The 144,179-nt window shown below is 44.3% G+C and overlaps 2 protein-coding genes across 2 annotated transcripts; one reads left to right on the top strand and one right to left on the bottom strand.

Moving 5' to 3' along the window:
* Window positions 1–46,310: 46,310 nt before the first annotated feature.
* On the top strand, window positions 46,311–114,382 carry RBPMS2 (RNA binding protein, mRNA processing factor 2). Its single transcript, XM_069765752.1, has 8 exons — window positions 46,311–46,658; window positions 95,034–95,111; window positions 100,193–100,231; window positions 100,305–100,367; window positions 101,908–102,058; window positions 102,728–102,876; window positions 113,214–113,290; window positions 113,468–114,382. The coding sequence occupies exons 1-7, from the start codon at window positions 46,608–46,610 to the stop codon at window positions 113,274–113,276; spliced, it is 594 nt and encodes a 197-aa protein (XP_069621853.1). The 5' UTR covers window positions 46,311–46,607; the 3' UTR covers window positions 113,277–113,290; window positions 113,468–114,382.
* Window positions 114,383–130,238: 15,856 nt separating this feature from the next.
* On the bottom strand, window positions 130,239–133,411 carry LOC138674546 (exosome complex component RRP41-like). Its single transcript, XM_069762369.1, has 3 exons — window positions 133,388–133,411; window positions 132,697–133,177; window positions 130,239–130,252 (listed from the first exon to the last, which is right to left on the bottom strand). The coding sequence occupies exons 1-3, from the start codon at window positions 133,409–133,411 to the stop codon at window positions 130,239–130,241; spliced, it is 519 nt and encodes a 172-aa protein (XP_069618470.1).
* Between the last annotated feature and the right edge of the window lie 10,768 nt (window positions 133,412–144,179).

Below are 144,179 nucleotides of genomic sequence, written 5' to 3'. Positions count from 1 at the left end.
GTCATGGCCTCACATCTCTCACACAATCTTACCCACTGCTCCAGGCCATGATGTGGTTTCTGTTTCATGCCAGCTCCATGTTCTGTGTCTCTGCTCTGTGCATGCCTCATGGCTATGTGTATAGGGGGCCGGCGCCTGAACTCTCTGGTTCTTATAGGAATCAGGTGCATCTGTCTAATCAGTTCCTGACCAATTACCAAGAGGCCTCCTGTATATAGTGCAGCTCCACTCTGTGGTATGGGTCTGTGCAATGTGTTAGCTCAGTTAGTGTTTAGCTGCTGAGTTTGCCTGGCCTTGCTCTGAGTTACTCCCTCTCTGGAGGCTTTTCTCTGTGCTATTGCCTTGATCTTGTAGTCCGCCCTCCAGGAGGCAGAATATCCTGGTCCCTGTGTCTTTGTCCCTGTGTCTTGTTCCATTGCCTTGTCTGTACTTTGTCTTTTCTCGGTCTCCTTGTCTGTGGCTTCCTTCCCTGCTTTGTCTTTCCTTGTGTTCTCAGTCTGCTTACACTCCGCACTCTTGCGGCTCTGCACTCAGACCTTGCTTCGCACTCTCTGCGGTTCTAGCTGGCTCCGCTCTTTGCGGTTCTATTTGGATCCGCCTCCTGTGTTTCTGCACTTGGCTCTGTCTCTGCTCTTGGCTCCGCCTCCAGCGTCTCCGCTCTTGGCGTTACCTCCAGCGTCTCCGCTCTTGGCTCCGCCTCCAGCGTCTCCGCTCTTGGCTCCGCCTCCAGCGTCTCCGCTCTTGGCTCCGCCTCCAGCATCTCCGCTCTTGGCTCCGCCTCCAGCGTCTCCGCTCTTGGCTCCGCTGTTGTGAATTCTGTGGCCAAGCTCCCTCCTGTGGTCGTGAGTGGTACTGCGGCTGGTTCTGTCTATAAGCTTCCTTTGGTGGATGAGAGTGGTACTGCGGCTTCTGAGTTTCCTTCCTCAGATGATGAGGTTAAGTCGTTAGGTGCTGCTCTATTTAACTCCACCTGGTGCTTTGATCCTGGCCTCCAGTCAATGTTCTAGTATTCGTCTTGCTTCCTCCTGGATCGTTCCTGTGGCCTCTCTATCCTGCATAAGCTAAGTTCTGCTTGTGTTATTTTTGTTTGCTATATTTTCTGTCCAGCTTGCTATATTGGTTTTTCTTGCTTGCTGGAAGCTCTGAGACGCAGAGGGAGCACCTCCGTACCGTTAGTCGGTGCGGAGGGTCTTTTTACCCCTCTGCGTGGTTGTTTGTAGGTTTTTGTGTTGACCGCAAAGCTATCTTTCCTATCCTCGGTCTATTCAGTAAGTCGGGCCTCACTTTGCTAAATCTATTTCATCTCTGTGTTTGTATTTCATCTTTACTCACAGTCATTATATGTGGGGGGCTGCCTTTTCCTTTGGGGAATTTCTCTGAGGCAAGGTAGGCTTATTTTTCTATCTTCAGGGCTAGTTAGTTTCTCAGGCTGTGCCGAGTTGCATAGGGAGCGTTAGGCGCAATCCACGGCTACCTCTAGTGTGGTGTGTTAGGATTAGGGATTGCGGTCAGCAGAGTTTCCACGTCTCAGAGCTCGTCCTATGTTTTTGGTAAATGTCAGGTCACCTTATGTGCTCTGAACTTCAAGGTCCATTGTGGTTCTGAATTACCTGTTCATAACAGTACTGGAGGCCCAAAGTACTAATGCTTCTCAATAGAGGGAAAAGAGAAGTTCTGAGACCATTTTTTTTTCTTTGCACTGTGTTCTGTCTTTCTTTTCCCCTTTACATCAGGGTGGTTCAGAACACAGGTGTGGACATGGACATTCAGGGTCTGTCCTCTTTGATGGATAATCTCACTATAAGAGTACAGAACATTCAAGATTTAGTGGTTCAGAATCCTATGTTAGAACCTAAAATTCCTATTCCTGAGTTATTTTCTGGAGATAGAGCTAATTTGAAAAATAATTGTAAACTGTTTCTGGCTTTGAAACCCCGCTCCTCTGGTGACCCAGTTCAACAAGTTAAAATCATTATTTCTTTATTACGTGGCGACTCTCAAGACTGGGCATTTTCCCTTGCGCCAGGAGATCCTGCATTATGTAATATTGATGCGTTTTTTCTGGCGCTCGGATTGCTGTACAACGAACCTAATTCAGTGGATCAGGCAGAGAAAAATTTGCCGGCTCTGTGTCAGGGTCAGGATGAGATAGAGATTTATTGTCAGAAGTTTAGAAAGTCCGTGCTCACTCAATGGAATGAATGTGCGCTGGCAGCTATTTTCAGAAAGGGTCTCTCTGAAGCCCTTAAGGATGTCATGGTGGGATTTCATATGCCTGCTGGTCTGAATGAGTCTATGTCTTTGGCCATTCAGATCGGTCGACGCTTGCGCAAGCGTAAATCTGTGCACCATTTGGCGGTATTATCTGAGCATAAACCTGAGCCTATGCAGTGCGATAGGACTTTGACCAGAGCTGAAAGGCAAGAACACAGACGCCAGAATGGGCTGTGTTTCTACTGTGGTGATTCCACTCATGCTATCTCCGATTGTCCTAAGCGCACTAAGCGGTTCGCTAGGTCTGCCACCATTTGTACGGTACAGTCGAAATTTCTTTTGTCCGTTACTTTGATCTGCTCTTTGTCTTCCTATTCTGTCATGGCATTTGTGGATTCAGGCACTGCCCTGAATTTGATGGACTTGGAGTTTGCTAGGCGCTGTGGGTTTGTCTTGGAGCCCTTGCAGTGTCCTATTCCATTGAGAGGAATTGATGCTACGCCTTTGGCCAAGAATAAGCCTCAGTATTGGACCCAGCTGACCATGTGCATGGCTCCTGTGCACCAGGAGGATATTCGCTTTCTGGTGTTGCATAATCTGCATGATGTGGTCGTGTTGGGGTTGCCATGGCAACAAGTCCATAACCCAGTATTAGATTGGAAATCAATGTCTGTGTCCAGCTGGGGTTGTCAGGGGGTACATGGTGATGTTCCATTTCTGTCTATCTCATCATCCACCCCTTCTGAGGTCCCAGAGTTCTTGTCAGATTACCGGGATGTATTCGATGAGCCCAAGTCCAATGCCCTACCTCCGCATAGGGATTGTGATTGTGCTATCGATTTGATTCCTGGTAGTAAGTTTCCTAAGGGTCGACTGTTTAATTTATCTGTACCTGAGCACGCCGCTATGCGGAGTTACGTGAAGGAGTCTTTGGAGAAGGGTCATATTCGCCCGTCATCGTCGCCATTGGGAGCGGGTTTCTTTTTTGTGGCCAAGAAGGATGGTTCGCTGAGACCTTGTATTGATTACCGCCTTCTAAATAAAATTACGGTCAAATTTCAGTACCCCTTGCCGCTGCTGTCTGATTTGTTTGCTCGGATTAAGGGGGCTAGTTGGTTCACCAAGATAGATCTTCGTGGTGCGTATAATCTTGTGCGTATCAAACGGGACGATGAATGGAAAACAGCATTTAATACGCCCAAAGGCCATTTTGAGTACCTGGTTATGCCATTCGGACTTTCTAATGCTCCATCAGTGTTTCAGTCCTTTATGCATGACATCTTCCGAGAGTACCTGGATAAATTCCTGATTGTATACTTGGATGATATTTTGGTCTTCTCGGATGATTGGGAGTCTCATGTGAAGCAGGTCAGAATGGTGTTCCAGGTCCTGCGTGCTAATTCTTTGTTTGTGAAGGGGTCAAAGTGTCTCTTTGGTGTTCAGAAGATTTCATTTTTGGGGTTCATTTTTTCTCCTTCTACTATCGAGATGGACCCTGTTAAAATTCAGGCCATTTATGATTGGACTCAGCCTACATCTCTGAAGAGTCTGCAGAAGTTCCTGGGCTTTGCTAATTTTTATCGTCGCTTCATCGCTAATTTTTCTAGCATTGCTAAACCGTTGACTGATTTAACCAAGAAGGGTGCTGATGTGGTCAATTGGTCTTCTGCTGCTGTGGAAGCTTTTCAGGAGTTGAAGCGTCGTTTTTCTTCTGCCCCTGTGTTGTGCCAACCAGATGTTTCGCTTCCGTTCCAGGTCGAGGTTGATGCTTCCGAAATTGGAGCAGGGGCTGTTTTGTCGCAGAGAAGTTCTGATTGCTCGGTGATGAAACCATGCGCCTTCTTTTCCAGGAAATTTTTTCCTGCTGAGCGAAATTATGATGTTGGCCATCGAGAGTTGCTAGCCATGAAGTGGGCATTCGAGGAGTGGCGTCATTGGCTTGAAGGAGCTAAGCATCGCGTGGTGGTCTTGACTGATCACAAAAACTTGACTTATCTCGAGTCTGCCAAACGGTTGAATCCTAGACAGGCTCGTTGGTCGCTGTTTTTCTCCCGTTTTGACTTTGTGGTTTCGTACCTTCCGGGCTCTAAAAATGTGAAGGCGGATGCCCTGTCTAGGAGTTTTGTGCCCGATTCTCCGGGTTTGTCTGAGCCGGCGAGTATTCTCAAAGAGGGGGTAATTTTGTCTGCCATCTCCCCTGATTTGCGGCGGGTGCTGCAAAAATTTCAGGCTAATAGACCTGACCGTTGCCCAGCGGAGAAACTGTTTGTCCCTGATAGGTGGACGAATAAAGTTATCTCTGAGGTTCATTGTTCGGTGTTGGCTGGTCATCCTGGAATCTTTGGTACCAGAGATTTGGTGGCTAGATCCTTTTGGTGGCCGTCTCTGTCGCGGGATGTGCGTTCTTTTGTGCAGTCCTGTGGGATTTGTGCTCGGGCTAAGCCCTGCTGTTCTCGTGCCAGTGGGTTGCTTTTGCCCTTGCCGGTCCCAAAGAGGCCTTGGACGCATATCTCTATGGATTTTATTTCGGATCTCTCCGTCTCTCAAAGAATGTCGGTCATTTGGGTGGTTTGTGATCGCTTCTCTAAGATGGTCCATTTTGTGCCCTTGTCTAAATTACCTTCCTCCTCTGATTTGGTGCCATTGTTTTTTCAGCATGTGGTTCGTTTACATGGCATTCCAGAGAACATCATTTCTGACAGAAGTTCCCAGTTTGTTTCGAGGTTTTGGCGAGCCTTTTGTGCTAGGATGGGCATTGATCTGTCTTTTTCCTCGGCTTTCCATCCTCAGACAAATGGCCAGACTGAACGAACCAATCAGACCTTGGAAACATATCTGAGATGTTTTGTTTCTGCTGATCAGGATGATTGGGTGTCCTTTTTGCCTTTGGCTGAGTTCGCCCTTAATAATCGGGCCAGCTCGGCTACTTTGGTTTCACCGTTTCTCTGCAATTCTGGGTTCCACCCTCGTTTCTCTTCAGGGCAGGTTAAGTCTTCGGATTGTCCTGGTGTGGATACTGTGGTGGATAGGTTGCAGCAGATTTGGACTCATGTAGTGGACAATCTGACTTTGTCCCAGGAGAAAGCTCAACGTTTCGCTAACCGCAGGCGCTGTGTGGGTCCCCGACTTCGTGTTGGGGATTTGGTTTGGTTGTCATCTCGTTATATTCCTATGAAGGTTTCCTCTCCTAAATTTAAGCCTCGTTTCATTGGTTCATATAGGATTTCTGAGGTTCTTAATCCTGTGTCTTTTCGTTTGACTCTTCCGGCTTCTTTTTCCATCCATAACGTGTTCCATAGGTCATTGTTGCGGAGATACGTGGCACCTGTGGTTCCATCTATTGATCCTCCTGCTCCGGTTTTGGTTGAAGGGGAATTGGAGTGTATTGTGGAGAAGATTTTGGATTCTCGTGTTTCGAGACTGAAACTCCAGTATCTGGTTAAGTGGAAAGGTTATGGTCAGGAAGATAATTCCTAGGTCTTTGCCTCTGATGTCCATGCTGCCGATCTGGTTCGTGCCTTTCATGTGGCTCATCCTGGTCAGCCTGGGGGCTCTGGTGAGGGTTCGGTGACCCCTCCTCAAGGGGGGGGTACTGTTGTGAATTCTGTGGCCAAGCTCCCTCCTGTGGTCGTGAGTGGTACTGCGGCTGGTTCTGTCTATAAGCTTCCTTTGGTGGATGAGAGTGGTAATGCGGCTTCTGAGTTTCCTTCCTCAGGTGATGAGGTTAAGTCATTAGGTGCTGCTCTATTTAACTCCACCTGGTGCTTTGATCCTGGCCTCCAGTCAATGTTCTAGTATTGGTCTTGCTTCCTCCTGGATCGTTCCTGTGGCCTCTCTATCCTGCATAAGCTAAGTTCTGCTTGTGTTATTTTTGTTTGCTATATTTTCTGTCCAGCTTGCTATATTGTTTTTTCTTGCTTGCTGGAAGCTCTGAGACGCAGAGGGAGCACCTCCGTACCGTTAGTCGGTGCGGAGGGTCTTTTTACCCCTCTGCGTGGTTGTTTGTAGGTTTTTGTGTTGACCGCAAAGCTATCTTTCCTATCCTCGGTCTATTCAGTAAGTCGGGCCTCACTTTGCTAAATCTATTTCATCTCTGTGTTTGTATTTCATCTTTACTCACAGTCATTATATGTGGGGGGCTGCCTTTTCCTTTGGGGAATTTCTCTGAGGCAAGGTAGGCTTATTTTTCTATCTTCAGGGCTAGTTTCTCAGGCTGTGCCAAGTTGCATAGGGAGCGTTAGGCGCAATCCACGGCTACCTCTAGTGTGGTGTGTTAGGATTAGGGATTGCGGTCAGCAGAGTTTCCATGTCTCAGAGCTCGTCCTATGTTTTTGGTAAATGTCAGGTCACCTTGTGTGCTCTGAACTTCAAGGTCCATTGTCGTTCTGAATTACCTGTTCATAACACTCCGCCTCCAGCGTCTCTGCTCTTGGCTCCACCTCCAGTGTCTCCGCTCTTGGCTCCGCCTCCAGCATCTCCGCTCTTGACTCCTCCTCCAGCGTCTCCGCCCTTGGCTCCGCTTCTTGCGGCTCGGCCCTTGGCTCTGCCTTCTCCTTCTCTTCTCTTAGTTCTACCTTCTACTCGTACTCAGCCTCCTGCGTTTCTGTTCTTGGTTCTAGCTCTTGTGCTTTCGCTCTGCATCCGCTCTTGCGGTCTTTCTCTACTTGTTACTTAGTTCTCCTGTCTGAACAGGTTCCATCCTGTTTCACATACCTGCCTGCAGACCGGTCCCTACCGGTTCTTCCTATGTTCCAGCCGTAACCGCCTGCCTACCAGAGAGCCAGCCGTGTCCGCTTGCCCGCCAGTGTCTCTGTTGTACCCATCTGCCTGCCTGTGTCCCAGCTGTGCCCGCCTGTCAGCCAGAGTGCCAGCCGTGCCCACTCCGTTCCTTAGTGGGATCAGCAGCCACAGCCAGACATCACCCTGGAGTGGCACCTGGTAGCTTCCTATTGTACAAGTCTGACCTCACCATCAGAGGCTCCAGCGAACACCTAGGAAGCTACTTAGTTACGCCCCTTCCAGGGAAGTTTGGTCTGTGGTCCAGTGGGGCCACACCCCCGTATGCCCGCGCCAACCAGTCTGGGCGCGTGCGTGACAGTTTGCACAGGCCATGGTCCCCGCTGAGTCCCATGTGCCTTCGCTCTTGGAGCAAGATGAACTCTCTTCTTGCCAGTATTGGCCTCCGAGGAAAATGTTTACCCAGTCTGAAAGCCAGTCCTTCACTGCTCCATCCCCTATTGTCATCTCTAATGAGCTGTTTGATTGACTTCAAGCCTGCGCTCCTAATGACGAATCCAAGCCAGCAGATCCTCCATGCTACTATGGGGACCCAAAGCAATGTCGTGTGTTCCTGGAGCGGTGCTTGCGTTATTTCAAGTGGCATGCTACTCAATTCCCCACTGACTGGTTGAAAGTAGGTTTCTTAATGGCCTACCTTAGAGGAGATGCTTTGATGTGGTGCGACCCCCTTTGGGAAGCAGGGGACCCCATCATCTCGAATCTGCCGGCCTTCCTGGTGGCCTTCTGTAAAGCCTTCGATGAGCCAAGTACTGCATCTCCTGAAAAGTCTTCCCCTTCAAGCTCACAGAGACGGTCCAGACGAAAGAAACCTGTAGGTAAACCGTCACTTCCGTCCATGACCGTCCAAGACTCATCTGTTCCACAACCCGCCAAAACGGCCACCCGTGCAAGATCCAAGAGGTCTAATAAAAGGGGTCTGGCAAATCTGCAGCCTGAATCTGGTGCTGAGATTGAAATACGGTATCCCTGTGGTTGTAAAGAACATTCAGATGGTCTTTGCCCTGTGAAGCCTGTACTCCAAAACCCTGGGCCAGTAGGAGAGGCTGCCCCTGGCGAGAGTACTTCCTCTCCGTCAAAGTTAATGACTGTTTCTCTGCCTTCTGGGAGCTTTGGTGTGTTTAAGCCGCCTATCATTCGGAGTCAGTGTGTGGTCTCCGTTCTACAGCTCCAGAACCCGGTGTGGGCGTTGCCTGATAATGGCCGAGCCCTGCTAAAGAGCAGTCTAGTCCTGCAAGGACAACTACAGCTCCAAGTTGGAGCCTTATACACGAAGAAGTTTGTTTTCCGTATGCTGTCTGTTATGCCCATGGGTCATTCTGAGCCAAGGACTCTACCACCCGCTCTGGTCAAGAGTTCCAGTAAAGTGCTTTGTTTGAACTTACCCAGTCTTGAGAAGTGTCTGGTTCCCATGCGTCAAAGACACTCAGCAGTGTCATCTTCTTCAGCTGGTCTGCTAGTCGTCGAGTCAAGGTGTGCTGACGTCACCGAAGATGGGGAAACGGTGACGATGTCTCCACACATCTCCAATGACTATACCAGTAAACAGTTAGTCGTCGAGTCAAGGTGTGCTGACGTCACTGAAGATGGGGAAACGGTGATGATGTCTCCACACATCTCCAGTGACTATTCCTGTAATCTGTTCCTAGGAACATCCCCGCTGTTTGGACGATTTCTTCTGGATAACGGGCAGAAGATGGTTCTTATGTGGATACCTTCAGCGTTCAAATATTTGAAGGGTTTCTGAGGGATGTTATTCTGGATTATCTCAATGAGAATAACTGTTTAACTCCATATCAGCATGGGTTTATGAGAAATCGCTCCTGTCAAACCAATCTAATCAGTTTTTATGAAGAGGTAAGCTATAGACTGGACCACGGTGAGTCATTGGACGTGGTATATCTCGATTTTTCCAAAGCGTTTGATACCGTGCCGCACAAGAGGTTGGTACACAAAATGAGAATGCTTGGTCTGGGGGAAAATGTGTGTAAATGTGTTAGTAACTGGCTTAGTGATAGAAAGCAGAGGGTGGTTATAAATGGTATAGTCTCTAACTGGGTCGCTGTGACCAGTGGGGTACCGCAGGGGTCAGTATTGGGACCTGTTCTCTTCAACATATTCATTAATGATCTGGTAGAAGGTTTACACAGTAAAATATCGATATTTGCAGATGATACAAAACTATGTAAAGCAGTTAATACAAGAGAAGATAGTATTCTGCTACAGATGGATCTGGATAAGTTGGAAACTTGGGCTGAAAGGTGGCAGATGAGGTTTAACAATGATAAATGTAAGGTTATACACATGGGAAGAGGGAATCAATATCACCATTACACACTGAACGGGAAACCACTGGGTAAATCTGACAGGGAGAAGGACTTGGGGATCCTAGTTAATGATAAACTTACCTGGAGCAGCCAGTGCCAGGCAGCAGCTGCCAAGGCAAACAGGATCATGGGGTGCATTAAAAGAGGTCTGGATACACATGATGAGAGCATTATACTGCCTCTGTACAAATCCCTAGTTAGACCGCACATGGAGTACTGTGTCCAGTTTTGGGCACCGGTGCTCAGGAAGGATATAATGGAACTAGAGAGAGTACAAAGGAGGGCAACAAAATTAATAAAGGGGATGGGAGAACTACAATACCCAGATAGATTAGCGAAATTAGGATTATTTAGTCTAGAAAAAAGACGACTGAGGGGCGATCTAATAACCATGTATAAGTATATAAGGGGACAATACAAATATCTCGCTGAGGATCTGTTTATACCAAGGAAGGTGACGGGCACAAGGGGGCATTCTTTGCGTCTGGAGGAGAGAAGGTTTTTCCACCAACATAGAAGAGGATTCTTTACTGTTAGGGCAGTGAGAATCTGGAATTGCTTGCCTGAGGAGGTGGTGATGGCGAACTCAGTCGAGGGGTTCAAGAGAGGCCTGGATGTCTTCCTGGAGCAGAACAATATTGTATCATACAATTATTAGGTTCTGTAGAAGGACGTAGATCTGGGGATTTATTATGATGGAATATAGGCTGAACTGGATGGACAAATGTCTTTTTTCGGCCTTACTAACTATGTTACTATGTTACTATGTATGTCCTTGTGGCCGGCTGGTGAAGATTTCAAAACAGAAGTTTGTTCACCTCAATTTTTCTCTGACCCGGTGGAGCTATTGTTCTCCTCTCTCATCTCTAATGACTTTTCTTGTGTTCCGTATCTAAGAACATCTCTGCTACCTGTCGGGCAAAAGTTGAATCCTATGAGAAGGCTTCCAGTTTCCATGTGTCCGGCTGGTGAAGATGTTAAGACAGCAGCATTCAATTCCCTGTCACCTGTCTACCTGAAGGAGGTGGTCCAGCTCATTGTGGAAGCTAACCCTGTTGAGCACCAAGAGACTTTGTTTTATGAGATTCCTGGTGACCCGCCTGCCTTATTCTACCCTGAAGATGTCATGTTGGCCTGGACTATGTGTGCTCCTATCCTTCTTCTACAAGTTATTCTGGCGGGCTTGAAGAAGAGGGGCCGTAAAGGGGGGGGTACTGTAACAACTCTGCTGGCATCACGTCATGGCCTCACATCTCTCACACAATCTTACCCACTGCTCCAGGCCATGATGTGGTTTCTGTTTCATGCCAGCTCCATGTTCTGTGTCTCTGCTCTGTGCATGCCTCATGGCTATGTGTATAGGGGGCCGGCGCCTGAACTCTCTGGTTCTTATAGGAATCAGGTGCATCTGTCTAATCAGTTCCTGACCAATTACCAAGAGGCCTCCTGTATATAGTGCAGCTCCACCCTGTGGTCTGGGCCTGTGCAATGTGTTAGCTCAGTTAGTGTTTAGCTGCTGAGTTTGCCTGGCCTTGCTCTGAGTTACTCCCTCTCTGGAGGCTTTTCTCTGTGCTATTGCCTTGATCTTGTAGTCCGCCCTCCAGGAGGCAGAATATCCTGGTCCCTGGGTCTTTGTCCCTGTGTCTTGTTCCATTGCCTTGTCTGTACTTTGTCTTTTCTCGGTCTCCTTGTCTGTGGCTTCCTTCCCTGCTTTGTCTTTCCTTGTGTTCTCAGTCTGCTTACACTCCGCACTCTTGCGGCTCTGCACTCAGACCTTGCTTCGCCCTCTCTGGCTTTGCTCTGTGGCTCCGCTCTTTGCGGTTCTAGCTGGCTCCGCTCTTTGTGGTTCTATCTGGCTCCGCCTCCTGTGTTTCTGCACTTGGCTCTGTCTCTGCTCTTGGCTCCGCCTCCAGCGTCTCCGCTCTTGGCGTCACCTCCAGCGTCTCCGCTCTTGGCTCCGCCTCCAGCGTCTCCGCTCTTGGCTCCGCCTCCAGCGTCTCCGCCTCCAGCGTCTCCGCTCTTGGCTCCGCCTCCAGCATCTCCGCTCTTGGCTCCGCCTCCAGCGTCTCCGCTCTTGGCTCCGCCTCCAGCGTCTCCGCTCTTGGCTCCGCCTCCAGCGTCTACGCTCTTGGCTCCGCCTCCAGCATCTCCGCTCTTGGCTCCACCTCCAGCATCTCCACTCTTGGCTCCGCCTCCAGCGTCTCCGCTCTTGGCTCCGCCTCCAGCATCTCCGCCCTTGGCTCCGCCTCTTGCGGCTCCGCCCTTGGCTCTGCCTTCTCCTTCTCTTAGTTCCACCTTCTACTCGTACTCAGCCTCCTGCGCTTCTGTTCTTGGTTCTAGCTCTTGTGCTTTCGCTCTGCATCCGCTCTTGCGGTCTTTCTCTACTTGTTACTTAGTCCTCCTGTCTGAACAGGTTCCAACCTGTTTCACATACCTGCCTGCAGACCGGTCCCTACCGGTTCTTCCTATGTTCCAGCCGTACCCGCCTGCCTACCAGAGAGCCAGCCGTGTCCGCCTGCCCGCCAGTGTCTCTGTTGTACCCATCTGCCTGCCTGTGTCCCAGCTGTGCCCGCCTGTCAGCCAGAGTGCCAGCCGTGCCCGCTCCGTTCCTTAGTGGGATCAGCAGCCACAGCCAGACATCTCCCTGGAGTGGCACCTGGTAGCTTCCTATTGTACAAGTCTGACCTCACCATCAGAGGCTCCAGCGAACACCTAGGAAGCTACTTAGTTACGCCCCTTCCAGGGAAGTTTGGTCTGTGGTCCAGTGGGGCCACACCCCCGTATGCCCGCGCCAACCAGTCTGGGCGCGTGCGTGACACTATCTCTTCTCCTCCTCACCGACACTAGTCTCCCCATCACTCCTCAGGTGGGAGGTCTGCAGCACTGCCTTGGTGAAGTGGCAGCATGCTCTGCTGAAGCTCCTCTGTTTAGGTGATAAAGCTCACAATGCAGCTAAGCTGTTGAAGAGGAGAAAAGAATAGACTGATAAGTGGCTCTCCCTGCTGAAGCTTCAACTTAAAAAACATACCCTGACTTGCCGGACCTTTTTGCCAATGAACGGCGTGTCAGGGCACATTTCCGATAGTCATCTCAGCCTTTTGCCAGACTAGCTTTTCTGCAGTACCGCTTTAATTTGCCTCGCCACAGACTGATTTGTGACCTGACCAGACGCTGTAATTTGACCTTTCATAATAATAGCCATAATAATAATAAATAATAATAATTTTATTTCTATAGCGCCAACATATTCCGCAGCAATTTACATTTTAGAGGGGACTTGTACAGACAATAAAAGGCATTACAGAATAACAATCACATAAACAACAGGTACCACAAACTGGGTCCTGCTCACAAACTTACAATCTATGAAGAAATAGGTTAAACACGAGAGGTGGATGGTAACAATTGCTTTCATTGTTCTGACAAGCTATAATGTAATTAATCGGGTGTTCATGTAATGCTGCATGAACCGGGTTCCAACCACTACGAGTAAAAGTACAGAAACAGAGGGCTGTTAAATGCATAAAGCATGTTAAAACATGATATAAAGATGCTGGTTATGAAGAAAATTTTGAATGGGCACAGGGACAGTTAGATAAATGTGTTGAGGTGGTAGGCTGTTCATATGTTGGCAAAGCTTAGTGAGCAGCAGAGTGCAGTGTCTGAATTCCAGCTTCTCATTGCCCACCAGAATTGCCTGAAGAACAGGAGGAGGCTATGCGTTGCGAGGGTCCTGGTAAGGACGCTGAACGTTTGACTCTTTACAGTATGCCACACATGGCAGAGTTCATATCCAGGTGCCTTTCCCAAGACCCTCGCATGAAAGACATTTTGTTCAACATGAAATAGTGGCGTGCACCTTTCTTAACCCCTGGTACAAGGAGAAATTTCTTTCTCTCATGTCGGAGGCAGACATGTTATTTTCAGTGCATACCTGCCAGAGGGCTGTTGTGGAATACTTCCTAAAAAGATTACCCTCAAACAATGCTGCTCACAGAGATACAGGCTCTTTTCACCCACAAGGATTACAGGGGAGGGCCACGCACACCAGGTGCAACTCGGTAAGGGGATGTCCACCAACTGGGCCATTTTCATGAGACCGTCACATCACTATCACGTCACTATCTGTGGGTGTAACTATGATGAGAAGAGAGAAGTTGACCAAGATGGTGCAGGACTACTTAAGTGACCATACCAGCATCCTTCGTTATTCTTCAGTGCCCTTTAGCTATTGGTTGTCCAAGCTCCACATTTGGCCCAACCTCTCCTTGTACGCCTTGCAGGTGTTGCCATGCCCTGCCGCAAGTGTGTTGTCTGAGTGGGCTTTTAGTTCAGTTAGTGCAATCATAACGGATAGGCGCACACGCCTGTCAATGGAAAATGCAGACAGGCTGACTCTTCTAAAAATGAACAAGGGCTGGATTTCCTCCGACTTTGTAAGCCCTACGGATGACAGCAACATAATGTAAAAGCAGCCCAAATTTTTTCTTGGGAAGTTGTCTTAACATCCATCCCTTACTATCCAAACCCATTTTGTTCAAGGAATCACCTCCTACTCCTGCTGCTTCTGCAACAAGTACTTAGTGGTCATGTATGTATACCCCACGTTGCTAATGTTTTGTACTTTGTGAAAACTTGGCACACTGTGTGATTTTGAAACTGGTACTCCCTATCGACTACCTTGCTGACACACTCCAACAGCGGAGTAATGAAAATTATTGCCACCGCTAAATTGTTACGTAAGATTATCTCTACCCGGATTGCGCCAGTCGCACAACTGTTAGATCAAAATACGCTATTTTTTAAACCAAGACCCAAAGTAAAAGAAAAGTATTTTATTAACAAGTAGATAAAAACAGAGATCACAGGTATAAAATAAGGGGATTCAAACAGGGCAGAGTGAGCTCCAAGCAACCCACACCATAATTGGTAATATTAACAACCACATACAAACTGATAAACAACAATGTGCAAGTATAAGGTCTGAAGGAAGAAGTCCCTGGGGACTGAAGAGAGCAATGCTAAGGTGCAAGTGCACAACTTAAAAATAAATTAAATACATCATAACTCAAGGAATACCAAAGTCCAAGGTTAAAAGGCAGTTGCACCGTGCTGTCAGCACCTGTGATGTGGAGGTTGCTAGAAGAAAGGAAAACTCAGGCGCGCATTTTGCTAATCGCTTCTTCCTGGAGGGTCGTGGACCACATTGCTTTAGTTCTCGTTAAGCACCTGAAGGTTAATAAACTTCTTGAATGTGATTTTGCCCACTTTGAGGGGTGCAGTTTTTAGAATCGTGTCACTTTTGAGTATTTTCTGTTATATTGACCCCCCAAACTCACTTCAAATGTGAGGTGGTCCCTAAAAAATGGTTTTGTAAATTTTGTTGAAAAAATTAGAAATCGCTGGTTAAAGGGACACTGTCACCTGAATTTGGAGGGAACAATCTTCAGCCATGGAGGCGGGGTTTGGGGGTTTTTGATTCACCCTTTCCTTACCTGCTGGCTGCATGCTGGCTGCAATATTGGATTGAAGTTCATTCTCTGTCCTCCTTTTTTGGAAGTGCATTTGAACAGCAAGGTTGATTGCTGTTGAGGGGAACTAGGAAAAAAAAAAAAAAAAAAAATCTCTATAAATCTTCAGCAGAGCGAGTGTGAGCGAGCTGAGTGTGACCTGAGTGTAAGTGTGGACGGCGGTAAGTGTGACTTGTGATTCAGTGACTTTGGAGTCAGGGAGTTTTCAGGGGAGGAATTACTGAATTGCTGTCTGATTTTTATTAATACTTTGTATTTATTTATTTTTTTTATTGAACTGTTCTGTCTGGTGCAATCCCCATTAGGAAATGTGCTCCACGATTGTTAATGCCATCCAGTGCACATCTTGCCACATGTATGCAGTCCTTGAGCAGCCGATCGAGGGTGCATACTGCTGTGCGAGATGTGAGCACGTTGTGCATTTGGAAACCCAGATTCTGACTCTAAATGTGCAGCTGGCAACACTGAGATCCATAGACAACATGGAGAGGAGTCTTCTGCTCACGGAGCAGACGCTCAATGGGACAGATGAGGGGGGGGATGGTGGGATGGAGCTGCAGGACAATGAAGTAGCAAGCTGGGTGACAGTTAAGAAGCGGGGTAGAGGGAAGAGTGCCAGGGAGGCTAGTCCTGATCTGGAACACCCCAATAAGTTTGCTAAGTTGGCAGATGAGGGGGGTGCCAGTACAGGGGTAGCACTGCTGCAGCCAGGCATGTCCTCTGAAAGCCGGAGGAGTGACTGCTCCAGTAAGGAGGGAAATAGGAGAGCAGGGCAGGCCAGACAGGTGCTGGTAGTGGGCGACTCAATTATTAGGGGAACAGATAGGGCAATCTGTCACAAAGACAGGGATCGTCGAACGGTGTGCTGCCTACCTGGCGCTCGAGTCCGACACATCGCTGATCGGGTGGACAGATTATTGGGAGGGGCTGGTGAGGACCCAGCGGTCATGGTGCACATTGGCACTAATGACAAAGTTAGAGGTAGGTGGAAGGTCCTTAAAGATGATTTCAGGGAATTAGGCTGCAAGCTGAAAGCAAGGACCTCCAACGTGGTATTTTCCGAAATACTGCCGGTACCACGTGCCACGCCAGAGAGGCAACGGGAGATTAGGGAGGTTAATAAGTGGCTCAAGAATTGGTGTAGGAAAGAGGGGTTTGGGTTCCTGCAGAACTGGGCCGACTTCTCAGTTGGCTACAGGCTCTACGCTAGGGATGGGCTGCACCTCAATGGGGAGGGTGCAGCTGTGCTGGGGGAGAGAATGGCTAGAAGGTTGGAGGAGTGTTTAAACTAGGAATTGGGGGGAGGGTATTCATTTTATAGGAGGGGAAGATAGTGCAGACAGAGTCCTGGGCACAAATAAGGAAGTTGGGGGTGGCGGTGGCATGGGGGGTGGGGTCAGAACAGTTAATAATTTAAGAAATAGAAGTACAGAGAGGAACATATTGTGCATGTATACTAATGCCAGAAGCCTCGCCAACAAAATGGACGAATTAGAACTAATGTTGTTGGAGCATAATTATGACATGGTGGGGATATCTGAAACGTGGCTGGATGAGAGCCATGACTGGGCTGTTAACTTGCAGGGCTATAGCCTGTTCAGAAATGACCGTACAGATAAGCGAGGGGGAGGGGTGTGTCTATATGTAAAATCATCCTTAAAACCCATCCTGCGCGATAATATAGGTGAATTTAATGAAAATGTAGAATCCCTGTGGGTGGAGATAAGGGGAGGGGGAAAAAATAATAAATTACTGATAGGGGTTTGTTATAAATCTCCAAAAATAATGGAAGCAATGGAGAATATCCTCGTAAAGCAAATAGATGAAGCTGCGACTCAAGGAGAAGTCATTATTATGGGGGACTTCAACTACCCTGAAATAGATTGGGGAACAGAAACCTGCAGTTCCAGCAAAGGTAATCGGTTTTTGACAATTATGAGAGACAATTACCTTTCACAACTGGTTCAGGACCCAACAAGAAGGGGGGCACTGCTAGACCTAATATTAACCAACAGGCCAGACCGCATATCAAATATAAGGGTTGGGGGTTACTTGGGAAATAGCGATCACAAAATAATAAGTTTTCATGTATCCTTTAAAAAGATGTGTAGTAGAGGGGTTACAAGGACACTAAACTTCAGGAGGGCAAATTTCCAACGGATGAGAGAGGATCTTGGTGCAATTAACTGGGACGATATCCTGAGACACAAAAATACACAGAGAAAATGGGAGACGTTTATTAGCATCCTGGATAGGACCTGTGCACAGTATATACCGTATGGGAATAAACATATTAGAAATAGGAGGAAACCAATATGGCTAAATAGAGCTGTAAGGGGCGCAATAAGGGACAAAAAGAAAGCATTTAGAGAATTAAAGGAAGTAGGTAGTGAGGAGGCATTAAATAAATACAGAAAATTAAATAAATTCTGTAAAAAGCAAATCAAGGCAGCAAAGATTGAGACAGAGAGACTCATTGCCAGAGAGAGTAAAAATAATCCTAAAATATTCTTTAACTACATAAATAGTAAGAAACTAAAAAATGATAGTGTTGGCCCCCTTAAAAATAGTCTGGGTGAGATGGTGGATGAGGATGAGGAAAAAGCCAATATGCTAAATGACTTTTTTTCATCAGTATTTACACAAGAAAATCCCATGGCAGACAAAATGTCTAGTGATAAAAATTCCCAATTAAATGTCACCTGCTTAACCCAGCAGGAAGTGCGGCGGCGTCTAAAAATCACTAAAATTGACAAATCTCCGGGCCCGGATGGGATACACCCTCGAGTACTGCAGGAATTAAGTACAGTCATTGATAGACCATTATTTTTAAGATTTAAAGACTCCATAATAACAGGGTCTGTGCCACAGGACTGGCGTATAGCAAATGTGGTGCCAATATTCAAAAAGGGAACAAAAACTGAACTCGGAAACTATAGGCCAGTAAGCTTAACCTCTACTGTGGGTAAAATCCTGGAGGGCATTCTAAGGGACGCTATACTGGAGTATCTGAAGAGGAATAACCTCATGACCCAGTATCAGCACGGGTTTACTAGGGACCGTTCATGTCAGACTAATTTGATCAGTTTCTATGAAGAGGTAAGTTCCGGATTGGACCAAGGGAACCCAGTGGATGTAGTGTATATGGACTTTTCAAAAGCTTTTGATACGGTGCCACACAAAAGGTTGATACATAAAATGAGAATAATGGGGATAGGGGAAAATATGTGCAAGTGGGTTGAGAGCTGGCTCAGGGATAGGAAACAAAGGGTGGTTATTAATGGAGCACACTCGGACTGGGTAGCGGTTAGCAGTGGGGTACCACAGGGGTCAGTATTGCGCCCTCTTCTTTTTAACATATTTATTAATGACCTTGTAGGGGGCATTCAGAGTAGAATTTCAATATTTGCAGATGACACTAAACTCTGCAGGGTAATCAATACAGAGGAGGACAATTTTATATTACAGGATGATTTATGTAAACTAGAAGCTTGGGCTGATAAATGGCAAATGAGCTTTAATGGGGATAAATGTAAGGTCATGCACTTGGGTAGAAGTAATAAGATGTATAATTATGTGCTTAATTCTAAAACTCTGGGCAAAACCGTCAATGAAAAAGACCTGGGTGTATGGGTGGATGACAAACTTAAATTCAGTGGCCAGTGTCAGGCAGCTGCTACAAAGGCAAATAAAATAATGGGATGCATTAAAAGAGGCATAGATGCTCATGAGGAGAATATAATTTTACCTCTATACAAGTCACTAGTTCGACCACACTTAGAATACTGTGCACAGTTCTGGTCTCCGGTGTATAAGAAAGACATAGCTGAACTGGAGCGGGTGCAGAGAAGAGCGACCAAGGTTATTAGAGGACTGGGGGGTCTGCAATACCAAGATAGGTTATTACACTTGGGGCTATTTAGTTTGGAAAAATGAAGACTAAGGGGTGATCTCATTTTAATGTATAAATATATGAGGGGACAGTACAAAGACCTTTCTGATGATCTTTTTAATCATAGACCTGAAACAGGGACAAGGGGGCATCCTCTGCGGTTGGAGGAAAAAAGGTTTAAGCATAATAACAGACACGGATTCTTTACTGTAAGAGCAGTGAGACTATGGAACTCTCTGCCATGTGATGTTGTAATGAGTGATTCATTACTTAAATTTAAGAGGGGACTGGATACCTTTCTGGAAAAGTATAATGTTACAGGGTATATACACTAGATTCCTTGATAGGGCGTTGATCCAGGGAACTAGTCTGATTGCCGTATGTGGAGTCGGGAAGGAATTTTTTTCCCCAATGTGGAGCTTACTCTTTGCACATGGGTTTTTTTTGCCTTCCTCTGGATCAACATGTTAGGGCATGTTAGGTTAGGCTATGGGTTGAACTAGATGGACATATAGTCTTCCTTCAACCTTAATAACTATGTAACTATGTAACTATAGTACACGCCTGCGCAAGGCAAGATTGCCTTGTTCAGGCATGTACTACGGAGGACAGAGAATCAACTTCAATCCAATATTGCAGCCAGCATGCAGCCAGCGGGTAAGGAAAGGGTGAATCAAAAACCCCAAAACCCCGCCTCCATGGCTGAAGATTGTTCCCTCCAAATTCAGGTGACAGTGTCCCTTTAACTTTTAACCATTTTAACGTCCTAACAAAAAAAAAAACTATGTTTCCAAAATTGTGCTGATGTAAAGTAGACATGTGGGAAATGTTATTTATTACCGTATATACTCGAGTATAAGCCGAGATTTTCAGGCCAAATTTTTGGGCTGAAAGTGCCCCTCTCGGCTTATACTCAAGTCAAGGTGGGTGGCAGGGTCGGCGGGTGAGGGGGTGAGGGCGCTGAGGCATACTTACCTGCTTCCAGCGATCCTGGCGCTCCCCCTGCCTGTCACACTGTCTTCGGGTGCTGCAGCTCTTCCTGTCAGCGGTCACGTGGAACCGCTCATTAGAGAAATGAATAGGCGGCTCCACCTCCCATAGGGGTGGAGCCGCCTATTCATTTCTCTAACCAGCGGTAACGGTGACCGCTGATAGAGGAAGAAGCTGCGGCACCGAAGACCAGCTGTCCGGGGGAAGGAGCGGGACGCCGGGACCAGGTAAGTATCGCATATTTACCTGTCCACGTTCCAGCCGCCGGGCGTCGCTCCATCTTCCCCGCGTCTCTCCACTCTGACTGTTCAGGTCAGAGGGCGCGATGATGCATATAGTGTGCGCGGCGCCCTCTGCCTGATCAGTCAGAGCGGAGAAACGCCGGGACCGGACGCCGGGAGCTGCAAGCAAGAAAGGGGAGTATGGCTTTTTTTTTTATTTACTGCAGCAGCAGCAGCGGCAATGGCAGAGCTTTCTATGGGGAAATATGAACGATGCAGAGCACTATATGAGGCACAGCTATAGGGCAATAATGAATGGTGCAGAGCACTATATGGGGCACAGATATGGGGAAATATGAACGGTGCAGAGCACTATATGGCAGAGCTATGGGGAACTATGAACGGTGCAGAGCACTATATGAGGCACAGCTATAGGGAAATATGAACGGTGCAGAGCACTATATGGGGCACAGCTATAGGGCAATATGAACGGTGCAGAGCACTATATGGCAGAGCTATGGGGAACTATGAACGGTGCAGAGCACTAGATGGCAGAGCTATGGGGCAATATGAACGGTGCAGAGCACTATATGGGGCACAGCTATGGGGAAATATGAATGGTGCAGAGCACTATATGGCAGAGCTATGGGGCAATATGAACGGTGCAGAGCACTATATGGCAGCTATGGGGAAATATGAACGGTGCAGAGCACTAGATGGCAGCTATGGGGAAATATGAACGGTGCAGAGCACTATATGGCACAGCTATGGGGAAATATGAACAGTGCAGAGCACTATATGGCACAGCTATGGGGCAATAATGAACAGTGCAGAGCACTATATGGCACAGCTATGGGGAAATAATGAACGGTGCAGAGCACTATATGGCACAGCTATGGGGAAATATGAACAGTGCAGAGCACTATATGGCACAGCTATGGGGCAATAATGAACGGTGCAGAGCACTATATGGCACAGCTATGGGGAAATAATGAACGGTGCAGAGCACTATATGGCACAGCTATGGGGCAATAATGAACGGTGCAGAGCACTATATGGCACAGCTATGGGGAAATAATTATCTATTTTTATTTTTGAAATTCACCGGTAAATGCTGCATTTCCACCCTAGGCTTATACTCGAGTCAATAAGTTTTCCCAGTTTTTTGTGGCAAAATTAGGGGGGTCAGCTTATACTCGGGTCGGCTTATACTCGAGTATATACGGTAACTATTTTGTGTGACACCTCTCTCTGATTTAAGGGTACAAAAATTAAAAGTTTGAAAATTGCTAAATTTTCAAAATTTTTGCCAAATTTCCATTTTTTTCATAAATAAACACAAGTTATATCGAAGAAATTTTACCACTATAATGAAGTACAATATGTCACGGAAAAACAGTCTCAAAATCAGTGGGATATATTAAAGCGTTCCATAGCTATAACCTCACAGTGACAGTGGTCAGAATTGTAAAAATTGGCTTGGTCATTAAGTACCAAATAGGCTCTGTCACTAAGGGGTTAATAATATAATGGGGATAATGTATTTATTGTATAAAAGTAATAAAAATTTGGTTTTGTTATAATCAGGGTGACCCATAGAGTAAACCTAACAATTTGTTTGTGTGGCATGTGAATAGTATAAATTTGAAACCCTCAATAAACAACATCAGAATTGCTGTTTTTTTGTTGTAGTTTTTTTCACAAGAAGAGATAGTGAAAATTTGGTAATAAGTTTTATGTGTCCCAAAATAGTGCCACTGACAAATACAACATATCCCACAAAAAAAAAAAACAAGCATACAGCTACATCATCAAACAAATGAAAATATTATGGCTCCTAGAATGCGATGATGAAAAAAACAAAAATAAGCAAGTCCTTAAAGGTTAATCTTATTTTACTGTAGTTAAAATAACCAATCACTGTCTCAGGACATTATGTCAATTTTGACAAAACATTGATGGGGGATGGTAAAATAACCTTTTTATAAAATAATTTGTTTTTCTAATCTTGAACTACTATTTTAATTACCCTGTTCACTTTGCAAAAATACTAGTAACAGACAAATTAAAGCAGATGTTATATGGTTTATTCCATAAGTGATTTTCATATCAAAATTCCAGAAATTTAAAGTGGATGGCACATTTGTATTCACCTAGTAGTGCTATAGTATGTAAATAAATGGAATGGATATCAGATATTTAACAGAAAAACAACACCTTTAACGTAAATCAGGGTCACATCAGCATATAAGCTCTCATCTGAGAGAATCCATCCAATTGCTAATCACACTCTGATCAAACTCTGAACAGAGTGTGATCATACTATGATCCGATTTTCTCAGATGAGGTGAAGATGGAAAAAAAAGCTCAATCCTCTCCATTCTGTCATTACATGAAAATTGGATCTGCACTCGAAGTAATCAGAGTCCAGTCTCATGGTTTCCACAGACTAGATGACTTGCACGGCCAAGTGCCATCCGCATACCGTTTCCAAATCGGGCATGCTGCGATTCAGAGATATGCAATTCCCCATAGCATGATGTTGGTTCGAGTGCCATCCAGTGTCTTGTCAGATCGCGCTTGGACCGCACAAGCCCTTCTGCAAACTCATAATGGGCTCCATACTACAGGCTAATAAAGTGGTCATCAGGATACTGATCTTTAATTCTAATCTTGTAATTTATTCTTAAAGAAAAAGTAGCATTGAAACTTTTATTTTTATAAGGACATCTACAAGAAGCCAAAACATTGCTGAACCTGTGTGTAACTGTACATACAAAACAGCCCTAATTGAGTGTCGGCAAGTTTGTGTGTAAAAACAATTCCCACTCCCCACTAATCAGCCAAAACAAACATATTGTATGTATAGTACTCACTAGTTTTACTTATTCCATGGAGGATTAGGGGACAGTTAGTGGCTACTATTGAAAATACTAGCTAAATGTCCTCATGTTTCTATGACATATTCTCTTTGTGTCATCTCAAAAAAATGAAATACTGTAGTTTAAATGCATGAACCAAAGCTACTGAGGTTACAGATTTATCCATCCATACCCCGTAAAGGAGAGAGGGAAGTCTCTTACTTTGTATACTGAAAAGATTAAATAACAATAAAAATTAGGTGACAGTGAGTGGGATAGGTCACAACAATTCTGTATGGTTTCCTGTATTATCTTCACATTCCCCTCCCTGTGCCTCTTTCCAAATTCTGCCCTTCCTTTCCCAGACCCCATGGCTTGTCTCCCACACACATCTTTCCTTCTCTCACGCTCCCAATATTCCTTTCTCTAACTAACTCTATCCATACCTCCTCTGGAGTATTCACTTCATCACAAGAATTCCTATACCTCGTGCTTGGGACACTACTGAGACCAGAAGCATACTCTTTTATTGGTAGTCTGCATCGTTTTCAACATTTGACTATGTTAAAGCCTCATGATTTTCTTTTCTGTAGGTTAAAAGTTAACTCAATGTCAGCTCTCTGGATTCAGTATTTCTGTTACAGCAACTACAACAGTCACAATACAGGTATACACTCACTATTCTGAGATATTTGGGTAAAAAATGAAAACCAAAAAGTAATTTTTTTTTTCATCATGTTAAGTCCATGAGCCTACAATCAACATCAGCAGTTTGCAAACAACTTGTATGATTAAGCCCCTGTGAAAATACGACTTCCATTAGAAGACATTCATTTGTATATACCGTTATCTGGAACTAGTGAGACAATTGCCCTGTAGGGGGTGAAACCTGTGGAATTGTAACATAGGAAGGTTTATATGTCAGTGATTTTATTAATTTATAAACAGCCAAATGATTATACAATGTAAAAGTTAGAATGTTTTAGTATACCGTATGTAAAATGGTTCATTAAATAGATGAGTATGACAGTTCAGGGCTGTAATTGTGTAACCTGAACAATTTTTGTGCAAAATAAAATAATAAATAAATAACTAAATAAAAGAGAAAGTTGTTCTTGCGCTATTAGGCAATTTTTTACAATTTGCAATTGCAACCCATATGATGAAGCATGCACTATAATAAAGCATTTTCACTGTAACCCTATTGCCTGTCATGGACAAAATTGTTGGTACCCCTCGTTTAATGACAGAAAAACCCACAATGGTCACAGAAATAACTTGAATCTGACAAAAGTAATAATAAATTAAAAATCTATGAAAATAAACAAATGAAAGTCAGACATTGCTTTTCAACCATGCTTCCACGGAATTTAAAAAATATAAAACTCATGAAATAGGCCTGGACAGAAATGATGGTACCCTTAATATTTTGTTGCACAATGTTTTGAGGAAACTAATGCAATCAAAGGATTCCTGTAACTGTCAATGAGACTTCCGCACCTCTTGACAGGTATTTTGGCCCACTCCTCAAGAGCAAACTGCTCCAGTTGTCTCGTGTTTGAAGGTTGCCTTTTCCAGATGGCATGTTTCAGCTCTTTCCAAAGATGTTCAATAGGATTTAGGTCAGGGCTCATAGAAAACCACTTCAGAATAGTCCAATGTTTTCCTCTTAGCCATTCTTGGGTGTTTTTAGCTGTGTGTTTTGGGTCATTATCCTGTTGCAAGACCCATGACCTGTGACTGAGAACAAGCTTTCTGACACTGGGCAGCACATTTCTCTATAGAATTCCTTGATAGTCTTGAGATTTCATTGTACACTGCACAGATTCTAGACACCCTTTGCAGATGCAGCAACCCTGCCCCAGAGCATAACAGCGCCTCCTCCATGTCTCACAGTAGGGACAGTGTTCTTTTCTTAATATGCTTCATTTTTCTTTCTGTGAACATAGAGCTGATGTGCCTTGCCAAAAAATTCCATTTTTGTCTCATCTGTCAGGACATTCTCTCAGAACCTTTGTGGCTTGTTAACACGTAGTTTGACAAATTCCAGTCTGGCTTTTTTATTATTTTTTTCAACAATGGTGTCCTCCTTGGTCGCCTCCCATGAAGTCCACTTTGGCTCATACAACGACGGATGGTGCGATCTGACACTGATGTTCCTTGAGCTTGAAGTTCACCTTTAATCTGTTTAGCAGTTTTTCTGGGTTCTTTTGTTACCATTCCTATTATCCTTCTCTTTGATTTGTCATAAATTTTCCTCCTGCAGCCACGTCCAGGGAGGTTGGCTACAGTCCCATCGATCTTAAATTTCTGAATAATATGTGCAACTGTAGTCACAGGAATATCAAGCTGCTTGGAGATGGTCTTATAACTTTTACCTTTAACATGTTTGTCTATAATTTTTTTTCTAATCTCCTAAGACAACTCTTTCCTTTGCTTTCTCTGGTCCATGTTGAGTTTGATACACACCATTTCAACAAACAGCACAGTGAGCATCTGTAGCCCTATATACAGTCCCACTCACTGATTCCAAGATTGTAGACACCTGTGATGCTGGATAGTGGACACACCTTGACTTAACATGTCCATTTTGTCAAATTATTTTCAGGGGTACCATCATTTCTGTCCAGGCCTATTTCATGAGTTTTATATATTTTTTTAATTCTGTGGAAGCATGGTTGAAAAGCAATGTCTGACTTTCATTTGATCATTTTCATAGATCTTTTATTTATTATTACTTTTGTCAGATTCAAGTTAATTCTATGACAACGGTGGGTTTTTCTGTCATTAAACCACGGGTACCAACAATTTTGACCACGTGTGTAGACTTGTCGCAAGCATGAAAATAAGACATTTTGCTACCTATACCATACACAGTTACAAAGAGGAATGACAAAGGGCATGTTCACATGAGTCACATGAGTTGACAGCTTGTCAGGAGTCACATCCATTCCCCCCAGTAGTGACACACAACACCCCCATTATCAGTATAATGACAGGCAAAGTTTTCCCACAGAAAGCACACCAAAATCTTGTAGTATGGTAGTATGCTTACATCCAGGGATTCCAACTCTGCCCCATTCAGTATTCTCGCATCAAGCATACTCACCACACTATTACACTTACAGTTGTGGGCAAAAGTATTGACACCCCTGCAATTCTGTCAGATAATACTCAGTTTCTTCCTGAAAATGATTGAAAACACAAATTCTTTGTTATTATTATCTTCATTTAATTTTTCTTAAATGAAAAAACACAAAAAGAATTGTCCCAAAGCCAAATTGGATATAATTCCACACCAAACATAAAAAACGGTGGACAAAAGTATTGGCACTGTTCGAAAAATCAGGTGATGCTTCTCTAATTTGTGTAATTAACAGCACCTGTAACTTACCTGTGGCACCTAACAGGTGTTGGCAATAACTAGATCACACTTGCAGCAAGTTGACATGGATAAAAGTTGACTCAACATCTGTCCTGTGTCCTTGTGTGTACCACATTGAGCATGGAGAAAAAAAAGAAGACCAAAGACCTGTCTGAGGACTTGAGAAACCAAATTGTGAGGAAGCATGAGCAATCTCAAGGCTACAAGTCCATCTACAAAGACCTGAATGTTCCTGTGTCTACCGTGCGCAGTGTGATCAAGAGGTTTAAAGCCCATGGCACTGTGGCTAACCTCCCTAGATGTGGACGGAAAAGAAAAATTGACAAGAGATTTCAACGCAAGATTGTGCGGATGTTGGATAAAGAACCTCGACTAACATCCAAACAAGTTCAAGCTGCCCTGCAGCCCGAGGGTACAACAGTGTCAACCCATACTATCCGTCGGCGTCTGATTGAAAAGGGACTGTATGGTAGGAGACCCAGAAAGACCCCATTTCTTACCCCGAGACATAAAAAAGCCAGGCTAGAGTTTGCCAAAACTTACCTGAAAAAGCCTAAAACGCTTTGGAAGAATGTTCTCTGGTCAGATGAGACAAAAGTAGAGCTTTTTGAGCAAAGGCATCAACATAGAGTTTACAGGGGAAAAAAAGAGGCATTCAAAGAAAAGAACACGGTCCCTACAGTCAAACATGGCGGAGGTTCCCTGATGTTTTGGGGTTACTTTGCTGCCTCTGGCACTGGACTGCTTGACCATGTGCATGGCATTATGAAGTCTGAAGACTACCAACAAATTTTGCAGCATAATGTAGGGCCCAGTGTGAGAAAGCTGGGTCTCCCTCAGAGGTCATGGGTCTTCCAGCAGGACAATGACCCAAAACACACATCAAAAAACACTAGAAAATGGTTTGAGAGAAAGCACTGGAGACTTCTAAGGTGGCCAGCAATGAGTCCAGACCTGAATCCCATAGAACACCTGTGGAAAGATCTAAAAAGGGCAGTTTGGAGAAGGCACCTTTCAAATATCAAGGACCTGGAGCAGTTTGCCAAAGACGAATGGTCTAAAATTCCAGCAGGGCATGGTAATAAAGTCATTGATGGTTACCGGAAGCGGTTGGTCGCAGTTATTTTGGCTAAAGGTTGTGCAACCAAGTGTTAGGCTGAGGGTGCCAATACTTTTGTCTGGCCCATTTTTGGAGTTTTGTGTGAAATGATCAATGTTTTGCTTTTTGCTTCCTTCTCTTGTGTTTTTTCATTTAAGACAAATTAAATGAAGATAATAATACCAAAGAATTTGTGATTGCAATCATTTTCAGGAAGAAACTGAGGATTATCTGACAGAATTGCAGGGGTGTCAATACTTTTTGCCACAACTGTAGCTTGAAGCAGCCAACTAACTGGCAGTATTAACCTATAACACTCTTTCACCTGTTAGAATATCGACATCCGGATTTGCTCTTCTGTGTGGGGCTATTAACAAAAGTCACCATCTGGAGACCTTTTCTTCAAAGCTGATCACCATCTGGAGCCCTTCTCTTAACATCATCGGCCCGTGAGCCACATTTGGCTCCCGAGCCACAGGTTGGGGACCCTTGGAGTGGAGTAGCATTTATGAAGGAGGCTCAAGACAGTTGTAAGATGTGCTCAATTAATTAATTAAGAGACAGAAGCATCTTAATGAATTAGGAACATTTTACTCCATTGTTGTTAGGGGTCGAGTTCCCGCCTCTGCACAGGGGGAATCTCGGGCCATCTCCTCTGCGGTCTCCCATTCTTCTCCTGCCGCACTGGAGCTTGCTCAGCGGAGACATCAGCCCCAGCGTTTCGCTCAGTCTGACTCTGTACAAAGAGTTACTGCTGCTTTTCCTGCTTCCGCCATTGAAGTCAGTGCTGGGCAGTGGCGAGCAGACGCTTCTGGGACTAAGTCCTGCTTTTCTCGTTCTGAGCATGCCCAGAGTAAGATCTCTCAGTGGAGATCGAGGGTCACATGTTCAGATACTGCAGGTAAAGCCATTGGTCCTTCAGGAAGGTCCTGTAGGTGCTCAGGCTCTGTGGCAGCCTCTCAGTGGTCCTTCTAAGAAGGTCCTGTACATGCTGCAACTATTTAAGGCTCGCATGGCCGCACGGCCATGCGCTAGTATCTTTCTATGTTATGTACTTTGTGCCAGTGGGGTCATGTAAGTTTGTGTTCAGGGACCCGGCTGAAATAAGCCCCTAGAATGCTAGCACCTCCGGCGAGGAGATTGTGTGTGTATGTATTCAGGGACCTGGCTGAAATAAGCCCCTAGAATGCTGGCACCTCCGGCGAGGAGTTTTGTGTGCATGCATGACCACTGACTGCTCTCAGTTGGGTAGTTAGCCTGTGCCTCTGTGAAGTCTAACAAGGCGCAGCGCTTTGCTTTCACGGATACTCTGTGAAATAACAGAGTTAGTTCATACCGCCATATAGTTCCGCCGTTTGCTAGCAGCAGGTTCTCCTGCACGGTGGACCCCGGGCTGTGAACGCATCAATTTCAATAAAACATCTATATTTACTCAGTGCGTTCCGCTAGCCCTAACAATTGTTGCCTTTATTAAGACTCGGGGCCAATGTTTTTAGAAAAACCGCTGCTTTTTCTGATGTTTTTTCAGTACATCTTTTGGAATGGGAAAAAAATGCTTCTCCTGGCTGTCAGTTGGCAGCCAATAGAAAATTATGGAATGCAGGTAGTGATGAGCGAGTGTGCTTGTTAATCGAGCTTTCCGAACATGTTCGGGTGTTCGCTCGCTCTCTCTCTCTCTTTTTACTATTGATGCTGCCTATGCAGCATCAATAGTAACAAAATATAATGTTACAAAAAAAAATCGCAATATTCTCACCTTCCGGCATCCTGTGCAGCGTTATCGATGCTCGCGATGCTCCCGGCAGCTGGCGTTCCCCGTAATGCATTGCGAAATGACCCGATGATGTCACGGTCTTGCGAGACCGCGACGTCATCAGAGGTCATTGCACGTAAGGCATTACTGGGAACGCCAGCTGCCGGGATCATTACGAGCAAAGGTAATGCTGCGCGGGATGCCGGAAGGTAAGAATATTGCTATTTTTTTAATTATTATTATTATTATTATTTATTGTTATAGCGCCATTTATTCCATGGCGCTTTACATGTGAGGAGGGGTATACATAATAAAAACAAGTACAATAACTGGTACAGGAGGAGTGAGGACCCTGCCCGTGAGGGCTCACAATCTACAAGGGATGGGTGAGGATACAGTAGGTGAGGATAGAGTTGGTCATGCAGCGGTTTGGTCGATCGGTGGTTACTGCAGGTTGTAGGCTTGTCGGAAAAGGTGGGTCTTCAGGTTCTTTTTGAAAGTTTCGATGGTAGGCGAGAGTCTGATGTGTTGTGGTAGAGGGTTCCAGAGTAGGGGTGATACAAGAGAAATCTTTTATACGATTGTGGGAAGAGGAGATAAGAGGGGAGTAGAGAAGGAGATCTTGTGAGGATCGGAGGTTGCGTGTAGGTAAGTACCAGGAAACGAGGTCACAGATGTATGGAGGAGACAGGTTGTGGATGGCTTTGTATGTCATGGTTAGGGTTTTGTAGTGGAGTCTCTGGGCAATGGAGAGCCAGTGAAGGGATTGACAGAGGGGAGAGGCCGGGGAATAGCGGGGATACAGGTGGATTAGTCGGGCAGCAGAGTTTAGAATAGATTGGAGGGGTGTTAGAGGGGAGGCCACAGAGCAGGAGGTTGCAGTAGTCAAGGCGAGAGATGAGGGCATGGACTAGGGTTTTTGCAGATTCTTGGTTGAGGAATGAACGGATTCGTGAAATATTTTTGAGTTGAAGTCGGCAGGAAGTGGAAAGGGCTTGGATATGTGGTTTGAAGGAGAGATCAGCGTCAAGGATTACCCCGAGGCAGCGAGCTTGTGAGACTGGGGAGAGTGGGCAGCCATTTACTGTAATGGATAGGTTCGTTGGGGGGATTGCGTGAGATGGGGGAAAGATGATGAATTCTGTTTTGTCCATGTTATGTTTGAAAAATCTAGCGGAGAAAAAGGATGAAATATTGGACAGACATTGAGGGATTCTGGTTAGTAGGGAGGAGATATCTGGTCCAGAGATGTAGATCTGTGTGTCATCAGCATAGAGGTGATACTGAAAGCCATGAGATTCTATGAGCTGTCCCAGGCATTATTATTTTTAACCTGGGTTGTGTTATGTATGCATTTTTGCAGCAGAAAACCACTGCAAAGACGCATACACAACAGGTGCACATAGCCTCAACGGGTCCGTCAGAAAAACGGGCCCAGTGCACCCGTTTTTTACAATCTGCACAGGATGCGTCTTTTCAACATTTTGACGGATCCTGTGCAGATTGTAAAAATGAAAGTGTGAAAGAGGCCTAAGTGATCCGTTACATGGCAGATGCGGAAAAACTGCCGGATCTGCTGCAAAAGGCTACTGTCACATCAGCGATTTTTGCCAAAGTCACTGCCGATAGAGTCATACTCACCAATGGGGGAGGCAGCACTAAAAGTGCCTAGGGCAGCAGAAATTCTAAATACGGCCCTGCCTGTGTCTACCTTTAGGAGCAGCTAAGTGAGTCGACCTTCCACAGTAGCAATTACTATGCCCTAGGGGAATTACTTTACATTAAAGGAAATCTGTCAGCAGGATTTTACCTAACTCTAGGTGAAATTAGCTCTTAATTGATATGCAAGTGAAGATGTAGATCTGAAGATTTTGTCACTACAGCTCTATTCCCCACCCAGCACCGTCTTCTGCTTAAGGCAGGAGTCACACTAGAGCGTAATAAGGACGAGTGCTATGCGATAAAAAAATCAAAGAACAGGTTCTTCTTTATTTAGATGAAATTCATATAGAGGATATCTGATAAGATGATAGCGATTGAATTGGTGCTAAAATAGCATCTACGCCTTTCAGGTATCATAGCATGTTTGTTATTAAAAAACACTTTTATTTGATTGGATGGGTGAAATATGCTAATTTATTGAGACAGGTTTTTTGGGTTATCAGGAGTTGTATGCCAAAATCATCAGTATTAAAACAATAAAAGACCTGACAAATTTCAGTTGGTGGATAATGAATCTATAATATATGAAAGTTTAATTGTAATCATTACATTATGGTAAATAATGAAATTTAACACTATATGCTAATTTTTTGAGAAGGACCTGTAGACTGACTCCTGGAGGTTTAAACAGTAGGAGCTGAGCCCTGCACATGGCTCCTATCAGAGAGCAAGGATTTCCAGCTCTCAGCTGCAAAACACTGCAAACTGAAGGAAGCACAACAAATCCCAGCTATCTGAAACTTAACCTGATGCATGCTGCTGTCTCCTAGTGGCATCCACACAATCAGTGCAATACTGCCTGCCGACAAAGACAGAGTTAGTATTAGTGGTTCAGACGTGGATGTTACATATTTCTTATAAGTACATGTTCTATCCATGAAAACATACATGAAAAAAGAACATATAAATGAGGCCTAAGCTGCAGTGTATTAAACACAAAAATGTTTAAAACTACAGTAAATGCAACAATTTGTGCGAAAATGTGACACATTTGCTGCAAAATTTGAGGCAACCACTGTGTGAACTTACCATAAAGATGCTCAGTAGAGCCAACCTAAATCTATGGTTATACGGCAACTTTAACCCCAAGGCAAGATTGCCTTGTGCAGGCATGTACTACGGAGGACAGAGAATGAACTTCAATCCAATATTGCAGCCAGCATGCAGCCAGCGGGTAAAGAAAGGGTGAATCAAACACCCGAAAACTCCGCCTCTATGGCTGAAGATTGTTCCCTCCAAATTCAGGTGACAGAGTCCCTTTAAAAAAATGTGAGCGGGTTGTCTGCTGCTTGATGTTCCTTGGCTATTTCAGAGGTGTGATCGGCTTTAAAAAGACAAATAGATCACAGTCAGGGTCTTTGCTGTCAAAGTTTGCGACTTGTAAATAAAACTCACAGGTTCTGTATTTTGGTGAGTCATGCAACAGTTGCTTTAACCCCTTCCCGACCTTTGACGCCACGTAGGCGTCATGAAAGTCGGTGCCAATCCGACCCATGACGCCTATGTGGCGTCATGGAAAGATCGCGTCCCTGCAGATCCGGTGAAAGGGTTAACTCCCATTTCACCCGATCTGCAGGGACAGGGGGAGTGGTAGTTTAGCCCAGGGGGGGTGGCTTCACCCCCTCGTGGCTACGATCGCTCTGATTGGCTGTTGAAAGTGAAACTGCCAATCAGAGCGATTTGTAATATTTCACCTATTATAACGGGTGAAATATTACAATCCAGCCATGGACGATGCTGCAATATCATCGGCCATGGCTGGAAATACTAATGTGCCCCCACCCCACCCCACCGATCGCCCCCCCAGCCCCCCGATCTGGCCGGTACACTGCTCCGGCTCCCCTCCATCCAGTGCTCCGCTCCCCCCCGTGCTCTTGTCCGCTCCCCCCGTGCTCCAATCACCCCCCCGTGCTCCAATCACCCCCCCTGCATTCCGATCCACCCCCCGTGCTCCGTTCCACCCCCCCCGTGCTCCGTTCCAGCCCCCCCGTGCTCCGTTCCACGCCCCCCGTGCTCCGTTCCACGCCTGCCGCGCTCCGATTCCGATAGATTATATCTCAGTGATCAAAATAAAAAAAATAATAAATGACCCCCCCCCCCCTTTGTCACCCCCATAGGTAGGGACAATAAAAAAATAAAGAATTTTTTTTTTCCACTAATGTTAGAATAGGGTTAGGGTTAGGGGTAGGGTTAGGGCTAGGGTTAGGGGTAGGGTTAGGGGTAAGGGTAGGGTTAGGGTTAGGGCTAGGGCTAGGGTTAGGGGTAGGGGTAGGGTTAGGGTTAGGGGTAGGGCTAGGGTTAGGGTTAGGGGTAGGGTTAGGGTTAGGGGTAGGGTTAGGGGTAGGGTTTCGGTATGTGCACACGTATTCTGGTCCTCTGCGGATTTGATAAATCCGCAGTGCTAAACCGCTGCGGATTTATGGCGGATTTACCGCGTTTTTTTCTGCGCATTTCACTGCGGTCTTACAATTGCGATTTTCTATTTGCGCAGTTGTAAAACCGCTGTGGAATCCGCACAAAGAAGTGACATGCTGCGGAATGTAAACCGCTGCGTTTCCGTGCAGTTTTTCCGCAGCATGTGTACAGCGATTTTTGTTTCCCATAGGTCTACATTGAACTGTAAACTCATGGGAAACTGCTGCGGATCTGCAGCGTTTTCCGCAGTGTGCACATACCTTTAGAATTAGGCTATGTGCACACGGTGCGGATTTGGCTGCGGATTGGCCGCTGCGGATTCGCAGCAGTATTCCATCAGGTTTACAGTACCATGTAAACATATGAAAAACCAAATCCGCTGTGCCCATGGTGCAGAAAATACCGCGCGGAAACGCTGCGTTGTATTTTCCACAGCATGTCAATTCTTTGTGCGGATTCCGCGGCGTTTTACACCTGTTCCTCAATAGGAATCCGCAGGTGAAATCCGCACAAAAAACACTGGAAATCCGCGGAAAATCCGCAGGTAAAACCCAGTGCCTTTTACCCGCGGATTTTTCAAAAATGGTGCGGAAATATCTCACACGAATCCGCAACGTGGGCACATAGCCTTAGGGTTAGGGTTGTGGTTAGGGTTGTGATTAGGGTTATGGCTACAGTTGGGATTAGGGTTAGGGGTGTTTTGGGGTTAGTGTTGGAGGTAGAATTGAGGGGTTACCACTGTTTAGGCACATCAGGGGTCTCCAAACGCAACATGGCGCCACCATTGATTCCAGCCAATCTCGTATTCAAAAAGTCAAATGGTGCTCCCTCACTTCCGAGCCCTGACGTGTGCCCAAACAGTGGTTTAATTTCTCCTGTTACCCTTGTGAATCTAAAAAAATGCTTGCTAAAACATCATTTTTGAGGAAAGAAAAATGATTTTTTATTTTCACGGCTCTGCGTTGTAAACGTCTGTGAAGCACTTGGGGGATCAAAGTGCTCACCACATATCTAGATAAGTTCCTTGGGGGGTCTAGTTTCTAAAATGGGGTCACTTGTGGGGGGTTTCTACTGTTTAGGCACACCAGGGGCTCTGCAAACGCAACGTGATGCCCGCAGACCATTCCATCAAAGTCTGCATTTCAAAACGTCACTACTTCAATTCCGAGCCTCGGCATCTGCCCAAACAGTGGTTTACCCCCACATATGGGGTATCAGCGTACTCAGGAGAAACAGGACAACAACATATGGGGTCCAATTTCTCCTGTAACCCTTGGGAAAATAAAAAATTCTGGGCTAAATAATTATTTTTGAGGAAAGAAAACGTATTTATTATTTTCACGGCTCTGCATTATAAACTTCTATGAAGCACTTGGGGGTTCAAAGTGCTCACCACACATCTAGATAAGTTCCTTTGGGGGTCTAGTTTCCAAAATGGGGTCACTTGTGGGGGGTTTCTAATATTAAGCCACGTCAGGGGCTCTGCAAACGCAACGTGACGCCCACAGAGCATTCCATCAAAGTCTGCATTTCAAAACGTCACTACTTTACTTCCGAGCCCCGGCATGTGCCCAAACAGTGATTTACCCCCACATATGGGGTATCAGCGTACTCAGGAGAAACTGGACAACAACTTTTGGGGTCAAATTTCTCCTGTTACCCTTGGGAAAATAAAAAATTGCAGGCTAAAAGATCATTTTTGAGAAAATAATTTTTTTTTTTTATTTTCATGGCTCTGCGTTATAAACTTCTGTGAAGCACTTGGGGGTTCAAAGTCCTCACCACACATCTAGATTAGTTCCTTTCGGGGTCTAGTTTCCAAAATGGGGTCATTTCTGGGGGATCTCCAATGTTTAGGCACACAGGGGCTCTCCAAACGTGACATGGTGTCCGCTAATGATTGGAGCTAATTTTCCATTTAAAAAGCCAAATGGCGTGCCATCCCTTCCGAGCCCTGCCGTGCACCCAAACAGTGGTTTACCCCCACATATGGGGTATCAGCGTACTCAGGACAAACTGGACAACAATATTTGGGGTCCAATTTCTCCTATTATCCTTGGCAAAATAGGAAATTCCAGGCTAAAAAATCATTTTTGAGGAAAGAAAAATTATTTTTTATTTTCATGGCTCTGCGTTATAAACTTCTGTGAAGCACCTGGGGGTTTAAAGTGCTCAATATGCATCTAGATAAGTTCCTTGGGGGGTCTAGTTTCCAAAATGGGGTCACTTGTGGGGGAGCTCCAATGTTTAGGCACACAGGGGCTCTCCAAACGCGACATGGTGTCCGCTAACAATTGGAGCTAATTTTCCATTCAAAAAGTCAAATGGCGCGCCTTCCCTTCCGAGCCCTGCCGAGTGCCCAAACAGTGGTTTACCCCCACATATGAGGTATCGGCGTACTCGGGAGAAATTGCCCAACAAATTTTATGATCCATTTTATCCTACTGCCCATGTGAAAATGAAAAAATTGAGGCGAAAAGAATTTGTTTGTGAAAAAAAAGTACTTTTTCATTTTTACAGATCAATTTGTGAAGCACCTGAGGGTTTAAAGTGCTCACTAGGCATCTAAATAAGTTCCTTGGGGGGTCTAGTTTCCAAAATGGGGTCACTTGTGGGGGAGCGCCAATGTTTAGGCACACAGGAGCTATCCAAACGCGACATGGTGTCCGCTAACGATGGAAATAATTTTTCATTCAAATAGTCAAATGGCGCTCCTTCCCTTCCGAGCCTTACCATGTGCCCAAACAGTGGTTTACCCCCACATGTGAGGTATTGGTGTACTCAGGAGAAATTGCCCAACACATTTTAGGATCCATTTTATCCTGTTGCCCATGTGAAAATGAAAAAATTGAGGCTAAAAGAATTTTTTTGTGAAAAAAAAGTACTTTTTCATTTTTACGGATCAATTTGTGAAGCACCTGGGGGTTCAAAGTGCTTACTATGCATCTAGATAAGTTCCTTGGGGCGTCTAGTTTCCAAAATGGGGTCACTTGTGGGGGAGCTCCAATTTTTAGGCACACGGGTGCTCTCCAAACGTGACATGGTGTCCGCTAAAGAGTGGAGCCAATTTTTGATTCAAAAAGTCAAATGGCGCTCCTTCCCTTCCAAGCCCTGCCGTGCGCCCAAACAGTGGTTTACCCCCACATATGAGGTATCAGCGTACTCAGGACAAATTGGACAACAACTTTCGTGGTTCAGTTTCTCCTTTTACCATTGGGAAAATAAAAAAATTGTTGCTAAAAGATAATTTTTGTGACTAAAAAGTTATATGTTCATTTTTTCCTTCCATGTTGCTTCTGCTGCTGTGAAGCACCTGAAGGGTTAATAAACTTCTTGAATGTGATTTTGAGTACCTTGAGGGGTGCAGTTTTTAGAATGGTGTAACTTTTGGGTATTTTCAGCCATATAGACCCCTCAAACTGACTTCAAATGTGAGGTGGTCCCTAAAAAAAATGGTTTTGTAAATTTCGTTGTAAAAATGACAAATCGCTGGTCAAATTTTAACCCTTATAACTTCCTAACAAAAAAAAATTTTGTTTCCAAAATTGTGCTGATGTAAAGTAAACATGTGGGAAATGTTATTTATTAACTATTTTGTGTCACATACCTCTCTGGTTTAACAGAATAAAACTTCAAAATGTGAAAATTGCGAAATTTTCAAAATTTTCGCCAAATTTCCATTTTTATCACAAATAAACGCAGAATTTATTGACCTAAATTTACCACTAACATGAAGCCCAATATGTCACGAAAAAACAATCTCAGAACCGCTAGGATCCGTTGAAGCGTTCCTGAGTTATTACCTCATAAAGGGACACTGGTCAGAATTGCAAAAAACGGCAAGGTCTTTAAGGTCAAAATAGGCTGGGTCATGAAGGGGTTAAGTTACATGCAATATTGTGCACACGTACTGCTTTAAAATTATTTTCTTTTAGGCAGTGCAGAAATAACAATTGGAGTCATAATCATCTTCTATAACTTCTGGGATCCCAACACTGGCCACTCTGCTGAATGGTGCCGGCTTCAGAAGCAGTAACTCTGCCATCCAGATGTCCCAGCACCGCTGAAGCCTGTGATTAGCTTCAGAGGTCAGATGACTGAAACATACAATAACTGGTTAAAAAACAACAACACAAGCACCAGAGAGTATAAGTATTGGATAATGGTAAACTATATAACATTAACTATTACCTGTATATGCATATACATGCAATTATGTATATATCTCATATACGGTATATCTCTCTCTACAGTAATACTTAAGCCAATATGGTGCTCAGTGAAAAGAAAAGTGGAGACCACTTAATTAATGAGTATAGCAACCAACCCAGAACTGCTGGAACAAACATTGAAGTCCAAACAGAGAAACATGTGAAAACATATATTTTTATTAATAAATTGGTGACAAGCAAAGATTATATAAAATACATAAATTACATATTAAAAAATCAATGTGCACGGATACAGGACCAGATTGAGTTAGTAACCCCTAAACTATAATACAGTACATAGAGTAGCCCAGTAAAAAATCAATGAATAAGTGCTTGTGACAATAAAATAGTGTCAAAACCGTATTAAAAATGCAAAATTTATAAACAAAATATTTATATTTTAGGGGTTAATAGGTCCTGGATCGCCGTGCACCCGGACGTGCGTTTCGGAAGAGTTTCCTTCGTCAGGGGTGCACGTTGATCCAGGACCTGTTAACCCCTAAAGGTACATTGCTTCTATTTGTGCACTTTATATTTTGCAATCACCTCACTCATTTTTTTATGTACACTGGCAGTTGATTCTTGCCATTGGCTCTCCATGTTCCATGGTACTCACTTGGCAATGCTTGCACCATGGATTCACTAGGAGTTATTATGCACCTTGTGAGGTCCTCTAAAAATATTTTGTTTCTAAATTTTGCATTATTAATACGGTTTTGACACTATTTTATTGTCACTAGCACTTGTTCATTCATTTTTTACTGGGCTACTCTATGTACTGTATTATAGTTTAGGGGTTACTAAATCAATCTGGTCCTGTATACGTGCACATTAATTTTTTTATATGTAATTTATATATTTTATGTAATCTTTGCTTGTCACCAATTTATTAATAAAAAATATATTTTTTCACCTGTTTCTCTGTTTGGACTTCACTGTTTGGTCCACTAGTTCTGGGTTTGTTTCTATACTCAATAACTGGTTAAGTAAGCTGACCGCTGCAGCCAATCACAAGTGTTAGCTGTCCTGTCACAACCAGATGTGCCAGTCATTACTTTTGGGGCCTGCACTTGATACAAGGGGTTGACAGGAGGCATATATGCCTATGTTTTATTTCAGAACCATGCCTAAAAAAAATGGAAATGCTGGCCAAAGTTAGGCTCAACAGCAACTAAAGAGACTGGCTTCATACAACTTTAGGCCAGAGTTAGACGGCTGTATAAATCAGAGTGAGATCGGAACTCACTTCCTGGGCTGGCCAGCGGCTCTCCTCCTGATCATGTGCGACGGCTGCATGTATTTCTATGAATCTGTCACGTTCGGGTCAGCAGAGATGCTATCCAGTCTGTGCACTGAGTTTCGATCTCACTCTGATTTATACAGCCATCTGTTAATTTCTCCCTGTGGGTACATCCAATTTAATGTAACTACAATTATGAATTGCCAAAAACACACTGCATTTCCCCCCTAGGGATTCTATTAAAATCACATGTGATATTGTGCAATCGTGACTTTATGCAATGTGAATATAAATTCTTTTAGCTTCCAATAGAAGGGTCCCTGAGCCTCTACTAAATTATAAAATAATGCATGCTAATCCAAAGGGGTTAAGTGGTTTGTCTGGGCGGATAATAATAATGATCTATCCATAACTCATGAATATCAGATTGGTGGAGGTCTTAGACCCAGCCCCACTTATCAGCTGTTATTCACTCTTACTAGATGGAAACTTTATGCTGGGGCTATATAGCAACTTTAGCCACAACAAAGGTTGGATAGCCAATAAGATCTCCCTGTATCGCTGCTACAACGCAGTGTAGTACATGTGAGTGAGGCTGCATGGAGACCCTACGGTTATGTTCCCACATTGAGCTTTTGGTGACTTTTTAGCGATGCGTATTTTTAATGTGTCAAAAGCACAGGGTCTTACAGTTCCAGCAAAGTGGATGGGATTTATAAAAATCCCATGCACACTGTGGTTCTTTTTTATTCAGCACTAGCTGAAGAGCCCGGCATTGCCCACACATAGTAACTAACTGTGGTTAGTTATAACAAATTATAATGAATACAGTCATGGCCAAAAGTATTCACACCCCTGCAATTCTGTCAGATAATACTCAGTTTCTTCCTGAAAATGATTGCAAACACAAATTATTTGGTATTATTATCTTCATTTAATTTGTTTTAAGTGAAAAAACACAAAAAGAATTGTCCTAAAGCCAAATTGGATATAATTCCACATCAAATATAAAAAAGGGGGTGGACAAAAGTATTCACACTGTTCGAAAAATCATGTGATGCTTCTCTAATTTGTGTAATTATCAGCACCTGTAACTTACCTGTGGCACCTAACAGGTATTGGCAATAACTAAATCACACTTGCAGCCAGTTGACATGGATTAAAGTTGACTCAACCTCTGTCCTGTGTCCTTGTGTGTACCACATTGAGCATGGAGAAAAGAAAGAAGACCAAAGAACTGTCTGAGGACTTGAGAAACCAAATTGTGAGGAAGCATGAGCAATCTCAAGGCTACAAGTCCATCTCCAAAGACCTGAATGTTCCTGTGTCTACCGTGCGCAGTGTCATCAAGAAGTTTAAAGCCCATGGCACTGTGGCTAACCTCCCTAGATGTGGACGGAAAAGAAAAATTGACAAGAGATTTCAACGCAAGATTGTGCAGATGTTGAATAAAGAATCTCGACTAACATCCAAACAAGTTCAAGCTGCCCTGCAGTCCGAGGGTACAACAGTGTCAACCCGTACTATCCGTCGGCATCTGAATGAAAAGGGACTGTATGGTAGGAGACTCAGGAAGACCCCACTTCTTACCCCGAGACATAAAAAAGCCAGGCTGGAGTTTGCCAAAACTTACCTGAAAAGGCCTAAAACATTTTGGAAGAATGTTCTCTGGTCAGATGAGACAAAAGTAGAGCTTTTTGGGCAAAGGCATCAACATAGAGTTTACAGGAGAAAAAAGAGGCATTCAAAGAAAAGAACATGGTCCCTACAGTCAAACATGGCGGAGGTTCCCTGATGTTTTGGTGTTGCTTTGCTTCGTCTGGCACTGGACTGCTTGACCGTGTGCATGGCATATGAAGTCTGAAGACTACCAACAAATTTTGCAGCATAATGTAGGGCCCAGTGTGAGAAAGCTGGGTCTCCCTCAGAGGTCATGGGTCTTCAAGCAGGACAATGACCCAAAACACACTTCAAAAAACACTAGAAAATGGTTTGAGAGAAAGCACTGGAGACTTCTAAGGTGGCTAGCAATGAGTCCAGACCTGAATCCCATAGAACACCTATGGAGAGATCTAAAAATGGCAGTTTGGAGAAGGCACCCTTCAAATATCAGGGACCTGGAGCAGTTTGCCAAAGAAGAATGGTCTAAAATTCCAGCAGAGCATTGTAAGAAACTCAATGATGGTTACCGGAAGCGGTTGGTCGCAGTTATTTTGGCTAAAGGTTGTGCAACCAAGTATTAGGCTGAGGGTGCCAATACTTTTGTCTGGCCCATTTTTAGAGTTTTGTGTGAAATGATCAATTTTTTGCTTTTTGCTTCATTCTCTTTTGTGTTTTTTCATTTAAAACAAATTAAATGAAGATAATAATACCAAATATTTTGTGTTTGCAATCATTTTCAGGAAGAAACTGAGTATTATCTGACAGAATTGCAGGGGTTTGAATACTTTTGGCCATGACTGTATATTGCCATAAAAACATTTCACATCAATTGGAAACACTTGATCCCAAGAGAAATTGCACTAGTTGCAATAAAGCGTATTGTATACACAGCCTACTTCTTCTGCAGCACCACACTTTTTTCCTTTAGACCTTTAGATTTAGTAAATCAGTCAGAGGAAAAGTATATTAGAAACACGTCACCACTTCAGTATTTTTCTCCCACTCCTGGTTTTGGCTTATAAATACTGAGGTAAAGTACTGACCAAATACTGAACGTGTGAATGTTGCCTTATACACAACCTCCACCTGCAGCGCTTCACTCTTCCCTATATGCAGCGCCCCAGAGACCTGGTCGTTAAGTATGACACTCTGCCGCTAAGGGGAGTGATGGTACGTCTGATGGCACTGAAGGAATTCTACTGACCAGGTATCACCAGCACACATTACACTTCACACTCCGGCCACTAGGGGGAGAAAAAGGCTTTATTTATTGGGCCACTCCTCACACTGGTAAAACTAGGGGTTGGATAGGAAGTTAGTCAAAAGCTGACTGGGTTGGATTCAGGCAACATCCCGTGGCAGGGGGTGTTGCAGGGAGAAGATTCAGGGGGGTGCCTGACAGGCGTGGGAACCTAGCAGGTACCTAGCGAACAGAACAGAACGTTATGGAACCGCGCCTGCACTACCTTGCGGCGGTATCCTAAGAAAGAGACACAAAGCGAAGGATATCGTGGAACAGTGAGAAACAAGATCAAGCACAAAGGAGAGCCAGTAGGAGTCGTGCCCCGAGAACGGCAACATCCTACTGAGGCGCGTAGCCGGTGGCCGGAACACCGAGGAAGTAACTGACTCCATGCCTTACTTCAAACTCCGCAGGACAGTTAATTATAGGTTGGCTGTCTACCTTAAATTTCCTACGAAGACATAGGGGGCAACGCGTGGAGAGGGGCGTCTCTAGGGTCCCGGAAGAGCTCCGAGCCTTCCCGTCATATGGGTGCGTCCTAGACATAACATACCTGGGGGAAGAGAAACTAGTAACATCTGGAACAAAATAGAAAGAAATAGAAAGAACTAGAAAGAACGAACGAACGAACTAGAACAGAAGTTGTGAGGACTATACCGAATGCTCAGCAGGGTAGCACTACAACACACAGGCGCTATTGGCAGGCAACGATTTCCACCTGCAAAGGGAACTCTGGATGTGCCATCGGACCAGCCGGTCTCAGACAGCCCTGTTAACTGTGCTCTGGATTGAGGATCCTGAAGTCTTCAGTAAAGAGGTAAAGAGACTGCAACCCTGTGTCCTCCTTATTGTCGGTACCTCACACCATTTCCATCCACCCTACTGGGAAGCCCTGGGGACATACTTCACCTGTGGGAAGGTATACCATCTAGCTGCCATTCCATCACCCCAGCGGACCCCACAGCAGCGTCGGTCACCCTGACCGAACACCACAGGTGGCGTCACGAAACCTTGACAGACTCCTATCACCATTTATTGGATGCCCCTTAGCAGGGTCACGGACCGGGTCCAGCCACCGTGACAACCCCAGAACTGAGACAGAAAGGACCGGTACCGAGTAACCTGTGGCCCTGTGTCTGGGGGAGCTCCATATACACAGCATCATACTGCAGCAGCACCTCACTTCTCGCATTTTCCTATCATGCCTATCATTTTCCCCCTCACACCTTTCATTTTCAACTCACACCTTTCATTTTCCCCTCAATCCACTATTTTCCCCCATTCCACTATTTTCCCCATTCCACTATTTTCCCCCCATTCCACTATTTTTCCCTCACTCTTCTCATGTTCCCCTCACTGCTCTCATTTTCCCGTCACCCCTCTCATTTTCACCTCTCTCCTCTCTTCCCCTCACACGTGCACAGCAACTTCCTGTTATGAGCACAGCGGTATAATCCGGCTATGTGGAGTGGGTGTGGCTTGATACGTACATACACACACACATACATACACTCAGCTTTATGTATATAGATAAACTGACCTGCAGTGTGTGGTTCACATCCACCGCAAGTCAATTTCTCTTCTGGGTACGCTGAGTTTTCTGTGCGGAATTTCCCCATAGACTTACATTAGGTGCAAAAATTCCACAAGTATAAAACGCACATGCGGTTTTAGTAAATTTCAGTGGTGGAAATGCATTGAAAACGTGTGTAATTTTCTAAGTATATCAATAGCATTTTGTCAAAGCCAAATATCAGAGACACAAAACGCACAGTTAAAAATGCAATAAAAATGCATGTTAAAAAAATGCACTCAAGAACGCAATGAAAAACTGCAAGTACCTAATTTAAATAATAGGTGCAGAAATTCTACAGTGCCATAAACTCACCAAAAGCTCATCATTGGAACGTAGCCTAAGGGTACCAAATCTTTGAGAAGCAAGTTGCAAATATACTGAATGAGTGCAACTTTTTGTGACTTACTTGTTGTCGTACCATAGGAGTTGTGATGCGACACCATTCGCTTGCATTATGCTGGGATATAACAGTGGTATATATCGATCTTTGACCCTGTGACCTATGTCACAGTCAAAGTCGTCATGTACCCCTAATTGTGGGCTTGTTCTGACAATCAGGGCTCGTTTAGCTCTATGTGCTGTCTATATGCAAAACAGATCGCATATGGACAGCGCATTGGCCAATGCAAGTCAGTGTGGAAGTTAAAGGGAATCTCTCACCCCGGTATGTTTCTAACCTATTACTATGGGCATACAGGTGATAGAATTGTTAAAATTGTCCTACCTGTATGCCTCATAGCTGCAGTCTTGTTGAGAAATCATCTTTTAATCCTTTATGATCATGAGTTTTTGCAGGCTCTGGGGCGTGCGTGTGTGCCTGGAAGAAAACTCCTTCCTCCGGTGTTCATTTGCATACCACCCACTTCCATCAGTGCCCTGTGACGTGTACTGGTGGCCCTGGAATCTAGGCACTTGTGCCCTGCAACAGCGCGATTATACAGTACCTATTCCGCCGTTCTATGGGCATTGGCATCATTGCTCTTTTGCACAGGCGCTGGTGAGTCACTGCTACTGCTGAAGTCCATTGACAGTGTAGCGTCCACTGCTGAGAATTGCAGATTAGCTCCTATTTAGGTTTGGGGCTACACAGCGACTTTGCCCAGAAAAACCGGTGCATGGCCAAAGTTCGCTATGTGTTGCTCTTACACTGCACTGCAATGTAAGTGACTTTTTGTGACTTACATGTTGTTGTCGCACTACCCTCAGGTTCGTAATGCAACATCATTCCCTCATATTTCCCTGCGATGTAGCAACGACAGCAAACTTTGGCCATGTGAGTGTGACCAGTGTTGGGGCAAAACTGGACTGCAAGTGAACAGCGCACTGACCTGTGTTAGCCATCCTGCTAGTGCCCTTAAGGCTGCCATCACACTAGCAGTATTTAGTCAGTATTTTACATCAGTATATGTAAGCCAAAACCAGGAGTGGAACAAATAGAGGAAAAGTATAATAGAAACAAATGCACCACTTCTGTAATTATCACCCACTCCTGGTTTTGGCTTACAAATACTGACATAAAATACTGACCAAATACTGCTAGTGTGACGGCAGCCTAAGTGTTTTATTTTAGGTGTGTGCATGGTCTGAGAATGCCAATATTTATGTGAACCCCTGTGTTGTGGATTGTACACACATATATAAGCCCCTTGGGGTTTGCTGCTTGTTTATTTCTTGTCTTGAAAGGCTGCAATAACTCAACTGTATTTTTAGCCAGAGTTCTATCTGTGGAAAGAAACGGACAGCACTCGGACCAACATTATTCAATACGGCTGTTCAGATGATTGTTTTTCTTCATGGACCGAGTGTCCATGTGAAAACAAACGGAGTACAGAATCATAGAATGTTATTTTGGAAGAGACCCATCCAGGTCTGTGGGTGCGCAGACAAAAATGGATCCCACATAAGCCAATTATATACCATCCGATTTCTATGGATACAATTGATAGAGCCTGGTGAGCGTCAGGTCAGTCTTAATAAGGGGGGTGAAAAAGAGTGAGGCTTCTGATTTATTAGAATATTTAATAAATAAAGATCGTCCGATGAGTGGCATGCGTCTTGCCATAAATCTTACTCCTGTCCCAGCTGGAGAAAGATTTGTGGCGTAGCAGACGCCGTTACTCATTAGCCCATTATTTTGCTTTAATTATTGTATTGTTAACGTTGTTACTTATGACTTTTGTGTTTGAAACTGTTAAACTGTAAAGCGCTGCGGAATATGTTGGCGCTATATAAATAAAGATTATTATTATTATTAGGCCACGTTCACACTAGCAGTATTAGGTCAGTATTTTACATCAGTATTTGTAGCCAAAACCAAGAGTGGGTGATAAATGCAGAAGTGGTGCATATGTTTCTATTATACTTTTCCTCTATTTGTTCCACTCCTGGTTTTGGCTTACAAATATGACAAGCGGTGGTCACCACACCCTATCGTACACCATATTTGCCACTTTGGGCAAAAATGGTGGGAGAATGCCAATAGTCTGAAAAAATATAGAGAGCAGCCTCAAATTGCGCCAAAATGTTGCAACTTTTCACAGCTTTGATAAAGCGGGCCCATTGTTCTCAACATATGAAGCTGTTTTTGGTCTGATTAATTTTAATAACTCATGATGTATAAATATGGATGTCATACTTATGGAAAAAACACACATTTGTGTGACCTTAGCCTCAGGGAACAGGGCTGCTCGGAAATGTGGACACAGGACTGCAGGATTCATAGCTGTCGTCTGAAGTAAATCTAATGCTCCACAGCCACTAGTGGGCTGAATTCCTGTCACGGGAGGACATTAGTGAGAAGCAGTCCCACAGGGAGAAAACACGAGCCGGTCACTCGTGTTTTCTCCCTCCCTCACCACACACATATTCCCATGACTGACTCTTCATACAGGCCGGTAACCCATTGTGCGCCGGCATGCAGTGCTCCCCTTCTTCCCAAACACTAGTGCAAGTTTATCAAAAGTTCCATTAAAGTTTTCACTTTCTCTTTTTTTTACCTCACGGCAGCCCAGAGGGTGATGATCGGGGCAGGATTGGCTGCTCCCTCATGGAGGAGGACAAGCAGCTGATCCCGCTCTGTGCATCACTGGGCACAGCCCTCCACCCCTCCCAGACTGTGGAACTTTAATTGATGACCCTCCATGCTCGTCCTGGAGCTCACTCCCCCTCCTTAATGAAGCGTTCACTTCAGGAAGGGCTGGTATAAAGGGCGCCCACTCCGCCTCACTTCTCCTGCACTCTCCACCTCAGCACTCACAGACACCTCTGCACCGCAGACATACCTGGCACCCGCACTGGGCACCTCCGCACCACGTCAAAGTTGGGCACAAGCCTTCTCAACTCCAGCTGCAGGCACCACAAGTTGGGCAGCACAAGGGCAAGAAGGGGGCACGTTCTCTAGTCTAGCAGGGGACCCCACCACCAGCAACCGTGGACTCTGCAGAGGACTCAGCTGTTGGTCTGTACGCCATGAGTACCCTAAAGTCTGACACTGAGCACAGCAGTAACCTCGAGGAAGAGGTGAGTGCTGCCTCTCCCACTGTAAAACCTTTCATATTCCTTCTGCCTTTCATGTTCTCTTTGATGACTCTCTCAGTTCTGACTTGTTGTTTCTCTTTGCAACTTTTTTTTAGTTTTCTTGTAAATTAGTTGCTCAACTACACTTCCTACAGTGGGTATAATCTACCATGATTCCTGAGTATTGCCTCTGCTTACTTGCAGTCCCATGTAAAACTAGTGCTGTTGTATGAAAGTTTCTGTGAGCTTCTTCTGTATTCCCTTTTTAAGATGCTGTACAGACACAGTTTACACAGAACTAATCTCTAGTATCTTCTCTCTGGATTTGTCTAATGTCACTGGTAAATATTTAGAGTTGTCCTTGCACTAGGCCAGTTCCTATCTGTCACTGGTGAAGTAAGCCATGCCTCATAGGGAGCGATTTACTGGTACGGCTCATTCAGATGTTAAGGCTTTTTTTGTGCATTAACTTGGACTCCTAACTTTTTTTTTTTCTCTTAGAAAGGGGGTGACAGGCTTTCAAAAGCGGTGCAGGTATATAGGGGGAAATATATTGGCCACGTCCTGCTTTTGTCTGGAATCAGCCTGTTATTGCAAATCTATAAGAATTAATATATCTTCCGACCCATAGACTTGTTATGGCAAATTATATAGGTCTACAGCTTGGTGATAAGTTTGCTTTCATTCCAGTCAAAATCTGATTTCTTTTGATGCATATCGCTCAATCTGCGAAAAGTAGACCTGTATATGGACCATGATGGTTATGCGTCTTATCCATTGGAAACACGGCTCAAATTCATACTTGGGAAGAGCTGTCATCTGAATGAGCTCTAACTGGAGTTTGGTTATCATTAAAATAGTGGCTATCAATGGTGCCAATTACACATGTTCACATGTTTACACTTTCTTGTCTATTAAGTGTTAAATATTATGAAAAAGACCATGTAACATTTATATTTTCTCATGTTCCTGCAATCAGTTACATAAACTATGATGGAGTTTGCTGATACGAAAGTATGTGTAACATAAATATAAGGGTATAGGTTTTTCTACTCTAGTGAGAGGCTTCCATTCATTAACTAGTATTAGGGCTTCAATTTAAACGCTTGTTTTTTTTTTTTTTCAAATTTGGGGAAACAAAGCTATCAAATCTGATCAGTTTTGCATATATTGGGGGCATAAACTTAAGTCACAATTGCGGACACCCTCCCTGTAAGGGCATGCAATTGTGGCATTGCTAACTCTTGCCCCTTTGTTTGTCAGTTGTATGAATTATTGCTGTCTGCAGCAGATATTCTGCACCGTAAACAGGTATTTTGCAGCAGACATTTCTGCACTAAAAACGGATCTCTTGACAAGAGAAATGTTGCATAAAATACATGCATTTTTTTCACATGTTAATTTGAAGTGAAAAATGCTGAAAGAATTGACATGCTGCAGACTTGACTTCAAATTTGCAAGGAAAAGGGTAAGAGGCATGAGAATTCAGAAACTCCTTTTGCTAGCTCTGTAAATTGCAGTGTTTTTGGTTCAGAAAACTGTTGCAAATACTCAAACGTGTGCGTGTACCCTATCATGGGCTCTAACATGGAGTTTCTGAAGCAGATGCACTTGACAGACTCTTCCTGTTCACATCAACATTAATTCACTTTGCTGGTCAGTGTTTTTTTTTTTTTTGTTCGTTCAACACTCGCATGAAATCTAAACTAGTGGGTTTTTTGTCTTGTATAGCAAGCAACTCTGCCAGCATAGATCTCGATTGGGTTAGAATGGTAATTGTAATTTTCTGGGAGTTGGATGGTGCGCATTCAGATGACTAGTATTGGAAAGGTATTCCTTTTAAGATATAAATCTCCTTCCCCTTTGTAATATCAACATTTGAGGTGTAAAGCCTTTTTGGCATAAACAGTCCCAGCAACCAGGCCTACTAATGTTTGAGCTGTTGCTATAAAAACAACTGTCTCTGTAAACCCTCAGTCACTGATCACTTGGAAAGGGAAAAGTAATATTTCCCATAATATATATGCTTTGTCATTCTGTAATTATGCTGCTGGTTTTGTAGTGTCCATAGTGGAGGGTTGTTTGGTTTTCTCATATTGTAACTGTCCACAATGTGGCATATATGGCCTCTCCAATACAAGATTATAGAGCCATAACTGTTGTAATTTGGATTAAATGTGTATATATTTATCTACTAGCTGTACTACCCGGCTCTGCCCGGGTTAATAACTGCTGTTAGCAAAATAGAATGTGTTTAACAAATTTATTCTGCGCACAAAAACCACAAAACGAATAGATAATTATTAAAAGGCAAAAACTAAGCTAATAGAAGCATTTCACAACAATATATTTCAACACCAGAGATATTCCACACAGATTTAACTAATTTGGCCAAGTAATATGAAGTAATCTTCTACTTATTTGAGAGCCTTTTGATAAATTACATGCTTAGTTTTTCCTTCAGGTGCAAAGACTAACTGATTTTTGGCCGTTCCAACTCTTGAACAGGCCACATAGACCATGGGAAAAGCATGGAGATTGTAAATGGATTCCAACTACTTTCAAAGACTGTCCCTGAGCCTTGTTGGACATAGTAAATGCCAGTCGAACAGGAAACTGGAGGCGTTTAAAATCAAAAGGCGAAACAGATGGAATGAGAGGAGTTGTTGGCATGAAAACATCTCCTGTGGCACATCCTGTCAAAATGGTTGCCTCAACTACATGTGGAAACAGGTTCTTAATCAAGAGTCTTGTTCCATTACACAGCTTTGGTGGATCCAAATTTCTCAATAGTAGAATAGGTGCTCCAGGTTTTAGAAAGGGGTTGTGAGGAGGAAGTCCTTGTGGCGCCAAGGAATTGAGGAACTCAGTTGGATATGGCTCTTGAGGAAGCAACTGTTCTCATGTCAGCCTTGTTTCTTGGGCTTCACATTTTTCATTGGCCCGTAATGCAGCTTTTCTCTTTGCATCAGCTGACATTCGTGCCATGGAATTCCTCTTATGAGGCATTATTGTGGTAAAAAGTCTGTAACTGGCAGTTTCTATATCCACACATAGAGGTAATGTGACTGACATCAGCCTTTCCACCAACACACCCTAACTGACATGCTATTACCTCACAAGCTTTGTTATACTGAGAATGTCCTTTGTTGCCTATATTAACCAATCAGAGCTCAGATTAATTAACTGTAGCTAAATAGAAGCTGAGCTGTGACTGGTTGTTATTGGCAGCCTGATAAATCCCCAGCCAACAGGAAGCCCTCCCCCTGGCAGTATGTTAGCTCACACATAAACATAATAGGTCATGTGACTGACAGCTGCTGTATTTCCTATATGGTACATTTGTTGCTCTTGTAGTTTGTCTGCTTATTAACCCATTACCTACAATGTCTTTTTTGGAGGGGGGGGGGGAGACTCCTAATCTTTAGCTTTTAGCAACTTAAGATTTTATAATTTGGTCCTTTTTTTTTTTTTTTTTGTAAAATTAATGTTTTAACCCCTTTACCCCCAAGGGTCGTTTGCACGTTAATGACCGGGCCAATTTTTGCAATTCTGACCACTGTCCCTTTATGAGGTTATAACTCTGGAACGCTTCAACGGATCCCAGTGAATCTGACATTGTTTTCTCGTGACATATTGTACTTCATGACAATGGTAAAAATTCTTTGCTAGTACCTGCGTTTATTTGTGAAAACGGAAATTTGGCGAAAATTATGAACATTTCGCAATTTTCCAACTTTGAATTTTTATGCAATTAAATCAGATATGTCACACAAAATACTTAAGTAACATTTCCCACATGTCTACTTTACATCAGCGCAATTTTGGAACCAAAATTTTTTTGTTTTGTTAGGGAGTTATAATGGTGAAAAGTTGACCAGCAATTTCTCATTTTTACAACACTTTTTTTTATTTATTTTTTTTTTTTTTGAGACCACATCTCATTTGAAGTCATTTTGAGGGGTCTATATGATAGAAAATACCCAAGTGTGACACCATTTTAAAAACGACACCCCTCAAGGTGCTCAAAACAACATTCAAGAAGTTTATTAACCCTTCTGGTGCTTCACAGGAATTTTTGGAATGTTTAAAAAAAAAAAAATGAACATTTAACTTTTTTTCACAAAAAATTTACTTCAGCTCCAATTTGTTTTATTTTACCCAGGGTAACAGGAGAAAATGGACCCCAAACATTGTTGTACAATTTGTCCTGAGTACGCCAATACCCCACATGTGGGGGTAAACCACTGTTTGGGCGCATGGCACAGCTCGGAAGCGAAGGAGCGCCATTTGACTTTTCAATGCAAAATTGACTGGACTTGAGATGGGACGCCATGTTGCATTTGCAGAGCCCCTAATGTACCTAAACAGTAGAAACCCCCCACAAGTGACCCCATATTGGAAACTAGACCCCCAGGGAACTTATCTAGATGTGTTGTGAGAACTTTGAACCCCCAAGTGTTTCACTAGTTTATAACGCAGAGCCGTAAAAATAAAAAAATAAAAATTTTTCCCACAAAAATTATTTTTTAGCCCTTAGTTTTGTATTTTTCCCAAGGGTAACAGGAGAAATTGGACCCCCAACAGTTGTTGTCCTATTTGTCCTGAGTACGCTGATACCCCATATGTTGGGGTAAACCCCTGTTTGGGCACACGGGAGAGCTCGGAAGGGAAGAAGCACTGTTTTGCTATTTCAACACAGAATTGGCTGGACTTGAGATCGGACGCCATGTCGCGTTTGGAGAGCCCCTGATGTGCCTAAACAGTGGAAACCCCCCAATGATAACTGAAACCCTAATTCAAACGGTAACCCTAACCACACCCCTAACCCTAATCCCAACCCTATTCCAAACTGTAAATGTAATCTAAACCCTAACTGTAACTTTAGCCCTAATGGGAAAATAAAAATAAATACATTTTAATTTTTCCCTAACTAAGGGGGTGATGAAGGGGGGGTTTCATTTACTTTTATAGTGGGTTTTTTAGCGGATTTTTATGATTGGCAGCCGGCACACACTGAAAGACGCTTATTGCAAAAAATATTTTTTGTATTACCACATTTTGAGAGCTATAATTTTTCCATATCTTGGTCCACAGAGTCATGTGAGGTCTTGTTTTTTGCGGGACGAGTTGACGTTTTTATTGGTAACATTTTCGGGCACGTGACTTTTTTTTTTTTGATCGCTTTTTATTCCGATTTTTGTGAGGCAGAACGACCAAAAACCAGCTCTTCATGAATTTCTTTTGGGGGAGGCGTTTATACCGTTCCGCGTTTGGTAAAATGGATAAAGCAGTTTTATTCTTCGGGTCAGTACGATTACAGCGACACCTCATTTATATCATTTTTTATGTTTTGGCGCTTTTATACAATAAAAACTATTTTATAGAGAAAATTATTTTTGCATCGCTTTATTCTCAGGACTAACTTTTTTTTTTTTTTTTTTTTTTGCTGATGCTGTATGGCGGCTCGTTTTTTGCGGGACAAGATGACGTTTTCAGCGGTACCATGGTTATTTATATCTGTCATTTTGATCGCGTGTTATTCCACTTTTTGTTCGGCGGTATGATAATAAAGCGTTTTTTTTTTCTTACGGTGTTTACTGAAGGGGTTAACTAGTGGGCCAGTTTTATAGGTCGGGCCGTTACGGACGCGGCGATACAAAATTTATGTACTTTTATTGTTTTTTTTAATTTATTTAGATAAAGAAATGTATTTATGGGAATAATATATATTTTTTTTTTTACTTTGTCCCTGGGGTAGACATCACAGATCGGTGATCTGACAGTGTGCACAGCACTCTGTCAGATCACCGATCTGATAGCAGTGCAGGCTGCTTCACAGTGCCTGCTCTGAGCAGGCTCTGTGAAGCCACCTCCCTCGCTGCAGGACCCAGGACCCGGATCCGCGGCCATCTTGGATCCGGGTCTGGAGCAGGCAGGGAGGGAGGTAAGACCCTCGCAGCAACGCGATCACATCGCGTTGCTGCGGGGGGCTCAGGGAAGCCCGCAGGGAGCCCCCTCCCTGCGCGAAGCTTCCCAGCACCGCCGGCACATCGCGATCATCTTTGATCGCAGTGTGCCAGGGGCGGTCCGTGACCGCTCCTGGCACATAGTGCCGGATGTCAGCTGTGATAGGCAGCTGACACCCGGCCGTGCTCCCCCGTGAGCGCCGCTGATCGCGCTGGACGTACTATCCCGTCCGTGGTCATAGGGGCCCACCCCACCTCGACGGGATAGTACGTCCGATGTCAGAAAGGGGTTAAATATGAAATCATGTCACTTTAAATTGAATATTGGGACGCCCTTTTCTGTAAAATTCATACTTGAAAATTTTTTGCAAATTATGTTTCTGATTCATTAGGACCCAAATCATTAAAAATCTGTTATTAAAAAAAAATGAAACTTGCTAATTTGGCAAGTAATGGGTTAATCAGATTTTAATTTTTGAAGGATAATGCCAGACGTGTGTTTTTAGGGCAAGTTTCATGTGTGAAGTTGTGTGTGTGGTGACATGCATGTAGCGACTTATGTGAGATGAGTTTTGTGTGGCAATTGTCGAGTTGCATGTGACAGGTTAGTGTGGCGAGTTTTGCGTGTGCAAGTTTTCAATGGCAACTTCTGTGTTTTGACATTGGTGTATGTGTGCTGAGGGTGGTATGTGTTCAAGCACATGGTAGTGTGTGGCACATTGTGTGTTCATATCCCCGTGTGGGGAGTATCCCATGTCAGGGCCCCACCTTAGCAACTGTACAGTGTGCATATACTTTTTGGCGCCATCGCTCTCATTCTTTAAGTCCCCCTTGTTCACATCTGGCAGCTGTTAATTTGCCTCCAACACTTTCCTTTCACTTTTTCCCCATTATGTAGATGGGAGCAAAAGTGTTTTGTGAATTAAAACACGCAGGGTTAAAATTTCACCTCACAACATAGCCTATGATCTCGGGGTCCAGACATGTGACTGTGCAAAACTTTGGCTATAGCTGCGACTGTGCAGATGCCACTCACTCACTCGATTAACTGATCTTGATCACTTATACATATTTTTGTAACTTGGTTCGACTATGATTTATTTAACACAATATAGACTACCTCCCCACATGTTACTCTTAATGGTAAGCTTTTAAGGTGTTTTATTTATGCTTATATTGATGGTGGTCAACTTTTGGCATTTGTGGTAAAAGACATTTTGCCTTTCCCTTCTCCTTGTGAGACAAACTAGTGGCAATAAACAATACCTATACGCATATTCTCATTGGAGTCAATAGAAAAGCTTATTTAGACTCTAAAGGTGAATTTTAAAGCAGACCCTTCTCCAAAATTCAGACAAATTCCATTCAGAATTGCAGGATTTCACTTCCAGAGAGGTGAGTCTTCAGGTTTTTTTTTTTTTTTGAAGGTTTCCATGATGGGCGACAGTCTGTGTTGGGGTAGAGTTCCAGAGTATGGGGGAAGCACGGGAGAAGTTTTGGATACAGTTGTGTTAAGAGGGGAGTGGAGAAGATCTTGTGAGGATTGAAGGTTGCGTGTAAGTACCAGGAGACCATGTTACAGATGTATGGAAGAAACAGGGTGTAGATGGCTTTGTATGTCATAGTAAGGGTTTTGAACTGGAGTCTCTGGATGATAGGAAGCCAGTGAAGGGCTTGGCATAGGGGAGAGGCTGGGGAATAATAATCTTTAATAATAATAATCTTTATTTTTATATAGCGCTAACATATTCCGCAGCGCTTTACATTTTGCACACATTATCGTTGGGGCTCACAATCTAAATTCCCTATCCGTATGAATAGCGGGGAGACGGGTAGATTAGTCAGGCAGCATAGTGTAGGGTGGATTGGAGTGGTGCTAGAGGGGAGGCCCGAGTTTGAGGCTGCAGTAGTCAAGGCGGGAGATAAGGGCGTGAACTAGTGTTTTTGTTGTTTCATAGTCAAGGAATGCGCAGATACAGCAAATATTTTTGAGATGGCAGGAGGCAAGTGCTTGGATATATGGTTTGAAGGAAGGCAGTCGAGGATCACCCCAAGGCACTGGGCATGTGGGACTGGGGATAGTGAGCAGCCACTGACATTGATGGATAGGTTGTTCAGTTTTAGAAAGCGAGCAGAAAAGACTGAGATGACAGGCATTGTGGGATTATGGTGAGTAAGGAGGTGGTCAGGTCCAGATAGGTAGATCTGTGTGTCATCGGCATAGAGATGATACTGCAAACCGTGGGTCTTTGAGCTGTAACAAGCTGAAGCTGAAGGTGTAGATGGAGAATAGTTGGGGTCCTAGAACTGAGGCAACAGTAGTTTTGAGGCATAAGGGAGAAGAGATATCGGGCGATTGCTAGACACAAAGGATGGGTCGAGGGAGGGCTCTTTGAGCATGACTGTGATCAAGGCATGCTTGGAGGAGGGGAAGACACCAGTTGAGTGAGAGGCTGAAGAGGTGTGTTGGGCTTGGGGATGAAGACTGGCAAGGTTAGGGATAATGTGGGACTAGAGTGACTCAAGCGGTGAGATGTGATCTTGACAGGAGGGTGAGGAGCTGATGTACTGTCATGACGGCAAAAAGCTAATACTGGTTCTCATTTGTTGGTACCTTTCTATAATGTTGCATATTTAGCTTTTGTTTTTTAAACAACCAAAGAAACACCCAGCATATAGGCAAACTTTTGCGCAACATCAAGTTGAGCAGTTAAGTTGCTACTTTTTGACATAACCCGCTTTGCTGGAATGGGCATTGTGAAACCCAACTGGCAAATACTTGAAATATTACTCTACTTTAGTGGCATAAATTGTCTGAAATTTACTTCAGTCCATGACTAGACTACATTTCTGGCGGTGCACAGCATTTGTAAGGAGCACCATATTACTGTAATTATTGGCCTCATCATTCACCGCAGCGGTGATGCCCTACAAATATGTAAATATAACTTTGTGCTAAACGCAAAGCTGCATTCAGCACACCCTCAAAGTTCACTTTTAGTTGAGCTTCAACTAATGCTATAAGGTGACTTCAACTGTCTAGTGCAGTCTGAGGACACATGTTCCCACAATCCTTTTTTTTTTTTTTTTTTTTTGTGCAATTGCTCCCCAACTTCCTCTTTAAAGTAACATATGACAGCGGGAAGAAGAGAAATTGGTTGACCAGCTGCAGGGATTTGGCACTGTATAACCAGATATGGATTCGCCATACATCAAAACATTTGTTTAGCACTTCAGCAGGCATATGTGAATTATGGGGCTGGAGGGTTACAGGCATGCAGGATCTCCTCTAAAGTACTCGTTCATGGAGAAGACCCCCACCCCCTCCTGCCCTATTTTCCAGATGTGGGAGTCTTACTTGTGGACCTCACATCTTGGGATTTGACGTACTTGTTGCCCTCAGACCAGAAAGTTGTGCAACCCTGGTCTATACCATATTTTCTAAGAACGTCTGGTGCACAATATTATGTGCTTACAGACCTGTAGTGACTGTAAATTAAGAAATACAGCATACAATCTTTAATATGCCCTGTTTAAGTGCCTATAGGCAACTGCTAATCTTAAACATGTTTTGAGAACTACAAACCAGGGCAAAAGAGATGCAAATCTGCTTGTGTAAATGGGCCCCAAAACAATTGAGATGTTCTTGGCTATTAATCACTGAGAAATAAAGCTGATAGAAAGTTTTACATCTAAATAGAATAATCAAGATGATGTATTCCATATGCGTCATCACCATCAGTGGAAGTAGAAGTGGCTTAATAATGGAAGAGCTTTACAATGCATGTAGTACATGATGCTTAGAGCCTTATAAGTACAGTGTTTTGGTTTAACAGCATCATAACATTCCATCTGACTTCAGTCAGCCTGTACTAGATCTTGGTGACATGTAATGTGGCTCACTAAACAGAAGACTTTTAGTTGTTTTTTTTTTTTTTTTTTTTTTTTTGGGGGGGGGGGGGGGGGAGTTCCTTCTAGGGGTACAATGAAGCAAAGCACCTGGATCTGATCATCTGAGAACACTAAACAAAAAATCCGCACTATCATTTTCAATGTAGCATAAATACTGCATTTTTGTTTCTCTAATTTTTGCTTCTATATAAGAATCTACATTAACTGGCCAGGCAAAGATGCAGTTTCAAGCTTATGGCTCCTGAATAGTGGCTGCAGCTGGCTACTGCATATCCACCCCTATTATGCAGTTATTCCTGCAACGGGAGCAACAGATCTGAGGGTGACGGGCATCATGCCCACACCAATGAAACATTGACCTAGCCTGAGGATAGGCCATCAATGATGTCCCAAGACAGCTCCTTGGATGCTCTCACATTGCGTTCTGTGTCCCTATTGGGGCATACATCCGATATATATCCCACAAAACTGGATCCGGATGCATGCGCTGACAGGCCATAGACACTAATAACTGCAGAGCGAACGTGCACTGTTCTGCAGTCCGGGTGTTTCCTCCTGCACATGTACACTTCCAAAAACGATGCACTGAAGAGCGCACGTTTGCTCTGCAGTCACAATTGGTCTATTGACCCCGTTAATGCATGCGTCTGGCCCCTGTTTTGTGCAGGATTTCGGTTGAATACCCTTATGGGAATGAATGCCATGTGACATTACCCTTGGTTTTCCATTGAACCATGAGAATGAGCTCGTGGACAGGGTGTGGTTTTTTTTTTTTGGGGGGGGGGGGAATATGTGCATACGTCAGGATTTCTTGCAGAAATTTCCTGAAGAAAACCGGACATTTTCTGAAAGAAATCCACATGTTTCTTTTGCATGTTTTTTCCAGAGCTTTCCCAATGCATTATATAGCAGGAAAAAATACAAAATTAATGAATTTGCTGCATTTATCACAGAAAAAAACACAACATATGCCCAAAAATTGCAGAATGCATTATAAATGATGGGATGCATATGTATGCGTTTTTTGCTTATTTTTATAGCGAAAAATCCTGAACGTGTGCACAGCCTAAAATTATATTCTGCAGCCTGGGCACAAAGAAATGGTGCAAAGTTTTACAAGCCATTTACAGAATTGATTGGTCAAACAATACTTAAACTCTTGCGTAGTACCTTACATGTGTGTGTGTGTGGGGGGTTCTTCCCACCATATTTAAGACGGGTGTGGGAGGTGGAAGCTATTTAAAATTGTTAGTTGAGAAATGCAAGGTAAATGAGCTAAAGAGAACTCTAAATTGAATCCATTTTTGGTATGACTTTTTTTTTTTTTTTTTTTTTTTTTTGTCTTCAAAACCGCATTACTTCTAGGTCCCCATTTTATAACCATTTTAGGAAAAAAAACTCTACTAAAAATTATTGCAAACAATTTGGATAACTAACTACAGATCTTTTGTGGATGTAGGCTTGTACAAATCAGTCTTTGTAATCCCAGACACTGACATCTGGCCATACCAACACTTCCAGGACTCTGTTCTTTACACTGAAGATGCACAGCATTGTTTTGTCACACGGGGTTCCCAAGCTACAATTTCACTTCTAGGACAACACCTGCAAGGAGTTTGCGTGGATTTCCTCCCACACTCCAAATACTTATGCAGAATTTGGATTGAGCTCCAATGGACACAGTGACCTGTTTAAAGCGCTGCACAATATCATGGTGCAAAATAAAGTAATTATATTAGCTGTATGTATAGAGTTGTTTGCTCCACACCATCTGCAGGAAGATTGATGCCTCCCTGGTATTGCATTATGGAGAAGTATCTGCCTGTTTATCAGCATTGATGTCAATAATCTTATCCAAATCCCTAACTCCATTTGCTGGCGTGATGCCCCAAGCATGCAAAGATCGTCCTCCATTCTTCACTGTTGCCTGCTGGCATACATAAAACTACTGTTACAGCCAAATATTTCACGTCTTGATGACTGTCGACAACTTTCTGCACCTCTGTTCAGGTTTTCATACATGGTTGTCACTTACTTTTGACATGGAGTTAAAGCTGTTTAAACCCCAGTCTTCATTTAAGTCTTTGCTTGGGATAGATTGCTGATGCAGTAGAACTACCTTGTTTTGCGATGGTGCATGACATCTGACTTGAAACTCTTCCTCAGCCTCACCTTTTTTGTAGCAGTTTAGCACCTATCATAGTATTAAAAGGGTTGTCTGGTCCATATCAATAAGTCTGCAGACTTGTGACTGTGTGAATACCCCACTACAGGCACTGTGGACTGGAGGGTGTTACACAAAGTCCTGGCCATACACTTGTATGATGCAATGCTCTCTACAGTTACACTTCTACTGGTCAGTTGTCACTGGTTGGGGTTTGACCTCGGCTCTAAGTCACACCACCCACTATATATATATATATATATATATATATATATATATATATAATCTCTATCCCCATTTTTCACCTATAAGCCCCTGATGGTGGAGGCCATAGCTTATCTACAGCATTCTGTAATGCTGTAAATAAGCCCCTGATGTATCCTGAAAGATAAGAAAAACAAGTTAGGTTATACTCACCCAGGTCAGGTCCGATGGGTGCCCGGGTCCAGCACCTCCCATCTTCATACAATGACCTCCTCTTCTTGTCTTCCTACCGCAGCTCCAGTGCAGGTGTACTTTGTCTGCCCTGTTCAGGGCAGAGCAAAGTACTGCAGTGCACAGGGCCTGACTGACCTTTCCTGGCGCCTACGCACTGCAGTGCTTTGCTCTGCCCTCAACAGGACAAAGTACATCTGTGCAGGAGCCATGACAGGAAGCAAAGAGGACGTCATCATATGAAGATGGGTGTTGCTGTCCGGGTCCAGCACCTCCCCATCGGACCAGACCGCCCCTGGGTGAGTATAATCTAACTTGTTCTCATCTTTCAGGTTACATCGGAGGCTTCTTTACAGCATTACAGAATGCTGTAGATAAGCCCCTGAAGGTGGTGGCCTTAGCTTATAGGAGAAAAATGGGGTGACTGATTCCCTTTTTAAAAGTACACATCCATTTGTAGCTAAAAAAATATATACAGGGCTAGTAGTTTTACAGCAAGATCAATACTTGACAGGTAACTGATCAGTGAAAATATGCTTGGAAAAATAGAAGTAACAGCTGACCGCACCACTGTAATGTGTGAGCTGTGTCCATCCACTAGCAGTAAGGCGTAAAGCCGGCAGATGTCGGGTGCTATTGCCGAGAAACAAGCCGATGAATCCAAAAATGCAGAGAAAAAAGAAGGCAGCACTCACCGATCTTCAGAAGCGGGTGTATTTATTTACTCACATAAAATCTTGTCAGGGGTGTAGGGGTACAGTGTGTGGCAGGGCTGACGACGGCCATTTCGTGCCTACCTGGTGCTTCTACGGGTCAGTCTCTGCATTTTTGAAAATATGCTTGGGCACAATAGTTTTTTGTCTTCCTAGTGTTACAGCATTTGAGTTTTGAATGCCACACAATTGTACAGAGTCCTATGAATATTGTCTCCAAAGTGACTCTTAAATTGGTCTTGCAATAAATGGCGGTTAGTCCTAATGGCTAAATGATTAATATCACTACTGTAAAGCTATGTGCACACGTTGCAGATTATTTGCGGTTTTCTAGCATTTTTGCGCTATAAAAACGCTATAAAACCACAAATCTGCATACATTAAGCATCCTATCATTTTTAATGAAATCCGCAATTTCTGTGCACATGATGTGCGTTTTTCCGCATGAAAAACGCATTGCGGAAAAATAATGAACCTGCTCATTAATTTTGCGGTTTTCCCACTGTCTAATGCATTGGGAAATGTCTGGGGAAAAAAACGCATCAAAACCACACAAAAAAACGCGCAAAACGCATGCGAAAATCTGCCAGAAATGTCCAGACTTTCACAGGAATTTTCTGCATGAATTCCTGAACGTGTGCACATAGCCTAAAACTGCAGCTAAAAACCTTTAAATCAAATGTCAGCAGGTTTGAAGGTGGCATGAGGTAGGGGTTAAAAAAAAAAAAACCACACCATTTTAAGGGTATGTGCACATGTTGCAGATTTTGCTGCGGATTCACAGCAGTTTTCCATGAGTTTACAGTACCATGTAAACCTATGGGAAACAAAATCCGCAGTGCACATGCTGCAGAAAAAACACAAATGTAGCATTCTGCAGAATGTCAATTCTTTGTGCAGACTCTGCAGCAGTTTACACCTGCTCCATAATAGGAATCTGCAAAAAAATTGCAGAAAATCTGCAGTGTGGTCTACCTGCGGATTTACAAAAATCAGTCCAGAAAAGTCTGTACCACTTTCTGTAATGTGTGCACGTGGCCTAAGAGTCAGGCTGTCTAGTTACAATGAAGGGTCACATGGTGATCACTGCCAGGGCTACAGCAGTGTCTGCATGATAGTCCAACTCCTGTGATAACCAGCCCATGATCAATTATGTACATGGGCAACCTTGCTCCACAAGGTTCCCTTTCTCAGAACTGCTGCACCCAGTGATTCATCTTTGGATATGGACAAGGATTTGGGGTCTTTCTTTCCTTGTGCTGTTCTCAAATTAGGTGAGATTACCTTAAAGCAGGCGGCCTTTTATTTATGTATTTCAACAAGCCAAAAAACATGGAGGGCCAGGGCTGCAGTCACCCTGGCCTCCTGCCACATGGAAAGGGTCGCTACAATCAGGACGAGTTCATCTTGGCTGGTAGTTTCAGGCACCAGCCCTGTTTCTGGGTTCCCTTGGAGAGATTGGGAGTCATCCTCATCTTCCAAATATACATTGATCACTGGCGCAGCCGGTGGGGGTGCTGGAGCCAATTGGACTGATTCAGGATCTCAAGACAAACAGGGACGCAACATATTCCTGTGTACTGTGTGGGTGGGAGTCCCCTCTTCCGTTTCAGGCTGGACCTCATAAACTGGACCCCTATTGCCGAGCCGCCGCTTCACTCGGTACGGCCTTTTCTCCCACCGGTACTCTAGTTTGTTGTGTGGGCGCTTTTCCCTCACTAAGGCTACGTTCACATTAGCGTTTCGCTAATGTGCATCGCTGTTGCGTCGGCGACGCGCCCCTATGTTTAACATGGGGGACACGTGCGTTTTTTTGGTAGCGTTTTCCGACATGTGCGTCGTTTTCGACGCTAGCGTCGGACGCAAGAAAATGCAACAAGTTGCATTTTTCGTGCGTCCGATTTTCGTCAAAAAACGACGCACGCGTCGCAAAACGCAGCGTTTTTGGTGCATCGTGCGTTGCATCGCCGCACCGGCGCGCAACGCTAATGTGAACGTAGCCTAAGACTAGGTCGCCAGGCTGCAGGGCTGTCCCCTAATTGAGGAGCTACCTGGGGATGCTCCAATTCTTGCAGCTGGTTCTGCACTAGACCTTAAATTGTCCACAGCTGACAACTATGTTCTTGAACCCAATAGTACACCCCCATCCGTGGGTAGTCATCCTCAGGCTCCAGCTCTGCCAGCCCCTTCCCGGGTCAGCCAAAGAACAAAGGAGTGGGTGAATCCAGTGGTGCTGTGATTCCGATTGTTATACACCCACACCAATTCAGGGATGATCTCAGTCCACTTCACCTTTTGGTCCTCTTCCAGGGTCCTCAGCATTTGAATCAGAGTGCAGTTAAATCTTTCACAAGTCTCATTCCCCTGTGGATAAGGGGTGGTCCTGGACTTAACGATTTTGTACAGCTGGTGCAGCTCCTTCATCACTCTTCCAAGGAAGCAGGCCCCTTGATAAGAATGGATGCGCTTGGGACACCCATACACCTGTATGAAGTGTTTGCAAACTGCATGAGCAGCAGACTCGGCAGTCTGGTCCCACATGGGCATCACTATGGCAAATTTAGTAGTGGTCTATCATCACTAAACAATGCTTATAGCCTTGGTGTGCTGGTCCAATTGTCAAGTAATCCATTGCCAGTAGGTCCATGGGGCCAGAAGACCTCACGGTCTATGGGGGCTCATTGTTCTGGTTGTTTGACCAGCTCACAACTTCTGCTTTGCTGACATACTTTCTCAACAATGTTCCTTAAGTTGAGATGATATAATAGGCGCTGTAACCACTGTAAGTTTTTTTTTTTTTTTTTTTTTTTTTTTTTTTTTTTCTGTCCCAAAGTGTGCTCTTCTCATGTGCTTCCTTAGCCACCTGATCCCTCAAGGACGAGGGAATCACCGTCTGCCATACAAGACTGAGTTCTGTCTGCAGAAATACTTTCCGGTACAGGATACCATCCCACAACTGGAGCCTCTCCCACTGGTGTAGCATCTTCAGTACTTCAAGTGACATGGACCTCCTATCGTGCCAATTGGGCATTTGTTCAGACACGACCCACCTTCTCAACAGAGCTAACTCCGGATCCTCCTGCTGCACTCGGACCCACTGATCACGGGGCTGCTCCAGCAAACTCACACAGGCCTCTTCCTGTTCAATTTCCCGCGTCGCTGCCACCATCCTGGCATTCTTTCCAAAACCTGGGACCTCCACATCTTCCAGTTCTTCATCCTGGCTGGGTGCTGGTTTGCGATTGTTCATGCGGATGCCCTCTCCCGAGCAAACTCTCAGCTCCTTTTATAAGAAATTCTGTATTGGAACTTGGCCATTCAGGCTACCCAATGTTGTTCTAGGGCCCCTAACTTGGCATTCTCGAGATGGGCCAACCGATTGTTATCGGTGCGTACATGAACTTCTGAGCCAGCCAGATATTCCGCGAACTTCTCAGTAATTGCCCACACCAGCGCCAACAACTCCAGCTTAAACGATCTGTACTTTTCTGGATTCTTTTCCAAGTCATGCAAAGACCGACTGGCGTATGCGATGACGTGCTCTTTCCTGTCCTGCATCTGCGATAGTATGGCCCCGAGGCCCTGCAGGCTCCCATCAGTGTGCAAGATGAACTGTTGTGTGAAGTCATCGTAGGCCAGCACGGGGGGCCTCCGTCAAAGCCAAGAATGCCTCCTCCTGACACTTCCCCCACTGTATGCTCCTGTTTTTGGTGCAAGAGGGCACTCCCCTCAACTCCTGGAGTGGATTAGCAAGGTGGGAAGTCTTTTACGAAGCATCTGAAGTATCCTAAGAGTCCCAGGAACGCACACACATCTGTTTTTGGAGTTGGCCACTCTTGTACCGCAGCGATCTTCTCCTGGGTAGGCCTCAACCCTTCAGCGGAGACAACATCTCCCAAGTATTCAATCTCGGTACAGAAGAGGTGACACTTCTGGAGTTTCACTTTCGAGCCATACTTCTGTAGCTGACTCAGAACTTGCTCTAGTCTCTGCAGATGCTCCTCAAAGGTGGGGGCAAAGACTATATCATCCAAGTAAATCAAAGGGGCTTCAAAGTTCAGGTGTCCCAGACATCTCTCCATGAGTCGCTGAAATGTTCCTGGGGCGTTTGCTAGGCCAAAGGGCATCCAGTCAAACTTGTACAGTCCCATCGGAAGGATGAAAGCCATCTTGGCTAGGTCTTGCTCAGACATGGGCACGTGCCAGTAGCCACTGGGCAAGTTTTACGTGGAGTAATATCTGGCATTCCCTAGGGCAGTCAGGGACTCCTCTATCCTGGGCAGTGGGTATGAATCCCACTGTGCAAGCGTTGAGATGGCAATAGTCCACACAGAACTGCAAAGACCTGTCTTTCTTTCTCATCAAGACTATAGGGGCAGCCCACGGGCTCTGACTCTCGCATATAACTCCCTTCAGCATGTGACAGCATTCCCTTCACCTCCTGGTACATCTGTGGGGGTATTTGGTGGTACCGTTCCCAGATTGGTGCCGCATCCCCGGTGGGTATATCGTGGGTGATGGCTGTGGTACGTCCAAAGTCATCTTCATCTTTGGCGAACGCCTCCTGAAATTTCCCCAATATGGCTTCCACCTGAGGTACCTGCTGTGGAGTAAGTTCTGAGCTCCACCCTCATGCATTCCAGTATCTGGCGCCCTTCTCAAAGTAATCTGGGGTCCATAGCTGCCTTCGCTTTGACGGTCACCAGCTATGGATCTTCTGGCCTTGCTGTCAGCTGTACTGCCTCAGTTGGGACCAACTCATCGGGGAGGCCCAGGACTTGGGCGACTTCGCTTCTAGGGGGCAAAGTTGTATCTGTCTCCCCCAAATTTATGCAGCGCACAAGGGCAGTTCCATCCTGCACAGTAGCCAGGGACCACGCAACCAATATTCCTGACAGCAGCTGGGCTCAATATGGATTTTGACCCCTTCCAGCAGTATGCCAGCTCATATAGGCAGGGGAAGCACCATCTGCCCAGGGGGCAACATTCGATTGACTGACTGAGGCAGGGGCGACTACTTTGTCGAGTTCCTTTCCATTGTTGTATGCTTCCCGCACCTGGGGGTTTGGTCACTCCATTGTTGCAGGAACTGTTCCGATGACTCACTGAAAACCAGGCTTCCAAGGTCTTTTAACACATTCATGCCCAGGTTCACAATATGGTCTTTAGCTACCTCTCCATCCACAGTACCACTCCTCTTCTCCCGAGGTCTTTTCCGCAGACCTCTATGTTCATCCATACCACCCCTGTGACCAGGATGGGCAAGTGATTGGCCACCATAAGCTTGATCACAGGGCCCCATTCGGGCCGTAGCACCTCTGAAGTGACGGCAGAAAGATCTCTCAGGCATGGTGGTTACTTGTGAGCCGGTGTCTTATCAAGCACCGCACTGCTCTTCCACTGATTTCTGCCCAGACCAGAGGGCACATGGAAACAAGGCTGTGGGGACTTACTCCTCCTCTGTTCTTCACTCTGAGCGGTGCCCCTCAAGCTCAGAGCCACCTAGTTTAAAGGAGGGCGCAGGGATGGTCAGCTCCACCGGGGACACCATCGAGCAATGTGGCCGGATTCTCCAAGTGTGGCATGTAAGAGGGCTTCTCCTGGTAGTTTCACCCTCCCGTTGGGGGGCAACTCCGTCTCGCACCAGAGGGCCAGGCCCTTCTGCTAGAGTTCATCTGGAGGCTGCCATTTCTTCAGACCTGTCTAATCTCCATTCTTAGGTCCCACTGGGGGATATTGTCTGCAGTGGTGGTTACCTCCCCGCTCTGCACCCTTCCCACCAGCCCCCGTCACTCCCTGTTCTTATTCTCGCACACGCGTCACTGCCAACCTCAGAGAAAGTCATGTCTGGCTCTACTCACATGCACTCAATGCCTGTTTTATCATTGTGTCACGCAGTCCCATCACCAGCTGATCTGAGCAACACATCAACTGACCCAACCCCTACATCGTCCTTTCGTCTGATAGCAGTTAAGCTCTTGCAGGGAGTTCATGAATGGGTCATGGTCTCCCACTCCCATTGTACCCGGTGAAACAGTCGCATGCGAAGTTCCCCCCCCCCCCCCCCCCTACGTCAGTGTCCCCCATGCATCTCCAAGTATGTGCAGCACTTTGTCCAGGGTATCTCTCTCCCAGGGGGACCTATGCATAACCAAATCCTGCGCCTCCCCCTCCAGGGCCATCAAAGCAATTTCTGCCTCCAGGGCTGGTGTCATAGGATGCATCTGCATCATTCCCCAGATACTGTCCAACTCCACAGCATTACATTGTTCTCGGTGAACCTCGGCAAATTATTCAACATGGCTCCCAGGGAAATGCTAGACCTGGGAACTTCCCCCAGCTGCTTGGTCTGCCCTATCCACGCTACCGTGTGACATCCTGCCGACTACGCCAAATGTAATAGTATGCAGGTACTGAGTATGTCACCACATACCAACAGTTGAGGGGTTTAATAACAGGAATCAGGTTCTCCTCGCAGGGAGGAAGCATTGGAATATAAGTAGCAATAAAACAGTGCAAAAATATGGGAGTCAAACAGTGTAACAGAAGTAAGCAGGATTTCTTGAGAAAAGAACACTTCAGTCTGAGGACTTGCTTGAAGGGTCGTCTTCTCCGATGTAGGCACCAAGAAACAGCGGCACTTGTCCCTCTGTAGTCCGTGGGCTGAGTAGTCTCTAGGAGCCCACTGCCGGGGGTTTTGGGAGTTAATGTGATACGCACAGGCTGAGTCTTTAGCGTTTTTCAGCACAGCCTATCCCAGGAAAACGAGGGTCAGTCTAAGTCTCTCTCCAGGAATTGGGGGCTCTGCACTGATACTACAGGTACCAGGGGGTCACAGTCTCTACACGTGCCAATGTCTCTACACTGGTCTCAAAGCACCCCTCTCCAGTCACAGCAGATTCGACTTTCATGTAATCACAAGATGCAGTCTTTCTGGGTAATCTGACTGGGATCTCAGGCATAGAGCCCCCAGACTCTTGTGCTTCACCTCCTTACACATCCATGACAGCACCACCTGAGAGGGAATCTGCCCTTCAGGAACAGGAAACCTACAGATACAAAAGAAGGAAAGAGGACAAATGGACTGAAATCATGCCCAATAGTTTGCTAAATAATGGTATTTAAGGATACAGAACGTGGGGGGAGAGGGGGTAACAAAATACCAAAAGGAGGCGCTATTCCAGAGGACAACAAAGATACTATAATGTGCAGTGGTAATACATGAAAATCCATGATTACAGTATTTGATTAAAGGCAACTTCATATAGACCAATGGTTATCATATATAAATACCATAGCAAGAATGAAAATCAATGAGGGATGGTGTAACACGTATATCTATAGGCCAAGGTAGCAAATCCATAAGAGGCAAACAATTAGATCCAGTTATGTGCTGGTGACTTACAATGAGTCACACCTTAGGCCGCATGATGCTTACCTGTTGCTTGTGTAGAGGATGCACCCTACCCCGACGTGCATTTCGGCGTCTGCCTTCATAAAAGATACAAAGGGCAGCACCTCTCCCACACATCAGTTGGTTTCCTGCTCCTAGAGGACAGGATGCCCTACAGATCATCCATCTTTTGTTCATAAGGATTCCCAGGCCGGCTGTCTGACTCAGGTAGCGGGGGGGTGGTCTCCTACATCGGTCAGTGCAGGGTCCCTGGAAGCACCACGGTGGGCCTGGGTAAGGCTCCACAACTGTGTAGAGCGGGGTCCAGAGGATTGCCAGTGCCAGATGTAAGTATGCCCCCAGGTCCTTCCTGGTCTTCCTGATGTGCAGTTTGGCTGGCGTGGAGGCTGTGCTTGACCTGGCCAGGCCTGGACTCCGCTGCCCTCCTGCTCGTTCATTTGAGCACCAGAATTGACACGGCAGGTGGGTGGGGCCAAGGGGTCAGATGCCAGAAGGCGGTATGGTGCAGGTGCTGCAGTTTGGGTGGCAGAGCACGTTGGGATGGGCTACAGAATGTTCTGAATGGGGGGCAAATCCCCTGGCCACACACCTGCTGACCCAGATTCGGGGGAAGGGCTATAAAAAAATTAAAAAATTTTAAAAAAATGCTGCAGGGCTGCTTTTGGCCCATTACAGCAATGGATGAGCCAGAGGCTCCCATGGAGCATGAGTGCTTCAGAGGTCCCATGCAAACCCCCAGCTGAAAAACTGAGGATAAAGCGAAAAGCCCAGCTGCAAATGTTCTTCCAGGCTGAAGGATTCAGCTCGCTACCCTGTGATCCGGTCCCTACCGCTACTGCTTGGGTAAGATCTTCATGAATGTACCCTGATGCAGTATTTCCCTTATTTACTTCTCTAGGGGAAGAAATGCTCTGGTAAAACGAAAAACAGGAATGTGCCCTTTGCAGTAGTCCCTTGCCAGATGCCTGCCCTAAAAAGTTGTCAGCCATGTTTGCGACACAGTAGGGGGTTAAGTAAAGGGGAGCAGTAGTCCATAGTTAAGACTTGGTCCTTTACTCTTTCCCCCACTTCACAGGTGGTGGAAGAAACCCCTGTTTTCACTGCAAGCCTAAGAGAAATTATTAGAATGGAAGTAAGATTCCCTAAAGTTATTTCAAGGTGAACCTAAGAAAAGAGGAGCAAATTTCTCAAGGTCAGTCCTCAGCTGCCCCTAGGAAAGGCGATTATTCATCAGAGGCCTCTGCCTCCTCTGCTTCTTCTGAAGAGGATTCCAACAGTTTCTGCCAACGATGCCGGTAACCAGGGTAAACATTGGGTTACTAAGCGCAGGGCCGCGCTTAGGAACCCGATGTTTACCCTGGTTACCAGCGTAAAAGTAAAAAAACAAACACTACATACTTGCCTTCCGCTGTCTGTCCCCGGCGCTCTGCTTTCCTGCACTGACTGAGCACAGCAGCCGGAAAGCAGAGCGGTGACGTCACCGCTCTGCTTTCCGGCTGGTCAACGCTGACACAGGATGCCGGAGGAGTGCAGAGAAGCAGAGTGCCAGGGACAGACAGCTGAAGGTAAGTATGTAATGATTTTTTTTTTTTTTACTTTTACGATGGTAACCAGGGTAAACATCGGGTTACTAAGCACGGCCCTGCGCTTAGTAACCCGATGTTTACCCTGGTTACTAGTAAAGACATCGCTGAATCGGCATCACACACGCCGATCCAGCGATTAAATAAAGTTCTGGACTTTCTGCAGCGACCAACGACATCACAGCAGGATCCTGATCGCTGCTGCGTGTCAAACACAACGATATCGCTAGCCAGGACGCTGCAACGTCACGGATCGCTAGCGATATCGTTGTGACGTTTAGTGTGAAGGTACCTTAAGTTCAGGGCTTGATAACTAGAGTGGAAAAAGCCAGAGAAGAATGGCTCTCTACCACCAGCCTTCAAACGGAGATATCCGTTTGAGGATCCCTTAATGAACAGATGGGATAAGGCCCCAAAGCTGGATGCAACTGTAAAGTCTCAATCCTCCATTCCTTTTGATATGGCCCACTTAAAAGATCCGCTAGATAAGAAAGCACTCATTTCTGAAAGGGTGCCCTAAGGCCAGCGGTGGCTGCTACATGCACAGCCAGAGCCATGATGGTCTGGCTGGACCTGCTTGAATCCCAGTTAGAAAATGGAGCCTCAAGAGAATCCATCCTAAAGTCCCTGTCAATAATTCAGAACGCCGCAGCCTTTAGTTGATGCTTTGGCAGACTCTGCAAGGATGGCGGCCAGGGCCACAGGATTATCAAATGCTGCATAAAGGTCTGTGCCCAGAGTTTTTTGACCAGGAGACATCCAGGCCAGATCCCTTCTCTGCTCCATTCCATGTGAAGGAGAATATCTGGTCTGGTTCTGGACGAACTTTTAAAAAGGCTGGAGATGATAAAAAAAAAGTTCCCTACTCACCCGAACCCCCCCCCCCCCCCCTAATAGATATCCCTTCACCAGTTCACCAGGAAAAGTTGGTCCGCCTACACTCAGGGTGGGGTTATTAGAGGTGTTCAGGACCTGTCTAAAAGAAAAGCCATGTCTCTTTTGGGCTCTCTCGTCGTGTATTCCCACAGTCTGGTGGGCCCAGTTCCATACAAGGAAACTGCAGGGTGAGGTTTTGTTACACCAGAAAATTTGGAAGGGGGGGGGGGGTTACCTAGAAGGCCAGCTAACTTTGTCCCGAAATGCTATAAAATGCCTCGATTGGTGGCTAGACAGATGCAATCTATCCAGAGGGGTGCCCTGGGAATATAACCTAACCCGTATAGTCACCACAGATGCAAGCTGGGGAGGGGGGACTTATATGGGGTCATGTACAAGTGTTCTGACAATCAGGTCACCATGTTGTATATAAATCACCAAGGTGGGACTCTGCACTCCACACCCCTGATGAATGTAGCAGAACGTTTGTTCCAACTAACAGAGCAGCATTTTATGTCTCTAAAGGCCCCTTCACATTAAGCGACGCTGCAGCGATACCGACAACGATCGCTGTTTGGTCACTGGAGAGCTGTCACACAGACAGCTCTCCAGCGACCAACGATCCCAAAGTCCCCGGGTAACCAGGGTAAACATTGGGTTACTAAGCGCAGGGCTGCGCTTAGTAACCCGATGTTTATCCTGGTTACCAGCGTAAAAGTAAAAAAACAAACACTACATACTTACCTACTGCTGTCTGTCCCCGGCGCTCAGCTTCTCTGCGCTCCTCCTGTACTGGCTGTGAGCACAGCGGCCGGAAAGCAGAGCGGTGACGTCACCGCTCTGCTTTCCGGCTGACCGACGCTCACAGCCAGTACAGGAGGAGTGCAGAGCACAGCGCCGGGGACACAGCGGTAGGTAAGTATGTAGTGTTTGTGTGTTTTTTTTTTTTTTGTTTTTTTTTAACGCTGTTAACCAGGGTAAACATCGGGTTACTAAGCGCGGCCCTGCGCTTAGTTACCCGATGTTTACCCTGGTTACCAGTGAAGACATCGCTGGATCGGTGTCACACACGCCGATCCAGCGATGTCCACGGGAGATCCAGCGACGAAATAAAGTTCTGGACTTTGTTCAGCGACCAACGATCTCCCAGCAGGGGCCTGATCGTTGGTCGCTGTCACACATAACGATTTCCTTAACGATATCGTTGCTACGTCACAAAAAGCAACGATATTGTTGTGTGAAGGTACCTTAACCGCTCTACACATAAAAGGAAAAGATAACACCACAGCAGATTACTCAAGCTGCAATCTTCTTAAACAAGGGGAATGGTCCCTAAAAACCGCAATCTTCGACCTGATTGTGCAAAGGTGAGGTCAGCCAGAGGTGGAGGTGGATTTTTGCCACCAGAGTAGAGGAAGGTGAGACTATTTTGCTCACTGAATCCCAGAGAACACCCTTTGGCTGACGCTCTTGATAAAGTGGGACTTCAGACTATCCTTTGCCTTCCCTCTCCTTTCTCTACTGCCCCTGGTGAGGAGTAAAGACAGAGCGAGAATTGGTGATCGCCCCGTTATGGCCCAAAAGGGCACGGTTCTCCTATCTCAGGACTGTCAGTGTTCTACCAGACATCCAAGATCTCCTATCTCAGGGCCCATCTACCATCCTCGGGTGGATGGCCTTCATCTGACAGCATGGATTTTGATTGGTCACTGCTAAAGGATAGAGGTTTCTCCCCAGGCTTGATTAATACCCTCCTTAAAAGCAGGAAAATAATCACAACCCAAATATACATCACTCTGGAAAAGGTTCCTTCAGGACACAGGGGTGGTAGCTGGTCAATCAACACCAACAAATCAGATCCTAGAATTCCTACAGAGAGGTCTGGACATGGGCTATCCTCTAGTACCCTTAAAGCTTAAATTCCAGGTGTCAGCCTTAGGAGTTGTGGTTTTTTTTTTTTTTTTTTTTTTTTTTGCTGTAACATCGCCGGTAATCACTGGATCAATAGGTTCATTAAGGTGGCAAGTAGGTCCAGACCACTGGTGAAAGATGGGGTCATGCCGTGGTATTTAAACCTAGTCCTCACAGCAATGACGGAAGCCCCATTTGAACCTCAGCAGCCACCATAAAAACCTGTCCCTTTAAAGTGGCCTTCCTGGTAGCACTGACTTCAGCCCATAAAATAAGTGACACCAGGCGTTATCCAGGCTTCCTCCCTATACACAATTTAGGGACGATAGAGTAATACTTAGACCTGACCCAGCATACCTGCCTAAGGTAGTCTCTAGTTTTCATAGAACGCAGGTAATAGTCCTTCCGTCCTTTATCCCTAATTCTAGTAACGAAAAGAAACTCAACACCTAGATGTTAGATGTCTCATAGAATACCTAGCAGTTACTGATACCTGGGGAAAAAATGCCTTGTTTATCGCCTATCGGGGCACTTGGAAGGGTCTCGGGGCATCAAAAATCACGCTAGCTAGGTGGCTCAGGGAAGCTATTCCACTAGCATACATCTCAAAGGGCAGGTCTGCACCTGGAAAACTAAGGGTGCATTCCACTAGAGCCATCGCAACCTCATGGGTATAGAGATCTGAGGTTTCAATTGACCAAATATGACTGCTTTTTGGTCCTCTCCAAGCAAGTTTTTTTTTTTTTTTGTCATTACCAACTAGATCCGGGTGCTTCCTCAGACCTCTCCTTTGGTGTAGGGGTGCTGCAGGCTGTAGTCCCTCCCTAAATTAGTTGTTACTCTGTAATTCTCTCAGGTGGTGCAGTCATGGTGGTTCAAATAAAGTTAGTCACCGGTTAACGGTGTTTTTCGAAGGTCCATGACAGCACTTGTATAGTCCCTCCCTTTTTGTTTAGTTCTGGGTGTGCACTTATGATCCCCATTTTGGTGGATTAGTCTGTAGTAATAGTATTGTACATAAATCATCTCATTAACCTTGGTGGTCCTCTTGTGCTCTATAATCCAACTGATGGGTGGGGGAGGTGCTGCCCTTATGTATCTGTAGGTTTCCTGTTCCTGAAGGGTGGATCCCCTCTCATGGTGCGATCATGGACTTTCAAAAAACACTACTGTTGAGTAACGAAGACTTCTATTTTTTTTTTTTTTTTTTTCAAACAATAAGATACAGTAAATATAAAATGGGGGGGCAGGTCACCGAGGGACCAGTGACCTGTCATAAGCCATTTAGATGAACATGTAATCAGAGCGCCACATGAAGACACCCCCACCCATATCCTCCCTGTACAGGCCGCCCCACACAATCTCATTAACTGAAAACTACAAATAAAAATTAAACGTCCACAAGATGGATTTCATCAACCAAGGTATCATTGTAATTGGTGTAACGCGCCAACCTGAGTCTGTAGGTTCCCTTTAAGATTAATGCCAGGATAGATGCATAACAAGCTGGATCCAATTGAGGCCAAATCATCCCACCATGATGCCTACCAGTGCATATTAGACATGATTAGACATAACTGGTAAATACTTTATCGGTTATAGGAGCATTTGGTGCTGATGTAGTGGCTTTTCATTGCCTGCACAGAAAACATCCCTGGTGGCTTAATAACTGAGCTGCCAACACAAGTGGAAGTAAGTGCATATGACAGATGGGAGGAAGCAAGTGCAGCTGATGCCCATACTGTTTTTTTTTTTTTGTTTGTTTTTTTAACTTTCTCAAACCCAGGGTGGTAAGTGTTGCACTTTTCACTGCAAACACTGCATGTTTGGTTTACTGAGGATTTCACTGTTTGTAAATTGGAAATGCTGTGGACTGAAAATCCATAATTTTGGTTCACTGACAGATTTCAAACTTTATCTTCAGCCTGTGGATGAGACTCTTGTATTCATGTGCTTGCAAATCTGGACAGCTCTACACCATTTATATTGCACGTGAATGTACTTCTGCTCCAAGTCGACCCATTTACCCCTGAAAGTGGTTTGCACATTATTGGCATTCAGAATTGTAAAAATTAGCCTGGTCATTTTGAGGTCACTCTGGAACGCTTCAACAGATCCTGCTGATTGTGAGATTGTTTTTGTGACATATTTTGCACGATAATGGTAAAATGTCTTCATGAAGACTTGTTTATTTGTAAAAAAAAAAAGCCACATTTGCAACTTTCCTAAATTTTCATCCCTAAGTGACATGTCACACAATTAACATTTCCCACATGTCTACTTTACATCAGCACAATTTTAGAAGCCTTTTTTTAGGAAGTTGAGGATTAAAGGTTGACCAGTAATTTCTTATTTTTCAAACTATTTATTTTTTTTGGGATCACATTTGAATGCCCAAGTGTCACCATTCTAAAAACTGCACCCCCTCAATGTGCTCAACCATTCAAGACATTTAACCCTTCAGGTGCTTTACAGTAAAGGTACCGTCACACTGAACGATATCGCTAGCGATCCGTAACGTTGCAGCGTCCTGGCTAGCGATATCGTTCAGTTTGACGCACAGCAGCGATCAGAATCCTGCTGTGATGTCGTTGGTCGCTGCAGAAAGTCCAGCACTTTATTTCGTCACTGGACTTCCTGCTGACATGGCTGAATCGGCATGTGACGCCGATTCAGCGATGTCTTCGCTGGTAACCAGGGTAAACATCGGGTTACTAAGCGCAGGGCCGCGCTTAGTAACCCGATGTTTACCCTGGTTACCAGCGTAAAAGTAAAAAAAAAAAAAAAACACTACATACTTGCCTACCGCTGTCTGTCCCCGGCGCTCTGCTTCTCTGCACTCCTCCTGCATCCTGTGTCAGCGTCGACCAGCCGGAAAGCAGAGCGGTGACGTCACAGCTCTGCTTTCCGGCCGCTGTGCTCAGTCAGTGCAGGAGGAGTGCAGAGAAGCTGAGCGCCGGGGACAGACAGCGGTAGGTAAGTATGTAGTGCTTGTTTTTTTTACTTTTACGCTGGTAACCAGGGTAAAAATCGGGTTACTAAGCGCGGCCCTGCGCTTAGTAACCCGATGGTTACCCGGGGACCTCAGGATCGTTGGTCGCTGGAGAGCTGTCTGTGTGACAGCTCTCCAGCGACCAAACAGCGACGCTGCAGCGATCGACATCGTTGTCGGAATCGCTGCAGCGTCGCGGAGTGTGAAGGTACCTTTAGTGTGACGGTTCCTTAAAGGGAACCTGTCACCCCGTTTTTTCAGATTGAGCTATAAATACTGTTAAATAGGGCCTGCGCTGTGCGTTACTATAGTGTATGTAGTGTACCCTGATTCCCCATGTATGCCGAGAAATACATTACCAAAGTCGCCGTTTTCACCTGTCAATCAGGCTGGTCAGGTCGGGTGGGCGTATTCACAGCGCTCTTTTCTTCCCCAGCTTTCTGTTGGTGGGGCTTCAGGAAAATGGCCGTGGGATGCCGCGCGTGCGCACAAGAGATCGTGGCGGCCATTTTCCCAAAGCCGAGTTTGCATTTTCCTGAAGCCCCGTGCAGCAGAGCACTCCATCTGCGCACGCGCGGCCCCAGGAAGATGGCCGCCCCCACCGATGAAAGGGATAACAGCGCAGATCGCGCGCTGTCTTCACGTGGGCGCAGGGAATTCAGACCTTGGACATGCGCACACCACTACGCCACCAACGGAAAGCTGGGGAAGAAAAGAGCGCTGTGAACACGCCCACCCGACCTGACCAGCCTGATTGACAGGCGAAAACGGCGACTTTGGTAATGTATTTCTCGGCATACATGGGGAATCAGGGTACACTACATACACTATAGTAACGCACAGCGCAGGCCCTATTTAAGAGTATTTATAGCTCAATCTGAAAAAACGGGGGTGACAGGTTCCCTTTAACTCTTGGAATGTGGGAGGAAAAAATGAACACAACTTATATATTTTTTTCACTAAAAATTTACTTCAGATCCAAATTTTTTTTTTTTTTTTTTTTTTTTACAAGGTAACTGGAAAAAAAACAACTCCTAAGCATGCTGATAACCCATATGAGGGAGAAAACCACTGTTTGGGCGTTCGGAAGGGAAGGAGCACCATTTGACTTTTTGAATGCAAAATTTGCTGGAACAATTGGCAAACTCCATGTTGCATTTGGAGAGCCTCTGATGTGCCTAAACAGTGGAAGACCCATTTTTGGAAACTCAAGGAATGTATTTAGATGTGATGTGGACACCTTGAACCCCCAGGGGCTTAACAGAACTTTATAAAGTTGAGCTGTGAAAAAAGAGAAATTCCCCACAATGTTTGGCCGAAACTTGAGTCTCATAAGGGTAATGGGAGAAATTGTACCATGCAACTTCTCCCAAGTACACTGATGCCCCTTATGTGTGAATACTAATTTTGAGGCCTAATGCAAAGCTCAGAATGGAATAGGCACCACATTGGAGTTCAGACTTTGCTGGAACGGTGAGTGTGTCATGGCACAATGGCAGAGCCCCTGAGGTGCCAGAACAGAACCCCTCCCCTGTTTCTGAACTAATTTTATAAACTACATTCCCTAATGAATTAATCTAGGGATGCAGTCATTATATTGACCCGGTGTACTTCAGAATTGTATACCATTGAACAGTGAGAGAATAAACTACATTTTTACCACTAAAATGTTTTGGCCCCAGATTTTACATATATCACTGGGAAATGGGTACAAATGGCACCAGATTTGTCCCTCAAGTTCCACTGAACATGGCAATACCCCAGATGTGGCTGTACAGTACTTGCCATTCCATGTGGTAAAATCGATACGGCAATTTATTCTTCGTATGGACGCAAAGAATAATGATATGATGACTTTTTCAGCATCACCATGCTTTATATCTGTCTTTTTCTGCCATCTTTTTTGTTTGTTAAAAAAAGTTTTATTTGTGCCAAAAACAGTCCAGTTTTAATCAGTGTTGAAGCATTTTCAGACCATTAATCAAACAAATTTTTTTTTCTATTCTGTGGCCCAACACTTTCAATCAATCGTGACAAGATTTTCAATGCTACTTGACACATTTGATGACTTGTAAAGCTTGACACCACTCTCTCATGATTTTTTTTATTTTTGTTTTTTTCTATGCCACTTAATGGGATGGATTAAAATTTCTGGTGAAATGCATGCCTCGTTTCACCTAAAATAACATTTCTGGCTTGGTAAACACCACTTTTGAATAAGACTGTTGGGCATAGTAACATCTCGGCTGTTCTCCAGCTCATCTATATTTGGCAAAGCTTCCCAAAATTGGCATGAACTGTCAAGTCACAATTTTAAGTAACTTCACACTATGAAAATATAAATTTTTGCAATGACTTTCAAAGAATTTCTCATGTAAAACAAACACTTTAAAGGGATATTTTCAAGTTCTTGAAGCTTGGCACTATGCAATGTTTAGTCTTGGTTTCTGGCAGGGTGGCCGCTGGTCTCCCCTTCAGTGACTGCACTGATGAATAGAACTGTAACTTTAAAACTAAAGTTCAGCACAAACCATTGATAGCTGAATGTTAGAGCAGGAGTGTATATTGCTGTAACTAATATAGATGTACTTGTTCACAGTGAGCTGTGATTGGGAGAATTTGAGGGCTGGTAACGATACATGACTTAAATAAAGTTTATCAGGAGGTGAGCAGCTAACTGGTGTATAGATATCAATGAGCTGGAGAGGTGGCTGGCACATTGGCAGTTAACTCCTTTTGGAATATAACTTCTGCACACATGGCTACTAGTTTCTTGTCTGACTTTGGACCAGCACCATTGAAACCAGCTGTACACCTTGAAAAATAAAAGCTGTTTTGGGAGAGTGATTGGAAAAAGCATGTCAACTGTAAATGTATTTACATATTAACTAACTAATGCAATTTAATACCTTGAATATCCCTTAAGGTCACACTTTGATTAGTCAAAGCCTTAACTTGCAATGCTAGATGTAGCCACAAGCTACCTATTTTCTGGGGCCTAACCTGGAAATCTATCAAATTCCGGCACTCCAATGAATTTTGCAGGTGAAGATTTATTATAATGAAGCAATCCCAATATTCATAACGTTTCAGTCTTATATTTAGACCTTCATCAGACTAGAATCAAAAACAGAAAACAAACGGGCCAATGGATTAATATATGCCTTATAAAATGAATTACAAATACAAAGAAACAAAGTTCTCATTATATACAAAATCACATGAAGTTTGCATAACATTACATGGTATATACGTATCATCGAACTGACATTCGAACACAGATTAGGATGAATCAAATGTGCCATTTGATTCATCCTAATCTGTGTTCGAATGTCAGATCGATGATGCATATACAGGTCCTTCTCAAAAAATTAGCATATAGTGTTAAATTTCATTATTTACCATAATGTAATGATTACAATTAAACTTTCATATATTATAGATTCATTATCCACCAACTGAAATTTGTCAGGTCTTTTATTGTTTTAATACTGATGATTTTGGCATACAACTCCTGATAACTCAAACCTGTCTCAATAAATTAGCATATTTCACCCATCCAATCAAATAAAAGTGTTTTTTAATAACAAACAAAAAACCAACAAATAATAATGTTCAGTTATGCACTCAATACTTGGTCAGGAATCCTTTGGCAGAAATGACTGCTTCAATGCGGCGTGGCATGGAGGCAATCAGCCTGTGACACTGCTGAGATGTTATGGAGGCCCAGGATGCTTCAATAGCGGCCTTAAGCTCATCCAGAGTGTTGGGTCTTGCGTCTCTCAACTTTCTCTTCACAATATCGCACAGATTCTCTATGGGGTTCAGGTCAGGAGAGTTGGCAGGCCAATTGAGCACAGTAATACCATGGTCAGTAAACCATTTACCAGTGGTTTTGGCACTGTGAGCAGGTGCCAGGTCATGCTGAAAAATTAAATCTTCATCTCCATAAAGCATTTCAGCCGATGGAAGCATGAAGTGCTCCAAAATCTCCTGATGACTAGCTGCATTGACCCTGCCCTTGATGAAACACAGTGGACCAACACCAGCAGCTGACATGGCACCCCACACCATCACTGACTGTGGGTACTTGACACTGGACTTCAGGCATTTTGGCATTTCCTTCTCTCCAGTCTTCCTCCAGACTCTGGCACCTTGATTTCCGAATGACATGCAAAATTTGCTTTCATCAGAAAAAAGTACTTGGGACCACTTAGCAACAGTCCAGTGCTGCTTCTCTGTAGCCCAGGTCAGGCGCCTCTGCCGCTGTTTATGGTTCAAAAGTGGCTTTACCTGGGGAATGCGGCACCTGTAGCCCATTTCCTGCACACGCCTGTGCACGGTGGCTCTGGATGTTTCCACACCAGACTCAGTCCACTGCTTCCTCAGGTTCCCCAAGGTCTGGAATCGGTCCTTCTCCACAATCTTCCTCAGGGTCCGGTCTCCTCTTCTCGTTGTACAGCGTTTTCTGCCACATTGTTTCCTTCCAACAGACTTACCATTGAGGTGCCTTGATACAGCACTCTGGGAACAGCCTATTTGTTGAGAAATTTCTTTCTGGGTCTTACCCTCTTGCTTGAGGGTGTCAATGATGGCCTTCTTGACATCTGTCAGGTCGCTAGTCTTACCCATGATGGGGGTTTTGAGTAATGAACCAGGCAGGGAGTTTATAAAAGCCTCAGGTATCTTTTGCATGTGTTTAGAGTTAATTTGTTGATTCAGAAGATTAGGGTAATGGGTCGTTTAGAGAAGCTTTTCTTGATATGCTAATTTATTGAGACAGGTTTTTTGGGTTATCAGGAGTTGTATGCCAAAATCATCAGTATTAAAACAATAAAAGACCTGACAAATTTCAGTTGGTGAATAATGAATCTATAATATATGAAAGTTTAATTGTAATCATTACATTATGGTAAATAATGAAATTTAACACTATGCTAAATTTTTGAGAAGGACCTGTATAACATGTAATGTTATGCAACTTCATGTGATTTTGTATATAATGAGAACTTTGTTTCTTTGTATCTGTAATTCATTTTATACATATTTATGGAGGGAGTGGTATCCTTCTCAAAGCACCCTCTCTAAAAAAAAATAAAGATACATGTCACTCCATATTAATCTGGAAATCTGTACTGATGCTCATCAAATTACAACTGGGCCATGTTTCCACATGTTGAACTCTACAAGCTTCCTGCAATTGTCAGCCCCAAAATGGGCATTAGCATTCTGTATAGTTTGAGATTGGACAATGGAATTCCCCCCCCCCCCTCCATACATTAAATGCTAGTGAACCAAAAACTTCAACTTGTAGGTGGGGAGACTGGAAAAGCAATGTAACTGCTGGCCTTCAGCGATTCCATAATTTGCCAGTGGTTGTAAGAGCAGGCCTTGGAGGATGTTCATTCAGTTGTTTAATTTTGTAGAAATAAAGCAGATCACGGACATGACACAAAACTAAAGTAATTTCAAATGGCAACTTTCTGGCTTTAAGAAACACTTAAAAATAAACCATGAACAAAATAATGTGGCAGTCAGTAATGGTTACTATATTTTTTTTTTTTTTTTTACCAAGCATAGGGTAAATATTATGGAGTCACTCAATTATAAGGGAAAAAAATTATGGAATCATGAAAAACAAAAAATCACTCCTGCACATCACTAGTATTTTGTTGCACCACCTCTGGCTTTTATAACAGCTTGCAGTCTGAGGCATGGACTTATGAGTGTCAAACAGTCTCTTCATCAATCTGGCTTCAACTTTCTCTGATTGCTGTTGCCAGATCAGCTTTGCAGGTTGGAGCCTTGTCATAGCCCACTTTCTTAAACTTCCACCAAAGATTTTCAATTGGATTGAGATCGACTGTTTGCAGGCCATGACACTGACCTTATGTGTCTTGTTTCAAGGAATGTTTTCAGTTTTTCATCTATGGCAGGATGCATTATCTTGAAAAATGATTTCATCATCTCCAAACATCCTTTCAAATAATGGGATAATTGGTGTCCACAATATCAACATAAACTTGGGCATTTATTGAAGATGTAATGACAGCCATCTCCCCAGTGCCTTTACCTGACATGCAGCCCCATATCATCGACTGTGGAAATATTCATGTTCTCTTGAGGCAGTCATCTTCATAAATCTCATTGGAATGGCACCAAACAAAAGTTCCAGCATCACCTTGCCCAATGCAGATTCATGATTCATCACTGAATATGACTTTCATCCAGTCATCCACAGTCCACGATTGCTTTTACTTGGCCCATTGTAACCTTGTTTTCTGTTTAGGGTGTTGATTTATCTTTTCTGTATGTAAATCCCATTTCCTTTAGGCGGTTTCTTATAGTTCGTTCCTCATTTGTTTTGTGCATTTCCTGTTTTGGAGACATAGCTTTAAGTTTCCAGTCTTGACACTTTGATGTCTTCCTTGGTCTACCAGTATGTTTGCCTTTAACAACCTTCCCATGTTTGTATTTGGTCCAGATTTTAGACACCGCTGACTGTGAACAACCAACATCTTTTGCAACACTGTGATTTACCCTCTTTAAGAGTTTGATAATCCTCTCCTTTGTTTCAATTGACATCTCTCATGTTGGAGCCATAATTCATGTCAGTCCACTTGGTGCAACAGCTCTCCAAGGTGTGATCACTCCTTTTTTGGATGCAGACTATAAGATCTAATTTGCAGGTGTTCTTGGGTATCAAAATTTACAGGGTGATTCCATAAACTTTTTTCCCTCATAATTGAGTGACTCCATAATTTTTACCCTATGCTTGGTTAAAAAAGTAACCATTGACTACCACATTTATTATTCTTGATTTCTTTGTGTTAAAGCCAGAAAGTAGACATTTGAAGTGACTATAGTTTTGTGCCATGTCTGATCTGCTTTGTTTTGTTTTTCTACAAAATTAAACTGAATGAACATCCTCCAAGGCCAGTGATTACACAATTTTTGCCAGGGGTTGTATGATCTGTGCAGTAAAAACTGCTGGCAACATGTTTCTTCTTGGTTTGAGTTTTATTTACTACTTTGACAGATGTCATTGTAACACCAAGAAGTGTAAGTCTTGGCTTAATGTAATTCCTACAAGGTCTACACCTGAAGAACAAGGAGCATACCATAGGAAATGTATAAACAAATCTTTATTAACCCCTTCCCGACCTTTGACGCCACGTAGGCGTCATGAAAGTCGGTGCCATTCCGACCCATGACGCCTATGCGGCGTCATGGAAAGATCGCGTCCCTGCAGATCGGGTGAAAGGGTTAACTCCCATTTCACCCGATCTGCAGGGACAGGGGGAGTGGTAGTTTAGCCCAGGGGGGGTGGCTTCACCCCCTCGTGGCTACGATCGCTCTGATTGGCAGTTTCACTTTCAATAGCCAATCAGAGCGATTTGTAATAGTTCACCCATTATAACGGGTGAAATATTACAATCCAGCCATGGCCGATGCTGAAATATCATCGGCCATGGCTGGAAATACTAGTGTGCCCCCACCCCACCCCTCCGATCGCCCCCCCCCAGCCCTCCGATCTGGCCGGTACACTGCTCCGGCTCCCCTCCGTCCAGTGCTCCGCTCCCCCCGTGCTCCAATCACCCTCCCATGCTCCAATCACCCCCCCCTGCACTCCGATCCACCCCCCCTGCACTCCGTTCCAGCCCCCCCGTGCTCCGTTCCAGCCCCCCCGTGCTCCGTTCCAGCCCCCCCGTGCTCCGTTCCAGCCCCCCCGTGCTCCGTTCCAGCCCCCCCGTGCTCCGTTCCAGCCCCCCCGTGCTCCGTTCCAGCCCCCCCGTGCTCCGTTCCAGCCCCCCCGTGCTCCGTTCCAGCCCCCCCGTGCTCCGTTCCACCCCTCCCGCACTCCGATTCCCCCCCCCCCCCGTGGTCCCCCCCCAACCCCATCATACTTACCGATCCAGCCGGGGTCCCGTCCGTCTTCTCCCTGGGCGCCGCCATCTTCCAAAATGGCGGGCGCATGCTCAGTGCGCCCGCCGAATCGGCCGGCCGGCAGATTCGTTCCAAAGTGCATTTTGATCACTGAGATATAATCTCTCAGTGATCAAAATAAAAAAAATAATAAATGACCCCCCCCCCCCCCCTTTGTCACCCCCATAGGTAGGGACAATAAAAAAAATAAAGAATTTTTTTTTTTTTTTTCCACTAATGTTAGAATAGGGGTAGGGGTAGGGGTAGGGGTAGGGGTAGGGTTAGGGTTAGGGCTAGGGTTAGGGTTTCAGTATGTGCACACGTATTCTGGTCCTCTGCGGATTTTTCCGCTGCGGATTTGATAAATCCGCAGTGCTAAACTGCTGCGGATTTATGGCGGATTTACCGCGGTTTTTCTGCGCATTTCACTGCGGTTTTACAACTGCGATTTTCTATTTGAGCAGTTGTAAAACCGCTGCGGAATCCGCACAAAGAAGGGACATGCTGCGGAATGTAAACCGCTGCGTTTCCGTGCAGTTTTTCCGCAGCATGGGCACAGCGATTTTTGTTTCCCGTAGGTTTACATTGAACTGTAAACTCATGGGAAACTGCTGCGGATCCGCAGCGTTTTCCGCAGCGTGTGCACATACCTTTAGAATTAGGCTATGTGCGGATTTGGCTGCGGATTTGCAGCAGTGTTCCATCAGGTTTACAGTACCATGTAAACATATGGAAACCAAATCCGCTGTGCCCATGGTGCAGAAAATACCACGCGGAAACGCTGCGTTGTATTTTCCGCAGCATGTCAATTCTTTGTGCGGATTCCGCAGCGTTTTACACCTGTTCCTCAATAGGAATCCGCAGGTGAAATCCGCACAAAAAACACTGGAAATCCGCGGAAAATCCGCAGGTAAAACGCAGTGCCTTTTACCCGCGGATTTTTCAAAAATGGTGCGAAAATATCTCACACGAATCCGCAACGTGGGCACATAGCCTTAGGGTTAGGGTTGGAATTAGGGTTGTGGTTATGGTTAGGGGTGTGTTGGGGTTAGGGTTGTGGTTAGGGGTGTGTTGCGGTTAGGGTTGTGTTTAGGGTTATGGCTACAGTTGGGATTGGGGTTAGGGGTGTGTTGGGGTTAGTGTTGGAGGTAGAATTGAGGGGTTACCACTGTTTAGGCACATCAGGGGTCTCCAAACGCAACATGGCGCCACCATTGATTCCAGCCAATCTCGTATTCAAAAAGTCAAATGGTGCTCCCTCACTTCCGAGCCCTGACGTGTGCCCAAACAGTGGTTTACCCCCACATATGGGGTACCAGCATACTCAGGACAAACTGCGCAACAATTACTGGGGTCCAATTTCTCCTGTTACCCTTGTGAATCAAAAAAAATGCTTGCTAAAACATAATTTTTGAGGAAAGAAAAATGATTTTTTATTTTCACGGCTCTGCGTTGTAAACGTCTGTGAAGCACTTGGGGGTTCAAAGTGCTCACCACATATCTAGATAAGTTCCTTGGGGGGTCTAATTTCTAAAATGGGGTCACTTGTGGGGGTTTCTACTGTTTAGACACACCAGGGGCTCTGCAAACGCAACGTGACACCCGCAGACCATTCCATCAAAGTCTGCATTTCAAAAGTCAGTACTTCCCTTCTGAGCCCCGACGTGTGCCCAAACAGTGGCTTACCCCCACTCATGGGGTATCGGCGTACTCAGGAGAAACTGGACAACAACTTTTGGGGTCCAATTTCTCCTGTAACCCTTGGGAAAATAAAAAAATCTGGGCTAAATAATTATTTTTGAGGAAAGAAAACGTATTTATTATTTTCACGGCTCTGCATTATAAACTTCTATGAAGCACTTGGGGGTTCAAAGTGCTCACCACACATCTAGATAAGTTCCTTTCGGGGTCTAGTTTCCAAAATGGGGTCACTTGTGGGGGGTTTCTACTGTTAAGCCACATCAGGGGCTCTGCAAACGCAACGTGACGCCCACAGAGCATTCCATCAAAGTCTGCATTTCAAAACGTCACTACTTCACTTCCGAGCCCCGGCATGTGCCCAAACAGTGATTTACCCCCACATATGGGGTATCAGCGTACTCAGGAGAAACTGGACAACAACTTTTGGGGTCAAATTTCTCCTGTTACCCTTGGGAAAATAAAAAATTGCAGGCTAAAAGATCATTTTTGAGAAAATAATTTTTTATTTTTATTTTCATGGCTCTGCGTTATAAACTTCTGTGAAGCACTTGGGGGTTTAAAGTGCTCAATATGCATCTAGATAAGTTCCTTGGGGGGTCTAGTTTCCAAAATGGGGTCACTTGTGGGGGAGCGCCAATGTTTAGGCACACAGGGGCTCTCCAAACGCGACATGGTGTCCGCTAACAATTGGAGCTAATTTTCCATTCAAAAAGTCAAATGGCGCTCCTTCCCTTCCGAGCCTTACCATGTGCCCAAACAGTGGTTTACCCCCACATGTGAGGTATTGGTGTACTCAGGAGAAATTGCCCAACACATTTTAGCATCCATTTTATCCTGTTGCCCATGTGAAAATGAAAAAATTGAGGCTAAAAGAATTTTTTTGTGAAAAAAAAGTACTTTTTCATTTTTACGGATCAATTTGTGAAGCACCTGGGGGTTCAAAGTGCTCACTATGCATCTAGATAAGTTCCTTGGGGCGTCTAGTTTCCAAAATGGGGTCACTTGTGGGGGAGCTCCAATTTTTAGGCACACGGGGGCTCTCCAAACGTGACATGGTGTCCGCTAAAGAGTGGAGCCAATTTTTGATTCAAAAAGTCAAATGGCGCTCCTTCCCTTCCAAGCCCTGCCGTGCGCCCAAACAGTGGTTTACCCCCACATATGAGGTATCAGCGTACTCAGGACAAATTGGACAACAACTTTCGTGGTTCAGTTTCTCCTTTTACCATTGGGAAAATAAAAAAATTGTTGCTAAAAGATAATTTGTGACTAAAAAGTTAAATGTTCATTTTTTCCTTCCATGTTGCTTCTTCTGCTGTGAAGCACCTGAAGGGTTAATAAACTTCTTGAATGTGGTTTTGAGTACCTTGAGGGGTGCAGTTTTTAGAATGGTGTCACTTTTGGGTATTTTCAGCCATATAGACCCCTCAAACTGACTTCAAATGTGAGGTGGTCCCTAAAAAAAATGGTTTTGTAAATTTCGTTGTAAAAATGACAAATCGCTGGTCAAATTTTAACCCTTATAACTTCCTAACAAAAAAAAATTTTGTTTCCAAAATTGTGCTGATGTAAAGTAAACATGTGGGAAATGTTATTTATTAACTATTTTGTGTCACATATCTCTCTGGTTTAACAGAATAAAAATTCAAAATGTGAAAATTGCGAAATTTTCAAAATTTTCGCCAAATTTCCATTTTTATCACAAATAAACGCAGAATTTATTGACCTAAATTTACCACTAACATGAAGCCCAATATGTCACGAAAAAACAATCTCAGAACCGCTAGGATCCGTTGAAGCGTTCCTGAGTTATTACCTCATAAAGGGACACTGGTCAGAATTGCAAAAAACGGCAAGGTCTTTAAGGTCAAAATAGGCTGGGTCATGAAGGGGTTAATATACAAGTTAAAATTACAATCAGTAATATGTCATAATACATAAGTTCCAGTGCAAGACAGAAGAGACCATCACTCCAATGTACCCCGAGTAGTACTGCAAAAGGAGACCCCCAAAAAAACAAGGGGAAAAGCACACAATGTACTCCCCATGAACAATGTAGGAGGCAGGCAAGCTCAGGGTAAAGGGATAAATACAGTCTGCCTGTCACGAAACTGAGCCCATGTGAGATACACACCTGTCTAGGGCAATATTTACATAACAAGGTGGGCTTACCAGCAAGGGGTACAGAGGAGGGACACAGCTGGAGAAGAGGGGTTCTCTTCTCCAGCTGTGTCCCTCCTCTGCACCCCTTGCTGGTAAGCCCACCTTATGTAAATATTGCCCTAGACAGGTGTGTATCTCACGTGGTCTCAGTTTCGTGACAGGCAGACTGTATTTATCCCTTTACCCTGAGCTTGCCTGCCTCCTACATTGTTCATGGGGAGTACATTGTGTGCTTTTCCCCTTGTTTTTTTGGGGGTCTCCTTTTGCAGTACTACTCAGGGTACATTGGAGTGATGGTCTCTTCTGTCTTGCACTGGAACTTATGTATTATGACATATTACTGATTGTAATTTTAACTTTTGTATATTAGGACATGTATAAACAAATCTTTATTATGGTATGCTCCTTCTCCTTTTTGATATGCATTATGTGGAGCTGACTTAATTGTCTGGGGGTGCACTAATTTAGTGCTCCTCTATCCAGACTGTCAATATGGTTTTGGGATTTTGCATATTAAGGTCTACACCCGAGTAGGCGAAGCATGCATAAACCTCTTATGATCCTTAATTGGGTATGCCCATCTCTGTAAAATCTATTAGCTCTCCTCAGAAAAGGGCCCTGTGCTTGATGGCTACTGTCTTTAACCCCTTCATGACCCAGCCTATTTTGACCTTAAAGACCTTGCCGTTTTTTGCAATTCTGACCAGTGTCCCTTTATGAGGAAATAACTCAGGAACGCTTCAACGGATCCTAGCGGTTCTGAGATTGTTTTTTCGTGACATATTGGGCTTCATGTTAGTGGTAAATTTAGGTCAATAAATTCCGCGTTTATTTGTGATAAAAACGGAAATTTGGCGAAAATTTCGCAATTTTCACACTTTGAATTTTTATTCTGTTAAACCAGAGAGATATGTGACACAAAATAGTTAATAAATAACATTTCCCACATGTTTACTTTACATCAGCACAATTTTTGGAAGCAAAATTTTTTCTTGTTAGGAAGTTATAAGGGTTAAAATTTGACCAGCGATTTGTCGTTTTTACAACGAAATTTACAAAACCATTTTTTTAGGGACCACCTCACATTTGAAGTCAGTTTGAGGGGTCTATATGGCTGAAAATACCAAAGTGACACCATTCTAAAAACTGCAGCCCTCAAGGTACTCAAAACCACATTCAAGAAGTTTATTAACCCTTCAGGTGCTTCACAGCAGCAGAAGCAACATGGAAGGGAAAAATGAACATTTAACTTTTTAGTCACAAAAATGATCTTTTAGCAACAATTTTTTTTATTTTCCCAATGGTAAAAGGAGAAACTGAACCACGAAAGTTGTTGTCCAATTTGTCCTGAGTACGCTGATACCTCATATGTGGGGGTAAACCACTGTTTGGGCGCACGGCAGGGCTTGGAAGGGAAGGAGCGCCATTTGACTTTTTGAATCAAAAATTGGCTCCACTCTTTAGCGGACACCATGTCACGTTTGGAGAGCCCCCGTGTGCCTAAAAATTGGAGCTCCCCCACAAGTGACCCCATTTTGGAAACTAGACGCCCCAAGGAACTTATCTAGATGCATAGTGAGCACTTTGAACCCCCAGGTGCTTCACAAATTAATCCGTAAAAATGAAAGTACTTTTTTTTCACAAAAAAATTCTTTTAGCCTCAATTTTTTCATTTTCACATGGGCAACAGGATAAAATGGATCCTAAAATGTGTTGGGCAATTTCTCCTGAGTACACCAATATCTCACATGTGGGGGTAAACCACTGTTTGGGCACATGGTAAGGCTCGGAAGGGAAGGAGCGCCATTTGACTTTTTGAATGAAAAATTATTTCCATCGTTAGCGGACACCATGTCGCGTTTGGAGAGCTCCTGTGTGCCTAAACATTGGCGCTCCCCCACAAGTGACCCCATTTTGGAAACTAGACCCCCCAAGGAACTAATTTAGATGCATATTGAGCACTTTAAACCCCCAGGTGCTTCACAGAAGTTTATAACGCAGAGCCATGAAAACAAAAAATAATTTTTCTTTCCTCAAAAATGATTTTTTTAGCCTGGAATTTCCTATTTTGCCAAGGATAATGGGAGAAATTGGACCCCAAATATTGTTGTCCAGTTTGTCCTGAGTACGCTGATACCCCATATGTGGGGGTAAACCACTGTTTGGGCGCACGGCAGGGCTCGGAAGGGATGGCACGCCATTTGGCTTTTTAAATGGAAAATTAGCTCCAATCATTAGCGGACACCATGTCACGTTTGGAGAGCCCCTGTGTGCCTAAACATTGGAGATCCCCCAGAAATGACACCATTTTGGAAACTAGACCCCCAAAGGAACTAATCTAGATGTGTGTTGAGCACTTTGAACCCCCAAGTGCTTCATAGAAGTTTATAATGCAGAGCCGTGAAAATAATAAATACGTTTTCTTTCCTCAAAAATAATTATTTAGCCCAGAATTTAATTATTTAGCCCAGAATTTTTTAATTTTCCCAAGGGTAACAGAAGAAATTGGACCCCAAAAGTTGTTGTCCAGTTTCTCCTGAGTACGCTGATACCCCATATGTGGGGGTAAACCACTGTTTGGGCACATGCCGAGGCTCGGAAGTGAAGTAGTGACGTTTTGAAATGCAGACTTTGATGGAATGCTCTGTGGGCGTCACGTTGCGTTTGCAGAGCCCCTGGTGTGTCTAAACAGTAGAAACCCCCACAAGTGACCCCATTTTAGAAATTAGACCCCCCAAGGAACTTATCTAGATATGTGGTGAGCACTTTGAACCCCCAAGTGCTTCACAGACGTTTACAACGCAGAGCCGTGAAAATAAAAAATCATTTTTCTTTCCTCAAAAATTGTTTTAGCAAGCATTTTTTTAGATTCACAAGGGTAACAGGAGAAATTGGACCCCAGTAATTGTTGCGCAGTTTGTCCTGAGTATGCTGGTACCCCATATGTGGGGGTAAACCACTGTTTGGGCACACGTCAGGGCTCGGAAGTGAGGGAGCACCATTTGACTTTTTGAATACGAGATTGGCTGGAATCAATGGTGGCGCCATGTTGCGTTTGGAGACCCCTGATGTGCCTAAACAGTGGTAACCCCTCAATTCTACCTCCAACACTAACCCCAACACACCCCTAACCCTAATCCCAACTGTAGCCATAACCCTAATCACAACCCTAACCGCAACACACCCCTAACCACAACCCTAATTCCAACCCTAACCCTAAGGCTATGTGCCCACGTTGCGGATTCGTGTGAGATATTTCCGCACCATTTTTGAAAAATCCACGGGTAAAAGGCACTGCGTTTTACCTGCGGATTTTCCGCGGATTTCCAGTGTTTTTTGTGCGGATTTCACCTGCGGATTCCTATTGAGGAACAGGTGTAAAACGCTGCGGAATCCGCACAAAGAATTGACATGCTGCGGAAAATACAACGCAGCGTTTCCGCGCGGTATTTTCCGCACCATGGGCACAGCGGATTTGGTTTTTCATATGTTTACATGGTACTGTAAACCTGATGGAACACTGCTGCGAATCCGCAGCAGCCAATCCGCAGCCAAATCCGCACAGTGTGCACATAGCCTAATTCTAAAGGTATGTGCACACGCTGCGGAAAACGCTGCGGATCCGCAGCAGTTTCCCATAGTAACATAGTAACATAGTAACATAGTAACATAGTAACATAGTAACATAGTAACATAGTAACATAGTAACATAGTAACATAGTAACATAGTAACATAGTTAGTAAGGCCGAAAAAAGACATTTGTCCATCCAGTTCAGCCTATATTCCATCATAATAAATCCCCAGATCTACGTCCTTCTACAGAACCTAATAATTGTATGATACAATATTGTTCTGCTCCAGGAAGACATCCAGGCCTCTCTTGAACCCCTCGACTGAGTTCGCCATCACCACCTCCTCAGGCAAGCAATTCCAGATTCTCACTGCCCTAACAGTAAAGAATCCTCTTCTATGTTGGTGGAAAAACCTTCTCTCCTCCAGACGCAAAGAATGCAAAGAATTTACAGTTCAATGTAAACCTACGGGAAACAAAAATCGCTGTACACATGCTGCGGAAAAACTGCACGGAAACGCAGCGGTTTACATTCCGCAGCATGTCACTTCTTTGTGCGGATTCCGCAGCGGTTTTACAACTGCTCCAATAGAAAATCGCAGTTGTAAAACCGCAGTGAAATGCGCAGAAAAAAACGCGGTAAATCCGCCATAAATCCGCAGCGGTTTAGCACTGCGGATTTATCAAATCCTCTGCGGAAAAATCTGCAGAGGAACAGAATACGTGTGCACATACCGAAACCCTAGCCCTACCCCTAACCCTAACCCTATTCTAACATTAGTGGAAAAAAAAAGTCTTTATTTTTTTATTGTCCCTACCTATGGGGGTGACAAAGGGGGGGGGGGGTCATTTATTATTTTTTTTATTTTGATCACAGAGATTATATCTCGGTGATCAAAATGCACTTTGGAACGAATCTGCCGGCCGGCAGATTCGGCGGGTGCACTGCGCATGCGCCCGCCATTTTGGAAGATGGCGGCGCCCAGGGAGAAGACGGACGGGACCCTGGCTGGATCGGTAAGTATGATGGGGTGGGGGGGACCACGGGGGGGGGGGGGGGGATCGGAGCACGGGGGGGGGGGGGGAGTCGGAGTACGGGGGGGTGGAACGGAGCACCGGGGGGGTGGATCGGAGTGCAGGGGGGGTGGATCGGAGCACGGGGGGGTGATTGGAGCACGGGGGGGGGGAGCGGCGCACTGGACGGAGGGGAGCCGGAGCAGTGTACCGGCCAGATCGGGGGGCTGGGGGGGGCGATCGGTGGGGTGGGGGCACATTAGTATTTCCAGCCATGGCCGATGATATTTCAGCATCGGCCATGGCTGGATTGTAATATTTCACCCGTTATAATAGGTGAAATATTACAAATCGCTCTGATTGGCTGTTGAAAGTGAAACTGCCAATCAGAGCGATCGTAGCCACGAGGGGGTGAAGCCACCCCCCCGGGCTAAACTACCACTCCCCCTGTCCCTGCAGATCGGGTGAAATGGGAGTTAACCCTTTCACCCGGCCTGCAGGGACGCGATCTTTCCATGACGCCACATAGGCGTCATGGGTCGGAATGGCACCGACTTTCATGACGCCTACGTGGCGTCATGGGTCGGGAAGGGGTTAACTGGGTGTTTTTTTTATTTATTTTTTCCTCTTATTCAAAGACTTAATTTCTGTCTGTCAACATGGCTGTTTTTTTTTTTTTTTTTTTTTTTTGCAGAACTAGTTGTAACTTTAACAAAATCCATTTGGTCATGTGACATACTGGAATTCAGGGGTAAAAGTATTAAACTACAGTGCGATTATGCAACTGTCTAGGAGTCTTCAGCTTTATTTGAGCATTCATTTTGAGGTAAAAATGATTTAATGATTCTCCAGGTCATTAAAATTAGATGCTAAACATGCTTGGTTATTTTACTTACAATTCCTAAAGATTAATCAAAAAAATTGAGCTGTAACATCTTGAATTTTTGGAATATAAAGTCGAGGGCTCGTTCTCTGCACAGCCATTGTTTTATTGATATCATTGTAGAGTAGATGCAATGTTTTGTAATCACTGCTTAATATATAAATATTATACATAAAATCAGTGGCGCTAAAGTGCACGAGTTTCAGCAGCAAATACAAAACAGCCACCAACTGTCAATAAATCAAAATATAGTATTAGAAAGAATTTGCACTCAAAACAGTTAGTAGGAATGGGATAATACTAATGGTAACCAAAGTAATGGAAACTCATCCCTATAGCACAAGATTTAGAGAAAATAGATAATTTAATGTCATTTATACAATAGGGAATAATTTAATATAGATAAAAGTGCTAAATAATTAGTCCCAATTCAATGTTGGGGTTTTTTGTCATAAAAGTGAATGAATGTCAGTCAAATAGGCAGCATACCCCATTCAGCAGTGGGATATCCATCCTTGGAGTCCCTAATTGGTCACACAAACTTTTCCCCAGGGAACAGTACCTTGTAGATCATGAGTGGAGCCCCTCCGTGGGTCAATGAGCTCTCCTGTTCTTAAAGTAGAATGGCGTTCTTCAGTGAGAACTCTCAGATGCAGGGCAAAACTATGGGAGTGTAGCGCCCCCGCGTAAGGGCAATGGGGTACTCTGTACCAGGTCCTTCAGTTCCCTCAGCACCAACTGACTAAATCTTCCCAACTGCCTAGCAACTAACTCCTCCTCACCAAAGAGCAGCTCCCCTGATTTTGGGTGTAGAGCTCCCCCTTCTGGCCTGAAGTCAGAATGGTGTATGCTAATTAAATGTTAAATGGAATCTTCCATCGCTTCCAAACGTGACATCACTCTCCCCATGAGGAAAGCAATGCCACTGTGATGCCCCAGGGTCCTGGTTGTCACAAACATAGCAATGCCAAATGTGTGGTAGGTGTTTGATTTTCAGGGGAAAAAAGTCTCTTATGAACACCAGCTATGAGCTGGCTTTTACAGGAGTACTGTCATGGTAAGCATTCTGGGCTTCAGCAGACCTGACAATCGTGTCATTTACCATTGATGGGCACTGTTTTGTGCCCAACTTGCTGGCATGCTGTGAATGCTACTGGCACAGAATGAGTGGTGGTAAATACAGCCATCTGCTGGCAAAGATGTAGGCTGTTTGCTTGCCCACCTCCAAAGGCAAATACTGCATATGACCTACACTTAAGACCATTGTGTAGTATGAAAAGAACACTTTTTAACCCTTAACTTGCTTATCAAAATGTTACCTGTAAATGTCTATGGGGCAATATATAGAATTAATGATGCCGTTTTAGGCAAGTGTGAAACTTGCAAATTTTAATATTTTTTTTTTTCCAATTCTTTACATAATTACAAGTCTTCAGTAGTTGATACTCTTATGTCTAACTGAAAAGATGGTTATAGCAGCTTTCAAGATTACTGAGGTCTCACTCACTGTAACAATCACTCCTTGCCTATGAACTGCTCCAAAATATACTGCCTGACTTTTCACCCCTTCCCACATTGATCTGTTTCATGTCACTTGTCTTATTGCTGCACTATTCCTGGGTCCTGTTGTGTATAAACATGTTAATTATTGCAATCTTTTCAATTGACCATTATATTACCCTCTCCTAAAATTTTAATCTAATGGTTAACATAAATATATAACTTTGTGCTAGATAACTTGCAAGTTTTTTTTAATTAAAGCAGGTTATTTGGCTTTAATGCATTTTAAAGTGACACATTCCCCCTTAATCATGTTTTTTGTCTGAAACAAAATTCTGATCTAAGCCATGTTAATTCAGTATTTTACATTAGTATTTGTAAGCCAAAATCAGGGTGGAACAATCCGAGGAAAAGTGTAATAGAAACACATCACCACTCCTGGATTTCTCACCCACTCCTGGTTTTGCCTTACAAAGACTGATGCGAAATACTGAACATGTGAACGTGGCCCCAGTTGTGAATACTGTAAACTACAGCTACTCAAACTTTCTGTGGCTATTGAAGCCTTACCAGTAAGACCAAAATGACTGGCTTGAATTCCACTGAAGATGGAAATGCAAATGTTAATCTGTCTCCTGAGCTCAAATTTTAAATTAATACAGTTGACTCATGTTGTACTTTCTATACCCATAAACTGTAAAGCATTTGGTCACGTCAGTGAAATCTGCCTTTCCAGCAACTGTACACCAATTGAGGCCCTCATTGGCAAGGCCAGCCTGTTTAATAAGCTCTGCTGTAGGCAATGTCTGGTGTAATGTAACACTTGGTTAATCATTACTTTAAATCCAAAACTACTTTATGGCTCATGTATCCTAAATTAAGATGCTGATACTAATGTTGCTAGCCAGTTCCTGCCTTTAGTATTGTCCGGGGAAAAAAATGGCTGCTTTCTTGATCACTTATCTTGCTCTGCTCCATGGAAATGGGGCAGTAGCTCACACAAACCATAGACTGGCTGTAGCACTTTGTTTCTAATGCACAACCCATTAAAGAGACCAAAATTTGCTCTTGCTGGTCCCCAGTCTTTTGGAGTGGGGTGTTCACATATCTATGGAATTATATGGTGGATTCAATTTTTATGGTCTTCATCAAGAGGGCAGTGCTTACATGGCTTCCTTGGCTGCTCTGCATTACCCTGTGAGCATGGCTCCTTGATAAAGACCACTCTAAAGAAATATATATTACTGACATCTTATGGCACTTATGAATAGCAAATGAAATCTGGCAAAGCAACAAATACAATGAGAGCAAACAGTGGCTTTGACCTGGTGCAGGTCCTTTAAGTGACCAAGGGCTACTTGTATTTACAATTGTATGTTATGTTATAATTGTTATGTTATAATTGCATAGCTGCGCCTACTGCAAAGGATTCTGGGTAAACCTGCTATTCTTTGTATTATGCTGCTTGCAAGTACTTTCCGTTTCAGGAAAGCATCCACTATGTATTTCCTTTAAGTAGAGGGCTTTTCGGTCTCTTTCGTCCCGCTACATTTAGCCCAACTTGGGTCTCTCCCTAAGGTGGCTAGCATGTATGTATCAATTGTATGTTATGCATCGGTTTTTGTCTTTACGCCACCCACTTTCTATCCACAGGTCCGAACACTCTTCGTCAGTGGCCTTCCAATAGATATCAAACCCAGGGAACTTTACTTGCTATTCCGTCCATTTAAGGTAGGAAGTGAATCTACTGTTGGGTGACTGGTATTACAGCAATAGATTGCTTATTTTTAAAGTAGGTTTGCTTTGATAACTCTTTTAACTTAAAGGCTGGTATGAAATGATCAAACTGAAATATCCTGCATGTCTATTGCTCCACTCCCTGACAGCCAGCAGCCTGAATGGTATCTGAGTCATTCTATCATATATCTACGGTATATATGTTAGTCATCCTATTATGCAATTGTTTGTGTTTATAGATATTTAACTCACTTCTGCTTGTCCTTACGCAGAGAGATCACATAACTGTTTCAAAGGGGTTTATGATCCATGTAGACCTGGACATTTGTTTATCTGATCACTTTTATTGTCCTGCTGTCTCAACTGAGTTAGATTGATTGTTAACGAGAGGGGGAGAAAAGTGAGATCTAAGAGCTAGCCTTCTATAAATGTAGACATAGCTTGGGGACTCATTCATGCAGGGGTGCATTCATGCACTATTCATTTATTTTTATTCAAAGTACTTTTTTTCTCAGTATTCGGCAGTTATAACATAAGTTAGACAGGGCAGGAGACAGGTAAGAAAAACTAAATATATTCACTATTCCCTTCAAACAGAACAAATACTCACCATATGTATCTGTATATTATATATCCTGACTGCTGCATTCACTCACATTCACCGCCCTTGCATTAACTCTCTACACTCCTTCCATATCGGCCCCTCTGTCCTTGCCCCTCCTATGTATAGCACTCGTGCTCTGTTCACATTGCTTAACAGCACAGATCCATTCAGTCCCACCATCCAACACAAGACTCTAACAAATCACTTAACCATCTGCTCACTCTTTCTATCCTCCTTCTCCCAGTCGCTGGAGACATCTCTCCAAACCCCGGCACCCCATGTTATAGCCAGTCAAACCTCCCAATTCCTACACCCAGAAACCCCTCTAACCTTATTAATATTCCATGCATGCCTTCTCTTTCAATTGTGCCCTTTGGAATTCTCGCTCTGTAATAAACTCTCCTTCATTCATGACTTCTTCCTTTCTAATTCTCTTAATCTCCTGGCTCTTACTGAAACCTGGATCCAGCAGTCAGACACCACCGCTGCTGCTGCTCTTTCATTTGGTGGACTACATTTTTTTTTTTTTCTCATACCCCAAGATCAGACAACAGAGCAGGTGGAGGCGTTGGTCTGCTCCTTTCACCCAAATGTACTTTCCAAGTTATCCCCCAAGTACCCTCACTTGTCTTCCCTTCCTTTGAGGTCCCTGCTGTCAGACTCTACATCCCCCTTCTCCATGCGAGTGGCGGTGGTGTATCGTCCTCCTGGACCCTCTCATCAGCTCCTGGATCACTTTGCCACCTGGCTTCCACACTTTCTCTCCTGTGACACCCCCACCCTTATGGGTGATTTCAATATCCCCATTGCTTCTCCCCTCTCCCCACCTGCTTCTCACCTTTTTATCTCTAACCTCCTCTTTCGGCCTCTCGCAGCATACTAACTCTCCAAAACATGAAGATGGAAACTCCCTTGACTTGGTCTTCTCCCGGCTTTGCTCAATGGATGATTTCACAAACTCCCCTCTCCCGCTCTCTGACCACAACTTTCTTTCATTCTCTATCAAGAACTGCCATCCCGCTCAGGTCACCCCCACTTTCCACACTTATAGAAACATACAGGCCATTAACACCCAGAAACTTATGAAGAACTTGCAGTCCTCATTGGCCCCAATCTTCATCTCATGTCCTGACTCTGCTCTGAAGCATTACATAGAAACCCTGCAAAGTGCCCTGGATGAAGCTGCACCTCCTATACATAAAACAACTCAGCACAGATGGCGACAACCGTGGCACATGCTGCAAACACGTTTCCTGCAGCGGTGCTCCAGGTGCGCCGAACGTCTGGAGAAAATCTAATCTACCCGAAGATTTCATCCATTATAAGTTCATGCTAAAAACATACAACTCTGCCCTTCACCTCTCCAAACAAACCTATTTCAAAACCCTCATCACCTCACTGTCAAATAACCCTAAACGTCTCTTTGACACTTTCCAGTCCCTACTCAACCCAAGAGTGCAGGCCCCAACCACGGTTCTCCGTGCTGATGATCTGGCCAATTACTTTAAAGAAAAAATTGACCACATTCGACAGGAAATAATATCCCAATCTCTTCATACCATGCACTGTCCTCCCTCCCCCACTGCATCTAGTTCTCTCTGACTTTGAACCAGTTACAGAAGAAGTAATCAGGCTCCTTGCATCTTCTTGCCTGACTACTTGCACCAGTGACCCCATTCTGTCACATCTCCTCCAGTCCCTTTCCCCAGCTGTCACCGCTCGCCTAACAAAAATATTCAACCTTTCCCTCACTTCCGGTATTTTTCCCTCATTTAAGCATGCCATCATACATCCATTACTTAAACATCCCTCGACCAAAACTGTGCCGCTAATTATAGACCTGTCTCCAATCTTCCCTTCATCTCTAAACTCCTCGAACGCCTGGTCCACTCCCGTCTTACCCGCTATCTCTCAGATAACTCTCTTCTCAACCCTCTTCAATCTGGCTTCCGCTCTTTACACTCTACTGAAACTGCCCTCACTAAAGTCTCTAATGACCTACTAACAGCTAAATCTAATGGTCACTACTCCATGCTAATTCTCTTGGATCTCTCTGCAGCATTCGATACTGTGGATCATCAGCTCCTCCTCACTATGCTCCGCTCCATCGGCCTCAAGGACACCGTTCTCTCCTGGTTCTCCTCCTATCTCTCTGACCGATCCTTCACTGTATGTTTTGCTGGTTCCTCCTCCGCTCACCTTCCCCTTACTGTTGGGGTTCCTTAAGGATCAGTCCTAGGCCCCCTCCTCTTCTCGTTGTATACTGCCCCTATTGGACAAACAATCAGTAGATTTGGTTTCCAGTACCATCTATATGCTGACGACACCCAATTATACACTTCTTCTCCTGATATCACGCCTGCCTTTTTAGTAAACAGTGATTGTCTTACCGCTGTCTCTAACATCATGTCCTCCCTCTGTCTGAAACTAAACCTGTCAAAAACTGAACTCCTCGTGTTTTCTCCCTCTAACCTACCTTTGCCTGACATTGCCATCTCCGTGTGCGGTTCCACCATTACTTCAAAGCAACATGCCCGCTGCCTTGGGGTCATCCTTGATTCCGAGCTTTCATTCACCCTCCACATCCAAACACTGGCTCGCTCGCTCTTATCTGCACCTCAAAAACATTTATAGAATTCGCCCTTTTTCTTACTTTCGACTCTGCAAAACTCTTACTGTCTCACTTATTCATTCTCGTCTGGACTATTGTAACTCTCTACTAATTGGCCTCCCTCTTGCCAAACTCTCCCCGCTCCAATCTGTCCTGAATGCTGCAGCCAGGATCATATTCCTCACCAACCGTTACACCGATGCCTCTACCTTGTGCCAGTCATTACACTGGCTACCCATCCACTCCAGAATCCAGTACAAAACTACTACCCTCATCCACAAAGCACTCCATGGCTCAGCACCACCCTACATCTCCTCTCTGGTCGGTCTTCCACCCTACCCGTGCCCTCCACTCTGCTAATGACCTGAGGTTAGCATCCTCAATCAGAACCTCCTACTCCCGTCTCCAAGACTTTACACATGCTGCGCCGATCCTTTGGAATGCACTACCTAGGTTAATACGATTAATCCCCAATCCCCACAGTTTTAAGCGTGCCCTAAAAACTCATTTGTTCAGACTGGCCTACCGCCTCAATGCATTAACCTAACTATCCCTGTGTGGCCCATTCAAGAAAAACAACAAAAGAAACAAAAACCATAATCCGGTTCCTCGCATCATGTTCTCATACACTTTATGCAGTTAATAGCCCTCTGTCTGTACTGCTACATACTTAGGCAGTTAACTGGTTCATGCAGCTTTACATGAACACCCGAGCCTTACACTATGGCTGGTCCGAATAACTATAGCAATTGTTACCATCCACCTCTCGTGTCTCCCCTTCTCCTCAGTTTGTAAGCTTGCGAGCAGGGCCCTCATTCCTCCTGGTATCTGTTTTGAACTGTGATCTGTTATGCTGTAATGTCTATTGTCTGTACAAGTCCCCTCTAAGTTGTAAAGCACTGCGGAATATGTTGGCGCTATATAAATAAAAATTGTCAAACTGATTTGGAGACTTAAGTGCATTGTAACACCGTTAATGTGATTCTATAAACAAAGGGAACCTATCAGCTGGGCAGTGGACACGGTTTCATTGACATGGAGACAATTGCATCCCTACACTTAGATGCTCCAGCACTATGAAAGTGTCCTCAAAGCAGGTGGTGTGTTCTAGCTGAAAGATTTCCTTTGAAAACTAAAAAAGAAGCTTCAATAGATCAATGAAAAGTAAGCTACATGTCAGAGCTTTGCCTATCCAATTTACAAAAGGACTACTTGCAATTTGATCAAACGTCAATGACCTATAATACAGCATGGGGTTGTTTCCCAGTGCATTAAATGCTAGATGGCTACCATCCCTTAGTTCTAAAAGAGGTAACTGGTTTATTTTTCTCTTCCCTTCTTTGCCTGAACTGGGGGTCTTACTACAGTGAAAGGTACCATTTCAGATTCCACCACTCTGCCACTATACATGAATCAAATGATGGGCAAAAATTGACTTGGATTTTACACTTTAAAATGGACTTGATTGTTGCTAGATTGACACTAAGTACTGTAGGTAACGCTCTCAGACTTGTGTCTATTGTGGCATTTTAAAGTTTTGTATGTCCTTGTTAATTTCTTCTTATCTCATCAGTCAAATTGCACAGCGTAAGCACAAATTTCCACACTGACAGAGCACAGCCTTAGGCACTGCTGGGAAGTTATGGGTACCACTTCAATTCTGCTACTTGGGACCACAGCACCACCTCATGGCAGAGGGTGCAGATACACTCCCTCTGCAGCTTGTCACTGCTGTCCCTGATTAGTCATGCAGATCTACCCTTTCCTAGTGTCCAGCACATCACTTCCCAATGCCGCAATTACACAAAGCTTTTCCATTTTCTGATGCCAAGTCTTTTTAATTTGTCTCCTGCTTTTTAGGGTTATGAAGGATCACTGATCAAGCTCACATCAAAACAGGTAACTTTTAGCTCAGTGGGCGTGAAATGTTTATGGTCTTGCATCAATGTTTTACATATTCTTGTTTCTCTAGCCTGTAGGATTTGTCACCTTTGATAATAGGGCTGGTGCAGAAGCTGCAAAGAATGCCTTAAACGTACGTAGTCTTTTCTCCACTTAAATGACAACTTTTGAATGTAACACTGTCAACTCATGTCCTTAGTTTATTCACAAATGCCACATAATCACAGCATAGGCCATAAATGCTAAGACTCGCTTATCTCTAACTGGGTTGTGAACTAGATCATTTCTGTGATGTCTGAAAATTGTGCTAGTGGAAGCCCCTCATAAATTGACACTTTAATGCTCTGTTTAAGTTGCAGAAAATTTGCACTGCTGATTTGGTCACAAATTCACATGTAGATTTCTTTTCAGATTTTAGCCCTCTCAATTAACCAAGCTTTGAGTAGGTTAAAAATCCACATAATGAGCATGCAGATTTAAAATCCACACGCTTTCTTGCGTTGTGCAGAATTTTTCAGCAGCATGAGTTTAACCCCTTTCTAACCTAGGATGGGATCGTACGCCCAAGGTCAGATCCCCTGCTTTAATGCAGGCTCCGGCAGTGAACCCACATCAAAGCCAGGTCATGTCAGCTCTTATGAACAACTGACATGTGCCCACAATAGCGGCAGGTGGAATTGCGATTCACCCGCCACTATTAACTAGTTAAATGCCGCTGGCAGTGTTATTTAGCGCTTCTGGCCATCCAGCCAGAAATGAGCATTGCTGAACCCAGTCACGTGATCGGGGGTCAGCAATGCATCGGCATGACATCCATAGGTCTCCTTGAGACTTCTATAGTTGATTCCGGATTGCTATGAGCGCCACCTGTGGTCGGCGCTCATAGCTCCCATGTAGTAGAATTGTTGCATTGCTATCTGAGCTTCGCTCCTATGTAGTAGAGGTGATTGAGTTGTGCCAGCTTCTAGCCTCCCATGGAGGCTATTGAAGCCTGGCAAAAGTTAAAAAAACAAAACTTAAACTTATATTTTTTTTGTGTGTTTTTTTTTTTTTTTTTTTTTTTTAAATCGCCCCATTCAAAATAAAACAAAACAATCAAAATAAAATATGCACATTTGGTATCGCCATGTTCAGAATCACCTGATCAATAAAAGTTAACCTGATCACTAATCGGTGTAGCGAGAAAATTCGAAGCGCCAGAATTTGTGGTGTTTTGTGTTTTTGTTTTTTTTTTTTAAACAAAGTTCGGCAATTTATTTCACCACTTAAATAAAAAAAAAAAATTACCTAGACATGTTTGGTGTCTATGAACTTGTAATGACCTGGAGAATCAAAATGGCAGGTCAGTTCTAGCATTTAGTGAACATAGCAAAAAACAAGTGTGGGATTGTACTTTTTTTGTTTTCACCGCACTTGGAATTTTTTTTTTTTCCTGTTTTCCAGTACATGACAAGGTAAAACCAATGATGTCGTTCAAAAGTACTGCTCGTTCTGCAAAAATTAAGCCCTCGCATGGCCAGATTGACAGGAAAAATAAGTTATGGCTCTGGGAAGGTGGGGAGTGAAAAGAATGTGAAGCTGCATGATGTTTCTTTTCTGACTATAATAAAGTGCATAGTTAAATGTTACAACCTTGGGTAGGTCAAGAGACTTTCCATTGATCCTTTCCTTAGGGTATCCGTTTTGATCCAGAGAACCCACAGACCTTAAGACTAGAGTTCGCAAAGGCCAACACCAAGATGGCTAAGAACAAATTAATGGCTACACCTAACCCCACACACCTCCACCCTGCACTTGGAGCACACTTCATTGCACGAGATCCATGTAAGTTCTTACTAATTTTGTTAATTGACTGCAATTTAGTGGTAAGTTGTGTTTTTAGTAGAACATTCTGACATGACAATAATTAGCATTTACCAAGAGCTACATTGTGTTAAACATATGCTGAAAGTTAAGGTCTTATGACCATTTTTACATGTAACTTAAACGTGAACAGGACAAGGCATATACAGGTCCCATAGAGAATGTTGCCCAGACATTATGGCATTTCTCTATTGAAGCCTCTGCTACGTGCTGATGACCTTCCCTGGGAGAATGAGGTGGTCTTGGCTCTGATCTTAAAATCAAATACTAAAAACAAAAAAAAAAAACTTTGAAAATGTTGCAACTCAAGACTCCTGCAACCAGAGCTACCAGTCTAACAGATCCCATGACCAATCTTCAACTGCTAAACCTCTTTTATACTGAAGATGGCAAACTAATATAGATAAATTGCTTAGGCTTTGCTTAGAAGGTTCAGTGTAGAGGCATGTTAACTTTAGACAAAAAAAAACACTAATTCCACAACTTCCTTTAAATGCAAACTGTTAAAACAGAATTATCCCATGAGACTAATCTATACTCTCTCCCACCCATCTTTCATCTATTAAGTTAGTTTGAACTTGTTGATGCATTTTATTTTGTTCTCCTCAACCACTTTTTCTTAATCTACAGATGACCTAACAGGTGCTGCACTAATCCCAGCCTCACCTGAAGCTTGGTCTCCATATCCACTGTACACCACAGAGCTGGCACCAGCAATCCCCCATGCTGCATTTACATATCCTGCAGCAGCTGCTGCAGCAGCAGCTCTACATGCACAGGTAATGGATTCATTCTGAACTAGAAGGCTAAACACTCGTTTCATGGTGTAACTGTTACATGACCACCTTAATGGAACCACACTTAAATGGGTAAGGCTGTGTCCACTGGGCGTATTGGCAGCGCTTTGGACACAGGAGATGCCCTGCTCCACCCAAAGCCCTGCCCTTTTTGTACACACGGTGATTCCACATCCTATACAGACAGTTATTTATCTTGCGGAGACAGAGCGTCTCCAAGATAGACATGCTGTGGTCTATAAAGATGCGCCGCATGTCCAGTTACGCAGGTCTGCCACCTATGTGTTTGTACACATAGTGGAGATGGGATTTCATTAAATCCCCCTCCACTATTCTGTAACATCTGGATGCTGTGGCTGTACGGAGCATCCAATCCACAGCAAAAACTCAAGTAATACGCCCTGTGGAAACATACTTTAAGTCCTAAACAAATCAAAGCATGATCTGTTTAGACATTCATATAACAAACACCATTTATACATACTCCTCACTGGTTTAGTTCTGATTTGCCTTGAATTGGTACACTGACGGTGGTCCACGTCTGCCACCCTACAAATTTGTATAGGCAGCAGTGTAACTGTGATTATCACTCTAGATGTAGCCCTACCTTATTTTTGACACTTCAGATGGCTGAATTGTCATCACCCACCATAGACCTCAATGTTTTGTGCCCTAGATAAAATGATGGAACAGTAGCTAATGTTGGCCACATGACCCACTGTCAACCAATGAACTTGGTCTCCACCTTATGTATGAGGATTCAGAAATGGGTGGTAGTACTTCCTCCTCGCGCCACTGTAAATGCCTCTTGACACTGTTTAATGACAACTCTCAGAAGTTGCCACAATTGCCATTTTCATGCAGAATCATAGCAATTCCAAAAACTTAAAATGGTGCTCATAACCAAGGAACCTAAATTTGAGTGGTGGAGGTATGTGCATAGATCTCACATTTTAACAGAACTCTTAACATTTAAACCCACAGTTCTGTTCACATAACATTAATAATTGGGCCATTTATGTATTTGAAGCATGAGTATCAAAGCAGAATGCTTGTGAAGGTAAATGGCTTACTTATTTGTTCTATATAGTTAAACATTACATTCCCCTACTAATCCAAGACTGCTTGGAGCAATTTCACAAGAAAGCCGAAGTCCTAAGGTTTATTTAATCATCTATTAATCTGTGGCCTTAAAATTGAGAAAACTACAAAAGTCAGGTGTGAACAGTCAATCTTGCATATATAATTTGACCAATAATTGTATGGCTAACGTTCAAGCTTGCAATGTTCACTGTACATTGAATACACTTTTGAAGTTAAACATGTTGAAAGCAGAAACATTTACACTTTAAGTAAATGACCTTTTCTCGGTGCATGCTCCACTCAACATCCCTTGAGGGAAAAGCTCCATTTCCAAGACCTGTGGCAAATGAAGCCACCCACACCCCCACTACCTTTCATTGCTGAGGGACAAAAACAGACACATGCTTTGGGGGAACCTAAACATGTTCTAGAAGGATTTATAGAATTCAATAGAATATTCCACCAACTTAGATTTTGTAGTAGACAAATCCATCTATTATATCCCTCCTAAATTAAGAAACCAGAAAAAAGAACCCTGTTTGGGAGGTCTGCAATAACAAACTTTGACTTCTGGGAATGTCTACAAGCAATACATGCAAGGTTTAGCTCTTGTCCTTTTAAAAAAAAAAAAAAAAAAAAAAAAAAAAGAGAAAAATTCTTGCTGATGCATTCATAGCATGGTGGCAACCGGCTTCATTAGTGGCCATTGTATTCCAAAGCTGGAATGTTTATGCATCTTTTTATTGGTCAATGAGTTAAATGTATTTTACACCATATTGGAGCAAATTATATGCAAAGATTTTGGCTAGAACCTTAACAACGTAGTACATTGTGGCAACTGCCTTATACCAAGAAAATAGATAATCTAGAATACTAAAAAGGTATGAAGGCTGTCTAAGATGGGAGGACGTAAAATCATTAGAAGCCAGGGCCTTCAACTGGATGACCATGCATCACATAGGCTTTGAGCCAGTGTTTATTAAATGGATAAAGCTACTACACATCTAATGGAATCTATACAAGTTGATGGCCACATTTGACTGCTTTCCCTTGTATGTGATGAATGTCCCTTGCCACCAGTGATGTATGCTATTGCATTGGAACCATCGGAGGCCCTTATCTGGTCTACACCAGTGATTCAAGGATTTACTCAAAGCCTAAAGGTACCGTCACTCAGCAACTTTGCAACGAACAACAACAATCCGTGATGTTGCAGCGTCCTGGATAGCGATCTTGTTGTGTTGACACACAGCAGCAATCTGGATCCAGCTGTGCCATCGCTGGTCAGAGCTAGAAGTCCAGAACTTTATTTCGTCAGGTCGGCATGTATCATAATGTTTGACATCAAAAGCAACGATGCCAGCAATGTTTTACATGGCGCTAACAACCAGCGAGAACGAGAAGTGCGTCGCCGTTGCGTCACTGGATCGCTCCTGCATCGTTCTGGAGTTGCTGTGTTTGATGTCTCACAGCGACCTAAACAGCGACGCTCCAGCGATCGGCTCGTTGTCTATATCGCTGCAGCATCGCTGAGTGTGACGGTACCTTAATGTATAACAAACTCTGCATCTATGCAGACCATACACTTGTATCTGTAGGACACAAAGGTGCCCTATCCACAGCACTAAACGGAGGATGTACTCCAATCACACTCAAGTCTAAAAATCAATGAACAAATTGTATGCTCCCTGTAGACTTCATATCTAACCCCTATGCAGGTCTAACTCTTGAATTGTGTTTTTTTTTTGTTCTTCATTAATCTACATTCTCACTTGTACATACTAATACAATGGGGAAATTTTGTGCCAATCAGTCATTGCTCACATTGGATTACTTAGAATAGTTTATACCTGTGGCATAATTTTAAGTAATCCAATGTATACAAGTTTGCATATATTGAACAAACTCCACTCCAGTTTCTTTCAGTTGGCTAGTTCATAGACCGGAGATGTTGGTACTCCAATATACATGGGAGGAGAGTTTTACTAGACCTTTAAACTATTACCTTGAAGCTGTTCCCATGTAGGTGGAATAAAGAGGACCTCCTGAGGGCTCTTACAGCTATTGCCCAACCCAAAGATCACGCACCCATTGCAGTGTTTTGGTTAGAGGTTAAAAAAACAAACACAAGTTTGTAGTTGATTCTTGATCCTAATGCAGGCTGTATTGATCAGGTCAGTGGTCCACAAACAGTTCTCAGGCACAATCACTCCCCTCTGGCACAACAAGGGTGAATGTCCACGTTCCATAAAGACTGTGCTTTGGACGGAGCAGAAACCCCGCTCCACCCAAAGCGCCGCCCCCTTCTGTACATGCAGTGATTCACTGCACCCCATACATAGGGCCCTGTGATTTACCTTGCGGTGACAGAGCGTTGCTACAAGGTAAACAAACATGCTGCGTTCTAAAGACGCACCGCATGTCCGTTAACGCAGGGCCACTGGATGCATGTTCCCACGCTTAGTGGAGAAGGGATTTCATAAAATGCCATCCACTATGCAGTAACATGCGGGTTGAACGCTACGGCTGGATGCAGCGTTCAATCCACAGCTAATCTGGATGTATTCCTGAATGGACGCACACCCTCAGACTTGCTGTACTACTTGATCTGGAGTGAGGGCCCTTGTGAGGGTAGGTTTGGTCTACCTAGCTCAGGTCTATGCAACCAGGGTTTTTAAATCCTTCCACACCTTGAAGGATGAGCTTGCTCTTAGGAAATGGAGGAGCAAGTTATTTGTAAAACTCTGGAATGCCCTACAGGCCCAGTTCCTGAATGATCTTCCTGTCCTACAGAAGATCCCCCTGATCTGGGTGCTATTGGAATGCCCCCCCCCACACCAATCACCACTACCACAAGAATCAGACCTTGTGTGCACATGCTCTTACTTGCTAACCTTATTAAGATATCTTGTGAGTTGGCAAGATGTGATTGCAAGTCAGACATGGATCCCATAGCTGAAGTGGGGGGGGGGGGGGGGGGAGGGGGGAACATGACAAGCCATTAGAATTTGGTCTCTTCTAGTTGCATGTATACCACAGCAAGAATGCATAGGTTTCCCACTCTGCTGCGGGATGTGCTGTTCGGTGTCAGGAATGGCATTTAATCTCCTGTGGAGTTGTCCATTGACTAGAATACTGTGACAGGTGGTTACATTTCTGTGACTGTATGGTGATGCTATCAGAGGAACCTGCATTTGTTTGACCCTGAACAGTACTCTGCAACATCAGACAAGCGATTTCTACTTGACTCCTTGTTTGTTGCTCAAATGAGTGGCTAGGCTCACTCATAAAACACCCCACTTTAACAATTGGTATTGAATCTTTCCCTTGCATTAAAAAAAAAATAAAAATAAAATAAAAATTGACCACTGCTGCAGATCTAATAATATAATTGCCTAGAATTCTACTTCCTGCCATTTGTGGCAACTTCCGTCCGGAGCTAACGTCCGGAGATAAGTGACGTCAACAGTGTCCAGTGTCTGATTGGTTGCCGCCTGCTGCGAGCGACCAATCAGAAACGTGCCGTACTGTGACACACTGCTGCGGCGCGGCCCCTGCAGTCCCTGGTTTCTCCGGCGCTGCAGATTCTTCCTGTAATTGAGCGGTCACATGGCACCGCTGATTACAGAAATGAATAGGCGGCTCCACCCCCATAGGGGAGGAGCCGCATATTCGTTGCTGTAAATGATCGGTGCCATGTGACCGCTCAATTACAGGAAGAAGCTGCAGCGCCGGAGAAGCCAGGGACTGCAGGGACCGCGCCGCAGCAGGTAAGGGGAGCGCAGTGCTATAATTACCTGCTCCTCGCTCCGGTGCGGCTCCGTCTGCAGCGTCCTCTAGCAATGACGCTCAGGTTAGAGGGCGCTGTGACGTAGTCAGTGCGCGCCCTCTGCTGAGCGTCAGTGCTGGAGACGGAGCCGCACGAGGAGCAGGTAATTATTGAAAGCGCCGGCGTCCTGAGAAGAGAGGTGAGTATGTGATTTCTTTTTTTTTTTTTTTTTTTTTTTTTTTTTTTTTTATGGCAGCACCAGCAGCATTCTAAGGAGCACCTATAGGGCCATAATGAAAGGTGCAGAGCATATATGGGGCAGCATTCTAAGGAGCACCTATGGGGCCATAATCAAAGGTGCAGAGCATATATGGCACAACATTATAAGGAGCACCTATGGGGCCATAATCAACAGTGCAGAGCATTCTATATAGCACAGTTGTATATGGAGCATCTATGGGGCAATAATGAACGGTATGGAGCATCTATTTTTATTTTTGAAATTCACCGATAGCTGCTGCATTTTCTACCCTAGGCTTATACTCGAGTCAATAAGTTTTCCCAGTTTTTTGTGGCAAAATTAGGGGGGGGGCGGCTTATACTCGGGTCGGCTTATACTCGAGTATATACGGTATATATGGATTCTAGACTCCCGATTCTTTAGAATCGGGCTTCCATCTAGTATGCTAAAATGTCCAACTGCTTAGAGGGACAATCCAAAAGGAAAGTTACGGTCACCTCAAGCTACTTCTACTCTGTGGGACAGGGGGAACTTGATGGTGCCACTGTGTACACACTACTCCTTATTTTAAAGGAGCGCATAACGCCCTGTTCCCTGCTCTTCTGCATAAGCATGTGGTGGTTTGGTGTAAGTGTACTGTAGCCTTTGGTGGCCCCAGGTAATCGATAGTCAGAACTAGTAGGTCAGTAGAATTTAGCAAAAACTTTTGAAGTGTTTGGATTTACTAATTACTTTGCAGCTATGGCATATATAATGTAATAAATGAGTAGATAAAAAACAAATAAGCAAACCACATTTCCTATCTTGAAATCTAGATCTTGGCATGATCTTTCCTTGGCTATTTATCTCCAAGTACATTGTCTAAATTTGTAGCTTCACCCTTGACGTAGATTCACTCCTAAAATGATGTTGCTTAGTAATGGAATGTTATCTCCTCCCTTCCCCCCTCTATTGCCACAAACAGACTGAACAGAAAACATCTGTCTGAGAATGGCTTATGGGTAGCTGTGTAGTATCTTTAATTGCTTATTTTACAAACCAGGTTTTTTGCTTTTCTTTGGGGGGGGGGGGGGCGAGTTTGTCATTTTGGGATAGATATGACATATTACTTGTTACACATTTGCTGTGTTGCAGCAGCCAAACAACTTAAATTTTGGTATTTTCAGTTTTCAAAATATACTTACTTAATTGGTAGATATAAACAGATCATCCCTTTCTGGACACTGCTGTACCATATGCATTTTACTGCAATTATCTACTTGCTGTATATATCAATACTAGTATTGCTATAAATGGCAAAAATGAAGGTCTCCTTTTTGAAGTGCAGCTAGAGGTGGTATCAAAGGATCTCCATGATTACTGGCACTGTCTTCAAAAGACTCACACAATTGCATTGCTGACCCCATACCAACATGCTGTTAATGCCATATTCAGATTGACAACAGCATTCAAGGTGGTGCTCTTCTCACAGGTTTTTGTCTCTGCCATTATCTGCTGGTTTTGGGGCAGACTCTCCCATGTTAATCCTGAGAAAGCAGATTCTCTAACCAAATTCTGTCACCATGTTCTTGGCTACCATATCTGAGCTCTACATAATGTAGACAGACCCTTATTCCAGTAATGTATCACTTGCTGTTATAAAATCCCTTTATCTGCAGATTTAGCTGGGCTCTATATACTGTGGCAGCTTTCTTTGTAAATTGGCTGGAAGCTGCCAATCGGCGATGAGGGATGGGGGGTTATAAAGGGCACATGAATATGCTTAACTACCTGGCAGCAGCTTTACTAGTCCTTTAGTTCTGATACTGTGATGCTTGGTCTAATAATGATAAATCCATTAAGTGATAGATTATGAGAATTGGAATCTGAATCTGATTCCCTGTAAATGTTTTAGGGCAGAAAGCCTGCAATTCTACAATTTAACTAAATCCACACTAAAAAAACAAAAAAAAATCCGAAGCAAATGCAATAAACACAGCAGATTGCTGGTGTAGTCTTGTAGGAAAAACACAGCAATTCCATAATGGGAATATGGAATAAGGATGGCAAGGCAAATGCAGAAGTCACTCAGACCTCTTGTAGCCAGTCAGTTGTCAGTGCTCACTATAAAACACAAATTAAATTAGATGCCTACTGCTAGCTTTCTCAGATTTTAAATGGCCACAGTAATTATTTTCTAATAAAAAAATAAAATATATATATATATTCTCCTGTAGCATCTATTGCTGACAGTTAATTAAAAGACTTGTGATGTGGGGCATATATTAAATGTATCCCAAGTCCAAATTTGCCTTGGTTTAGGCTGTACAACTCTTTACTTGATGTGTTGTAGTACATTAAAGAGTCATGGCTGTTGGCACCCTTGAAATTGTTCCAGAAAATGCAATAATTTTCTGGGGGAAATATTTAAATTAGACTTTTTTTTTTATACAGGTTTCCTTTTGTGTAATTAAACAAACAGAAGGCATATTGGACAAATTCACACAGCTCCAAAAATGGGTCATATTAAATTGTTCGGCACCCCTAACTTTATTATTCCAAAATGGTGTGCAACCTAATAACTGCAACCTCTTCCTATAACAATAAGCAAGCTTTGTACTGTACAGGTCCTTCTCAAAAAATTAGCATATAGTGTTAAATTTCATTATTTACCATAATGTAATGATTACAATTAAACTTTCATATATTATAGATTCATTATCCACCAACTGAAATTTGTCAGGTCTTTTATTGTTTTAATACTGATGATTTTGGCATACAACTCCTGATAACTCAAACCTGTCTCAATAAATTAGCATATTTCACCCATCCAATCAAATAAAAGTGTTTTTTAATAACAAACAAAAAACCAACAAATAATAATGTTCAGTTATGCACTCAATACTTGGTCAGGAATCCTTTGGCAGAAATGACTGCTTCAATGCGGCGTGGCATGGAGGCAATCAGCCTGTGACACTGCTGAGATGTTATGGAGGCCCAGGATGCTTCAATAGCGGCCTTAAGCTCATCCAGAGTGTTGGGTCTTGCGTCTCTCAACTTTCTCTTCACAATATCCCACAGATTCTCTATGGGGTTCAGGTCAGGAGAGTTGGCAGGCCAATTGAGCACAGTAATACCATGGTCAGTAAACCATTTACCAGTGGTTTTGGCACTGTGAGCAGGTGCCAGGTCGTGCTGAGAAATGAAATCTTCATCTCCATAAAGCATTTCAGCCGATGGAAGCTGCCCTTGATGAAACACAGTGGACCAACACCAGCAGCTGACATGGCACCCCACACCATCACTGACTGTGGGTACTTGACACTGGACTTCAGGCATTTTGGCATTTCCTTCTCCCCAGTCTTCCTCCAGACTCTGGCACCTTGATTTCCGAATGACATGCAAAATTTGCTTTCATCAGAAAAAAGTACTTGGGATCACTTAGCAACAGTCCAGTGCTGCTTCTCTGTAGCCCAGGTCAGGCGCCTCTGCCGCTGTTTATGGTTCAAAAGTGGCTTTACCTGGGGAATGCGGCACCTGTAGCCCATTTCCTGCACACGCCTGTGCACGGTGGCTCTGGATGTTTCCACACCAGACTCAGTCCACTGCTTCCTCAGGTTCCCCAAGGTCTGGAATCGGTCCTTCTCCACAATCTTCCTCAGGGTCCGGTCTCCTCTTCTCGTTGTACAGCGTTTTCTGCCACATTGTTTCCTTCCAACAGACTTACCATTGAGGTGCCTTGATACAGCACTCTGGGAACAGCCTATTTGTTGAGAAATTTCTTTCTGGGTCTTACCCTCTTGCTTGAGGGTGTCAATGATGGCCTTCTTGACATCTGTCAGGTCGCTAGTCTTACCCATGATGGGGGTTTTGAGTAATGAACCAGGCAGGGAGTTTATAAAAACCTCAGGTATCTTTTGCATGTGTTTAGAGTTAATTAGTTGATTCAGAAGATTAGGGTAATAGGTCGTTTAGAGAACCTTTTCTTGATATGCTAATTTATTGAGACAGGTTTTTTGGGTTATCAGGAGTTGTATGCCAAAATCATCAGTATTAAAACAATAAAAGACCTGACAAATTTCAGTTGGTGGATAATGAATCTATAATATATGAAAGTTTAATTGTAATCATTACATTATGGTAAATAATGAAATTTAACACTATATGCTAATTTTTTGAGAAGGACCTGTATATGCCTCAACTGGAATTTTGGACCACTTTTGCAAATTGCTCAAGGTCTCCCATAATTAAATGGTTTCTGGAACAGTTTCAAGGGTGCCAAGATTTTCATCCATGACTATGTAATTGCTGAATGGCTATTCTAGAATGTGGGAAGGGAGGTGTCAAAACTACTGATTGGTATAATTTTATACATGCCACTGAATGCTAAGGCATATAAAAAAAAATGGTATTAATTTTGAACTAACAAGGTTTCGAACGTTGGAGGGGGTGGAGAGTACTACTTTAGATATTCTGTCTTCTCATTTCAAGCCCTTAGCCATACAACTTTTTTCATATGTTAATTTAAAGTGGTGCTCTTGGATGAATGAGGGGGGAGAAAATGACTGTGCCAAGAGCCCTAAAGCACATGCTTAACCTTTTACATTTACCTGAACAGATGAGTTAAGTCTAATTTGGGTCAAGAGAGACTGAGCTTTACAATGCATTTACATTGGCTAATAAGCAAATGATTGGAAAACCGAGGTATGCAGTCTAAATGGGCTGACTTGAGGGGGGAAAAACAACTTGCCTAATGGAGTCACAGATCAGGTGACTAAGCTTCCTTAAAATTGTTCTTGGAATAATGTTCTCACTGGCACATGTGTAAACTGGACACTGAAATCCTATGCACCCTAAACTGAACAACTTCCATGTGCACAGAACAATACAGGTCAACCAATTTTTATTTTTATGGCCAGTGTAAATGCAACCTTGACTGACACTAGTCATAAGCCTTGAGTCTGTTCTTTGTAAACTAAGAATGTGCTACCATGTGCATCTAAAACTAAATTATGGTGGATACTGCAGTTGACTCGCATGTTGCACAAATGTGTTGGCTATGTGTCCCATTATCTCTTCTAATGACTTATTCCATTGAACTCTTAACTTCTGTTTTCCATGTTTACTGCTTACAAACAATGTGTTTAATACATGGACAAATGGAGATGAGCCTGTATTCATAGTGGTGGAATAAATGACATTGCACTCAACATCAACATTCAATAAACTCATATTTTTAACTTTCAGATGCGTTGGTATCCACCATCTGAAGCAACCCAGCAAGGATGGAAGTCTCGCCAGTTCTGCTAAAGGCTGTTTAGGAGGTAATACTGCATAGGATAAGAATTTGATATATCATGTTATGTCACAGATTTTGGGGAAACTCTATGTGCATGGTTCTTGAGAACAAATAAGGCTCACTTTATGGACTATTTTCTGTATGTAAAAAGCACTAGAAAATGTCATACTATATTTTTTTTTTTTGTTTTTATTATTCATAGGATTGAAGCCCAACCAAGCCCCTCAATGACTTGTGTACTTTTTTTTTTTTTTTTTTCTGACGTGATGTACCATACATGAACAATGGTATTCACTGAACATTGTATTTCTCCATACACCTCTGAATGTTTGGTCCAGATCTCCCAACATGAAGTTTTCAAGTCAATCCCCCTACATGAAGTATTAAGTCTGTGGAATATCAGAAATTGGCTGGGTACCTTGCTTAAACTTGGCAAAAATGAAGCAACCTAATGACTCTTGAAACTGTGGTAGGCCAAGGCATGGCTGAAGCCAGGCCATGCCCTGTTCATTTCTGTAATGCTAACAAACTTCCTTTTATTGCATGTTGCGTTTTACTGGCATGAATTTACTATTTAAGTGTGTGGTAAAGATCTATTGCTTGTGTACCAGTTCCAGAAGGCCTGCCTTTTGACCTTATGAACTCGTCATGCGTCTAATCTGCTGCTCATTCCACCACCTCAAATGCAGTCAGTCTTCCAACCTGGTCTCAAACTTTTACATTTTCATTGGAAAGTCTGTTTTTGCCAAATAATGCAACTTTATGGGGAAATGAAGCAAAAGTAACAGTATTTTTGTAACTTGTTTAATAAGGAAATATTTATGCATCATGTGTTTGTTTTTTTTTGTGTGGTATTGATAAAAGAATATATTAATCTGTCATAAGTTAATGTTCAGCTAAAAGAGCTCAGATTCTGTATGTTCTGTCTACTGTACTCTATGAACAATTGTGCAATTTTGTTTTGCTGCAGACTTCTGCATGGTATTGATGTTCAGTATTATGAAAGGTCTCCTGCTTGTATGGAGAGTTTCTCTAACGATTCTGAGAATGTGATACTGGCTAAAAGAGAAAATATTTAAGAATTGTTGTGACTTTCAATTAAAGCAATTAAAAAAGATCTGTAGTGTTCTGTACTAGAAACAACACTTCACCCATCTGCTTACTCCACACATCTGCCTGCAGAACAAAGCCTCTTACAATCAGTCCAGAGGCATATACAGTTAATAGCTGGGGAAAATTCACACGGGTAGTCACCATTTGACTTCAAATATTTGGATAAAAATTTAAAGGGGCATTCCCAGATCCTATCCCAATATGTAGTAGGTGTACTAAGTTTATAATTGGAGGTTATTGCTGTGTACTGGTCTTTGGTTAGCTAGGTCTTTCCTCATGTGCAGGCATTGCAGGACCTTTGGTATTCGTGACAGTTAGCTAGTGGTTGTAACCATGGATACCCAAGGTCCTGCACATGAGGATAGACAGTGAATCAAAACTATTCTAAGTTTCTAAATGGAGTTATTTGCTAATATTACATCTACTACACATGGGATAGGATCTTGGAGATGGGAATACCCCTTTAGCTCTATAATCATTCATCCATATCTGCCTTTTGCACACGACTAGATATGGACACCTTCTATGCCAAGCATATTTCAGCCAAAAGGATTTTCAGGAAAACCATATACATACTGTTAAAACTGCCATGTTTAAAACTTACATTCACTTGTGATTTGCTGCAAGATTGAGTTGAACAAAATCAAGATGATTCTACCATAAGGGCAAGACTTGTCTCTGAAGTGTGAAGAGATCTGCTTAAAAGCCATCTTTCAAGAACAACTAATTGTGCGCATTCTATTCTAAATACATGTGCAGACGTTACTTATTCGGCAGCACTCCCTTCTCCCCCACCCCCTCCAAATGCAGAAAAACTGCATTTGACTTGTTTTTTCTTATAGCTTGACTCTGGTTGCGGTTGGCCAAAAAAAATCATGCTGCAAGTGAATGTGAATTTTGGATCACAATAGTCAATGGCTGTGAGGGGGAAAAAATTGCACAGACAATGTAGCATAGAATTTTAGCAGACCGTCTCATGCGAGACCAACACTTTGAATTGATTACGATGTGAAAAATCAAAATACAATAGACATGGATGAAATTAAAAGTTCCCCATATTAATCAGCTGAGGGAAAGCTAGGGGCTGATGTTTAGTCTGGGAAGCTCCATGTTTATCAGCTTGCAGCTGTTTACTTGGCCTTTACTAGTTATTAACAATCCCTGAAAACTGAAGGGGGTGGGGGGGTCCCTACATTAACCAGGAAATGCTAGGCAGATAACTGCAGGCTGATACTAATAGCCTAGGAAGGGGCCATGGATTTTGACACCCTCCTACACTAAACTTCAGCAATCAGCAGCCCCAGAAATGACACATCTATAATTCTGGTGCTTGGCCTCTGCTCTTCCCACTTGGCCTAGTGGGGTAAAAGTATTGGGGCTGACATAAAGGTTAGTAATGTACAGTCATGGTCAAAAATTTTGAGAATGAGATAAATATTAATTTTTCCAAAGTCTACTGCTTCATTTTTTTCTAATGGCAATTTGCTGTTTGTCAGAGTGATCAGCTTTTCAGGAGTATATGCAATTACTGTACTTGCAAAGTCAATATTTGCCCAGAAAATGAACTTTAACCCCCCAAAACACATTTCAACATCATTGCAGTCCTGCCTTAAAAGGAGCAGCTAACATCATTTTAGTGATTGATCCATTAACACAGGTGTGGGGGTTGATGAAAACAGGGCTGGCCATCAATCAGTCATGATTAAGTAAGAATGACATCACTGGACACTTTAAAAGGAGGCTGGTGCTTGGTATCACTGTTTCTCTTCAGTTAACCATGGTTATCTCTAAAGAAACACGTGCAGCCATCATTGCATTGCACAAAAATGGCCTAACAGGGAAGAGTATCGCAGCTACAACGATTGCACCTCAGTCAACAATCTATTGTATCATCAAGAACTTCAAGGAGAGAGCTTCCATTGTTGTCAATATGGCTCCAGGGCGCCCAAGAAAGACCAGCAAGCACCAGGACCGTATCTTAAAACTGTTTCAGCTGCAGGATTGGACTACCAGCAGTGCCGAGCTTGTTCAGGAATGGCAGCAGGCTGGTGTGAGTGCTTCTGCACGCACTGTGAGGCGAAGACTTTGCTGCCCTCCTTGAAACCAGGCCTTGAGCAAAGAAGTCACTTCTCTCCAGAAAAAACATCAGGGACCGACTGATATTCTGCAAAAGGTACAGGGAGTGGACTGCTGAGGACTGGGGCAAAGTCATTTTCTCTGATTCCCCTTTTCGATTGTTTGGGACATCTGGAAAACGGCTTATTCAGAGAAAATGAGCGCTACCACCAGTCTTGTCTCATGCCAACTGTAAAGCATCCTGAAACCATTCATGTGTGGGGTTGCTTCTCAGCCAAGGGAATCAGCTCACTCAGTCTTGCCTAAAAACACAGCCATGAATAAAGAATGGTACCAGAATGTCCTCCAAGAGCAACTTCTCCCAACCGTCCAAGAGCAGTTTGGCACCCAAGAATGCCTTTTCCAGCATGGTGGAGCACCTTGCCATAAAGCAAAGGTGATAATTAAATGGCTCATGGAACAAAACATAGAGATTTTGGGTCCATGGCCTGGAAACTCCCCAGATCTTAATCCCATTGGGAACTTGTGATCAATCATCAAGAGATGGGTGGACAAACAAAAACCAACAAATTCTGGCAAAATGCAAGCATTGATTATGCAAGAATGGACTGCTATCAGTCAGGATTTGGTCCAGAAGTTGATTGAGAGCATGCCAGGGAGAATTGCAGAGGTCTTGAAGGGTCAACACTGCAAATATTGACTTGCTGCATTAACTCATTCTAACTGTCAATATAACCTATTGGTACTCATAATATGATTGCAATTATATTTCTGTAAGTGATATAAACATCAGACACACACTAATAAAAACCAGAGGGCAGCACATCTTTTAAAAATTTAATTTTGGTGTCATTCTCAAATTTTGGCCATGACTGTAGAGGCATCTAGAAGTCACCCCTACTAACCCCATAGTTAAATGTAATAGATTTAAATACTTTAGTTCATGTCACGGATGCCACTATGCTGCTACCAATTGTCACGTATTCACTCTCCACACGTGACTTGGGGTTGCACCTGCAAGGGTTAAGGTACCGTCACATTTAGCGACGCTGCAGCGATCTAGACAACGATGCCGATCGCTGCAGCGTCGCTGGAGAGCTGTCACACAGACAGCTCCCCAGCGACCAACGATGACGAAGTCCCCGGGTAACCAGGGTAAACATCGGGTTACTAAGCGCAGGGCCGCGCTTAGTAACCCGATGTTTACCCTGGTTACCAGTGTAAATGTAAAAAAAAACAAACACTACATACTTACATTCCGGTGTCTGTCCCCTGGCGTTCTGCTTCCCTGCACTGACTGAGCGCCGGCTGGCCGTAAAGCACAGCGGTGACGTCACCACTCTGCTTTACGGCCAGCCGGTGCTCAGTCAGTGCAGGGAAGCAGAACGCCGGGGGACAGACACTGGAATGTAAGTATGTAGTGTTTGGTTTTTTTTTTACACTGGTAACCAGGGTAAACATCGGGTTACTAAGCGCGGCCCTGCGCTTAGTAACCCAATGTTTACCCTGGTTACCAGTTAAGACATCGCTGAATCGGCGTCACACGCCGATTCAGCGATGTCTGCGGGAGATCCAGCGACGAAATAAAGTTCTGGCCTTTCTGCTCCGACCAACGATGTCACAGCAGGATCCAGATCGCTGCTGCGTGTCAAACACAACGATATCTCTATCCAGGACGCTGCAACGTCACGGATCGCTAGCGATATCGTCAAGTTGTTCAGTGTGCAGGTACCTTTAATCTCTCCCCCCTCAGTCCAGCATTCACCCTCGTTCTGGTTATGTAATAGAACAAAGTCTCAATGTAAACTACCATGGCACTTCAACAACTGAAATAAACCCAAAAGCGGACTTACGCTGATTTAGCCGCAAGAAGAGAACCATACAATTATCAATTATTATTCTATGAATCTTTATTCCAATATAAAATCACGAAAAGCAACTATATCAAAAGAACAGTGTTCCATGGGGAACAGTAGGTAATGACTCCACAAAAATACCACAATCTGTCTGCAGCCTAATTGGGCAGTATAAACCAGCATAAATATCAAATAGTTAGCTATAGCTATTCTACAGATATTCTATTAATATTCAAAATTGTTAAACTATCCTATGATTATGCTAAAAATTGGTAACGCCTATGGAATTATGCAGCTCTCAAAAGGCTTGCCTGTGTCACCCAAATACGATTTTATTTTACCTCGGTGCGTACCTAGGGAAATGGCAATCCATATAAGGGTATTATTATACATATAATCATTCTTGGCAGTTAATCACAAACCGCTAGCATATGTAGTCATCGTATATAAAGTAAGGTGTATACCTCTAAAGACAATCTCCCAACAGACCGAGTGGTGCAGAGTGCGTACCCACGTATACTCCCTCATGCGCCTCATCGGTTATGCTGCACCTGTGTTTCTATTTTAACCACATGGGTCCACTTCATCCTGTTAGTGCATTTGTTTGGAGGCCTAGGCAGGTAAGAACCTCTGCCGTGTTTTGCTGTTTTTTTTTTTTTTCTTTTTTTTTGGCCTACTAACTTAGTCTGCTACTCATTACAATTTTTCAACACTGAGCAAAGCAATGTCGCCTGTTTATTTATGAACAATTTTATGGCAGACATTTAGCCCACTTTATTATTTGGGCCTACTAACTGTGTCTGCCACACATTACAGTTTTCCTCCACTGAACAAAGCAATGCCGCCTGTTTAGTGCTGTTACCAATTTTGAACTGCATTTAGCCTACTTTATTATTTGGGCCTATATCTGTGTTTCCTCCTCATCCTGCCCATTACCCACCCACTGCTAGATGAGCCTGCTGGTACATTGACCCAGACCACTACATTCCCCTTGCACTCTACACAGCCTGAATCTGACCCTGCTGAAAGTCAGGTTCCCCTTCCTGCATACTATACCACCTTACACGGGGACAAAGAGGAAGGTGCAGATGAAAGTGCAGGTTCCGTCATCAGGTGTGGGGGCATACTTGTTGTCGACGTCACTGGCACAGGGCCCCTGATAGTACGCAAAAGTGTCTTTGCCAGTGAGAGGCGCCACCTGCCGTCAAACACACCGCCGTACTATGAGGGGCCCTGTGCCAGTGCCAACGAGTGGGCCCCCCTGCTTGCTCAGGATCACAGCACTTGCAAAGTTGAAATACTTACCTCTCCCTGCTCCACCGCCGTGATGTATTCTGCGTTTGCTGGGCCCACGAAAATCTTGAGCCAGCCCTACCCCCCTACAACTTTAGCCAAATGACCCCCAGTTTTCAATGCCTAACTATTATTATAAAGTAAATTAAGATTGACAAGCTTAAGTAATAAGAATTGATGTTTTTTGGCATTAAAATGGGCACTGTAGGTGTTTTCCTGTCCTCCATTCACTGCCGACTTTGATTCCCCATTGACTTGCATTGGGTTTCGTGTTTCAGTCGGCCCCCGACTTTTCGCAATAATCGGCCGATTTCACCCGACCCGGCTTTTGACAAAGTCGGGTTTCGCGAAACCCGACTCGATCCAAAAAAAGTAAGTTGCTCAACTCTAATTACTACTACTGTCTGCCAATCATGAGGATCAAACACTTTAAGGCTATGGATTCTTTAGAACATACAAGGTTTAACTTGTTAAAGTTTTATTCTTTATTGTAAGCACTATACCTTTTGTATTAAAGAAAAAGGTATAAAAATATGGTAATAAAGACACACAAATATGCAAAATAGTTCTAAAATAGGAGAAAACTTACCGAAATAGTTATCTTTGTAGTCTGCTTTCTAGACTGGGTGACATCAACTCGGCTGCCCTCAATCTGAGAACACGAGTCTATGTATACAGGCCAGTCACCCTGGAGGTCAGATTTCTAGACCAACCTCGGGTTAAGAATATAATTGCTTGTGTTTTCATTGGCCTATGGCCACTCCACCAATGAATATATTTTCTCTGAAATTCTTGGTGTAAAGTTTCCCACAGATAGTGTCAGGCTGTAATTGACATCTCTCTTCAAATGAGCTAGGTGTGAAATGTTTCCCCTTCTTCCTGGTTCCCAGCAGACCCCTTGCTGAGATTGGAGACAGTAGACTGCTTGCTCAGGATACCATATGTTGTGACCTTTTGTGAGACCTGCAGTTTCACGGCAGATGTTAAACTACTGCTGGCCACACATAAAAATCTATACATATTTCACTATATATATATATATTTCACCACACCTCCCTCCTTATGAACATGCATGGGGGTTGACTTACAGGTCAGCTCCCGAGCGCATATCTGGTTCTGCCCAACCTTGGCAAGATAGGAATCTGTCATGGCAATGCTGATGGCCTTTCTTATGCTGAATTGTGAAATCATATTGTTGTAATATCAGGCTCCATCTAAGCAATTTCCCATTGTCCCCAACTATTCTGAGCCAACTCAATGGGTTATGATCTGTTATCACAGTGAAGCTGCACCCATCGAGGTATGGTTGCAGCTTCTGCAGAGCCCACACAATTGCCAAACATTCCTTCTCAATTGTGGCATAAGCCACTTTTCTGGGCAGGGGTTTCCTGCTTAGGTAAAGAATTGGGTGCTCCTCATCTTGTTGATTCAGGATCTCCTCTACCTGTTCCCTCATGTGTGCCTTCACCTCTGCTGACTCCATGTACTGAGTCCCAGCCCCTACATCTAGCAACAGATCAGCCTCCCCCTCTTTCAGGCAGGCTACAGACAAGTAAGACATAGGTCTCCCTGTCATGATGAGCCTTCAGCATATTTACATGAAATACTTTCTGACGCTTTGAATGCTCATCTAGGGTTACCACATAATAAACATAATTTAGCTGCTTGTGTATGGTCCCTCCCATGCGGCCTGTAATTTATTTTGTAACATAGGGACCAATACCCAAGCCTTCTGCCTCATCTTATAGGCCCTCAGTCTGGCATTACGGTCGTACCAGACCTTCTGGTTGATTTGGGCCTAGGTCACATTCTCATGGGCCAGGTTGCTCAGTTTTTGCATTCTTTCTCTGAGTTGCAGTACATATTCAACCACTGAGACTCCTGTAGTTTTGGGATCGTCCTCCCAACAGTCCTTAATCAAATCAAGTGGCCCCCTGACCCTCCTCCCATAAATCAGTTCATATAGATGCCTGGGGTACCTCTCTGTACGCAAACAGATGGGGAGGTACTGCTCCCAGTCTCTCCCTTCAGTCTCCACCGGCATTTTCAGCATTTGTTTTAATGTTCTGTTAACATGCTCGCAGGGTCCGATGGTTTGGGGATGGTAGGTGCTGGCCACAAAATGCTGCACTTGTATTTTCTCGCAGAGACTTTCCATCAGATCGGACATGAATTGGGTTCCCTGATCAGTTAACATTTTCCTGGGGAACCCCACACGAGAGAAAACAGTCAGTAGAGCATCCACCACTTTGTCTGCTCGGATAGAGGACAGTGCCACAGCTTCCGGGTATCATGTAGCATAGTCCACCACTGTGAGGATGTACTTTTTGCCTGAGCTGCTAGGGATGGCAAGTGGCCCTATGATATCCACAGCTACTCGCTGGAAAGGCTCATCAATCATAGGCTGTGGTATCAATGGAGCTTTCTGTATATTCCTGGACTTTCCAACCCTCTGACAAAATACACATGATCAACAGTAATTGGCAATATCTGTCCCCCTCTTGGACCAATAGAAGTTATGTGTCAGGCGAGCTTTAGTCTTTTGTATTCCAAGGTGTAATTGTTTCCTAAATGGATACGGAACGACCAGCCGCTTTTCATTCCCCAGGTTCTGTAATATCCGTAGGGAGAGTCTCTTTATACAGTCTGCCATTGTCCCAATATACTCTCTTTGTAAGAAGCAGCAGGGGGCTGGCCTGCAAGACATCTGAGCATCTCCAGACTGACATCAGTCCGCAGGGCCTCCTGGAAGCTTTGACTGTCAGTCTGCAGCCCCTGGCCTGGTGTGACTCCCAGGCCCTGGTCTGAAGCTGAGTCTTCCATGTCAGTTATCAAGGACCTTGTTGGGCCATGTGAAGAGGCTCTGGGGCCACAGTACGGGCCTCCTGTTCTGGCAGTTCTGTCTGAGACGCCTCCTCAAATCTCTGGGGTTGAGTCTGAGCCGCAGCCTGACTCCAGGCTGCCACATATGTACAGTCCTGTGCAGTGGTACATTCTCCCTCCTCAAACGGGATCTCAGGTGGTTCACTTGCTTCCACCTACTCTGTAGCATTTACTTGCAAGGGAGGAATATAGTGGGACACCATCCTCCCCAGGTCTGTGCCTAGAAACACATTGGTGGGAATAGCCTCTTGTACCCCCACCTCTCTGTCCTTTTCCTGCTCCCCAGTCCAGGTACACATGGACACGGCCGGGCTGACCCCTCCAATCCCGGTTATAGACATTCTTTTCTGGTATGATATCAGCAGGGTTTACCAATGATGGACGCACCAGAGTCACGTTTGCCCCAGTGTCTCTGAGACCAATGGTGACTGTATTGCCAACAGTGACAGGTTAACAGTTCTCATTAGCCCTCGCATCAGAGCCGGCCACAAAGAGGGCAGATGGTGGGGACACAGAGGGCTTTGTGGTTGTAGTTGAGCGTTTCTCTCTATCAGGGCAGACAGCACTAACATGTCCCACTTTGTTGCAGGAGAAGCATTGGCATGCATCACCTAGAGAATGTCTATTCCCTGGGACACCATAAGAGGTGGGCTTGGGCAGCACTGGTGATCGGCTAGCAGAAGGAGAGGGGTCCCCGTATGGCTTGCCTCCCTTCCAGTCGAAGCCCGATGGATTCCACACCTCAGGCATCCTGTTAGCCACATAACAGTCCGCAATCTTTGCAGCCTGATCCGCAGTTTGTGGCTCCCGATCACACACATATTGTCAAACATCCGTGGGGCACATGTGAAGAAATTGATCCTTGACCATAAGATCCGTTAAGTCCTCAAAACTGTTAACAGAAAGTCCCCTGATCCATTGATGGAATGTGGTCCTCAAGGTGCTCACAACATCCGCATAGCTGTCAGTTAATCCACGTTGTAGGTCCAGAACTTTCTCCGATACACTTCTGGTGTTAGGTTGTATTTTCCATTCGCCATGACAGCACCCACGAGAGAGGGGATCCGCCCCTAGGAACAGGAAACCTACAGAGAGATAAAAGGGGCGGCCCCCCCTCGCTCCTCAGTTGGTTTCCTGTTCCTAGAAGGGAACCCACAGAGGAACTCTATGGAGTACAGATGAAGAGGAAGGTCCGCCTGGATGCCGCCTGTCCGTCTCTGCTGAGAGACAGGGGCTCCAGGACGGATGGACAGTCGGGGGTTCCTGCTGGCTCCCCCCTCATCTGCGACAGCTTGGAACAACAATGTCCCTGCTGGGGCATCGTTGTAGATATTAACCAAGGAAGGTACCTCAGGTAAGGGGCTGATTTCGGTGCTGCCTGGCAGATCGGCGACGCTTCTCCGTTCCTTGATGGCGGTGGAAACGGCCGGCAAACAGCGGGGACGCCAGCACAGGCACAGTGCTGCGGCGCTCCCGGGGCTCAGTGTCATTTCCGGTGCAGCCTTGCAAGAGCGGCCGGCAGGTGAGGACGCCGGCGCATGCGCAGTGCAGCGGCGCTCCAGGACTCCGAGGGCAGGGCCTGACAGGGGTCGGCGCTTAATGATGAAGCGGCCGGCAAGCTGCGGGGACGCCGGCGCGTGCGCAGTGCGGCGGCGCTCCCTGAACTCCGGGGTCGCGCTGTCACTTCCGGGGGCGTCGCCATACTGATTATTAGGAGCGATCATCCCCCTCCCCTCCCCCCCGAGCTACACTACGGAACTGGTAAAAAAAAAAAAAAAGGGGGAGGGGGTGTGTGGGACTGGCGTTATAAATTACAGCTCAGCTGTGTAGGAAGTGCGTGTGGAAGGGAGAGGAATGTCGTCCCATGAGGAGATTTGTGAGCGCCCTATGGAGGAGTTAATTGTACCCAGTGAGAATGTCAGGAAGAGAAGTGGTGCAAAAGTGAGCGACTCCACTGACAAGTCAGGGAGGAAGTCGTCCCGTGGCACACCCCAGGCCGAACAAAAGAGTCGAGACCCGGTATATACAGATACTTCGGGGTGAGTGTTTTCTTAAGCTTTATGAAGGCTTATGTTGGTCTCCTCTCCTTATGTATTTGTAGGGGAAGAGGACTGGAAAGACCAAGCACGTGCAGTGTGCAATATGTACTGAGCCCTTACCTGATGCATATAGCAAAAAATTGTGCCAAGCCTGTATAGATAACACCCTGTGGCAGGAAGAGTCTGTTAAAATGAACGAAATACATCTTATGATTCGGGAGGAGCTTCAGAATTTACGAGGCAGTCCGTCTGTAAATATGGAAAGGAGAGTTAGCAGAGCATCCTCGCCTAAAGCTGACACGTCGGCAGAAAGTGGGGAGGTAGAGTCAGATGTCTCTCAGTTATCGGGTTCATCAGATGAGGAAGACTATGTCTGCTTTCCTACTGATGGCATAAATAACTTGGTTAAATCCGTAAGGAGTACTATGGGGGTTTCTGAATTAAAGGAACCTCAGACTCAGCAGGAAGTAATGTTCGCGGGTCTGTCTCAGCGAAAGGGCCATGTGTTCCCAGTGAACCATGCTATAAAAGACCTGGTCAAGAAAGAATGGAGTAAGGGTCAAAAGGGGTTTGTGCCAGTGTCCTGTAAGAGACGCTACCCCTTTGATAATGAGGACTTGGCCACCTGGGCTAAAGTACCGAAGGTTGATGCGGCTGTGGCATCTACCGCTCGCCGTTCCGCTTTACCGGTAGAAGATGCGGGTTCTTTGTCCGACCCAATGGACAGAAAATCTGATGCGCTTCTCAAAAAATCATGGGAAGCCTGTGTGACTGCATTTAAGCCTGCAATCTCCGCTACTTGTACCAGTAGATCCATGGTGGTCTGGCTGGAGCAGCTAGATCAGAACATCAGAAGTGGCATGTCCAGGGAGAAGTTGCGGGCCTCCATTCCATTGATCAAGGGGGCTGCGGCATTTATATCTGATGCCTCAATAGACTCTCTCCGCCTGGCAGCGAGATCAGCTAACCTCTCAAATACGGCCCGTCGGGCATTGTGGCTAAAGAACTGGAAGGGAGATGCCCAATCCAGAGCTAAGTTGTGTGCCATTCCCTGCCAGGGTGAGTACCTCTTTGGAGCTGTCCTGGATGACATACTCACTAAGGCGGGCGAAAGGAAAAAGGGGTTTCCTAATCCCTTTATTCCTTCCTACAGAAGGGCGTTCAGGAAGCCACCATTTGGAAGGAAAGGAGGCTTTAAAGACCGCTGGAGTAACAGGGAGTTCAGGCAGAAGGGCAATTTGTTCAACAAGCGACCCTTCAAACCAGCGGATAAGTTCCGTGAACCCTATTCCACCGGTGGGCGGTAGATTGCTGCAATTTATAGGACAATGGAAAGAGATAACGGCCAATACATGGGCCTTAAATTTAATTTCGTCAGGTCTCACCTTAGACCTCATCCGAATACCTCCGGATTCTTTTCTTCTTACCTCCCAAAAATCCAGGCTGCAGCAAGAAGCGCTGGAAACTGAAGTCAAATCTCTTTTGTCCAAACAAGTATTAATAAAAGTTCCACCATCTGAAATAGGAAAGGGCTTTTATTCTCCCTTATTTCTGATAACTAAGCCTGATGGGTCCTTTAGGACTATATTTAATTTGAGGAAGTTAAACACCTTCATAAGACCTAAAGCCTTTAAAATGGAGTCCATTCGGTCAGCCATAAAAAATTTATTTCCCAATTGTTACATGGTGGTACTGGATCTTAAGGATGCTTACTACCATCTGCCTATACACCGGTTACACCAGCAGTTTCTTAGAGTGGCAGTTGTATTAGATGGTCAGGTTTGTCATCTGCAGTATAGGGCAATGCCCTTTGGCTTATCTATGGCTCCAAGGGTGTTCACGAAATTGTTGTTGGAAGTAATGTCTTTTTTACGGTTAAAAGACACACTAGTCATCCCGTATCTAGATGATCTACTAATAGTGGGAAAGGACTCCCTACAGTGTGAACAGAGATTGGAGGAGGTAGCTTTTTCATTGCAATCTCTTGGTTGGATTATTAATTGGGAGAAATCCAGACTCCGGCCTGTTACATGTCAGAAGTTCCTTGGCCTCCTTTTAGATTCAGTTGAACAAATATGTTGTCTGCCAGATAGCAAAAAGACCTCCATAATTGATAAAGTGAACTTAGCAGTCAATAGGCGTAGTATGACTTTGAGAAGTGCCATGTCATTACTAGGCTCGTTAACTTCTTGTATTCCTGCAGTTGAGTGGGCACAGTTTCATACCAGGCAGCTGCAGAGATTTATATTACAGGAGAGTATTGAAAATCAGGGATGTCTAGACCAGATAGTTTTTCTTCCGTCAGAAGTGGTACACTCCCTCACTTGGTGGTTAGATTGGGGAAATCTGTCAAAAGGAGTCCTGTGGGTAATCACTCCTTCAAATATAGTTACCACAGATGCTAGTCCTGATGGTTGGGGAGCACATTTTCGGGATCAGATGGTCCAGGGTCTCTGGTCCACGTCAGAGTATGGTAATTCTTCTAATGTAAAAGAGTTAAGAGCTGTATATTATTCCCTGCTCCACTTTCTTCCTCAGCTGCGAGGCTCTCACACAAGGGTCCTCTCCGACAACACCTCTGCGGTGGCCTATCTAAACCGTCAAGGAGGTACAAGGTCAGACACTCTTATGAAGGTGGCGTCAGACATCATAAGGCTAGCCGAAGGTCATCTGTTGTCCTTATCAGCGGTACACATAAGAGGGGTAGACAACTTTCAGGCCGATTTTCTAAGTCGTCATACTCTTCATCAGGGGGAATGGATGCTCAACAGGAACATTTTCAGAATGATAACATCTCGATGGGGCATGCCTCAGATAGACTTGTTCTCAACAAGATCCAATCGACAGGTCAGGATGTTTGCCTCCCTGTGCAGGCTGGACAATCCAGACATATTAGATGCCCTTCAGGTACCGTGGACATTCGACCTGGCATACGCATTTCCCCCATGGAATCTATTACCCACGGTGATAAGGAAGATAAGAGAGGAAGGGGCAAGGGTTCTGCTAATAGCCCCCTTTTGGCCCAAGAGGCCATGGTTTTCATGGCTCAGAGCCATGTCGGTGACAGATCCGTGGATTCTGCCTCTGGCCGACAACATGCTGTCTCAAGGTCCGTTTTTCCATCCTCAGGTGAAGGGCATGAACTTAACTGCCTGGAATTTGAGAGGCAATTACTAAGCAAGAGAGGGTTTTCTAGTGGTTTAATAGATACCCTTATGAAGAGTAGAAAGCCTTCTACCACCAGAATTTATGTTAGAGTCTGGAAAAAATTTCTTCAGTTTCACACTACACAAATTTCTTCAGAGGTGCCTATATTCTCAATACTAGAGTTTTTACAAAAAGGGCTAGAATTGGGACTTTCAGTTAATACTTTGAAAGTTCAGGTTTCAGCGTTAAGAGCCCTCTTCAGTTATGATATCGCAGGTGATAGATGGATATCCCGTTTTATATCCGCATGTGAACGGTCGAAGCCAATAAATATTCCACAGGTGCCCCAGTGGGATTTAGCTTTGGTCTTGGATGCATTGACACAAAGCCCATTTGAGCCTATCCATGCAGCCTCATTAAAGAACATTTCATTAAAAGCGATATTGTTGGTAGCTTTGGTGTCAGCTAGAAGAGTGAGTGATCTGCAGGCGTTGTCAATCGATCCTCCATACTTATCTATAACACCTGGTAGAATAGTTTTAAGAACAGACCCATGTTACCTACCTAAAGTGGCTTCTAGTTTTCATAGATCCCAAGAGATCCTATTACCTACCTTTTATAAAGACCACTCATCTCCAGAAGAAGTAAGACTTCATACCCTAGATGTTAAGAGGACTATTCTAGCCTACTTAGAGAGAACTAGGGACTGGAGGAAGAGTAGGGCCCTGTTTGTGTCTTTTCAGGGTAAAACCAAAGGATCCAGAGTCACGAAGGGAACGTTATTTCATTGGATCAGAGAAGCCATAACCTTGGCTTACAGAGCCAAAGGAAGAGATCCTCCGATGCATGTGGGGGCTCATTCCACAAGGGCCGTATCAACCTCCTGGGCAGAAAGGGCGAACGTGCCAATAGAACTTATATGTAAGGCCGCAACTTGGGCTTCACCAGGCACCTTCTATAGGCACTATAGGTTAGACCTATCCGCGGCTTCTGATCTTACCTTTGGGGTTTCGGTTCTTGACTCAGTTAACCCACCCAATCTATAGTCTCTGAAATTCTCTCGTGGGTGCTGTCATGGCGAATGGAAAATACCGGATTACTCACCGGTAATGCTCTTTTATAGAGCCCATGACAGCACCCATTCACATCCCTCCCTTTTCTGTATATAGTTGCACGTGGTGCTTTGTTGGTGAGGTGTAAATATTAGAAGGATATAGTATAAGGTTGTAAATATGTATATATGTATATATACCTGAACCTATTAACTAAAAAACCTGGCGGCGGTTCCTCCTATTCTCTGTAAAACAACTGAGGAGCGAGGGGGGGCCGCCCCTTTTATCTCTCTGTAGGTTTCCTGTTCCTAGGGGCGGATACCCTCTCTCGTGGGTGCTGTCATGGGCTCTATAAAAGAGCATTACCGGTGAGTAATCCGGTATTTCCTGATAAGGGCCTCTTTTATGGCCTCATAGTTCCCATTTAGCTCTGGTGGGAGGCCAGCAAAAACTTCCAGGGCTTTGCTTCTCAACCCTGGGGTTAGATACGGCGCCCACTGCTCACGGGGTAGATGGTATTGCCTGCAGGTTTTTTCAAACTGCCGAAGGAAAGTATCCAAGTCTGTATCCGTCTCCATCACAGGGAAGTTTTACAGATGGGGTCTCCTTGGATTTATGTCCTGGAAGGGGGTTAGCTGGGGACTGATACCCTCTCTATTTGAGCCATCTGAAGCTGGAAAGCTCTCTCCTCCTGGCGTTCTGCAGTAGCAGCCTCTTGGTACTGTAGAATAAGCTGCGGGCCAGATTGGGATCACTTGTTCCCAGCTCTTGTAAGGCCATTTGTAAAGTAATGTCCATAGGCTCCTCAGCACTGGCATTGCTGGCACTTCCATCAGGTATCTCTGGTGCAAGAGCTGGCATTGCTGGGTCTCTCTGAGGTGGACTCTCTCCTTGGCCAGATGCTTCAGTACTTTGCTCTATGTCTTGCTCTACCAAGGTGCGTATCAACGGTTCCTTGGATTTGTCAGCCATCTCTATTCCTCTCTGCTCACAGAGATCGGTCAGAGCCTCTTTGCTCTGCTTCTTGTACTGGGCTGCCATATCGATGAACAGCCTTTGCCAAATAAAAGATATAAAAGAAAAATGGGGAAGGGAAACTGTTTGCAAGTATGTCTAAGTAAGCACTGAGTTGAACCTTGTAGAACTGGTGCACTCCTCGCAAGGATACCAATTCTTTAGTACAGGGAATAATTGCTTAAACCATGCACTAATGCTCTAATTGAAATAATTCTATCCCACCGCTCTGCCACCAATTGTTACGGATCCCACCGTGCTGCCACCAATTTGTAACGGATCCCACCGTGCTGCCACCAGTTGTCATGGATCCACTCTCAGCATGCGATTTGGGGTTGCAGCTGCAAGGGTTAATCTATCTCCCCTCTCTCAGTCCAGCATTCAACCTCTGTTCTATGCTGTAATGGGAGCATTAATCACACACCGACCCAGGCCACACACCCGCTCATACATACGATACGATACGATACACTTTATTGATCCCGTGGGAAATTATGGTATCACAGCAGCACAACTTAAATCAAATCATAAAAATCATAAAAGAATTACATAGTTGATATGACAGTGGAGTTGTCAGAAGAACATTATACATTATACATTAGAATAGGACATACACAACGAGTGAACTGAAATGTAGAGAAATAAGTAGACATTCACCTTGGTGGTTTAACCCTAATGTTATTATTGTACATTCCCATGGCAGTTGGCACAAACGATTTCCTATATTTTTCCTTCTTACACCTCAGAAGTATTAGCCGGTTACTGAAGGTGCTCTTCTGTCTCATGAATAGCTCATATAGTGGATGTGCATTATTGTTCATAATTGCCATACACTTTCTCAGAGTTCTTTTCTCCACTACCTCCCCAAAAGAGTCCAGATTGCAGCCCACAGCAGAACTTGCCTTCTTAATAATCTTATTCAGCTTATTAGCATCAGAGACCCGCACACTACTACCCCAGCATGTGATTGCAAAAAAGATGGCACTTGCCACCACAGACTGGTAGAACATTTCTAACATTTTGCTGCACACATTAAAAGACCTCAGTTTCCTTAGGAAATACAATCTGCTCATCCCCTTCTTGTAGACAAACTCTGAGTGGCATCTCCAGTCCAGTTTGCTATCCAAATGGACCCCCAAATATTTGTAACTCTCCACCTGCTCTACCTCCTGACCAGCAATAGTGATCGGTAAGCATTCCAACTTAATCCTGCTATAGTTGGCCAACAACTCCTTAGTTTTCTTAACATTTAGTTGTAGGTAGTTACCATTGCACCAATCCACGAAATTCGACACCACCCTTCTAAATTCCTCATCCCCCTGATCTCCCCGAATGCATCCCACAACCACGGAGTCATCCGAAAATTTTTGAAGGTGGCAAAGTTCAGATTTATACTGAAAGTCTGAAGTATACAGTGTGAATAGAAATGGCGCAAGCACCGTTCCCTGGGGGGCACCTACACTGCTCAGTAATCTGCTTGACACAACTGCTCCCATCTGTACAAACTGTGGCCGATCTGATAGGTAATCAGTTATCCAATTTCTCATCCCCTCCTCAACCTTCATATCAGACATCTTTTTGTGTAATAAAAGTGGCTGCAGGCAGTTAAATGCACTCGAGAAATCGAAGAACATCGCTCGCACCATGGTTCCGTCAATCTCCAGAAATGAATGTACCCTATGTAACAGAGAAAGAATAGCATCATCCACCCCCAATCTATGTCGGTAAGCAAACTGAAGGGGATCGATAAAAGCATTGACCCTTGGTCTTAAGTGAGCAAGCACTAATCTTTCCAAGGCCTTCGTAGCGTGAGATGTTAAGGCTACAGGACGATAGTCATTTAGGGTTGCAGGAGAAGAAGTCTTGGGTACCGGCACATGCTGCCACCACTCACCGAACACACAGGCGATGAGTCCCAGAAATATTACTACTACTGTCTGCCAATCATAAGGATCAAACACTTTAAGGCTATGGATTCTTTAGAACATACAAGGTTCAACATGTTAAAGTTTTATGCTTTAATACAAAAGGTACAGTGCTTACAATAAAGAAAAAGGTATAAAAATATGGTAATAAAAAGACACACAAATATGCAAAACAGTTATAAAATAAACAGGAGAAAACTTACAGAAATAGCTAACTACGTAGTCTGCTTTCTGCTCCCTGAGGGGGGAATGGATGGACTGCATCACATCAGCTCGCCTGCCCTCAATCTGTGATCACGATTCTATGTATACAGGCCTGATTTATAGAGTCACCATGGAGATCAGATTTCTAGACCAGCCTCTCAGGTTAATATTATAATTGCTTGTTTTTTCATTGGCCCATGGCCACTCCATCAATGAATATATTGTTCTCTCTGAAATGCTTGGTGTAAAGTTTCCCACATATAAATAGTGTCAGGCTGTAATTGACATCTTTCTTCAAAAGAGCTAGAAGGTGTGAATTGTTTCCCCTTTTTCCTGGTTCCCAGCAGACCCCGTCGAGATTGGAGACAGTAGACTGCTTGCGCAGGATACCATATGTTGTGACCTTTGTGAGACCTGCAGTTTCAGTGCAGATGTTAAACTACTGCTGGTCACACATATAAACCTATACATATTTCACTATATTATTATTATTACTTATTTATATAGCACCATTGATTCCATGGTGCTGTACATGAGAAGGGGTTACATACAAGTTACAGATATCACTTACAGTAAACTAACAATGACAGACTGATACAGAGGGGCGAGGACCCTGCCCTTGCGGGCTTACATTCTACAGGATTATGGGGAAGGAGACAGTAGGTTGAGGGTTGCAGGAGCTCCGATGTTGGTGAGGCGGTAGCGGGGTCAGTGCAGGCTGTAGGCTTTCCTGAAGAGATGGGTTTTCAGGTTCCGTCTGAAGGATCCGAATGTGGTTGATAGTCGGACGTGTTGGGGTACAGAATTCCAGATATAAATCTGGTATCACTGTAATCGCCCTGACACGCCTTGCTGGCCGCATCCATCACTCGCTCCAGGTGATCCTCGTGCAGCCGCGAGTTCATCTCCAGCAGCGCTAAAGACAAGTGGGGTCCCCCCACCGACTCCTCCACGTAGCTGAGATCCGCCAGCGGCGTGTCCTCGATGAAGCCGGCTGAGCTGGCGCACATGTAGTCCCGCATGGGGATGCTGGCATCGATCACCGCCAGGGTGGCTGCGTTCACACATGTGCAGTAATTGCCACCATCAGCCTGCAGGATCTGCACGTATATATCGATCTGAGAGCGCGGGTACAGCTGGGTGAGGATGGCAGCCTCAAACGTCTGCTTCAGGTGCAGGGTCATCTCGGTGGACGTTCGGTCTCTGTGCGGCCGGCGCTTCCTTTCCCCGGTGCTGAAGGTGGCCATGCTGTACTGGCAGTTCACCACTGCGCAATCATGGAGGGTTTTGGCCCGAGAGCCGTGGATCTCCTGGAGCGATGGAGCAATATATGGGGCTCATTATTCTGTGTGGAGCATTATATGGGGCTCATTACATGAGCATGGCAAACTCGGCTCTGGTGCACGGCAAACTCGGCTCTGCTACATTGCAAACAGCTCTGCTACATGGCAGATACTATATACATATATACCTATACATATTTCACCACAGTTCAAATAAAGAGTCCCTGAACTTTTTACCCATTTATTAATATCCAGAGACATCTTCACCCATCTGCTGATAATCCATTTGTCCCAGGACAAGCCCAACTCTACTACATCTGGATACTTTGAGCGGTCACACACAATATGACCACTCAGAAATCTCACACAGAGTGGTGAGATGAAATGAATTCATTGGCTATGAACTCCACTCGCTTCACTGATGTCGGTACCTGGCACTGAAGCTGCGTTCGTCACGTGCAGTGTTGTGAATTCTGTGGCAGAGCTCCCTCCTGTGGTCACAAGTGGTACTTCGGCTGATTCTGTCTATGAGCTTCCGTTAGTGGAGGTGAGTGGTACTGCGGCTTCTGAGTTTCCTTCCTCAGGTGATGTGGTGAAGTCGCTAGGTGCTGCTCTATTTAACTCCACCTAGTGCTTTGCTCCTGGCCTCCAGTCAATGTTCTAGTATTGGTCTTGCTTCCTCCTGGATCGTTCCTGTGGCCTGTCTGCTCTGCATAAGCTAAGTTTTGCTTGTGTTATTTTTGTTTGCTATTTTTTCTGTCCAGCTTGCTTAATTGGTTTTTCTGGCTTGCTGGAAGCTCTGGGACGCAGAGGAGCACCTCCGTACCGTTAGTCGGTGCGGAGGGTCTTTTTGCCCCCTCTGCGTGGTTGTTTGTAGGGTTTTGTGTTGACCGCAAAGTTATCTTTCCTATCTTCGGTCTGTTCAGTAAGTTGTGTCTCACTTTGCTAAATCTATTTCATCTCTGCGTTTGTATTTTCATCTCTACTCACAGTCATTATATGTGGGGGGCTGCCTTTTCCTTTGGGGTATTTCTCTGAGGCAAGGTAGGCTTATTTTTCTATCTTAGGCCTAGCTAGTTTCTCAGGCTGTGCCGAGTTGCATAGGGAGCGTTAGGCGCAATCCACGGCTGCCTCTAGTGTGGTTGGATAGGATTAGGGATTGCGGTCAGCAGAGTTCCCACGTCTCAGAGCTCGTCCTATGTCTTTTGGTTATTGTCAGGTCACTTTGTGTGCTCTGAACTTCAAGGTCCATTGTGGTTCTGAATTACCTAATCATAACAGTACTGGAGGCCCAAAGTACTAATGCTTCTCAATAGAGGGAAAAAAGAAGTTCTGAGACCATTTTTTTTTCTTTGCACTGTGTTTTGCCTTTTTTTTTTCCCCTAGACATTTGGGTGGTTCACGACACAGGTGTAGTGATGGACATTAAAGGTCTGTCTTCATGTGTGGATCATCTCACTGCAAGAGTACAAAATATTCAAGACTTTGTGGTTCAGAATTCTATGTTAGAACCAAGAATTCCTATTCCTGATTTGTTTTCTGGAGATAGAGCTAAATTTCTGAGTTTCAAAAATAATTGTAAACTGTTTCTGGCTTTGAAACCTCGCTCCTCTGGTGACCCAGTTCAACAAGTTAGGATCATTAGTTCTTTATTACGTGGCGACCCTCAAGACTGGGCATTTTCCCTTGCGCCAGGAGATCCTGCATTATGTAATATTGATGCGTTTTTCCTGGCGCTCGGATTGCTGTACGATGAACCTAATTCGGTGGATCAGGCAGAGAAAAATTTGCTGGCTCTGTGTCAGGGTCAGGATGAGATAGAGATTTATTGTCAGAAGTTTAGAAAGTGGTCCGTGCTCACTCAATGGAATGAAGGTGCGCTGGCAGCTATTTTCAGAAAGGGTCTCTCTGCTCTTTGTCATCTTATTCTGTCATGGCATTTGTGGATTCAGGCGCTGCCCTGAATTTGATGGACTTGGAGTATGCTAGGCGTTGTGGGTTTTTCTTGGAGCCCTTGCAGTGTCCTATTCCATTGAGAGGAATTGATGCTATGCCTTTGGCCAAGAATAAGCCTCAGTACTGGACCCAGCTGACCATGTGCATGGCTCCTGCACATCAGGAGGATATTCGCTTTCTGGTGTTGCATAATCTGCATGATGTGGTCGTGTTGGGGTTGCCATGGCTACAAGTCCATAACCCAGTATTAGATTGAAAATCAATGTCTGTGTCCAGCTGGGGTTGTCAGGGGGTACATGGTGATGTTCCATTTCTGTCTATTTCGTCATCCACCCCTTCTGAGGTCCCAGAGTTCTTGTCTGATTACCGGGATGTATTTGATGAGCCCAAGTCCAATGCCCTACCTCCGCATAGGGATTGTGATTGTGCTATCGATTTGATTCCTGGTAGTAAGTTTCCTAAAGGTCGACTGTTTAATTTATCTGTACCTGAGCACGCCGCTATGCGGAGTTACGTGAAGGAGTCCTTGGAGAAAGGTCATATTCGCCCATCATCGTCGCCATTGGGAGCGGGGTTCTTTTTTGTGGCCAAGAAGGATGGTTCGCTGAGACCTTGTATAGATTACCGCCTTCTAAATAAAATCACGGTCAAATTTCAGTACCCCTTGCCGCTGCTATCTGATTTGTTTGCTCGGATCAAGGGGGCTAGTTGGTTCACCAACATAGATCTTCGTGGTGCGTATAATCTTGTGTGTATTAAGCGGGGCGATGAATGGAAAACTGCATTTAATACACCCGAGGGCCATTTTGAGTACCTAGTTATGCCTTTCGGACTTGCCAATGCTCCATCGGTGTTTCAGTCCTTTATGCATGACATCTTCCGAGAGTACCTGGATAAATTCCTGATTGTATACTTGGATGATATTTTGGTCTTCTCGGATGATTGGGAGTCTCATGTGAAGCAGGTCAGAATGGTGTTCCAGGTCCTGCGTGCTATTTCTTTGTTTGTGAAGGGATCAAAGTGTCTCTTTGGTGTTCAGAAGGTTTCATTTTTGGGGTTCATTTTTTCCCCTTCTACTATCGAGATGGACCCTGTTAAGGTCCAGGCCATCTATGATTGGACTCAGCCGACATCTCTGAAGAGTCTGCAAAAGTTCCTGGGCTTTGCTAATTTTTATCGTCGCTTCATCTGTAATTTTTCTAGTATTGCTAAACCATTGACCGATTTGACCAAGAAGGGTGCTGATGTGGTCAATTGGTCTTCTGCTGCTGTGGAAGCTTTTCAGGAGTTAAAGCGTCGTTTTTCTTCTGCCCCTGTGTTGCGTCAACCAGATGTTTCGCTCCTGTTCCAGGTCGAGGTTGATGCTTCTGAAATTGGAGCGGGGGCTGTTTTGTTGCAGAGAAGTTCTGATTGCTCGGTGATGAAACCATGCGCCTTCTTTTCCAGGAAGTTTTCGCCTGCTGAGCGAAATTATGATGTTGGCAATCGAGAGTTGCTGGCCATGAAGTGGGCATTCGAGGAGTGGCGTCATTGGCTTGAAGGAGCTAAGCATCGCGTGGTGGTCTTGACTGATCACAAGAACTTGACTTATCTCGAGTCTGCCAAACGGTTGAATCCTAGACAGGCTCGTTGGTCGCTGTTTTTCTCCCGTTTTGACTTTGTGGTTTCGTACCTTCCGGGCTCTAAAAATGTGAAGGCGGATGCCCTGTCTAGGAGTTTTGTCCCCGACTCTCCAGGTTTGTCTGAGCCGGCGGGTATTCTCAAAGAGGGAGTAATTTTGTCTGCCATCTCCCCTGATTTGCAGCGGGTGCTGCAAAAATTTTTAGGCTAATAAACCTGATCGTTGCCCAGCGGAGAAACTGTTTGTCCCTGATAGGTGGACGAATAAAGTTATCTCTGAGGTTCATTGTTCGGTGTTGGCTGGTCATCCTGGAATCTTTGGTACCAGAGATTTAGTGGCTAGATCCTTTTGGTGGCCGTCTCTGTCGCGGGATGTGCGTTCTTTTGTGCAGTCCTGTGGGATTTGTGCTCGGGCTAAGCCCTGCTGTTCTCGTGCCAGTGGGTTGCTTTTGCCCTTGCCGGTCCCGAAGAGGCCTTGGACACATATCTCTATGGATTTTATTTCGGATCTCCCCGTCTCTCAAAAAATGTCGGTCATTTGGGTGGTTTGTGATCGCTTCTCTAAGATGATCCATTTGGTACCCTTGTCTAAATTACCTTCCTCCTCTGATTTGGTGCCATTGTTCTTCCAGCATTTGGTTCATTTACATGGCATTCCAGAGAACATCGTTTCTGACAGAGGTTCCCAGTTTGTTTCGAGGTTTTGGCGAGCTTTTTGTGCTAGGATGGGCATTGATTTGTCTTTTTCCTCGGCTTTCCATCCTCAGACTAATGGCCAGACCGAACGAACCAATCAGACCTTGGAAACATATCTGAGATGCTTTGTTTCTGCTTATCAGGATGATTGGGTGTCCTTCTTGCCTTTGGCTGAGTTCGCCCTTAATAATCGGGCCAGCTCGGCTACCTTGGTTTCGCCGTTTTTCTGCAACTCTGGGTTCCATCCTCGTTTCTCTTCAGGGCAGGTTGAGTCTTCGGACTGACCTGGTGTGGATACGGTGGTGGACAGGTTACAGCAGATTTGGACTCATGTAGTGGACAATTTGACCTTGTCCCAGGAGGAGGCTCAACGTTTCGCTAATCGCAGACGCTGTGTGGGTCCCCGACTTCGTGTTGGGGATTTGGTTTGGTTGTCATCTCGTCATATTCCTATGAAGGTTTCCTCTCCTAAGTTTAAGCCTCGTTTCATTGGTCCGTATAGGATTTCTGAGGTTCTTAATCCTGTGTCTTTTCGTTTGACCCTTCCAGATTCTTTTTCCATCCATAACGTATTCCATAGGTCATTGTTGCGGAGATACGTGGCACCTATGGTTCCATCTGTTGATCCTCCTGCCCCGGTTTTGGTGGAGGGGGAGTTGGAGTATATTGTGGAGAAGATTTTGGATTCTCGTGTTTCGAGACGGAAACTCCAGTATCTGGTTAAGTGGAAGGGTTATGGTCAGGAAGATAATTCCTGGGTCTTTGCCTCTGATGTCCATGCTGCCGATCTTGTTCGTGCCTTTCATGTGGCTCATCCTGGTCAGCCTGGGGGCTCTGGTGAGGGTTCGGTGACCCCTCCTCAAGGGGGAGGGGGTACTGTTGTGAATTCTGTGGCAGAGCTCCCTCCTGTGGTCACAAGTGGTACTTCGGCTGATTCTGTCTATGAGCTTCTGTTGGTGGAGGTGAGTGGTACTGCGGCTTCTGAGTTTCTTTCCTCAGGTGATGTGGTGAAGTCGCTAGGTGCTGCTCTATTTAACTCCACCTAGTGCTTTGCTCCTGGCCTCCAGTCAATGTTCTAGTATTGGTCTTGCTTCCTCCTGGATCGTTCCTGTGGCCTGTCTGCTCTGCATAAGCTAAGTTTTGCTTGTGTTATTTTTGTTTGCTATTTTTTCTGTCCAGCTTGCTTAATTGGTTTTTCTGGCTTGCTGGAAGCTCTGGGACGCAGAGGGAGCACCTCCGTACCGTTAGTCGGTGCGGAGGGTCTTTTTGCCCCCTCTGCGTGGTTGTTTGTAGGGTTTTGTGTTGACCGCAAAGTTATCTTTCCTATCTTCGGTCTGTTCAGTAAGTTGGGCCTCACTTTGCTAAATCTATTTCATCTCTGCATTTGTATTTTCATCTCTACTCACAGTCATTATATGTGGGGGGCTGCCTTTTCCTTTGGGGTATTTCTCTGAGGCAAGGTAGGCTTATTTTTCTATCTTAGGCCTAGCTAGTTTCTCAGGCTGTGCCGAGTTGCATAGGGAGCGTTAGGCGCAATCCACGGCTGCCTCTAGTGTGGTTGGATAGGATTAGGGATTGCGGTCAGCAGAGTTCCCACGTCTCAGAGCTCGTCCTATGTCTTTTGGTTATTGTCAGGTCACTTTGTGTGCTCTGAACTTCAAGGTCCATTGTGGTTCTGAATTACCTAATCATAACAGTGCAGCTCATTGTCTCCTGGATACTGGGCTGAGTGGTTGCATTTTGTGACTGCTCAGCAAAGCATCCTGATGTAGCTGAGTTGTGCTCTTCATGGGACAAATGAAGTCGTGGACCAGTGACTGTTTTTCTTTGGATATTAATGAAAAGGTTAAAAGGTGGAAATTAGTAAAAGGGGACAGTCTTATCCTCTTTCAAATTAATGACTTTACTTGGTCTGTCTTTACTTACCACATATTTAAATTTAATCTGAGTGTCTCTTATAGTTATCTCTGTGTTACTAACAATTACATATGATATCAGCTGGCATTACAAAGTAGACTTCAACCCTAATACTACTTCACTTGCCCCCGCACCAGGGTAAGTGGGAAGAGCAGAGGCTATGTGCCTGAATTAACACATCTAATGGATGAGCCATTTCTGGGCCAGCTGAGGACTGATGTTAGTTGGGGGGGGGGGGAGGGGATGGTCACTATCAATAGCCCAGGAAGAGGTCATGATCAGCCTGCAGCTGTCTGCTTAGTCTTTTCTGGTTATTAATAGGGGGATTGCCGCATGGTTTTGGGGGTCATCCTTTACTGTTTATTAACAAATGCTACAGAGACAGTTGTAATTTGTCTAATATTAATAGCCTGAGATGTTCCATGTTTAGCCCTTTCATAATATAAACAGCTTCCCATCTGTTGGCTTTTTCTCAGCTGGTTAAGTAAAATATGGGTCACCCCATGCCATTCTTTTAATTGGTTATACATTTCTACATATAAATACATGTACAGTAAGCTACACCCTGCTGATTATGTATCTCAATGACCTCCATCAGATTGCTTTTTTTAGTTAGTAAACTAGATTGAAATGACAATTGCTGTATGTAAAAGCTGATTTTAAAAACACATTGCATACTAGTGTCAAACACATGCTACGTGCTAAAAATGGCATTGTGGTCACATGTCACTCGTCCTACATTTGTAGATCAACAGCAGCATGAATTTTTAAACGCTGCTGTGACTCTAGCATCATACCTCCTTAACATGTCCGAATTTTATTAGTACTGAAAACTCTACCAGTGTTGTGTCCGTGTGACATCTGTGTGCAGTGTCTGACAAACACAGGAATAGAAATTAGAGGTAAATAATAGATCAAAAGAAGAAAAATGTCCAGCTCCACCGAATCCGTGAAGATAAAATTTCATTATTCACAAACTTGTAACATAGAGGGTACAAACTTCAGCACAGACCATGTGGGTGTGAGTCTCAACGCGTTTCTGGAGACTAAGCTCCCTTGATCATGGTCATGAATTTTATCTTCACGGATTCGGTGGAGCTGGACATTTTTCTTCTTTTGGACTTTACACGTTTGGACACAGCGGGTCCATGCTCCCAAAGCTCAACTAATACATCACGGGTGAGCCTGTTTATTTTTCTTTTCTGTAAATAATAGATAACCTAATTTTTGGTACCCAGCAGAGGTAAATCAGACTGCTGTGAGCTTATATACTTTGTGGCTGGGCAATATACTATGTGGCTCTGTGCTGTATACTACGTCACTGTGCAATATACTACGTGGCTCTGTGCTGTATACTACGTGGCTGGGCAATATACTACGTGGCTGGGCAATATACTACGTGGCTGGGCAATATACTACGTGACTGGGCAATATACTGCGTGACTGGGCAATATACTACGTGGCTGGGCAATATACTACGTGACTGGGCAATATACTACGTGGCTGAGCAATATACTACGTGGCTGTGCAATATACTACGTGGCTGGGCAATATACTACGTGGCTCTGTGCTGTATACTACGTAACTGGGCAATATACTACGTGGCTGGGCAATATACTACGTGGCTGGGCAATATACTACGTGACTGGGCAATATACTACATGGCTGGGCAATATACCTCATGGTTGGGCAATATACTACGTGGCTCTGTGCTGTATACTACATCACTGTGCAATATACTACGTGGCTCTGTGCTGTATACTACGTAACTGGGCAATATACTACGTGGCTGGGCAATATACTACATGGCTGGGCAATATACTACGTGACTGGGCAATATACTACATGGCTGGGCAATATACTACGTGGCTGGGCAATAAACTACATGGCTGGGCAATATACTACGTCACTGGGCAATATACTAAGTGGCTGGGCAATATACTAAGTGGCTGGGCAATATACTAAGTGGCTGGGCAATATACTAAGTGGTTGGGCAGTATACTACGTGGCTGGGCAATATACTATGTGGGCTGTGCAGTATACTACGTGGACATGCATATTCTAGAATACCCGATGCGTTGGAATCGGACCACCAGCTAGTATATATATATACAGTGGGGCAAAAAAGTATTTAGTCAGTCAGCAATAGTGCAAGTTCCACTACTTAAAAAGATGAGAGGCGTCTGTAATTTACATCATAGGTAGACCTCAACTATGGGAGACAAACTGAGAAAAAAAAATCCAGAAAATCACATTGTCTATTTTTTTAACATTTTATTTGCATATTATGGTGGAAAATAAGTATTTGGTCAGAAACAAACAATCAAGATTTCTGGCTCTCACAGACCTGTAACTTCTTCTTTAAGAGTTTCCTCTTTCCTCCACTCATTACCTGTAGTAATGGCACCTGTTTAAACTTGTTATCAGTATAAAAAGACACCTGTGCACACCCTCAAACAGTCTGACTCCAAACTCCACTATGGTGAAGACCAAAGAGCTGTCAAAGGACAACAGAAACAAAATTGTAGCCCTGCACCAGGCTGGGAAGACTGAATCTGCAATAGCCAACCAGCTTGGAGTGAATAAATCAACAGTGGGAGCAATAATTAGAAAATGGAAGACATACAAGACCACTGATAATCTCCCTCGATCTGGGGCTCCACACAAAATCCCACCCCGTGGGGTCAGAATGATCACAAGAACGGTGAGCAAAAATCCCAGAACCACGCGGGGGGACCTAGTGAATGAACTGCAGAGAGCTGGGACCAATGTAACAAGGCCTACCATAAGTAACACACTACGCCACCATGGACTCAGATCCTGCAGTGCCAGACGTGTCCCACTGCTTAAGCCAGTACATGTCCGGGCCCGTCTGAAGTTTGCTAGAGAGCATTTGGATGATCCAGAGGAGTTTTTGGAGAATGTCCTATGGTCTGATGAAACCAAACTGGAACTGTTTGGTAGAAACACAACTTGTCGTGTTTGGAGGAAAAAGAATATTGAGTTGCATCCATCAAACACCATACCTACTGTAAAGCATGGTGGTGGAAACATCATGCTTTGGGGCTGTTTCTCTGCAAAGGGGCCTGGACGACTGATCCGGGTACATGAAAGAATGAATGGGGCCATGTATCGTGAGATTTTGAGTGCAAACCTCCTTCCATCAGCAAGGGCATTGAAGATGAAACGTGGCTGGGTCTTTCAACATGACAATGATCCAAAGCACACCGCCAGGGCAACGAAGGAGTGGCTTCGTAAGAAGCATTTCAAGGTCCTGGAGTGGCCTAGCCAGTCTCCAGATCTCAACCCTATAGAAAACCTTTGGAGGGAGTTGAAAGTCCGTGTTGCCAAGCGAAAAGCCAAAAACATCACTGCTCTAGAGGAGATCTGCATCTGCTTTGGATCATTGTCATGTTGAAAGACCCAGCCACGTTTCATCTTCAATGCCCTTGCTGATGGAAGGAGGTTTGCACTCAAAATCTCACGATACATGGCCCCATTCATTCTTTCATGTACCCGGATCAGTCGTCCTGGCCCCTTTGCAGAGAAACAGCCCCAAATCATGATGTTTCCACCACCATGCTTTACAGTAGGTATGGTGTTTGATGGATGCAACTCAGTATTCTTTTTCCTCCAAACACGACAAGTTGTGTTTCTACCAAACAGTTCCAGTTTGGTTTCATCAGACCATAGGACATTCTCCCAAAACTCCTCTGGATCATCCAAATGCTCTCTAGCAAACTTCAGACGGGCCCGGACATGTACTGGCTTAAGCAGTGGGACACATCTGGCACTGCAGGATCTGAGTCCATGGTGGCGTAGTGTGTTACTTATGGTAGGCCTTGTTACATTGGTCCCAGCTCTCTGCAGTTCATTCACTAGGTCCCCCGCGTGGTTCTGGGATTTTTGCTCACCGTTCTTGTGATCATTCTGACCCCACGGGGTGGGATTTTGCGTGGAGCCCCAGATCGAGGGAGATTATCAGTGGTCTTGTATGTCTTCCATTTTCTAATTATTGCTCCCACTGTTGATTTCTTCACTCCAAGCTGGTTGGCTATTGCAGATTCAGTCTTCCCAGCCTGGTGCAGGGCTACAATTTTGTTTCTGGTGTCCTTTGACAGCTCTTTGGTCTTCACCATTGTGGAGTTTGGAGTCAGACTGTTTGAGGGTGTGCACAGGTGTCTTTTTATACTGATAACAAGTTTAAACAGGTGCCATTACTACAGGTAATGAGTGGAGGAAAGAGGAGACTCTTAAAGAAGAAGTTACAGGTCTGTGAGAGCCAGAAATCTTGATTGTTTGTTTCTGACCAAATACTTATTTTCCACCATAATATGCAAATAAATTGTTAAAAAAACAGACAATGTGATTTTCTGGATTTTTTTTTCTCAGTTTGTCTCCCATATTTGAGGGCTACCTATGATGTAAATTACAGACGTCTCTCATCTTTTTAAGTGGTGGAACTTGCACTATTGCTGACTGACTAAATACTTTTTTGCCCCACTGTATATATAGACACACATACACACACATACATACACACACATACACATACACATATACACACACACACACACACACACACACACACACACACAGCTCTGGCAAAAATTAAGAGACCACTGCAAAATTTTCAGTTTGTTTTTAGAAATGAAGGCTATTCCATGTGAGAAATTGCCAAAAAACTGAACATTTCCTACAACGGTGTGTACTACTCGCTTCAGAGGAGAGCACAAACAGGCTCTAACTAGAGTAGAAAGAGAAGTGGGAGGCCCCGCTGCACAACTGAGCAACAAGTACATTAGAGTCTGTAGTTTTAGAAATCTATGCCTCACAGGTC

This window comes from Ranitomeya imitator, chromosome 4 (assembly GCF_032444005.1).
Source record: "Ranitomeya imitator isolate aRanImi1 chromosome 4, aRanImi1.pri, whole genome shotgun sequence".
NCBI classification, from domain to species: Eukaryota; Metazoa; Chordata; class Amphibia; order Anura; family Dendrobatidae; genus Ranitomeya; species Ranitomeya imitator.
Note: the sequence above shows the minus strand (reverse complement) of the source record. Positions and strands in the feature narration are given on the sequence as shown.

Bases quoted from the DNA above. Each gene is read 5' to 3' on its own strand.
- RBPMS2 (XM_069765752.1), top strand. From the start codon at position 46,608: ATGAGTACCCTAAAGTCTGACACTGAGCACAGCAGTAACCTCGAGGAA. The intron at 102,059-102,727 runs GTAAGTTCTTAC...CTTAATCTACAG, and splicing joins CTTCATTGCACGAGATCCAT to ATGACCTAACAGGTGCTGCA. The intron at 102,877-113,213 runs GTAATGGATTCA...TTTAACTTTCAG, and splicing joins CAGCAGCTCTACATGCACAG to ATGCGTTGGTATCCACCATC.
- LOC138674546 (XM_069762369.1), bottom strand. From the start codon at position 133,411: ATGTCTCTGGATATTAATAAATGG. The intron at 133,178-133,387 runs GTAAAAAGTTCA...CCATCGCTCCAG, and splicing joins CTCTGGATATTAATAAATGG to GAGATCCACGGCTCTCGGGC.